The following is a 113403-nucleotide window of genomic DNA, read 5'->3' as shown; positions in this document are numbered from 1 at the left end:
GTTGCATGAAATTGAATATTACGAAAGCTATTGAACAAGAAAACTTCATTCAAACGAATTAAGTTCTTAAGAATGTATGTGGCATTTTGCCATCAATATGTACTGAAATAAGCGAGAGTTCTCATTAAATCACACGGCGTGCATGTCATGTATACCTCTTCGGAGACGAGCCCAAGAAAATTTCTGGGAAACCGAAATTGCCGAGAATTTCGAATCGCGCCCGAGGACACACTTCCGTTGAAACGGTTTTCGTCAAATCGTTGAGATGTAAAAGCTGTGGGAATGGTGACAAAGAGCTTATTGACCTGCAATTTTTAATGCCCGACACAATTGGGACAATAAGACGACTGGTAGCCGATCTCTTTCGGGATGGCTAAGTCACCTAAGAGTATTGAACTAAACGTCTGTTAACGCACAACTTATTGGACGCGCGAAATTCTTAAATGATGCACAGTTGACTTCGTGCAAACTTACACTATCCTTGACATGTCACCTATTCAGCTCTTGGGCTTACAAAAAATACGGCATTAAATTCCACCCATATTCAAGTACACATACTTCCTCCGCCCTAGTTACGCGCCCATCAGTGGATATACCCGGTTAATTATCTCATTCAAGAATTAAAAACTGTGCGAAAAAGTGAATGCTGCATCATGTAAGAAGTAGTAATTTATGATTGGGGATGTAGTGCCATTGAGAGACCTTCATCGAGCCGAAAAGAAAGGCAAGATCGCGCCCCCTCTCGCTCTCTCTTCCAACGGGGAGCTTCGGTTTTATAAAAATTTATCTATCCAATTTTTTTACAGGTCTCGCAATTAAATAAAACAAAAACTACAACTGAGTTTGCAGAGTAATGCAAGAATTTTTCCAGAGATATAAATCCGTTCATTGGCGAAATATAATGTCTTCTTTCAAAGGTTTTGCCCACTTTTTGACAGTCTTTCATTCTTGAATAATATCTGTTTATGATAATAAAATGCTTTCACATAAAGTGTCTACATCAAGAAGAGATGTCTGCGATGACGCCCAGAACGTGCACATCCACGGCGATGCGGAAATCCTCCAAAAAAAGGGATTACTCATCGACAAGGAAAAGAATTCGTATTAGATTCAGACATGCTTGCCTTTAAATGTCTATTCGACAACACTTGAGATAATTATGTCCATAGAGACGATTTCTATTTCATCAAAACCAAGGTAAAAGGGCACGCGAGGGAATAATTCATCATTCACAAAATATTCTCCCTCTTTCGGCTCCATCACTCAATATTCTCCCTCCCCACACAACGTGCCCGCATCCCAAACGTTCTCAACGCCTCCCGCACCCCTCTTCCAATGTCCAGCAATAGCCACAGGAGAGAGAGAGAGGGTGGACTGCTCTCCAAAGGCAATATTTCGGATTGGCGGAAGGGATGGGGACTTGAATAACATCTGAAAGAGGAGCAGCGATGATATTTCGAAGCGAAAGAAATGAGTAGCACATATCCCATGTGTACAACTGACGGAATACCTGCCGACTAGTCTGTGGTGTCACTTTTTCCTGGTGTCTGGTAGTCCCCGGGGAGACGACAAATGCGAAGCCTCAACCCGGAGGAGGCAACACCGGAATAATTATCCTTAGGTCTTTAAGAGGTTCCCAGCTTATGATAATTTAGCAGTATGTCCTCCAGGTTATCTTGGCAATTGCGCCCAAATCCAACTGCCGCTAACTCATCCGATCTAATTGCAAAATTATTCGTGTCTCCAGGGATCCCCATTGCAGGAAGTGAGGCCTCAAAGGGTCCGTCTGGACTCTTTGAGGAATCACTTGCGGGAGCCGGCTAAACGGCGAATGGGGGTGCGTGGCCACTAATATTTCATTAAGATATACTCATTTATACTTAATTATAAATATACATTTACACATTCATAAGCAAATGCACACCATAAATTGAATTGTCCGTCCGGAATGTGTAAAATAATAACCGGTAACGAGTGTCTGAATTGCATGTGTGCCTGTCCTCTTTTAATGCCTTTTCTCGTCCTCTATGTGTAGGCATAGGAATACTTGCTATTCATGCAATACTCGTAATATGCCTTGGCATGTAACATGGTCGGTGTTCGGTCGCCCCCTTTCCACGTGGTATTTGGTGGATCGCGGGGTGCCAGGTGCATGAGGAAGTAGAAGGAATATATGCAGAATGGCTGGTGACCTACCACCCCATGCCACACGTCCTCGCGACGGCTTGCGGGTTATTGTGTAGGTTTAGATGTAACTTGGAATGGATATGCGTGAATCATGGTACAAAATCAACAGTGGATACGAAATATATATTACAGAAACTCGCGTTGAGGACCGTAGATCAACGTGGTGTTGATTTTCGGGCACATGGCATGTTGTAAAACATATCGATTATATGGACCAAGGTCGTGTATAGTCCATAAGTACAAAAACTAAAGGAACTAGATATCTCAGTTCTTTAAATATCGCTCAATAAAAATATCGACCCATGCAGAAACATCGTCTTATCGGAAGACCCTGACGCCAAGACATAGTAAGGGACACACAGACGAGAAGGTAACGGGGTTTGGTGAGATTACTTGCAGGGGAATGCGGGTGTGGAGGAGAGTAGGCGCCAAAAGCGAGTAATTCCATCTCGGCAGAGGGCCGCGCTCGGAGGGCAACCAAGGCGCCGATGGACGACAGCCACGCACACTTGCGGCTATGCGGGAGGGAGGGAGGGAGGGGGGGGAGAGAGAGAGATTCGCTCCGGTTTCGAGCGAACAATGTCATGTGTCCAAATATGACCCTGCCACGGTCGAACAATGTTATCATGATCGCATAACAATCGTGGAAAAAATGACATCTTAAATCTATCTGCGATGCACTTGCTCTCTCTAATTTTATTGACATGATCTCTCTTTCCGTAGTACGATGGGGATCATTTTCAGCATCACTGCTAAAGAGATCTCCTTCCAATTTATGCAAGAGCTTCAATCTGTAATTCAACCTTTGCTCCTTGAGTTATTCCCAGCCTAGCTGCTCTAATATTTTGGATACGCTACTAAGTTCATCATAGCAACGTTTTATCAATCTAGCTCCTCTACGCTGCAAGCTATCCAATTGGGTAATTAATCCAACTCCTTGAGGATCCCATATACTTGCAGCATATTCTATAAATGAGGCCTAACCAGCGAAAGACGACATTTATCTTTAACATTTTCATCCGATTTACCCAGGACTCTTCCAATGGATCCGCATATTCAAACTCTCGACGATAGCAGACCACGAACGCATTCATTCTCCCAATGCAGTCCGACCGACACCAATGCAATAATATCTTGAGAGAGGCGATAACCCTAAGTGCCATGGACCAGAGGTCGGTGGGTTCACGGGTGGGACGGGCGGGGGAGGGCGACTGGGGGGTGGGTACACTCTATAAAGCGGGATGGGTGAGGCTCCCGGGGGGAGACTTGGCCGAGTCCCGCTGGAGCGAGCACGGCCTCCAGGACGACCACAATGAAAGCGACGACGCCCGCTCTCCAGGCCTCCCTCCTGCTCGCCCTCTTCCAGGCCGCGACAGGTAAGGGGGGGGGGGGTGCAAAATGTCTCACTCGGCGGAGACGCGTTCAAGGGGGGTTGGCTGGGGTGTTGGGCATAGAAATCGGAAGAAGCAAGCCAGCAAGGAAACTGGGAGGGGCAATGGGGGTGTGGCATGGGGGAGGAAAACATGAATTGGGAGTGGAAACCATTTGGCATTTCGAGTGGTGATCGTAGCCCCTCATTTGAGATATTCCGCAAATTTCAGTAAACCATCTTTGAGGTGAGTTATATCGAATGGGATGATTTGAAAAAAAACGGGATTTCAGCGCTTGGCTAGTTTTGCATTTTTCTTCCTTAATGATGGCGTTTTTAACATGAGATTTCATGGGTAACTAAAATAAAACATAAATAAAACGCAAATTCATATATGTAAAAACATAACAGATGCTTATTAAAACTAATAATTAAATAATTTTACCTTTTCGGAACACATTAATGTGATTACACACACTCACCCAAACACACATGTTATCACACAACGTCTAAAGGATAAGAACAGTGCGTTTCGTGGCACGCATAGAAGCCCATCCCTTTTTCATTAAATCAATTTCCATGTGAGTGAATATTTGTTCGCCATATGGCGGGATTTCATGTTTGAATGTGTATTTGGCCAATGCGGCTCCTCTTCTTCTCGCTATGCTTTCCTGCGGTCCTTTCCTGTTGTGTGTCGTCTATTTCTCCTTTGGTGGGTGAAACAGTTCCACAACGCCATCTCTTGACCCAAGAATTGGGGCACTTGGTTACATAAACCCACCGCTGACTTCAGAATTAATTACGTTTCCTCGATAGCTCAGGTGGTTAGAGCATCCCGGCCCGGCAAGTCGAAATATCCTTGATTCAAGTCCCGGTCAAGGAAATATTTTTACAATCATGATCTGCTCGAATCCGCCTTCCCCATCTGTCCTGTGTTCGTCCTGTATGTGTTTCTATCCCTTTTCCTTATATCTATTTCCATGGGAATGATTATATATATATATATATATATATATATATATATATATATATTTATTTATTTATATAAATAGGGTTTTATATATATAAAAAGTGCATAGGACAAATTAAGAAGGACGTAAAACAGAGGAGGTATCAAGGATTGAGGGAATTGAGAGTAAATAGAGTAGAATGGAGGGCGGCAGTAAACCAATCCTAGGATTGAAATACTGATGATGTTATATGTATACGGTTCTACACACACATATTCATAAAGACACACATATACGCATATACATATAGATATATATATATAATTCTACACACACACACATACATACAAATTCGAGCATGGAATACCGCCTAAAGTCGAAAATACGCGTACATTCATACGGGCAATAGTACAGGGAAAAGGGGTAAAAGCACATCTTAAGGGTAACAAACACAATGTCCGTGGGGACTTTTCTTACCCTTATCTTCGTATCAATACGTTTTCGCAGTTTCACGGGTTTTCGTATTTGAGCAATATGGCTAATTCTGGCCATGCGTGCGCTGAAACCAACTGTACCCACACTCTACGGCAATGTGAGACCGTTTTGACTGTGAACTGAAGGTGAACATGTTAAAACAAAGTAAAAAAATATGCATTCATTTGATACCTGATCTTTGGAAATGAAGACATAATGTCATAATTTCTTTCAAATACCCAAATTATATTTGACGTGCCTTATATCATGTACGTACGCCGTCCACCTGGAGTTTTTCTAATACGATCTTTGGGCAAATAAAACGTATTATTATTATATTCATGCCATACCGCGAGTGGAGCTAAAGTTGAGGTACTCACTTCCGTGTAACATAATACGACCATTTTAAATGATATCCCTGTATAACAATCGTATCGGTAGTTCACCCCATTTTTAGATAATGTAGAAGAATATATAACCAATGCCTTTCATATTAATAACCACACATAAAAGGAAAATAGCAGGCAAATTGACGCAGTTTGGAAGGGAAAGGAGAAGAACGGAGAGCTAAATAACGGTTATTTTCACGTTTACAACGGGGTTTACGGAAGGGATGTCTTCAGCGTAGACGTCATGCAGATCCTACCCGGCGCACATATCCATGACCGGGCAGACTACTGCAGATAATAAATGAAACCAGAGCTTTGGCCGTACCCTCCAACACGAAGCTTAAACTTTGGCATCGTGTGTTTGCGCGCTCAGTCACGGTGACGTCAGCTTCTATTGCCAGAGTCACAGTCGAGCGAAGTTACTTTAATAGTATTAACAGAGGGAACAACACAGATGTTTTCCACGCGGTTTTGAATATTTTCTTTTCATTGCATTAAAATTTTGAGATCGATTTCGAACCATTTCTAGACGATCAATCAACTTCTAACTTTATATATTTGCATTTCCAATTTTGTAAATATAAAAACAAATTTATATTTGATTCCTTCCTTCCTCTTCAATGAATGGCAATTGAAATTCGCCTTTTCCATCAAATAACGGACGAATACAAATGCAGCAGGATTGCTTAAGTTGTGGTTAAGCGTACCAAAAAGACGGAAACAATCGTCAGCAATTGTAATTCTGAACAATTTTCTTTTTTTAAATTTTACCAAGAGCTATCGGAAAGCATAAATCCTATGGAAAAGTTTTATTTTCTGGAAATATTTTAGTTCACGTCCCAAAATCAGTTCATATATTATAGTTTAATAATTGAAATTAAATTTCTTTTCCAATTACTCCAAGTTTAAAGATAACCATTAAGTCATCATCATCAGTATTTCAATCCTAGGATTGGTATTACTGCAGCCCTCCATTCTACTCTATTCAATGTCTATTCCCTCAATCCCTGACCCCTTCTCTGGCTCCTTAATTTGTCCTATGCACATGTCTCCTGGTCATCTCTCGTGGAATCGTCCCTTCTATTAAATTCCTAATGAATCCATTGTGTCTCAATGTGTGTCCGATACATCTATTTCTTCTTTACGATAGAGTTCTACATATGGTCCTATGGTGTCTCTTTTGTTCTTCTATATATTTCCTCGTTCCTTACTTTATTTGTCCATTTAATCTTCAGCATTCTCCTCTTCAGCACCATGTTTCAAAGGTTCACTAGGTGGGGGGTTTAATTATAAAAACAATTCACTTCTTTTCGCAAAAAAATATGTTGGGGGGACTAATGATCGTTATGCATTTAAATTCTATAAAATATTTAACTTTCTCATTGTTGATCAAAGGTTAAGGTGAATGAAAACCACAAACAAGGAGAGGATATATATTTAAGATATTTCAAAAATTGTCACGCAAAAATGACTAGGAAGACACAAGACCAAAAGACAAGAGCATTGCCGCTCAATATTACAGCAATAGGGGATGCTGGATGGAAGGTTCCGGCCTGCGTCCTCTCCTCTGGAAATCATCTCCTCAGGTCCTTCTTTCCCCAGAAAAAGGTGGTTTTGGCACCGAAACTTGTGGAAAAGTTAGTAATATATATATATATATATATATATATATATATATATATATATATATATATATATATATATATATGTATATATATATATATATATATATATATATATATATATATATATATATATATATATATATATATATATATATATGGAAGTGTTAGTAATATATACATATACATGTATATAAATTTATTTATATTTTTATGTATTTATGAGGAAGGAATCAGGCCGGAAGACTTTATCAGATCAGTTTTAGTTCCTATTCCGAAAAAGGTAAAGGCTACATCATGTGAGGACTACAGGACGATAAGTTTGATATCCCACGCAGCTAAAGTGGTTCTGAGGATCATAAACAAAAGGAAAGAGAGTAGGGCAAATGATTACGTAGGGGATGATCAGTTTGGGTTTAGGAAGGGGAGAGGTACGCGTGATGCCATTGCAGTAATGAGATTATTAATCGAGAGGAATATAGAACACAACCAGGAGGTATTTGCCTGTTTCGTAGATTTCGAAAAAGCGTTTGATAGAGTGAATTGGGAAAAACTAATGAGTATTCTGCAGAAAATAGGAATAGATTGGAGGAACAGGAGGCTAATCCGCAACTTGTACGAGGGTCATCCGGAAAGTAGTACCCGTTCGTGCCGCATGAAGTGCTGACGACGCGAGTAGCCACTGGACGAGGTCAGATAGCTTCAGTGGCTTGTCTGCCTTCTCTGAGCCAAGTTGCGTGACGCTAGCATTGCCTGTGTTGTTTCTGTGATTGTTTACAATGTTTAAAAAAATTGAGAACGCCGCCAGTTGTGAAGTGAGGGCAGTGATTAAATTCCTCAATGCAAGAAACGTTCGCCCATGTGATATTCATCGCCAATTAAAGGAGGTGTATGGAGACAATGTAATGGACGAGTCGTCTGTTCGGCGGTGGTGTCGCAACTTCAACATGGGGAGGGGGAACACACACGACGATGAGCGTTCGGAGAGACCGTCTGTCATTACAGACCAACTGGTGAGCTCAGTTGACGAATTCGTGAGGAACGATCGGCGCGTCACAATTGATGACATCTGTGAGCATTTTCCCAATGTTTCTCGAACAATTGTTCATGAAATTGTTAAACACCATCTGCATTATGCAAAAATTTGTGCAAGATGGGTCCCTCGCGTATCTCAATGAGCTGGCGGCGAAGGACTATGCAGCAGGAATACAGAAACTTGTCACACGTTATGACAAATGCCTTAATTTGCTTGGAGATTATGTTGAGAAGTAGTTTAAAGTATCCTCTTTCAAATAAAATTTTTTATGTTTGTTAATATTTACTTTTGTGTCTTTATTTCACGAACGGGTACTACTTCCCGGATCACCCTCGTACTTGTCTCAGACTGCTCAGGTGCGGGTGGGGAACGGGGAGTCCGTTTGGGCAGTGTTAGGAAGAGGTGTAAGGCAGGGTTGCCCATTATCACCGGTGCCGTTCAACGTATATGTGGAGGAAATGATTAAAGAGGCATGGGAAGAATTGGAGGTAGGAATGAAAGTGGGCGGGGAATTCGTAAAATCAGTTAGGTTTGCTGATGACCAAGCTTTAGTTTGTCAGTCAGCCAAGGGGTTGCAAAAATGCTGAGTGAATTGGAAATTCACTGCAACAGGTATGGGATGAAAATCAATATTAATAAAACAAAGGTTATGCGATTTTCTAGAAAGAAAAAGGCTAAGCTAAGCAATAAAATAGGAGGGCAAAAACTAGAGCAGGTAGAACAGTTTACGTATCTCGGTAGTGTTTTGGACCAACTCAGTTAAAGTAGTAGGGACATAAGGAGAAGAATTGCGCTAGGCAAAGAGGTATTCACAAGGAGGAGGGAGTTGATGAGAGGGACGTTGAGTAAGGATATAAAGAAAAGACTCTTAAAAAGTTTTACATGGATCGGAAACGTGGCCATTGAAGCAGAAGGATAGACGTAGACTGGAGGCTTTTGAAATGTGGGTGTGGAGAAGAATGGAGAAGGTGAAATGGACAGAGAAGAAAGCAAACAAGGAAGTACTTGGTATGGTGGGCGAAGAGAGGGGTTTGTTGGGAGCAATCCTGCGGAGGCAGGAAAAGTGGCTGAGGAGGGTATTGACCGGCAGTGGGATGTTGAAGACTGTGATAGAGGGGAGAATGTTGGGCAAAAGAGGAAAGGGAAGGAACAGGATAGGGATGTTGGGCGGGATGAAGGGAGGAAGAAAGTACTCAGAGATGAAGAGGGACCTGATATAGAGTAGGATCCTGGATTTTGTGTTTTGTTAGGAGTAATAAGTTTCTTTGGTAGTTGTGTCCATCCAAAAACCTACCTTAACCGGTAGATTAACTTTAAAAAATGAAAATATTACTAACACTTTCACAAGTTTCGGTGTCAAAACCACCTTATATATATATATATATATATATATATATATATATATATATATATATATATATATATATATATATACACACACACACACACACGAGGGTCATCCGGAAAGTAGTACCCGTTCGTGAAATAAAGACACAAAAGTAAATATTAACAAACATAAAAAATTTTATTTGAAAGAGGATACTTTAAACTACTTCTCAACATAATCTCCAAGCAAATTAAGGCATTTGTCATAACGTGTGACAAGTTTCTGTATTCCTGCTGCATAGTCCTTCGCCGCCAGCTCATTGAGATACGCGAGGGACCCATCTTGCACAAATTTTTGCATAATGCAGATGGTGTTTAACAATTTCATGAACAATTGTTCGAGAAACATTGGGAAAATGCTCACAGATGTCATCAATTGTGACGCGCCGATCGTTCCTCACGAATTCGTCAACTGAGCTCACCAGTTGGTCTGTAATGACAGACGGTCTCCCCGAACGCTCATCGTCGTGTGTGTTCCCCCTCCCCATGTTGAAGTTGCGACACCACCGCCGAACAGACGACTCGTCCATTACATTGTCTCCATACACCTCCTTTAATTGGCGATGAATATCACATGGGCGAACGTTTCTTGCATTGAGGAATTTAATCACTGCCCTCACTTCACAACTGGCGGCGTTCTCAATTTTTTTAAACATTGTAAACAATCACAGAAACAACACAGGCAATGCTAGCGTCACGCAACTTGGCTCAGAGAAGGCAGACAAGCCACTGAAGCTATCTGACCTCGTCCAGCGGCTACTCGCGTCGTCAGCACTTCATGCGGCACGAACGGGTACTACTTTCCGGATGACCCTCGTATGTATATATATATATATATGTATATACACATATTGTGTGTGTGTGGTTATATATATATATATACCTGTATATATATATATATATATTTTCATAATGTATACGAAGTTAGCTCTAGTGGACAATGGCAATAACACAGAAACACACATAAAAGGAAAGAAACTCACTAGTTTGTGAATTTTCGGTGGTCCAAGCCACCTTTTTCAAGGAAGAGATCAAAAGAACTCAGTCAGTTTTTTGGTCGTTTCTGTGTTTTGGTCTTTGTCCGTTAGTCCTAACTTCATTTTTATTATTATTCATATCCATGAGACTTTCACATGAGTGTTATATATATAGTATTCTATACATATAGCTAGCTGGAGACGCAGGGCGAGGATATGGAATGTTTACAGAGGAATCTTAAAATTGGTGTGTTATCCAAGAAGTAAAAACACCGTCAGTCAGAAGGGAAAAGCTGTGATACCAATCAGAGGTAATAGTCGGGAAAAATATCAGTTTCACCATAAATGATTCAAGAGCGATGTTAAGAACTCTCTTGAAGAACAGTATAATAAAGAACTTGGGACAACAAGGTCAGACATATGTAGAATATGACGAATATGAAGAGAGCTTGAGTCCAGACATACTCGATGGCGAGACGGAAATATTAAACTAGACACCTAAATTATACCTATTATTACACCTAAGATAGAGATGCATGGAATGTGCTCCCAGGATTCCACTCGAGGAAATAGGAAAACGTCTTGCGTTTGCGATCTCCCCCGAGAAATAAGCGGTCCTGAGTTTCCCAGGTCAAAAATCCTTTTCCTATGCGCCTTTCCAGGTTCGAAGTTGGTCGTGGCCACGGAGAAGGGCCTATGGCGCTGGGACGCCACCACCGGCGTCAGGTACGAAGCAAAGTTCAAGGAGGCGATGAACGTCAATGGGCGGATGACGGCGGCCATGACAGTGGACAGAGTGTCTGGGAGGATCTTCTACAGCCATCACGTGAGCACTCAAAACGTCACCATGGTACAGCAGATGTATGACAGAGGTGACCTCAAGCTGAAGCAAGGAGAGAAGAAAAAAAGTTAAGTAACGATTATTAGGCGTCAAGAAGTTGATCCCGAGTAAATGCAGCCAATACCTCCGGTGCGCCAGGACTCTATTCTATACACTTTGAATATATTTCTATTTCTTCGACTGCCTCACAAGATTAGATCGTTTTCAATTGGCAATATTTTTTCTGGATCATCTTTAAAAGCAAGCAAGTCTTTTTCAAGAGCATTGCAATGCTCACGGCAACAAAATCGAAATATAACTAAAAATTTCACCTGTCTAAATGCGCACTTCTAAAAAGGGTGGAAATGAATTTGCATCACGTTTAATGTTCAGGATGAAACATAGCAGCATCACCGTCCGTTATTTAATCATTATCTGAAGGTCCGCAACAACCATTAAGCATTACGTATTCCGCGATTTCCATGTTTGATCGGTATTATTTCCTTCTTCAGTCCTGCGTACTCCTTAGTTACTTGCCTCCAAGGTCTAAAAACCCCATCCCCTCCCTCCTTCCTCTGCTCCGCTAACCTTCCACTCGCCCCTATCAACGTCCCGTATCTCTGCAAATCACGACCATTCTACATATGCTTCTCATTTCTTTGCAGTTCACACACAACGACCTACTAATCTCTTAGTCCACCTATTCCAAATTTTATCTCACTCTCTCTCCCTCTTCAACCTATTTTCTCCATTCTTCTCCGCCACACCCACTTCTCAACATCCTCCAATATACGCTCATCCCCGCGCCTCAAAGACCAGGTTTCCGAGCCTTAGAGTGGTGCACTCCATAGTCAAGCATTCAGCGCGCCCTCCAAGTCCACGTTCACTCCATTTGATTCTAGCAGCGTTCAAATGTATTACATTCTATACAGTATTTGCATAATTAAATGTTTAGCATGCACGATTTTGAATTAATTTTACTATCATATGTGTCTCAACGTCATTACGAATTCTGTCGGTGTCATAGAGGGAGATACACTTTATGCAACGCTTGACCCTCGCATTTCCAATTGTCGATTTCTTACTTCTTATAGGCTCTTATTTATTCTCATATTTTCGCATTTTTCCACTGGCTTCCCAACTCGAGCCTTCCCTTCCGTCTCATCCCTACAAATTAAACTGAGAATCCTATCGTACCTCAACTATTTCATTCATTTTTCAATAACAGCGGTGGCATACAAAGCTCCAACGCCTACTGGAGCTGGAGTGATGAGGGGATGGATGGGGACAAGTACGCTAAGAAAAGACGCTGAGATAAGATCAGTAGATATTGACCCGGAGCCTCAAGTTATGGATCCGAAAGCTGATCTTCGGGGCAGGAGAAGTGGTATATAGTATGTGAGAGGTTTAAGAGCTCCTGGGACGTGTGTGTGTGGAGAAGAGTGGAGAGTGTAATTTAGGCACAGAGGAAGACTAGCGAAGTGTTTAACGAGGTGGGCAAAGACAGGAAGTTAGTCGGTGAAAACTGGGAATTCCCTTTGGAGGAACTGTAGACATACAAGTATTTGATGTCGATAAATCATCCATGGGTGGAAGGAAAATGCTGGGTGCGCGGGAGATAGAGGCGAGAAGACGATACGTAGGCGTTCATGAAGACATTTTGGATGTAAATGGTTAGTATAAAAAGTATCGGGAAATGTTTCGGAATATAGTAAATAGATTTATTTCAGATATGGCTCGAGCAATACATCGAAATTTTTCAAATTACTCCCCTTGAGGGCCGACGCACTTTTCCCAGCGGCTTTTCCACGACTGGAAGGCTCGACTCCAGTTGGCGGATTCCGTGAGGTCCTTAAGGGTACGCGTTTAAGATTCTTTCACTGCTTGACTTACCACAGCCTTGTTTTCCCCTCTTGGGGATCCCATGGAGGTGTCATCTGCGGGAGGATTTCACTTTTGGAAATGGGAAATAGTCTGCTGGTTGACCAGTGGGGTAATGGGGTTGGGGAATCGTCGCGATGCCGTTGCTGAAGGTATTCCCAAGCAGACACTCAACTCTGCACTCTCGGTAGTCCGTGAAGACCTTCAGGACGAGTTTAGCGCAGATATTTCGCATCGCCAAATGTTCAGTGATAATGCTGTACACTATCATCTTGTATCAATGCCAATACGATATGTCTGCGATCATGCGCGCACTTGACCGACGGTCTGAATTCAGCACCTCGCGCACTTAGCAGGAAAAAATTGTGAATGAGACTTTTTATACCAACCTTGTAAGAACTGATGAAGGAAATCACGCAGAGCAAGTCAGTGATATACGCTCGTAATGGTTGCGAAGGGCCGTTCTACCTAACCTACCCTTAAAGGTCAAATTACCGACGGTAAAGACAGCGGCCACTGACTACACTCCTTCTCTCCTTCGCAGTGGCGATCCACAGCACCGTCCGAGGTCTCGCATACGACGAAGAGACCAGTACTCTCTACTGGACGAACATGGTCGATCCTTCCATCTGGCGCTGTCAACTAAACGGCGCAGACTGTACAGAGGAGTTGTTTATAACTTTAAAAGGACAGGATCCAGCGGCCATTTCAATACACGAAGGGTAAGGGTTATATGTTATTTATTTGGAAAAGATCAAATATTAGAAACCAGTAGAAAACTTCTTGGTACCTGGAAGCAGCAGACATGAGGAAGAATATCTCGAGATGTCGTTTCTTTTAATGACTGCTATTATTTTTTTCTGGGAAGAGCAACGACCGAAATTCAAAACATTTCCCCTTTTGAGGAGCTCTTCAGGCGTGATGTGGTGGCAGTCGAACGTTATGAATAACTGATCGTTGCACTCTTCCACTTGATAAAATTGTTACTTTACGACCGGGTTTTGATGCATTACAAAGAAATGACACACTTCCGGTGTTCAGGTTCACAGATATAGGTCGCCAAGGTATCGCTTTTCAAATAAGTGCCAAAACAATTTTTAATCTAAGATCAAATCAAAACGCTTAGTGACATCTTCCACTTCAACAAAGCCCTCTTCCTCCCTTCGTGTACTTCCTTCCTCCCTTCATCCCGTCCAGCATCCCTTTATTCTATTCCCGCCCTTTCCTCGTTTGCCTAACATTCTCCCCTCTATTACGGTCTTCAACATCCCACTGCCGATCAATATGCTTTTCATCCACTTTTCCTTCCTCCTTAGGATTTCTCCCAACAAACCCCTCTCCTCGCCCACCATACCAAGTACTCCCTCATTTGTTTTCCTATCGGTCCATTTCACCCTCTCCATCCTTCTTCCACACCCACATTTCGAAACCGCCCACATTCTAGACAACATGATAAACTTGGTTTAATTTAATTTAATTGCTTGCCATTCATCCCATTACTACTCTCGTACAGACTTTCCAATGCGCTCTCTAGTGCTCGTAATCCCCGCGGCTGTCCGGCCAACAGAAGCTTGATCTTCCGTAAATATCACAGATTTTGATGTATTCCCCTCCAAATAATTCCACTCCCCCCCCCCCATCTCCAGAACGTCCCATGCCTCCTTCATCATTTCCTCCACATGCTCCATGCAAAGCACAGGTGATAACGGACGCCTGTCCCGCATACCAACACTTCCCATGCCTCTCCGTCAGTCGTACCTCAGCTGTATGAGGCATGCACAAGTCAGTGGATATTGTACGTATCCCCCTGGCGCTGTACCCTCAACATCTGTAATTCAATCATTAATTGTGCCGTTTTTACTCCGTTGAATGCACTCTTGCGTTGGTGCGGTCGGTGTTCATTTCTCATATTTGCGTCGCTGGTGTAATGGTCAGCATAGACCCTTCCAAGTAGTTGATCCGGGTTCGATTCCGGGCTGACGCAGGATATTTTTGCAGACTCCGGTGGCAGTGGGGTAACGTCCTCGTCCTCCAATCCAAGGGTAGAGGGTTCGATTCCCACCTGGGTGGGTTTTCCTCCACCTAGGGCTTGGGTTTTTGTAAAATATGACCATTGCCATTTTTTGATAATAGTCCGATGTAAAGGCCAAAATGTGCTGTTTTCGCACTTTTGCTAAATAAATAAATTATTGATATCTAATAGGCTGAAAAAAATCATGATGCTGTATCATTTATTTCTAATAGTGCTTTTACATCACCCGTATCTCTTTAGTTTCTGTGCCCAAAATGATCTTCCCCAAAATAGTTTTTTTAGATTTATTCAGTACTCTTCGAGCCACCGCTAGGGTGTGTGGCAGGGGGTTAATGAACACCAAAATACTTTCTGTATACTTGTCAGAATACTTTTGACCCCAATATGATCTCACCGCGATCGGACAATTTTATTCTGATCCCTTATCGTTCGTGAGATAAAATGAAATCTTATATCTGTTCTACACTTAATCTCTCTAATTTTGTCCTCTCTCACCGTAGCACGATGGGGATAATAATACATTTTCAACATCACTGCTAAAGAGACGCCCTTCCGATCTTTCGCTCAGTGAGTGATTCCAAGCCTAGCTCCTCCAATATTTTGGATACGCGACTATGTTTATCATGACAACGTTTTACAAATCTACGCTGCATGCGATTCAATTCGGCCATTGATTCAACTTCGTTCGGGTCCCATATATTACTAGCAGCATATTATATTAAATGAGGCCTAACTAGCGAAAGATAATATTTCTCTCTGATCTTTTCATCACGTATACATCTGTATCTAAACAATACCCCGCAAGGCGTGGCAAGGACGTGTGGCAGGGGGTGGTAGATCACCAACCATTCTACAAATATTCCCTCTACTTGCCTCATGCACCTGGCACCCCGCGATCCACAAAAAACTGCGCGGAAAGGGGGCGACCGTACACCAATCATGTAGCATGCCTACACATATTGCGAATATCAAATGATGAGCAACTGTTCCTGTACCTACACAAAGAGGACGATAAAATACGTTAAAAGAGGGCAGGCGCATATATACAATTCTCCCAGCACTCTTCTAATAAATCCTAAATTTTTATTAGCCTGTCCACATATTCCCGGTATGTGTTTTTGTTCCCCGTGTGGGTTTTCTTGCTTAAATGATTCAAAAAGACAATCCTTCTGTATTTTGGCAGCCACAGTAGGTAATAGTGCGTTTGGTATGTCCGTAAAAAGTGTGTACTCGTATTATTTTGATAATTATCACTCCGTTCCAGGCACTTGTACTGGACGGACAACAACCACACATCGCCTTCCATCAATCGAATCCATATTTGGGAGCAGAAGTCGTCCGTAATCGTCCGCGATGGCCTCTTCATGCCCAATGGAATAGCGGTCGACCCCTCCGGACGGGGGAGGATCTACTGGACGGATGACTCCGAGGGCGACGCGTACAAGATCGAGTCGGCCGACACGGACGGTGGGAACCGGAGGACGGAGCTGAGAGGCTTCTACCAGAGCCCCATGGACTTGGCCTTCTCCCCACCCACCCCCGAGGCACCCAAGGGAGCCTTGTACTGGTCCGACTGGGCGAACGATGCCGTCTGGACCTTGGACCTGGACGCCACCGACAGAACTCCGAGGCGATTGCCAACGCTCAACGGCCATCTGCCTATGGGGCTCGTGGTGCTGCAGGCCACAGATTCTGCGTAGTTCGCTGATTAGGGATGGCCCTGGACTCATCCATGATCCTGATCAAAAGTTGATGAGTTTTCAGTGTTCGCGTTCTCAAGTTGGACCAATGTGGAGACACTCATATCCCTCGACAGCTTAAATATAATTGCCATGGATGTAGTCATCGCGGCTCTGTGACATTTTGGCGGAAATGAGCAACGAGAAATCGTACAACACTCTTTGCAGCTATTCGGCGCACTAAAAAAAAGCGATTCATTTATACTATTGCGATTCTTTTGTACCAGTACCTGTGGAAAAGTAAAATAAAGACTTGATGCTGGCTTTTATTATGATTCGGTTGATTATTGCGACTCGATGATTAATTATTCGCGTCGAAAATGTGGACGTGGATATTGTTCGCGTGTTTCAACGCAGTGTTCACTTGAATAGGTCGACAATCTGACTGATTGTAAACTGTTCTCTTCCATTAGCCGGAATGGCAATCAATGGAGGTGAAATCAAAATGCCAATCACAATGTTTTCAGTAGAGGTACTTTCACGCAACAAAATCACACATGAAGCAGGGACATCTCGGTTGCAACTACATACAATGTGGAGTGGAGAAAAAACTGTCGAGCGGAATAAATATTGCTCATGATCAACGTTTTATATACATCGAGACTATAACTGAATGTGGCAGCAGGGCAAGGACTCCGGTTCCGTTTGAAATTGAGGGTTGTGAATATATGTTCGCAACTATAGACTTAAATCATTCATTTCCCTTCAACCCAGGCTGTACTTATCGTTCATGGAAATCCACGGACGGTGCAGAGAAAGGTACTGGCCTAAGGTACTATTACCTAATTAATATGAGAATTCCACATACATTTAGTTAGATAAGAGAAGAAACAACCTGTTTTGAATACTGTGGTTTGCATATTCGTCTATTAATTGATTTCTCGAATCAATAAAGCATTTAATAAGCCCACGGTGCTTTCAAATCAACAACATCACTTCATTCATCCGCAGGGATGCATTCATGTTGTTGCGGGCGAAGGATGGCCATCGCGAACCTTTCAAAAGGGCAATCGAGAGTTCCAGTAACCTGCGAGGATCACCATTCAACACGGTCATAAGCACTCAGGATCATTATCAAATTATCAACGAAGATCATCAAAATATATCCATTAAAACTAGTGATGTTCTTCCAATAGATGTGATTCATCCATTCGATGTATCTTTTACTTATGTGCAATAAAAGGCTATTTTTTTAGCGTGAAATATGTTTTTTTGTACATCTGCTCTAAATGACGCATTGCCCACTTGCGCCAAATTAGAATGGCGCACTAAGTGTGCGCCATTGTACTTAAGCTACCGATAAGGATAAGCCTCTCAGAATTAGGACTCAACCAAAACACTCCTCGTTTGTAAATGACACTAGAACCATTTGAAACCATAACTCTTATTTTAAAATCTTATATTTGTAAAAACAAAAGTATTACCATGAGAGGGTTTTGTACGCGATAAATGATGGATAAAATAATTGACTTGTTGATTGGAGAAAAAATCCTTCCGGGGTAACGTACGTACTCGGGGAATACGTGGACACGCTAGTAAAAACGTGAACCAATCCCCGTTCCAAAGTATGAGATATTAAGCGAATTCATAATTTAAAGATCGAATTCTTTCTTTCCATAATGTATTATTCAATTAACATTCAAAAATGAGAGAATTTGAGTGAGCCTTTCCACAGACGCCAACTGTGTCATGAAAACGAAATAGCCAGCGTAAATTCAATAAAAATTTTGCTGTTAGTCTTACCAAAAAATATATATATTTATTTAGGTAATCTACCAGTTAAGGTAGGTTTTTGGATGTACACAACTACCAAATAAATTTAATGCATCCTAACAAAACACAATCCAGCAACCTACTCTACATCAGGTCCCTCTTCAGCTCTGAGTACTTTCTTCATCCCGTCCAACATCCCTATCCTGTTCCTTCCCTTTCCTCGTTTGCCTAATATTCTCCCCTCAATTACAGTCTTCAACATCCCGCTGCCGGTCAATACCCCCCTTTAGCCACTTTTCCTGCCTCCATACGATTGCTCCCAACAAAAAACCTCTTCGCCCGCCATAACAACTACTTCCTCATTTGTTTTCTTCTCGGTCCATTGCACCTTCTCGATTCTTCCCCAAAACCACATTTCAATAGCCTCCAGTCTACGTCTATCCTCCTGCTTCAATGGCCACTTTTTAAGAGTCTTTTCTTTATATCCTTACTTAACGTCCCTCTCATCAACTCCATCCTCCTTGTGAATGCCTCTTTGCCTAGCGCAATTCTTCTCCTTATGTCCCTACTACTTTAACTGAGTTGGTCCAAAACACTACCGAGATACGTAAACTGTTCTACCTCTTATAGTTTTTGCCCTCCTATATTAATGTTGAGTTTAGCATTTTTCTTCCTAGAAAATCGCATAACCTTTGTTTTATTAATATTGATTTTCATCCCATACCTGTCGCACTGAATTTCCAATTCACTCAGCAATGCTTGCAACCCCTTGGCTGATTGACAAACTAAAGCTTGATCATCAACAAACCTGATTTTACGTATTCCCCTCCGAATTTCATTTTAACCTCCAGTTCCTCCCATGCCTCTTCATTCTTTTCCTCTACATACGGATTGAACAGCAACGGTGATAATGGGCAACCCTGCCTTGCACCTCTTTCTAACACTGCCCATCCGGACTCCCCGTTCCCCACTCGCACCTGAGCAGTCTGAGACATGTACAGGTTGCGGATTAGCCTCCTTTCCCTCCAATCTATTCCTAATTTCTGTAATATATTCAAGATTTTTCCCAATTTACTCCATAAAACGCCTTTTCAAGTTCTAGCAAACAGGGAAATACGTCCTAAATGTATTCTACAAATAAATAAAACAGTTTCTTGCGTCATTGGGTGGAAAACCTTAAACCACTTGAATTTTCCACATAGATTTCTTTAATTAAAAAATATCTTTTATGTGGAAAAGCCAAGTGGTTTAATTTCAATTCCCCTATTCTACAAATACCTATATATTCCTCTCGATTAGTTATCTCATTACCGCAATAGCATCCCGCGTGCCTATCTCCTTCCTAAAACCCACCCTAATCATTCCCAAAGTAATCATTTGCCCTGCTCTCTATCCTTTTGTTGATTATCCTGAGAACAACTTCAGCTGTGTGCGAAATCAAACTTATTGCTCTGTAGCCCTCACTTGATATAACCGTTAACCTTTTAGAAATAGGAACTAACACTTATCTCACTAAGTCTTCCGGCCAGATTCCTTCCTCATAGATACTACGAATCAGTCCATAGAGTCTCTTCATCCCACATTTTCCTAAAGCTTTCAGTAGTTACGCAGGAATTTGGTCTACCCCCACGGCCTCTTTTTATTTCATCCACCGCAATACACTTTCTATCTCATCGTCGAGTATATCTGGAACTAAGCTATCTACATCTACATCATATTCTCTTCTTATACGTAATCCTGCTGGTCAAGTCCCTTAACATATAGTTCTACGTATTCTTTTCATCTATATTGGATCTCTTCTGTTTTAACTAGTATCTCCTTACCCGACTTATCTTTAACTGGTAACAAAGATCTTCCCTTCTTACCTCCCGATAATCTTTTAACCTTCTCGTACAGCGCACCAATTTCACCCTCCCCTACAAACTTTCCATAACCTCGCACTGCGTCTTCCACCACGCCTATTTTTTCGGGCTTAAAAATGGATTTCCACCAAGTATTGGTCTCAAGTATCTCTTATAAGAATTCTTTTGCTTTATTTGTTACCCATCTCAATTTAATATTTAACTCTTTTTACTTCCTTCTGCCCCACTCTGTGTTTACATTCTTCCATTTCCTTCTCTCATCCATCTTTCGAATCATCTCATCCGGGAGCCATGGTTTCCTTGTCCTTATCCCATCAACGGTTCTTATAGTTTCTTTTGCGGCCCTTTTTTTGACGTATTTCCATTTTTCCTCGATAGTAATTTCGTCTCCTTCCTTTCCTCATTCATGATTTTCTCTACAGTCTGCTGATACTCCTCCCTTGTCAATCCAGTTCATGTTTCTACATTCCATTTCCTATCCAGCCTCCCAGGCCTGATCTCTCTCAATCGGACGCTATAATTGATAAGTACTATCGTCTTGAAATGCAAAATCATTGTTATAAAATGTCGGGTATAGAACATATCTTCGTACAGATACCATCACAGGCAGTGAAAGTTGGTTCTTAGAAGATAGATTTGGCAATGAAATATTTCCCAAAGTTTCCAACATCTACAGAAAAAAAATCCCAAATAAACCAGGTGGAGGATCGTTGATCGCGGTTAACTCACATCTCGGCAGTTACCTTTATGAATGCGACGGCAATGATTTTGAAAGGGTTTGGTGTTGCTCAAAGGATTGTAATCACAGAAGCTTATAAATGTGTTCATTACCACCTGACTTCAACATTTATGTTCTCTCGGAACCCAAGGACCAACTTTTCAAACTCGTTCACCAAGCATAAAAACAGTATATTTGCCGTCGTCGGTAACTTCCATCTTCCGACAATTAATTGAGACAAGTATAGCGTATGAAAAGCGGCAACAAATGGCGATTCATGCCAAAAACTTCTGAATATATTCGCCAGATGATCTCGTCAAAACAAATAGTTAGAGCGCCTAAACGAGGTAACAGCATACCCAACATAACTGCGATTAAGACAACGAAAATGACTGATGGATCACTGCGAACGTGGACATAACATTAACGAGGGTATTAACGACCACAGAGCTATGTAGAGGGTAGAAATGAAAACATTCTGCATAAAAGTGACTAATTAGAGGCGAACGTTTTTCGATTCGATTAAGGGAATGCTGATAGGCTTCGGGAGATATTATTAGAAATCAAGAGTGTGACACAGAACACACTCGGAAACTGTTTTCAAGTACTATAGGTGACGGGATAGAGAAGTTTATTCGACACAAATTAAAACACGATAACATGGAACCAAGATGGCGCATCAGAGAAATCGGACCGGCATTAAAAAGTCGCTTAAAATTAATACAATTACTGAAGAAACTAATCAAGAATTCAGAGGGTATACTCTCAAAATCTCGAGAAAAAAAGAAAGCAATGATGCGCAAACACTTACGTGATTTCAAAAGCAAATTTTAATGCGAGATTTAGAGAGTAACCAAAAATCATATTGGTCTTGTGTCGGAAATATGTAGTTAACGTCCATCGGTGAAAAATATGTGCGAAATTTATAAATATAGCGTAAACAAGGGGTACACCTCAAATAAATTCTTTCAAAATTTCTTCACCGATCAAACAAAAGGCAGTCCCACACACCTTTGAAGAGCTATACGCGACATGCGCACTATTTGTCCCAAGGAGGAGCAGAAAAACAAATACGACATAAGAAACCAAATAAAGATCCAAGTCAGGAAGGAATTCTAGCTCAAATACTGAAGGAACTTGCGAAATACTTCGCACGTTATTTTAAAAATTTTTAACAAGTCGATAGGAGGAGGTAAAAAATCCGAAAAAGAAATCAAATGTTAGAAGGTCATTTAAATAACCGAAATTCTAATTTTACCAATGCTCTCAGTATAATATCACTCTATGAATCGTGTTGCAAGGCTCCATCGATGCTTTTGGCAAATGTATTAATTTTAAACTTCATAATGCGGCAGTAAAACGAAATAGCCAAAAAAAATTTGAAACCAGATCGGTACCAGTCAATGCGTCTCACTGAATTTATTTTGCATTAATCCGAAAACAGCACTTCGACCGTTACATCGGACTTAGAATATTGATGTAACAATTTGACAATTACATACACCCAATGAGTAGCATGCCCATGTAAATAGCAGAAACTCCCCTTCTTACTTTTCAATTCTGCATGACCTTTCTTGCTATGGTAGAGGTCTGTCGTATGAATGGTTGTGGTTCATTTTTATTCCCTTTTTTCACATAGCAAATAACTATCCACAATTTAGTTGTTATGAAATGTAGCGTCCGTTTCAAAAAGATAAGGCAGGGGCGGCGAGTTAGAAAATGGAATGTAGAAGCATTAAATGGTTTGAAAAGGAAGGAATACAAACAGGCGGTAGAGGAAATCATGGAGGACGGTAAAGAGCTAAGTAATATCGAAGAAAAATGGAAAAGTTTCAAGAAAGGGTTGTCTCTAGCCGCAAAAGACACTATTGGAACCGTTAACGCTAAAAGGACTAGGAAACCATGGGTCACGGATGAGATGATTACAAAGATGGATGAGCGGAGAAAATCGAAGAATATATATACAGAGGTAGGCAAAATGAAGAGCAAAGAGTTAAACAATAAATTGAGGCGGGCAAAAAATAAAGCAAAAGAAGCATGGTGGAATACGTAGGGCGAGGATATGGAAAGTCTGCAGAGGAAGGGTAAAATCGGTGCGCTGTACAGCAAAGTTAAATCGTTATCGTGAAGTAGGAAAAGGAGATCTATGCTAACAGTTAGAGATAAGGCGGGTAAGGTAATAGTGGACGCAGGAAAGATCCAAGACAGATGGAAGGAATATATAGAAGAACTGTATAGTAAAGAGCGTAGACCAACAAAGTTAGACATTGAAAAGGAACATGACGTAGAGGAAGATAGCTTAGGGCCAGGCATACTAGGCAATGAGATAGAAAGGGCATTAAAGGAGATTTATTTTATTTTAAAACATTGCTCACATACAGCAGTGGCGCCAATTTACAGTGAAAAATATAACAAACATAAAAGAGGACAAAAGACAATAACAGCATAACAATAACAACGAGAACCAAGCATGGACCGGGGAAAATTTTAATTTACGGAAAGGTGGGATAAAGCTTGGGTGGTGAAGTTTTTGCATGATAAGTTAAAGGGGTCGACAGTGTGAGGGAGTGAATTTAGAAGGGAGGAGAGGCGAAATAACAGTGAGCGCTTGGTGAGAGATATTCTAGGAATAGGCAGATGGAGTAGGGAGTGGGTGCGGGTGGATCGGGTTGGTATTCTGAAGTTGAAGAAAGATAGCAGTTCAGGGCAATCAATAGCCGAGTTTAGGGTGTTGTAGAGGAGTTTTAAATCAGCTTTAAGTCTGCAGATTTGGGGACTAGAAATGGATAGGGAAGACAGAACAACATTTGAGGACATATTGCGGTAATGTGGGACTCGGTGTTTGACTATTTTGGCAAAGAAGTGAGAGATGCAATCAAGGCATTTAAGATTATTTGGGGATGAGGTGGACCAAATGGTGGAGCAATATGATATGATGGGAAGGACAATTATTAAGAAGTATGAGTGGAGTGCAATTGGATCTTTAATTTCTGTGAAGCGGTAAAGAAGGCCTAGTAGGGACATTGCTTTATTTTTTAAAGTCTGTATGTGGTCGGAGTAATTTAGTTTCTGGTCAATTAAGACGCCAAGGTCTTTAATGGTTGTTACTCGATTTAAGGGAGTTGAATTAATTGAGCAGTTAAACATCAAGGGGTTTTTTTTCAGAGCAAGAATCATGATGTTGCATTTTCCAGGGTTTAAGTTAAACCTCCAGGTATCACACCATAGGGAAATTTTATGTAAGGCGAGTTGAAGGTGAGTACAGTCAGAAATGTTATTAATTTGCTCGTAGATCTTGGAATCATCAGCGTAGAGAAGGGTATGGACCTGGGAAGAGAGGAGTCGGGAAGGAAGATCATTAACGAATAAATTGAAAAGATATGGCCCAAGGACACTGCCCTGGGGAACCCCAGACGTGACAGGAGACCAAGAGGAAGAAGCAACCGAGAGTATCACACGCTGGATTCTGTGGGTGAGAAATGTAGAGAGAAGGCTAAGGAACGTACCATGAATGCCGAACTGTTGGCTGAGTTTATGAAGGAGGAGTTGATGATGCAGGGCGTCGAAAGCCTTGGAGAAGTCAAGGTAGATGGCATCAAGTTGACTTGATTTGTCTATTGCCATGACGGCGTGGTGCTGAAAGACAGCGAGATTTGTCAGGCATGATCTGCCTGGGAGGAAACCATGCTGCTGAGGAGATAAAAAGGGAGAGGAGAAATAATAAATCCTGTTGAGAATAATGCGTTCACAAACGGAAGACAGGATTGGAAGCAATGAGATAGGGCGATAGTTTGAAACATCATTCTTGGGAGATGAAACTAAATAAGGCCGTGGGGGTGGATAACATTCCCGCGGAACTTTTAAAATGCTTAGGAAAATGTGGGAGGAAGAGGCTACAGACCTGTATATGGGCTGATCCGTAGTATTTATGAGGAAGGAATCTGGCCGGAAGATTTGTGAGATCAGTTTTAGTTCCTATTCCGAAAAAGGTAAAGGCCACGTCATGTGATGACTACAGGATAAGTTTGATATCCCACGCAGCTAAAGTTGTTCTCAGGATCATAAACAAAAGGATAGAGAGTAGGGCAAATGATTACTTAGGGGATGATCAGTTTGGGTTTAGGAAGGGGAGAGGTACGCGTAATACCATTGCAGTAATGAGATAATTAATCGAGAGGAATATAGAATACAACCAGGAGCAGTTTACCTGTTTCGTAGATTTCGAAAAAGCGTTTGATAGAGTGAACTGGGAAAAACTAATGAGTACTACCTTGATCAAAAAGTTCCCGGAATAACCACCGTGTGGCGCTCCCATCGTTCCGATTTGAGTTCTGTTTTTTTGTTAAATTGGTACATCTGTTGTTGATATTCCCTTTAAATCTTAGTGTCATAACTTGACATTTGCAAAAGTTACGGTCGGTTTTCGGTATGTCCATCAGTGCTTCCTGCGATTTTTCCATTACTTCCTCTCGGCTGCTAAAACGCGTTCCCCGTAATGGTTTTTTAACTCGATTGAACAGAAAGAAGTCACAGGGAGCCAAATCAGGTGAATTCGGTGGCTGTTGGATGGTATTTGTTGCATTTTTCGTCAAAAAATTACGAATAATGATAGCACTGTGCGACGGTGCGTTATCATTGGTGCAAAATCCACGAGTTTTCTGCCCACATTTCTGGTCTCTTTCGGCGAATTGCTTCACGCAAACGTCTCATAACGCCCAAATAATACTCTTTGTTTACTGTCTGGCCTTCTGGCAAAAATTCATGATGCACTACACCGTTGTAATCCATGAAAACCGTCAGCATTGCCTTCTTTTTTGACTGAAAACGACGTGGTTTTTTTGGTCTCGGCTCATTTGGTGAACGCCATTCACTTGCCTGATGTCTGGCGTCTTGCGTGTCGTACTCATAAACCCACGTCTCGTCTCCAGTAATGATCCTTTTGATGAATGTGGGATCGGATTCAGCCTCGCAAATCATGTCTTTTGCGACGTCAACACGGTCTCTTTTTTGCATGAAATTGAGGTCTTTTGGCACCAACTTTGCTGCTACACGACGGAAACCCAAATCATTAACCACAATGTCTTGGGCGGATCCATAGGCAATGTTCAAGTCCTCCGCTATTTCTCTGATGGTTAATTTGCGGTTATTGACCAACATTTCTTTTACTTTATCAATTTTTTCACCGACTTTCGATGTCGATGGTCTGCCACTGCGTTCATCATCTTCGATTGACTCACGACCACTTCTGAACCGCTCGTGCCACTGGTAAACGACCGTTTTTTTTAGAGAATCGTTGCCGAAACACTTTTCCAACATTTCCAACGTCCGTGCGCCTCTAAATCCGTTTTTTACGCAAAATTTAATACAAGTTCGTTGTTGCAAATTTAAATCAATTTCTGAAATTGTAAAAAATCGCCAACACACACAGAGATAGATGTACTCTTGGCTACGTAACTTTTGCAAATGTCAAGTTATGACACTAAGATTTAAAGGGAATATCAACAACAGATGTACCAATTTAAAAAAAAAAACAGAACTCAAATAGGAACGATGGGAGCGCCACACGGTGGTTATTCCGGGAACTTTTTGATCAAGGTAGTATATTGCAGAAAATAGGAATAGATTGGAGGGAAAGGAGGCTAATCCGCAACCTGTACATGTCTCAGACTGCTCAGGTACGAGTGGGGATCGGGAAATCCGGTTGGGCAGTGTTAGGAAGAGGTGTAAGGTAGGGTTGCCCATTATCACCGTTGCTGTTCAACCTGTATGTAGAGGAAAAGAATGAAGAGGCATGGGAGGAACTGGAGATAGGAATGAAAGTGGGCGGGGAATTCGTAAAATCAGTTAGGTTTGCCGATGACCAAGCTTTAGTTTGTCAGTCAGCCAAGGGGCTGCAATCATTGCTTAGTGAATTGGAAATACAGTGCGACAAACGCGGTAAAAGTAGTAGGGGCGTAAGGAGAAGAATTGCGCTAGGCAAAGAAGCTTTCACAAGGAGGAGGGAGTTGATGACGGGGACGTTGAGTAAGGATGTTAAGAAAAGACCGGTAAAAACTTTGATATGGAGCGTAGCTATGTACGGCGCGGAAACGTGGTCATTGAAGCAGGAGGATAGACGTAGTCTGGAGGCTATTGTAGATATGTGGGTTTGGAGAAGAATGGAGAAGGTGAAATGGACAGATTAGAAAACAAATGAGGAAGTAATTGGTATGGTGGGCGAAGAGAGGGGTTTGTTGGGAGCAATCCTATGGAGGCAGGAAAAGTGGATGGAGGGGGTATTGACCGGCAGCGGGATGTTGAAGACTGTGATAGAGGGTAGAATGTTTGGCAAACGAGGAAAGGGAAGGAACAGGATAGGGATGTTGGACGGGATGAAGGGAGGAAGAAAGTACTCAGAGATGAAGAGGGACCTGATGTAAAGTAGGATGTTGTGTTCTCCTAGGGGTCACAAATTATTTAATTAGTAATTATGTCCATCCAAAAACCTACCTTAACCGGTAGATTACCTAATAATAATAATAAATAACTATTTTTAGGCGAATTAACCTGTTTTAAATTGAGTCTTCCTCCACCATGCAAAAAATTTGCGCGTTATTTGATAGAATACCACTGAATATTTTCCCTTCCTCTTCCATATCCTCCCTAATCACTCGCCCTTCCCATCTGGGTGCTTGCACCACTGACCTTTTTGGTGGATCGCGGGGTAATTATGTCAACGTCTAAATCCACATGAATGTAGCAGAGGAGCCAACCAAACTAAGACTTCAAATTAGCCACCACCTAAGAAATCAGTTTGGTTTCATTGTTATTAATTTTTTATTTAAACGACTAATTTCAAATGGTCAACATGTTGAACACAGTAATTGATTCCATTCTTCCTTAGGCAAATAGGAATATTTTATTGGAAAATTTTTCATTCATAAATCTGATATTTTATGTTCGTAAAAATCAAATTTAAAGGCCTAATATGGTTATTTTCGGATCAAATGATAGGTACATATAATAAAGATCACAACTTGATGAAATCGCCGGAGGAATTTCTAAATATTTTAATCAAAATTCTTACTCCAGCTTCTCAGGATATAGAAAATAAATTCGGTTTCAAATGGTGGGCAACAAATCGCAGACTCGATTCCGTACGCACAGCAGCAAAAATTCCAACCCAAGGTAGGGAAAAGAATCACATCTATGTGTCATATTTGCGATATCTAAGCAAGTCGGAGAGGAAATTTACATTTCCACAAGGGAATTAATTCACCGTAAGCACACGAATCATGAAGATAAGGGTGTTCACGATCGCAAAGATATGTCGCGGTCGCCAGAGGTCCCCATGGACATCCATCGATAGTAGTAGTAGTATTATTTAGGGGAAGGAGGCGACCGACTGCTGAGGTCATTTGCGCCATTAGGGATGGACAGGAAGGATGAAGGGTAGAGAGAAACCCGGTGTCGACATTAGCCTACTCTTAACGAAAGGCTCCAAGGGGTCCTTGGAGCTTAACGTCCCATCCGACGGACGTCGTAATCACTCTAGTAAGTGCTCTCCACAAAGCACCTCAAGTAGGGATAGGGATACCACTGAAATATATATGCCACTTCCAGGATTCGAACCCGGGAACTCTGCTAGGGAAGCCTCTACGTTAACCACCGCGTCACCCCGATCCCCAACATCCATCGGCCCTGATCGTGAGAACAGGGCGTCCCCGGCTATTCATATTAATCCAATTTTCCTTTCTCTCATCCTTTCTGGGAATCCATAGATTGAAATGAAAAATCTATATCTTCGATTTTTAAACTCACAGTAACCAAAACAAAAGCATATCGACAACATTAATTTCTCTGATCAAGGTTTTGTACGGCGCGGAAACATTTGACGCTGAATCAAGAGGATGGGCATGGGTTGAAGGCTTCATGATGTGGGCGTGAAGAAGAGAGGGCAGTAAAAATGGACGCACGGGAAAACGTACGAACGTGTAACAGGCGTGACGCGGGAGGGGAGAGGCTTGTTGGAAGAGGGCACATGGAACGGTAACGGAGTGTCGATGAGTGTAAGAAGGGGGAGATGGCCTGTCGGACTGTATGGAAGACTTCGGACTTAAGGAAGAGTTTATCGCAGGGCAGGGCGTCACGTTCGGTGAGGCGACCAATGTTGCCTTACGAATAATTTAGTTTATTTTTTTATACCCTGCAAGCCACCACTAAGGTGTGTGGCAGGGGTTGAATACACACCAGAATAATTTTATCCGAACATGACCCTACCGCGGTCGAACAATGTTATTGTGATCCCCAATCGCTCGTGGAAAAAAATGACATCTTAAATCAATCAGTTCAACACAATCAATTTTATTGACATGATCTCATCTACCGTAATACGATGGGGTAATAATGCGTTTTCAACATCATTGCTAAAGAGACCTCCCTCCAATTTATAATTGATATTTAATCTGTAATTTGACATTCGCTCCGTGAGTGATTCCCTAGCCTATTTCCTCTAATATTTTGGATACGCTATTAAGTTTATCGTAACATTTGATCAATCTATCTCCTCTACACTGCTTGCGATCCAATTCGCCAATTAATCCAGCTTCGTGAGGATCCCATATACTTTCAGCACATTCTAAATGAGGCCTAACCAACGACAGATAACATTTCTCTTTGACCTTTTCATTTAATTTACCTAGTACTCTTCTAATAAATCCCAATTTTTTGTTAGCTTGTTCACATATTCCCCGTTTGTGTTTCACCCAGGAGAGATCGTGAGTGAGGCTAACGCCTAGGAATTTAATCGAGTCTACACATTCCATTTTGGTGTTCCCAATTCAGAAGGCGTTCGGGAGTGAATTGCTATTAAATGTATGACTACGCCCTATATAAATTTTAATTCTTATTGCCAAGTGTCGCACCAGCGTTGTTTGGCATTTATTAAGTTTATGTGCTGTTGTAGGTTGAGTTTCCTATGAAGAAATCACACCGAAATGGCAGCGGGCGGAGCGGGAAGGGTTGCGTGAAGGGGTGTCCGAAGGCGTAAAGGGTTTGTGTTTCAATGAAAAGGGATCATTACGGTTGATGTTGAAGGGTTGGTTGCCATTTAAGACACCTTGCATTAGCGGAAGTGAGGGCGATATTATCTAGAAGGTGGAATATAAGAAGCGCAAGAATTGGGCGCCAAAGGAATCGGGGCGAATGGCGAAGAGGTTAATATGCTCACCATGCAGTCGTATCAATAAGGAGAACAGTAAAACCCTCATGATTGGAAGAGAGAGGCTGACAGAGGCCAGATGTCACAATTAGAGGAACGACACTTGAACAATGAATGTTGAATGAATCCTTAACCAACTTTGGGAGTAAAATAAAATAATTTGGGATGCAAAAAGTTCGTGAAGAAAAGGCGCTCAACTTACAATACAAGGTTTGTAAAAAAAAGGATCTGTAGCAATATTTTCCTGGCATGCATTAGGTGAAGTGCTTAATTCAGACCGTCGGTTAAATGTACACAAGGTTATAGATCGTATTGTCACTGATAAGTTGCCAGCGTACACCATTATCACTGAAAATTTGGCGATGCGAAAGATCTGCGCTGAACTCGGCCTCCCGAAGGTGTTTGGACGGACGACCAAAAGAGCGGAGTCGATACTGTCTGCTTGCGAAGACTTTCCGTAAAGGCATCGCGACGATTCCCCAACCCCCTTTCAGTCCCGACCCGGCACAAGCAGACTTTTATTCCTATTCCCTATAAAAGTGAAATCCCTCCTCAAAGGACACCACCATGGGACCTTAAAACATCAAAGAAGCTTGAACGCTGATTCCGGAATTAGCCTACAAGGAAGATTAAGGCATAATAGGAAGAATAGAAGCAGACTTTGAAACATGGCGCCTAAGAGACTTCTGCAGAATAAACGGACACAGAAGAGGGACATGGAGAGAACTCTACGCAAAAGACAAGAACTGGATGGATTGGACACATCTACAGGCACAATGGATGGTCAGATACTTAATACGGGGTGCGTCAGAATTATTTTCTGCTTTTAACCACCCTTCGAATCAACAAAGTACGTATGCCGCCGTGCCCTGTAGATGGAGAAGATCCCGCAAGGGGGACCAGCGAACAGGAAGTAAAATTTGAGGAAGTAGGTAAAACAGAGAAGCTATCAGAGTGGGGGTAGGGAATGGACCGAAACTTCACAATAACATGAGGTCCGCAGTAAACAAACAGTAAAGTGGAAATACTGATGATGATGCATGGAATACGAGTCAATTTACAGTCATATGGGACTTTAAAGTAGTTAATGCCCAGCTGAGCAAGTCTTCAATGCGAGCATCAAAGATGTAATATTACCAGTGAAATAGTCTTAAAATATGATTAACTTGAATGGAGAAATTGGAGACAAACATTTCAATTAGGTAACCTCATTCCATTCCATAGCCTGGTAACTTACAATATTGAAAGGATAGGGATGTTTTAACGCCGGTCATAACCTTGTTCGGTGAACCTGAAGAACACATTTATTTTTGTTGGTTCGATTCTTTGGAATTTTATAAATATTATTGCTGACAAAAATTCTACATTCGCAGAGAAGATGACTAATATAAAGCTAGCGTATTATTATGCATAAGAGAATATTCCCTGCATCCATTTTCTAATTGAAAATGTAGTATTAACACGCGATTACTCCATTAAAATACAATATGCATGTATTTCAGATGCTCCGTATGTAGAGATGAGGATCGTTCAATCATATCCTTCAAAGTCCCAAAGCCTCGCTCGTTTAAAGGTATAGGGGCAATCATTTAATCACACTCTCATTTATTTATTCATTTCTCGATGGGATGCAGCAAGCGTCAGGCTGCCCTGTTTTTCGGGAAATTGATCAATTTCCCGAACGCAAGCAACTACACCACTGCCCGGCTTGTTGGTTCACCCACTCACCGACACGCGCCAGGTGCCGGTCCCCACTCAACGTCTGCCATCTTTCGGCTTTTCTAAGAAACACCACCGCCGTCCCGCCAATACCAACACAGCTGTCAAATACAATTCAGAGTAAAACCTTAAATTAAAGAACAAGTTGGCAAACATGGATAGTTAAAAAAATTTAAAATAAACCCAACCTGATGTTGCTATTAGTTCCTTGTACATATACAACATAAACAACCTATGGGCTCAACGGCGTTGTTTCATTTCCTTATATTTTCCTTCTACCATAAAATTATTTCAAATAATAAACAATATGGCAATGACGTGGTTCTTCATTTCGGTTGCATTTCATTTTAATACAAACTTAAGTAGGAGGGAGGTTTTAAAACTATTATTCAATCTTAAATCGGTCCTTATCTGTGAAAGAATAAAGAAAATAATCGTGTTTACGCCCGAACAAAGGGCTGTTATAATAATTTAACAGCTATGCCCGAGTGTATTTACTGTGAAAATAAAGGTTGTTCAACAACAGTATGCCAAGAGATGAAAACAGTAAATTCTTTTAATTACTATACCCCAAAAAGAAGAATCCAATAACAGTATACACCAATGGATGTTAATTTACAAACAAACATTAAAAGAATCCATGAAGTTATGAAAGATTAAAATGATTAATCCACCAATGTGTGCGTAGTCGGCATTTCATTTCTTAGTTAAAGTAATGTGTATTTCTTCAAGAATATTATCCTTTCACTAACTTCATTGTTCTGGTAATATGGAAACAAAATAACTATCATCCAAATTGTGTTCTCAGAGTTAGCCATCAGTAGAGGTATTTGTTGTGGACCATGGCATCTCCAGAAACATACAACCAAGGCAGAGGGATTAAATGCCAGTCTACGTGTAAACAGTACGTTAAGGAACCACTATTCATTTTAAAGCCAAGAGTTCAAATTGTCAAGACAAAATCAGGTTACTTATACCTAGACCATTAATTTAACATATGGCTAGCAATATTTGAATGGTTGTGTGTCAAAACTTAGCTACTGTGCAGACTTGAATCATATTATTTCATTTCATCATTAACATTTTTATTCATTCAATTACCTATGTATTTTTACTCCATGATTAGCATGCGTTGTTAAATTTTCGATTCCATAGATTGCATGATTTTGCGACAGGGTTGTAGGGAAGGATGTAAAATATAAAATGAAGGGAGAGGAATACGAAGGGAGGAGAAGTCCTCGGCATGAGAGGAGCGGGAGGATGGTGGTTTGGAAAAAATCCAAAGAAAAATATGATTGACCACAATAGATTGGCTCATTATCTTACCTATGTCCTTACGCTACGGTTTTGGAGTCAATATGTTTGGCTACAAAGTATGCTCACATTTGCACAACATAGCACATATATCACAAGAGAAACTGAAGATGCAGTCCTTATGCCAAAATATTCATCTATTTAACCAGTTCAAATCCTTTTCATCAACTACATTAATGCCTCTGGGAATCAAACTGAAGAAGGTGTAAATCAAATCATGCAATGCTCAAAAACTCTTCTGTGGCCAGACATAAGGAAGAAAGGGAAAGGAAAGAAATTCCGAGAGATAGAATACTACAGATTAGTCCAATTCAGAATTAATGGAAGTATTTATGAACTCATTGCCAACTACATTGGAGCCTCGAGTCATGAGCACAATTCGTACCAGAGTATTACTCATGATGTGAAACACTCTTTAAGGAAAACAATTTTTATTGTGTAAATTAATGTAAAATATGATGATGTGTTCCATGCCAAAATATAAATTAATTATGCACAAGGTTTATACCAAGAAAATTATACACACTGTTCTTGATCATGAATCATTCTCATCTCACCTTTCATCGTTCGATGAAGTGGCCTGGAATGAAAACTCGATTTGCAGAAAACAAATCACATTTAGCCTGCTCTTCTTGACTTTACACACCATTGAAAATTTGTGAAGTTTCTGCACGGTAGACAAGCAGCGGTTACGTTTTCATATTGCTTCTTGCAGTGGCACAAAATGGCAGAGTGAGAATGTCTCTCATCTGCTTACAGCCGGGCAATGCAGCCTCCTTCGGTCGTACATGGGTTGGCTTTGGTATCTTTTTCCAGAAGAGACCATCACGATTAAAAATTTTGAGCTTCTGAAGTTGCTGATTAAGTCCTCTGCTGCCTTTGTGCCGGAGCTAACTGCTTCCCCATGCCTCACAGTGCCGGGGTTCTTCTCTTATATTTCACCTATTACCCACCAAATCCCGAGGGAAACTTCTTAAGACTACTGATGATCTTGGCAGCTTCTTAATAAGGTCAGCAAATATCATTCTTGCCTTCTAACAGATCATATTCTTGCTAATAGTGTCGCATTGTACTTGCTTCTTGTTCATCCATATTGGAGGCCACCAACCAACATCGCTGAGGATACATAATCGTTGCATAGATATTCTTGTCACTCCCTTTGAAGCCCTTCGAGACATTTTTGCAAGGTTTATTAAATTTACACAAAAGATCACAAGCAATACTGAGATGGTTGCGGAACAAGTGCAACACATAGAAAATAGCAGCTGGTGCGCAATCAATCTGAGAAATTCCCCTCTCCTCAACATGCAAAACTTCATTTTTTAAGTGAGTTAGTTTTTTACAATATTTTTTGCTCATGCAAATTACCCATTATGTCAGGTTCTCTTTAAGCAAAGCTCAACTGTGCATAAATACAAATGGAAAGAGGATTGATTGGTATTTTATCGACATCCCCATGACATGATCGACATGATCACAAGCAATACTGAGATGGTTGCGGAACAAGTGCAACACACAGAAAATAGCAGCTGGTGCGCAATTAATCTGAGAAATTCCCCTCTCCTCAACATGCAAAACTTCATTTTTTAAGTGAGTTAGTTTTTTACAATATTTTTTGCTCATGCAAATTACCCATTATGTCAGGTTCTCTTTAAGCAAAGCTCAACTGTGCATAAATACAAATGGAAAGAGGATTGATTGGTATTTTATCGACATCCCCATGACACAAAAAATGCTCTTCAGTTATTCAAAGCGCTGTGAGAGCCAAAAATTTTTAAATCAAACTACAATGTGATGCATAAAAAGTACTCTTAAGTAATTGGACAGACATAAATTGAAAATTAATTCATCGTTTGGCAAACATTGATTACAAGTGTGATTCAGTAATACGTAAGAACATTAGAAGTAAGAACATTAAACTTAATGAAGATGTTCCACACTGAAATGAACTGAAAATAACATTTTGCAGACCATGTTTCATCAAGGACCAACCATAGAGTCAATCATTAAAACAGACAAACTTGATAATTGCGTTCATCACTCAAAACTATGACCTGTCTTAAATAAACCGTGGTGTGCCAATTTATAATTACTCAGCTCAATGTAATAATATAATTGAATTGCGATCTCCTCCATTATCACTCCAGTTAATCAACAGAAGGATCAGTGCTTAACAGATGTGAAACTAACTGCAGGGGACTAGGTGAGTCGAGATGAATCACATTTGCACTTCTTTTGAGGGCCCAGCGACAGTTTGCCTGCTCTTGACGTGATCTCTGAAGGGAATTCGAACAATGCTTCAAAAAAGGGCATTCAGTCGAATAGGGAGCCACGCCTAGACTGTGGCCGCTCACCCCTGACTGAAACCGCTCGTTGGGGTCACAAACAACACTGGATGCCCTGGGCCCTCATCAATGGATACGCTTTCCCGTATTTAATATTGCCAACAAAGGGAACTTGGAGCAATGAGATCTGCACAATTTACTATTTGAATTGGACTTCAAATATCATATTCATATCTTTATCATCTGTCACACAAGCATAATATCCTTGATTGTGTTGCAAGTATGATTGAATTGATTCCACAGATATTGACTAAAAATTAATGCATGCAAATAATGGACCAATCCAAAAATTCCACACCGTTATTCAGCAGACTTGGCTCAATTGGTTTGTCATCATTTGGGGAAGGGGATGACAAAAATTCCTCCAACCATGGGAAGACTAGAAATCATTCCCCAAGTGGAGAGAGCATTCCTGATGCCAAACCATGACCAAAGCGAAACACAAAACAGTTTAGACACCTTACAGTTATTTAGATTAAAATTTTCAAGATAAGATATTGCATTCTCAAGTGAGGTGAAGATAAATATGAATACTTTTAAGTGTGAATGCTCCCAAGGATAAAGAACATTCTTAAAGGAACAAATCATGGCTTGAAGCTCAAATACTTACGACTTACCCAATGACAACTAGATTGGATAACTAATTTTTCAGATGCAATGACAACTTTGTGAGAATAAAACAGAGAGAAGATTTGAATCATGAGAGATAATTGAATGAAACTGAAAATTACATCACATGTTAAAGAAAGATATGTGGCTAAAACTTTTTCCCAATGTTCTCCCCATCAAAAATACAAAAAACATCTGTTTTAGAAGGACACAAAAAAAGGAGATGACTGGTAGCAGGAATTGGGGAAGTGTGAAGCTCACAGAACTGCGAGCAATATTCACAGAGTAAACAAATTACTAATGACATGAGGTAAAACTCAAATCATAGGATACTAACAAGCATAATGTGTACACATTAGCAAGTGCGAGATTGCCCAAGTGAATTTATTGGAAATTCACATAATTATAGTCTTTAATATGGAACCATTCGTAAAAACAAGAGGATAATTAATTAACTTAATGGAGGGTAATTATATAGCACTGATATACATCCGCCCTGTAATAATTCCACAATGCAAACAAAAAATTGCACAAAACATTGGACTATAAAATGAAGAATACAAGCGAATTGAATCATTACTCGCCTGAAATCATATTATTCAATTTCAATGCAAAATATTTCCCAAAATACCGACCTAGTGATTAAAACAAGTGAGCCCTATTAACAACAGAATAAATCACTAAACGTGTTCCAAAACCGAAGGCTAATTGCGGGAAGTACCGCAGATAAATAAATTTGCAATGCTTAACTGATACACTCGGCGAGCAGAAATTCATTACTATTCTATTTAAAATGGATAACTCACCATTTACTTTTCCCAAATCCATCTCCAGCTTCGGAATTCTTTTTCGAACGGAAATGTACATTAGTAAGTACGAGTACTCCCCACAAACGTGCCTTTTTAACTGCATTCATTGCATATAAAGCTTGAATTGCAACCTGTGGTGGCAGCCCTCGAGGAATCCGGGATCAAGTTGCGATACCTATCACTCAATGGAAAAAATAACTGACGTACACATATAAACAAATGGCAGTAGTAATAGTGAAGTAAGTAGTAACTTGACAAGATATAGCAATTTCGGATGGCAGGTCGGTAATAACCGCTAACCTGCTCGAGGCCAACTCCTATTCCACGTCTTGTCATTGACTTTCCATTACGGCAATGCGATATTGCCAACGAAATGCCAAAAACTTGTCTCGCTGAATTACTGCGGTAATAGTCAGCCTTTATGGACGGGACGGTCCTTCAACGATGTTGAGGTTACGATAAATTCTCGTTCGGCGACCTTTTTCAAATTAGGTCAACTTTTACTTTCACTCGCAAAACCTTCTCAAATATCCGGTATAGGAGGGAAAAGTATTTACCCGCTTACTTTAATTCTCTTCGATCCTTCATCGCTTTCCAATGCGCGCAAAATGGAGGGAAGGAATATCGATATGTAATTTATGTAAATTACGCGGAGGAAGCACAGAATATTTTGAAGAAGCTCAAGGAAAATGATGATAAATTATGCATATGTCTCTGAAAATATTTATTTCTAATTAGTAGACCATTATAAAACCATAGAATGAACTGATTATTATTATAAGAAACGATTTGCGAACTACATGGCGGTCAAGTCGATACGGAATGAGTATGAAAAATATCGTTAGAACTATAAGTCAAGCGAAATGGTGTTTCAAAATATTTTTGCAGTATTTCCGTGCGCAGAGATGAAAATTTTTAGATAATACTCCAAGAATAATATTTATTTCAACCCAATAAGAAAATAATAATAAGCAAACTTGTGAAGCGATTGCTAAACTAAATTACATTAAAAAGAGTGGTACTGTAAATTGGCTAATAAGATCTTTCAAAATAAAATCTAAATTACAGAAAATTAAGAAATCGATACAGTTTCTCCTAGAAAATAAGAGACCCATCAATAAGAATTGTTTAAGGCCTATGGGTCTCGCGAAGGGAAGTTCTTCACGAAGTCAATTCGACGAATCTCACTCATTTTTCCCTGGAGAAGCGTGAAAGAGACTGATTTACAGACAAAGGAAATAATATTGAGGGAAATTCTGTTCCTAAATATTTTAACAAATCAAAAGTTAGGGTTTAACATTACATACTTTTCGTGAGGAGTAACTTAATGCAATCATTTATAAATTTTATCAACATTGTTAAGTGGCACGTGGATCATCAGTATAATATTTTGGCATGGAATTAAAGAAAGAAACATTTTACCGTAGTTCTGTATTTCACCATAAAGAGTAAGCAAATATTTAGCAGCTATTAGCTATTATGACGGAAACATGACTGAACGTTACCTTACCTTAAACTGGAGACAAATAAAATAAGGTTAGCATTCCTTGACATGAAACAAGACACACAATCACACCTTTAACAGCATCTTTTTTCTCGCACTGGGATACTCGATTAAATATCAAAAAGTTTAAACACAATTTTTGTCGTCAACGCACCATTTCATACTCGTACAAACGAAAACACATTGTTCAACTGTTCCTCACCTTAGTTCATCAAATATCCGTGCAGCATCGTATGATCTCTCTGTGTACAAATTAAATATTCACGTGTTTTTATACATTTATTCCTATATCTAGTGAAAGACTTTTTAATCATTTATTGCTTAATAGATTTGCAAAATACACGCAATACTTACATTATAACAGCTAGCATTCTGCTTGGGGCGAGGACCAACGGAGGTGACGTCACAATAAATATATAAATTACTCGCTAGAGTCCGCTAGTAGAGCGAGAAGCAGCGCGAGCTCCCCACTCGGTCCGCCGTCTCTGGGCTGTGAGTTTCGGAACGCTAGCAGAAGAATTTTTGAACTAGTGATACTATTTAGTGATACGTTTATAGGTCTAGGAAAAGTTACCAGAGTTCTTTCGAGATGAAGCTTTTATATCTTCTTGTGCTGTGTCTTCTACCAGTATTAACCAACGGATTGGGTAAGTGAAATTTCAGTATACTTGATTTTAGGGCACCGTAAATGCCTGCCATGGGATACCGGGCATGAGTCACGTAGGCTGTTTTAGCATCAATATAGTATATTTTATTGAATTCTGAATTAACTGGGTGTGATTCCATACATATTTACGGAGAGAAATGTTCAATCGGCGAGGATTAACGTGCTCAGTTGTGCCTCTCCGGCTAAATCTTACGTTAAGAACGTTGTTACTTCCTTAACCTTGGACTTCGCTCGCGTGGATGGATATTCCCTTTACTAATTATGCCGCTTAGCGCAGAATTTTTTTATTCTTCCCATTGTATGTAATTTTTAATATCGCCGAATTCTTTTCAGTACTCATTACGAATTTGTTGATTGTGCAAACGATTAGTTAATATTTAGTTTATATGTAGTGCAACAGTTATATGGTCATTTTTGCCACAACTTTCTCCACATTCCCCATCTTCGTTTGAACGTATAGCATTGCAATAATGTATTGGTATAATCCTAAATGTTTATTATGTGTATGTTGAAATGTTTTGTCATATGTACGCCTACCCCACAATATGTCCGTGTGCTCTAGATTTGTCTTACCACGTTTTTTATTTAATCTCTACCTTTCAATAATCTCATGAAAACGCGTTTTTGGTAGCTTTTTTGCATTTGTGCTTTAATAATTTCACACGCTTTCTATCAACTTCCTATTTTTTTCGATATCCCTTCCCAAATATTCATTTTCTTAATGTGAAGTTTTTAAACCATCGGAAGAAGCCATTTGCGATGCTTTTAATGTCCTGGTGTTGATTGAAATAAAAAAATGTAGCAAGTATTATCGGTAAATATTTACTTCAATTTGCTCCAGGCATTGGAATTTGCCGTGATCTTGCAAACATCTCTTGTCTGGCGAATGAACTATGGGTTTATCTCTTGATCGAGGGCAATTAGGGTTAGCTAGTCTTAATATTATCGGACTTATTTCCGTCTTCTGCCTTTGTAATAGGCAGAGATTTGTCCAAATTAACCCCAATTCAGGAATTTAAAAGGTTAACGATATTGCCAGCCGATTATTTTTTCCAGAATTGAACGACCGGCAACCGCATACTTTTATCAATGCATCTGTGTGTGTCAATATGGTGTGGCATAGCCACTTCAAAGCTCGTCTAAATTTCACATGTCATCTCATCACAATCCTAAGTTTATTAGTATACAATGGGAGACTGTGATGGTCACATACTTCGCAAATCTCTTATCTGTAGTAGCGATGCAATGTGTTTGCGGAAATGTTGGTATGCTAGAGCTGATTTTAGAGGCTAATTGGGCGAATTTTACGTGGGTTGGGTATGATTTGAAACGCCACTGAAAATCATTATTGGCGTGTCGAAATTCCATCCAGAATTACATTGTTAATTGTATTGTTTCACTGCGTTTTAAAAGTTTTCACACTTCCATTGCCTGAACGCAACTTCTTCGTTAGCCGGCTGTCGTGAGACTTCCGCGGGTCCGAGGATTGATCCGAGTCGGGGGCGGGGTACATAGCTGCGTTGCATTTGAATTCCCGCTGCAAGTCACATGGTGCTCACCGTCGTCTTAGGTCTCGTGCGGAACTGCACTCACGAACGATGTTCATTTGGCATTGAATAAGTGCGGTACTTGGTATGATTACGGCTTTTTACCTACGAATATTTTTTCGGCAGTAATATTGCTGGTCCGCCGGTACCTACGAAAAGAAACCAGTGTTCTTTGGAGTATATATATATATATATATATATATATATATATATATATATATATATATATATATATATATATGTATATATATATATATATGGTGTTTCCGTAATCTGGGATTGTATACTGTCAACATCAAACACACTTGTGCAGATTTTATAATATTCAATTTGCGTCGAAAAATATTGGGGATAAAAATATGCATTTTTTCTGATTTACGATATCACTTCGCCTATCGTTTTGATTCGTTGATGTTCTGTACCAGTCCAGGAAGCGCATTCTTCTATTTTGTTTTCACCTCACGAGTGATATTTAGTCGTATATATCTGAATTTTAAGTTCGTGATAATGCGTGGCTCATTCACAATACAGGCGTAGATTCACCGTTCGAAATCCGCCATTAATGAGTGGATTTCCACAATGAATTAAAGCCACTCTCGCTTTTTCGTGCGCGAGGAATCGTAGTAGCGAGGTTTAATCGCTTCTTTCTCTTTCTAAATGCATACCGGAAAAGCGCAAAGCGGGGCATGGTACGGATTTTGATGGAGCATTAGGGCGTCTCTTTTGGTCCAGCGTTTTCAACCAATGCAGTCATGTACTTCCCTCGTTGGGATAGGGTGCTTGCGTCTGCTTAATTTGGGTTATGATGCGTGGTGTGGAACGGCTCCGAGATGGATGAGGTTGTTTGCAGGGCCGATAATAATCCAGAACACGACTTCACCCGTGGCGGCGTGTGTGACCCAGTCACCTTTTTGGCCGTGACGTGTGACAATGGCACCGGTAGGATGTGTGTGTGTGTGTGTCATCAAATGGAGAAGCCATCGAGACAGCACCCTAACGAAATATACAAACGTATAGCGTATACGCCGCCTAATTCCGGACTTTAATTTTGAACCATTCGAATCCCTGGCCTCTAGCATGCAAGACGGTTCCATTCCTTTACGGAACACTACAAGAGTGTGGGGACCTCCGAAGGAACGGACGCGCCCTTCTCTTATTTTCACGCGGTTAGAAATATTACAATTCTCATGAGCGTTGAATGAATATGTCTTCCAAATTTTTCCAATTTTTTTCCTGCAATCGAAAACGACGGACACCGATCAGTGATCAAATTCGCGGTTTGCCGACCTCCGGAACGGGTTATATCCCAGGCGCACACTGAAATTCCGCCGTTATTGGAGAAGAATTCTCCGTGAAATTTATAAATGCCCTACTAATCAGTTAGTGTGTCCATTTTTCGTATTTATTCATGTAGGAAAAGGATGGAATTTCACCTGGGCAACTAAATAACTGTGGCAACCGGTCCGGTGGCCGGTTGGTTGCCGACGCCGGGGACTATCGGGTCAAAACAACGAATGGATGACGCGAATTTTGCGGGTCGTTAATTCATCGCGAGTCAGTAAGTAGCGTGATTCGCTCTCAATTATATTTTGTTTGAATTCATCGATATCGTAGAATGCACTGAAGAAACTTCAGTAGGCAACTTGGAAGGTTGGTGTGATAGGAAGAGCTCTGGTCCGAGGACTTAAAGCCCACATGTGACCCGTGAAATTCACTCATGTTCGAGCAGGGTGCACATCATATAAAGAGGGCTTGCAGTTCCTTGTTCAATGTGCCGACAAATCGGCTCCTGGAAAACTGTCCGGCTGGAATCAGTTACCTGAGGGATCAACCAGGGTCGTGCCGTGCCCGGTAGCCCACCGATCTACCCACCCGGCTGCAACACCGCGATGCATGGAATACAATAGCACACTGTTTCTTTGGCGTAGCTGTCGCTTCCTTCCCATTTCTTGGTGCTGTCCAACAACCCTTGGAAGCCTTCAAATGGCATTTGCCGTGTCGTTTCGAGGGAAGAGAATGCCTGCCTGAAGTAGGCACTGCCTCCGCCCGCGCGACATGCGATTCTGGTAGATCTGATCGCCCTCGCGGCAGTGCTAAATCGTCACACCCCCGAAAGTCAGAAAATGGGCGTAGTTTATCTCAATGCGGTCCAGCCGGAGCCGTGCAGACCCTGGCCCTTTTCGTGGAATAGGGTTTTCGGCGAATTGCGAGACGTTTAGAAGAGTTCAGTGTGTGGTCTGGAGCATATTTCCCGCGGGGCTAGCCTGAGTTCTTTGGAATCCTTGGAAGTGTTTCCTGAGTCTTTAAGCGATTAACTTTACGTTCCGACATTCTTTTCTATTGTGAAATTCTTATGAGGTGTCATTTCAGTGTTATCGAATTTTTGGAAAGGAAAAGCAATTGGTATTCAGCAAATTACCATGGGGTGCTTGCGTTATTTTTTTTATTTTTCAACTTCGTGCAACTAAAATTTTTCATGTAGTTCTGCAATAGATAAAATGTTACAGATTAGTACTCTGTCATTGTCTGAACATAACCAGGTTCTTTGAAGGAAATGCGGGAATTATTACTTACATGGGAGGAGTTACAAATGCATCGCGTTAATATCTTTTATTATTACAAATACTATGTACTCAGATGAGATGCTGTGGGCCTCGCCCCGAGGCGGATTGAACAACGTATCTAACCTAAGTGAAAACTTAGGAATTATTAGAAGAGTATTGGGGAAATGTGAAGGCAAGGTAAATGAATGTGATATTTAATGTATGCGATATTTCGCTAGCTAGATCTCATTTAGAAAATGCTGCAAGTAAAATAGGATTCTCATGAAGTTAGATTGATTGCCGAATTACATCGATTTTATGATTAACTCAGTAGCGTAACCAAAAGATTAGAGGAGCTGGGCTGAGAATCACTCAATGGAGCGAAGGTGAAATCACAGATTTTGAAGCTCTTGCATGAATTGGAAGGAGGTCTCTTTAGCGGTGATGTTGAAAATGTATTATTAACCCCATTGCACTACGGTAGGAGAGATCATGTCAGTAAAATTCGATAGATTAAGTGTAGAACAGATAGATTTAAGATGTCATTTTTTACCACGAATGATAAGGCATCAGAAGGACGTTTCCCGACTGCGGTATGGGGAAAATATTGTTTTTTCATCCTTAGTAACCTATTACGTTGTGAAAAAGAAATACTTAGTTTTTCCACACAAACTTTATTTTTACGACCGGGTTTCGACGAGGATCGTCATCATCAGGTGATCACCTGATGATGACGTTCCTCGTCGAAACCCGGTCGTAAAAATAAAAGATTCTGTGGAAAAACTAAGTAATTCTTATTCATTATGAATCGTTTCCACAAAGTGACGGCGGATACTATACAGACTATTACGTTGTCTTTTTGCCATCTGGCTGTATTCAGTCTCCTTCCTCCTCTCGCATGGATGGTGAAGTGTATCTTACTTACATAATGTTGTGTATGTACCTATTGTAAACATGATTTACATTATTTGCATTAGTATGTAACCAACTGCAGATGGCAGCATTTCCTTCAGCCGGCGATAGAAAATAAATCGTTGAATTTGACGTCAAAGGCCTTCGACGTGAGAGACAAGAGAAGCGAACGTTACGTTAGCCAGGAATGACTTTTCAAGAGGTCGACACAAGTTTTTTGACTGGCCAGTTAACGAGTCTGTCGCTTTGAATGTCGTCAACTTAGCGACGAAATTATTCGCTCTCCTATGATCCTGGTTTGCTAATTTACCCCGCAAATTTATTTTTTCGCGCGTTGTACAACCAATGTTGTCCATAAATTAACCGCAATTGATTGCGGATCGCCGTTGTATCGTGTGCGATCCCACCTCGAAAACCAAAAGTCACCCCACTACGTTTCTGACAGCGAAGTGGTTTTTTATCTTCTTCCGAATTTCTATGTTTGTTTGTTTTTCCGAGAGTGGAATATACTTGACAGTGGTAACGTCCAGGTGCATCACGAGGAAATGGCCGCATTTGCGTTCCAATCGGATTTCGGTGTGGTTAAAGTTGCGTAATCGCAAATTAACGTCCAAGTTATCTTACATGAATGTAGTCGTTTTATGCGATTAATAAGTCACGTTGTAAACTAGTGTAACTTAAGTGAAACTTACTGTAGGTAGCGGTGAATGCGTTTCAACCTGATGTACAAGTCCAATGAAATTAGTGTTCATATTTACGTACTCAGAGAGTCACAATTGAATTATCCATGAATTTCGCAATTGTCCTTAATTTCGGTCAAAAATGGACGCCTTGTATACGAGTTGACAAACACAGGAATCGAGAGGGCGGACCGACATCCTCTTCCGCCACTCGGGTGGAAGCACCTCGATGAAAGGCGATGCTATTCTGGACCATGGAAGAAAGTTCCCAGCCGTCACCCGGCGAGGTGCTTCGAAGGAAGTCGCCTCATCAGTGGGGGGGGGAGTATCCCTTATCTGTCGAAGGACCTTGGAGTGAGGGTTGACTTGCATCTCTTGCTGACACGCGTTTCAGCCAATGCAATCATCCCGGCGCAACCGCGGGGGTTGCCATTTTGGCATTTTTTCATTTGTTCGCAGTAGTTGCATCTGCGTCAAACCCCGCGAGCCGTCTCGATGGTCTAAGGCGGGGGGTGCTAGATCAGTAGTCGCACATGCTTGAGATTTATCTATGTATAAATCTGAATATATATATATATATATTTTTTTTTTTTTTTTTTTTTTTAAGGTAATCTACCGGTTAAGGTAGGTTTTTCGATGGACACAACTACCAAACAAATATTTTGTGGCTACTAACAAAACACAACCCTAAATTCTACTCTACACCAGGTCCCTCTTCATCTCTGAGTACTTTCTTCCGCCCTTCATCCCGTCCAACATCCCTATCCTGTTCCTTCCCTTTCCTCTTTTGCCCAACATTCTACCCTCTATCACAGTCTTCAACATCCCACTGCCGGTCAACACCCCCTTCATCCACTTTTCCTGCCTCCATAGGATTGCTCCCAACAAACCCCTCTCTTCGCCCACCATACCAAGTACTTCCTCATTTGTTTTCTTCTCTGTCCATTTCACCTTCTCCATTCTTCTCCACACCCACATTTCAAAAGCCTCCAGTCTACGTCTATCCTCCTGCTTCAATGACCACGTTTCCGCGCCGTACATAGCTACGCTCCATATCAAAGTTTTTACGAGTCTTTTCTTAACATCCTTACTCAAAGTCCCCGTCATCAACTCCCTCCTCCTCGTGAAAGCCTCTTTGCCTAGCGCAATTCTTCTCCTTACGTCCCTACTACTTTGACCGTGTTGGTCCAAAACACTACCGAGATACGTAAACTGTTCTACCTGCTCTAGTTTTTGCCCTCCTATTTTAATGTTAAGCTTGCCCTTTTTCTTTCTAGAAAATCGCATAACCTTTGTTTTATTAATGTTGATTCTCATCCCATACCTGTCGCACTGAATTTCCAATTCACTCAGCAATGCTTGCAGCCCCTTGGCTGACTGACAAACTAAAGCTTGGTCATCAGCAAACCTAACTGATTTTACGAATTCCCCGCCCACTTTCATTCCTACCTCTAGTTCTTCCCATGCCTCTTTGATCATTTCCTCTGCATACAGGTTGAACAGCAACGGTGATAATGGGCAACCCTGCCTTACACCCCTTCCTAACACTGCCCATCCTGTCTCCCCGTTTCCCACCCGCACCTGAGCAGTCTGAGACATGTACAGGTTGCGGATTAGCCTCCTTTCCCTCCAATCTATTCCTATTTTCTGCAGAATACTCATTAGTTTTTCCCAATTCACTCTATCAAACGCTTTTTCGAAATCTACGAAACAGGCAAATACCTCCTGGTTGTGTTCTATATTCCTCTCGATTAATAATCTCATTACTGCAATGGCATCACGCGTACCTCTCCCCTTCCTAAACCCAAACTGATCATCCCCTAAGTAATCATTTGCCCTACTCTCTATCCTTTTGTTTATGATCCTGAGAACAACTTTAGCTGCGTGGGATATCAAACTAATTGTCCTATAGTCCTCACATGACGTGGCCTTTACCTTTTTCGGAATCGGAACTAAAACTGCTCTCACAAAGTCTTCCGGCCAGATTCCCTCCTCATAAATGCTACGGATCAGCCCATATAGCCTCTTCCTCCCACATTTCCCTAAGCATTTTAACAGTTCCACGGGAATGTTATCTACCCCCACGGCCTTTTTTAGTTTCATCTCCCTTAATGCCCTTTCTATCTCATTGTCTAGTATGCCTGGACCTAAGCTGTCTTCCTCTACGTCATTTTCTTTTTCAATGTCTAACTTTGTAGGTCTGAGTTCTTTACTATACAGTTCTTCTATATACTCCTTCCATCTCTCTTGGATCTTTCCTGCGTCAACTATTACCTTACCCGCCTTATCGCTAACTGTTAGCATAGCTCTTCCTTTCTTACTTCCCGATAACGATTTAACTTTGCTGTACAGCGCACCGATTTCACCCTTCCTCTGGAGACTTTCCATATCCTCGCACTGCGTCTTCCACCATGCGTCTTTTGCCTTATTTGTTGCCCGCCTCAATTTATTGTTCAATTCTTTGTACTTCATTTTGCCTAATTCTGTATTTATATTCTTCCATTTTCGCCGCTCATCCATCTTTGTAATCATCTCATCCGTGATCCATGGTTTCCTAGTCCTTTTAGCGTAAACGGTTCCAATAGTGTCTTTTGCGGCTTTAGACAACCCTTTTTTGATCATTTCCCATTTTTCTTCGATAGTAATAAGCCCTTTACCATCCTCCATGATTTTCTCTACCGCCTGTTTGTATTCCTTCCTTTTCAACCCATTTAATGCTTCTACATTCCATTTTCTAACTCGCCGCCCCTGCCTTATCTTTTTGAAACGTACGCTACATTTCATAACAACTAAATTGTGGTCTGAGTCCGCATCCGCTCCCGGAAAGCTGTGGGAATTTATCACACTATTCCTAAACCTGTGTCTAACCAGGATATAATCTAGCTGATATCTTCCTGAGTCACCTGGCATTTTCCATGTATACCTGCGTCTTTTGTGGTGTCTAAACCAAGTGTTGGTGATGACTAACCCCTGTCTCCTGCAGAACTCAACTGCTCTCTCCCCGCGGTCATTCCTCGTGCCCAAACCGTAGTCGCCCACCTCATCACCATCTCTTCCTTCGCCTACCGTCGCATTCCAATCCCCCATCACTATCAAATGTTTCCCTGCAGGAACACACGCGATCATGTCCTCTAACTGATCGTATATCTTATCGACCTCTTCTTCCTTATGGTTGCTCGGTGGCATGTATACCTGAATAATAACTAAGTTCGTCGGTTCTGCTTTTATCTCCACTAGTAGTATTCTATCCGTTACCTGCTCTATGTTGACTACGCTTCTTCCTACCTCTTCATTTAATACTATGGCAACCCCTCGTTGGCTCTCGTCCCCACCGCTGTATATTATTCTATACTTATCACTCCAGTAATCCCCGCTATCTTTCCATCTCACCTCGCATAGACCTAAAATATCTATATTTCCCCTTTCCATCTCTCGCTTAACATTCTCCAATTTCCCTGTCCTCATCATTGTCCTAACATTCCACGTTCCTATTCTAACTAATTTTGTCTTCTCCTGCGTCTTCTGTCCTGCTGCTGCTGGTTTTCCCTTGCAAGGGTTTCGTGGGATGACGACCGCGGAAGCCTTGCCTCCCCCGCTGCCGGGCACGACACACGGCCGATTGGGCCGAGCCCCGTGGTTGCCAGGACTCAAAATATCTCTATTGTCCATCATATTTTTCTAGGGAATGATAATTGAGGTGGTTTCCCGTTGCCTTCCTCAATAGTGTTTTTAACGTGACACCATCACTTACTGGCCGCCCCACTGGGGTCAGACGCCATTGCAGCCGCCTCACTGAGGAACAGACGCTGCGTGGACTACCTTTCGTCTGGCTCCTAACCTTCGACCTATCTGGCATGGGTGACCCTACCAGGAGCAATAATTATTACTCCCGCCAGCACAGCTCTAGGGGTCATCGGAACGCACAAGCCCTTCCACCACGTCAAGGTTGTAGTCCGGGGAGGGATATATATATATATATATATATATATATATATATATATATATATATATATATATATATATTCAGAGCATCCGCCCGGCAAGTGGAAAGATCCGGTGTTCGAGTCCCGGTTGAGGAAATATTTTTACTCTAGTGATCCGTTCGATTCCGCCTTCCCCACCTCTATTGTGTTCGTCCTTTATATGTGTTCCTATCCCTTTTCCTTATATCTGTTTCTGTATATATGAGTATTTATTCGCCGTTTGGCGGGATTTCGTGTTTGAATGTGTATTTGGCCAATGTGGCTCATCTCTTTCTTCTGGCTATGCGTGCCACGAAACGCACTGTTCCTTTCCTGTATGATGCTGTATGAATTCTAACCCACTGTCCTTTCCTTTCCTTGTGTATTGTCTATTTCTCCTTTGGTGGGTGAAACAGCCCCCTGACGCCATCTCTTGGCTGAAAGAATCGGGGCGCTTGGCGACATATTAGACCCACGGATCTCAGGGTAAATTGACTATCCTCGATAGCTCAAGTGGTTAAGAGCATCCGCCCGGCAAGTGGAAAGATCCGGTGTTCGAGTCCCGGTTGAGGAAATATTTTTACTCTAGTGATCCGTTCGATTCCGCCTTCCCCACCTCTATTGTGTTCGTCCTTTATATGTGTTCCTATCCCTTTTCCTTATATCTGTTTCTGTATATATGAGTATTTATTCGCCGTTTGGCGGGATTTCGTGTTTGAATGTGTATATATATATATATATATATATATATATATATATATATATATATATATATATATATATATATATATAGTTGCATTTATACCTGAACATATGTGCAATTCCTCACCTAAATGAATATCTTACTATGCAATAATGAATTTGTTTATGTAAAGCTTATAATTTTGCGTTTTTGTTGCGATTCGTGCGACGGAAGGGCGACTCTGCTTCTAAATCTTGTTAGTGGACGGTATCTGCCCCTCATTAATTTATCTCGGCCCACCAATCCGCCAAGAGACTGCTGGACCATGATTTTCAAGCCCTAACCCCTGAATGGCGGCACAGTGCTCCCTCTGTATTTGCACGAGATTCCTCTGCCCTCAAGGTGCACAGGTCATGCTGGGAGCTTAGATTCAGGTTCCCATGTCCCCACCCTCCATGCTAATAATTCGTTGGAACCACTTTCTTCGATATATATTTAGCAGTGATGTTGAAAATGTATTATTATTCCCATCGTACTACGGTAGGAGAGGTCATATCAATGAAATTTGGGAGATTAAGTGTAGAACTGATAGATTTTAGATGTCATTTTTTACACGAACGATATGGGATCAGAATAAAATTTCCCGATCGCGTTAGGGTCTGGCGTGTATTCACCCCCTGCCACACACTCTAGCGGTTGATTTTGAGGTTAATGAAATGTATAAAATAAATACTTAACCGCCAGCTTTTCACCATGTAAATATGTTTCCAAAATTCTCCCGTGGCGGGGTCAATGACCCTTGCTTGTTGTAGGGCATTAATCGAAAGAAGGTGGTTGGTCAGTGGTGGTCAGGGGGGAGCCATTCCAACGAAGTGTCTTTGCTGCGTGCCGCCGTGAGCAAGTGTTTGTCGCGCTCTGGATCCTCACCTCCCTCCCACATCCGCCGGAAACCACGCCCCCTTCGTCTGTCACACCGCAACGGGGGGAGGGAGGGGTCCTTCATGTTATCTCTTCCTTCATGTACCCGAACTATTTATGCACGACTCTCTATAGGCATCTGAAATGTAAACAAAGTTATTGAATTCGATTCGTGGCCGAATTCGCTAATTTTGATGCCGTCGGGAGTCCGTTAAAAATTCAAATGGCTTGAGGAAAAACTCTTTGTGTCCAGGGTCCGTGGCAAAGAAGGCGCCTCTCCTCCCCCCAGGTCAGGCAGGCGCCACCGGGGCTCCTGTCACGCCAATTCACGGCGAAACTCGGATCATGAGGCCCGACGCCGTTGTCAAATCTCTTCCGATTGTCCTCAGATTTAGATGAGGAAAACGGTGCTCACGGGGCGATGCGAGAGCATTGCGGATGTTTACAATCTATACTTATCGAAATAATCTCGCTCCTTATGGGCAGAAATACTATGCGCGCCCAAACACTTGACGTGAAAAAAGTCAGCTCCAAAATGTTCGTTGTTCGATATCTGTCGTATAGTGTGGGCTAAAACGGATGTAGAATGTGGCGGGAGGGAATGTTTGCTACCGGAAGTACGACATGCCCTTAAACGTTACCAAGCACGGTCTTTCTCATTTCCAATGGTTCCGAAGGAATTACGACATGGAAAAAACAAAATTTGCACTTTTACACAGATTTATTTGTAACTTACAACGCGTGTGAGTTCATCGAACCATCTTCAGGTACAAGACAAGATTTAAATTGTGATAAATAATCTTGTCTTGTACCTGAAGAAGGTTCGATGAACTGAAACGCGTTGTACGTTACCAATGAATCTGTGTAGAAGTGCAATTTTTGTTTTTCCCATAATGACGAACTTCCAGTACATCTCGCCTGAATCTGTTGGATGGATTCGGAATTATGATAACTGTTATACTTATTGACTGTAGCTATTTCAGGCAGCTGCTTCTAAAAATGTCTTGTTAAATTTCCGTGACTTTCGGGTCTATTCCCGACTGAAATCCTTCGCTATTCCCCGCCCGCATGTGTACTCGGAATAATTTCCAATTCTCATTTCCCCTCCGTCGCCCCTCCTTCCCCCACCGCCGAAAACTTGCCAGCTGGAAATCGTCTCTCGTAAAACATTCCACGGACCGGTTTCATTGCTCGAATAGCCAGTTGCTATCCTTGAGATCTACTTAATGCCATATCGTGAAATTAATCATGTTTTCGAAGTTTGTGAATGAAAAGTAAATTCATAGTAGTAGTTTTAGGGGTTTGTAGGGTGCGTCGACAGCTATGGTCATTTTGCACCCTCAAAATGACCATAGCTGTCGACGCACCCTACAAACCCCTAAAACTACTACTATGAATTTACTTTTCATTCACAAACTTCGAAAACATGATTAATTTCACGATATGGCATTAATGCATAGCGATTTGGACCCACGTGTAAATTTATATTTTAAATGGTTCGTTAGAAGTTATATCGAGAGCATCGTGGTGGGGGCGAACAGGAGACCCCTTGCGCGACCCCGCGAGGGTTCTTTGTTTTCTTCACCCGTGGATTAGCATGCGTTGTGTGTGTGTGTGTGTGTTCTGCTGTTCAATTGTCCACCCTCAAAGGAGAAAACGAACGACGAACTTCGTTTGCCGAATATTTCCATAGACTGCATGAAGCAATTTCCTCTCGCCAAATCGTGTCAGCGGCCATGCCTTCCCACCCCCGGCTACAAAGAGCGCGTCGGGGCGAACAATGGACACATGACCACTATCTAAAATATATCTGGACGAGTTATTCGCCGGCGAGAATTTATGGATTACAAATTTCGGTGAAGTTGATTCTGTTTTATGGGGATATTACTAGATGAAATATTTGTGAATATGTCGGCAGTGTCAGTACATGGCGTCATCGTGGCTCGAAATGATTTGTGCCATTTTTCAAGCGCACGATTGCCGAATTAGATCGCGTGAAGCTTATAGGAGCGAGATTTGTAGAACGTCGTCGTGATGACCTGAGTATCGTATCAAAATTATCGGAGGAGTTATGTTGGGAATCCCTCACGGAGTGAAGGCTAAATTACAGATTTAATCTCTTCTGTAAGTTGGAAGGACGTCTCTTAAGCGATAATCTTTAAAATTTATAATTAGCCCCATCGTACTACGGAAGTAGACATCATGTCGATTAAATTATAGAGATTAAGTGTAGGACAGATAGGTTTAAGATGCTATATTTTACCCGCGAGCGATAACTGATCAGATTAATGTCGTCCAACGGCTCTTGTGGGGAGGGGAAGTGTTTCGGATCAAGGATAGTCGGGCGTTAAATCACCCCCTGCCACACACCCTGGCGGTGGCTAGCAGGATACTATGTAATAATAAGTTCCAACTGTGAGACAATGCAGAAAATTAATACGATGAAATGCCTTACGTCAGTTTATTTAGCACATTTTTTAATTAGCATTTTAAATCTTGATGGCTGAATTTCATTCTTTCGACTTGCGTGTTTGAATTCGTCAGATAAATTGTTATCGCACACACTACTCGCTCGTATTGGATAAGCTCTTATCTATGTCTCCCATCGTTACGTTGCGTACGGACTGGGCTATCGAGACTTTAGGTATCGATATCATCTTTGGGCGCTCCGCACGTGACCCGAGTTCTGCGAGATATTTGGCGGAATTAGAGGATGAACCAAAAATCGCTGATTCAGATGGGGAGGGATGCAAGAGAATTCATGTAATATTAGTTATCTGTCGCGTTAATTCGGCGATTCCCGTCTAAAGCCCGATAAGCTGCCTTGGTATGATGATGTGCTGATAAAATTGCGACATTTTTCACGATTCTCATTGACCATGGGGACCGGGATGGTGCGGTGGCTTAAGTACTGGCTTCCCACGGAGAGAGGACCGGGGTTCGAATCCTGGAGACGGCAGATCTCTTTCAGTGTTATCCCGATCCCTACTTGAAGTGCGGAGAGCACTTTGAGTGAGTGCGCCGTCAGTCGGATGGGACGCTAAACCGCTGACCCCTTTGTGCCTTTCTTCATTAAGAGTAGGCTAAGGCCGACGCCGGGTTTTTCTCCACCTTTCATTCTCTCCCATCCATTCCTAATGACGCAAATGACCTCAGCTGTAGGTCGCCTCCCCTAAAACTAGTACCACCACTACTATCTATGATGATGCATGTAGACATGTGTACTCGGAAACCTTTTTTGTCGTTTAAAACATTTCTATGGATGCCATGCAGTCTCAAAGCGTGAGTTCGTATTAATACAAATAATGCTTGGACTCGCACGATTGCTACCGCCAACCAAGTGGCCGACTCAGACCCCGGCACGCTCGGCATTCCTCTTTTGTTTTCAGCATCCAATGCACCAATTATTTGCCAATGTACCCTCACGCATAGCGTTCGCGAGTGATTGAGGGGTAAACGATATTAATGGTATCGTGGTGACGTTCGTTGTGGCGGTGGGATGTCCTTGGCAGAGCGACTCGAGCCCGTGGTAGAGGCTGGACGTATGTCCGTCCCTTCGGACTATTTTGGCGTTGTCCTCCAGCGATGCGATTTTATTTGCGTCGGGACGGAATGGATTGAGATTGACGGGGGGGGGGGGGTGAGGCTTTAGCGCCCCACCGCCGCCGCCTCGTGCCTCCTTCCCACGAGTCACGCTTCTCCCGCGGGCATTGATAGGCTGGCCTTCGGGGATTATTCCGTCCAGGGATGGGGTGTGACGCTCTCGGCGCCTTTTTACTGGTTCACCGGGGGAATAGAGTCAGGGAGCCGCCTTCGATTGCCCATCCTGTAATTACTCCCTAAATGTACCCCCCCCCACGGTCTTACATAATTCTCTGCGCTGTCAATAGTACTATGCCACCCTGGTGATGTATTCTAAAACAATAACTTCAGGTTACACCGTTCCTTTTTCCACTAAGGTTACTCATATGCATTTCTGTTGGAAACCTTCGTCCTTCGAGGGAGGATTTCACTTGTAGGAATGGGAAATAGTCTATTGGGGCAAGTCGGGACAGTGCAGAAGGTCTTCGCAAGCAGACATACTCGACTCTCTGCTCGTTTGGTCGTCCGTCCAAAGACCTTCGGGAGGACATGTTGAACTCGGGACCTTTCTCATCGCCAAATCAGTGGCAATGGTGGCCACTGTCATCTTATCAGTGTCAGTACGATCTGCTATCATGCGCATACACAACCGACGGCCTGAATTCAGCACTTCACGCACGCCTCAGGAAAATATTGCTGCCTATACGATGGTATAAACTGAAGAAACAACGGCGATCTAGCAGCGCGGATGACCGGCTTTTCTCCCCCCCCCCCGTGCCGCGTCGCCCCCGAGGGGGCGGCGGTGTTTCCCTTGATCTGTGGCGAATCTTCCTTCCGCTCGGACCCTTTAGGGGCAGGGGAGAGGTCGCCGCGCATAATGCTTCCACGTTAGTGAGGGAAACATAAGCGAGTCGCGCCATCTCCTCCATTGCTCCGGTCACGTAGCAGCCCCCCACCCCACCCCCGCGACCCCCTTCCATTCGCGGATATTCGTGCGATCCGCATTCTCCATTAGCGGCCCACTATTTCGATAAGATTAAATGGTGGCGGTGAATGTCGGGCGATATAATTCATAACATATCGGGCATCTCTCCGAGGGCGCATGGCAGGGAGTGTTTGGTCACCAGATATCACTCGTACTACCGGGACTCGTGGGATTCCCAGAAGTTGAATCTGCTATCTAAAGTAATGTTCACTGCAGTTGTGCAGTCTAGAATGGTGCAAAAATGAATCGATTCCTAATTTGGATCAGTTCGGAAGTGTTTCCTTTAGAACCTGTCACTCTGGCTTAGCCTATCCGTATAACGCGGTGCTGGGATGAATTCTCTTCCTTTTTTCGCCGTCAATATCGCGTTATTTGTGATTTTCCAATGGATAATTCGCGAATGTGATATTCGAGCTGCGAGTGTTCAACGTTACGAGGTGTATTCAGCTGGCGAGGACCAACCAACGCCAAATGACATCGCCTCCCCTTAATTTTTTCTCGATCGCCCCGCCAATATTTCTCTAATGAATCCGTTATGTTATTGGAGCTGAATATCGATCGAGTAAATGGAATAACATTGGGCGAATCGTTTAAATTGAATAATATGGTCGACATCCGTATCGACAAGGCTATTTAATTCGTCATGCGGTTATTACGTTCCTTTGGTACGTATGTCGTCAATGCCATCAATATATTAAGGAACGCCTATAACACTGTCCTGCTGCTATTCCATGTTCGACTCGGCATCCATTCACGATGAAAATGAGTGGCTTTTACGAAATCGCTTAATGAGGCCGCTTTGTGGGCTGAGTTCTGTTAGAATATCATTATTTAATGCAAGTACATATCGTATGTAAGTGCAGTAAAACACTTAAAAAAAGAGTCTCATTGCGATTGGCGGGTGATCCCACAGAGGCGAGAAGGGAACGGATTACCGCCGATTGGACCAATGTCACCCACCATCGCTATTTCCTCCAATCAGAGACGAGGTATGAAACGTTTCCGACGACTTTAATCTTCTTCCTGATGCTGTTTCCCCGACATTATCGCCTGCATCGTATCTACCATCGGATCCCCTTCCTTCACCTGCCCCGACCCCCGACTCTACGTTAGCTCACGCGTTCGCGTGCATCCCTGGATATTCCCGCCAACCTTTCGTCCGTCTTTTCCGACTTCCCCTGAGAAATTAGTGCCCGCCCCCGACTGTTTTCGCCTCCGTCGTCCAGGCCAATCTCCAAAAGATCCTTCCCTCCTTTTAGCGGACATCGCGGATGCGGAAACACGCATCAGCTCTCGCACTGCACTTCCAACTGACCGAAAACAAAATAATGCCATCAACTCATCAGGCGGCGATGCCTGGCGATCTGAGTTCACCCCCTGCCACACACCCCTAGAGCGTGAGGTGGACTGCAATCTGTGAAATCAAATCAGTGTACAGTGCGTTTCTACTCATTCTTTCGGATAATTCAGTCTGATGTGAAACATAGTGCGTATCGAGTTGTGCTTAACGCTCATCTCTTCTTTCGCTGTATTTTTGAGATTCCTACGAAATGATCGCTAAAATTGCAATCGAGGGTTATTCGCCTCGAGGATTCGTGTCATCAGATCGGTCGTCTCGGCAACGAATATCTTGATGAGTCTCTCGTAAGTGGGAAGGGAAATACTTGTTTTTACTATCGCGTCCTTTGGTTCATATTTCTGCCATCCCTTTTCTTCGCGAGTGCACCCACGCATTTGCGTCGTGATGAGGCTGCGCCCCCCCCTCCCCCTCCCCCCAGCGTGCGGGCGTGGATACGGACACCCTCGCCTTGTAAGGTGAGCTCTCAAGCGATATGCCTCGGCCGAAAAAATACACTTCCCCGTCGACGAGGTTTCCGTGCCCTAGGCTCCACTCCGATCGAGGCCTTCCTTCGCTCATGCGATCTCCTCCTTTCGTAATTGATAGATATAGTATTCGCCCCTCGGACGCTACCGCTCTCCGGGAATGCAACGTTTCTACGATGCCGACGCAGTCTCTCCGCCACTCACGCGCCTCTTGTCTTCGATGCCTTCCTTATTTCTCGAGGGAATGTTTTCACCCCGACGTTAAGCAGCATGTTAATGGTAGCGGCAAGTTGGCAGACGTGAACGGTAAGGCACGGCCAGACACCGATACGTCAAGTTATAGAATTAATATCGAAGCCCAAGTCACAACAATTCATAATTATGCGTAGTGTTTAACTTTGTAAGAAGTTTTAAAATTTTAAAGAACCTTAAGGTAACGTTTGGGCACGGAGAGTGAAATGTTGTTGACGGAATGGGGACCCTCGTTAGAAAAAGTTTAGTTTGGCGACAAGTCTGGAGACAAAAGGAGATAGCATTAGAAGACTCAACGCAACCATAAAATGACGTCGTGTCTTCCACAATAATTCATTTTATTCTTGTAGACGCGAACGAGTTATGTCACGTCTTCTCGCGGGAGAAAACATAAAGAATTAAGTTTAGGCTAAAAGTAAAAAAAACAGTGATTTTTAACACGCGTGCATTTCGATTTAAGTGCCTTAGTGAATTAACTTGTCGCGGAAATGGTGGTCTATCTGCCTAAATGCCATCCGCAGTTATCAATTACTGGCACGTGCAATGAATATCCCATGTGATATAATTATAGCAAATTCCAAAGAAACTGCGGGAGATGCCGCAACAGTAACTTTTTTAACGGAGTCGTCCGCTAATGTGCATTTCAATGCAACAATTTCAGAGTGTAAAAATCATTCGCCTTGACTGGGATTCGAACCCAGATCCCTCAATATCCGGTCGAGTGCTTTAGCCACTTAAGCTACCGAGGCGTCCTCTTAAACTCTGAAACTTTGGGGCTTTTAAAGGAACAAGATTTCAGAGTTTAAGAGGACGCCTCGGTAGCTTAAGTGGCTAAAGCACTCGACCGGATATTGAGGGATCTGGGTTCGAATCCCAGTCAAGGCGAATGATTTTTACACTCTGAAATTGTTGCATAATTGTAGAAATTGCATTGAAGATGTTTTAAAGAATTCAATGCCAATGGTATCATTGCGTATGCGAAGGCATCCCGCGAATTCTTTTCCGTCCCGATGTCAGCCCTTATTTTGGAAGAATTCCAGTCGGGCGATATCACAGGGCATTCTCACGAGATGAGTGTCACGGGAATGCAATGCACGCACTGCTCACATGACCCCGTGACTTCGCCGCCTCGACTCTCGGGTGTAGGTATTTGCACACGCACGGCATTCCGTCCGGGCCTTCGTTCGATCTCGGGCGTTCCTTATATGGTCGGAGAGGAGTCGGGAGGGTCGGAGATAAGGGACCGCCGAGGGAGCACTTTTCTCTCTTGCGGGAAGGCGGGCCGTCGCGGGTCCCCCTCGGGGCGGGCGTTGGTCCCTGCGTCGAAGGGGAAGGGGCGTGGGAGAGACCCGATTTCGTCAATCTGGATTGGATAATATGAATTGCATGGCAACGCGAGTCGTTGTTTATTCGAACCTGCCATACACCCTAGAGGTGGATTTGTCGACATTCTTGGGAAGATAGGGGAGAGAAATAAATGGAAGAGTGTTGACACAGCATTCGGTAGAAGGGAGTAAGTACGAAGAGATGAATAATAAACTGAGTTGGGAAACTATCAGGACGAAAGAAGCGAGGTGGAGAACGTGAGACGGGCCCCCGTTATCGCGAGTGCTTCTCAAAGTATATGCGAAGGAAATGGCGAAAGCAATACCGGTGAAAACTGGAGATAGGAATGAAAGTCGGTGGACAATTATGAAATCAGATTTACATGTGATCAAAATTCAGTAAGCCAGTCAGCCAAAGGGTTGCAAGCATTGCTGTTCGCATTGGAAATACACTTGGGATGAAAATGAACGTAAAAGTAAAACAAAGGCTATGCAATTTTCGAGAAATGGAAGAACTAAGTCAGATATTATTGCACGAGTTTTTAAACTAGAGCTAGTGGAACAGTTTACATATCTCGGAAATGTGATGGACCAACGTAGAAAAAGTTATAGGGACGTATGGGGAAGAATTGCGTTTTACAAAGAAGCTTTCTCAAGGAGGAGGCAATTGATGACCTGAAGAGGGACCTGGTGTAGAGTAGTATAGTTTCAGTAGTATGCTGGGTTGTGTTTTTTGTTAGGAGAGGCAAATATATGCATCGCTGTTCAATCTGTGTTCATCCAAAAACTACCTTATACGGTAGAATACCAATCACAATATTAGTTTTGTCCTATTTATCATTAGTAATACGAACTCTATTCGAATTCCCACGCGTCAATTCTGTCGGGATGGTACTACCACGGCTCCATCCGTGGGGGGGCAAAGGTCAGTGCCGCGCTCATTGTCACAGCGGGTCTCTCCCTGTTACCACACCCACGGGTGGGCGAGAGGGAGCATTTTGCGTCGTCTCGCCTAGCAGTCTGGCAACCCACCTACTTTCTTCATCATCTGCAACTTTCGCGGACGCTACAGCGTAAATATTATGATCTTACCTTGGAAATCGCTGCAAATGTAGTGACTTTCATGTTAGGATATTAGGGAGCTATTGGGCGTAGGTTGGGAAATATCGCACGAATACTGCTTTACAAGTTGTGCTCAGGAAATGGTATTATTTACCAAGGTAGTTGTGGGTATGGAAACCGGGTCGTGAACAATTAAGGGGGGGGGGCTTGCAATGGACGTCTTGCATGAAAGCAATGGCGATGGCGCAATGCGAGGAACGGCGAATGATTGACGCGATGTGGTTTTGAGAGCTGCTGCCAACTCGTGGTCGGAGTGATTACGCATTGCCATGCCTCCCGGCCGTACCGCAATATCGAGGTTTTAATTTTCGTCTTGTACATCGAATACTTATTTCTACGTGGATATGCCATTTTGGTATCGTAATTTAACATTAATTTGTCGTCATGTCGAAATTCCTGTCCTTGTTTAGAAAACGAGATGTCGGTCCACCAATTCAAATGGCTTGCGATTAAATATTAACGCCAGCATGCGATTAGTGTTTTCGTTGCAATTCAGAGTCCCCCACTCACCCTAATCTAAGGGTGTCCCAGCCACTCTCGCTTCACTCCCCCCCCCACCCCACCCCCCTGTTGCCTTTCAGCGTAAATGTAAGGTGGAGATGTTTTCGATTCTCACTTTATTTCCAGAATTCTCTCGCCAATTGGACCACGTCGTTTGATCTCCTTCCCTTACGCGATCGTTTTAATGGCCCTCGGCGCTGACGTTGAAAGGTGTTCGTTTTTTGCAATGGGTCGTTTTGGTCGTATGAGATTTCAGCCGGAGTGTGTTCGCAATGACCTTTGAGTGGGTCGCGAGTGGTTTATGGCGTCAAGTGCGTCGGACGTCCGGTGACCTCGATCTCGCCAAATCCCCCAGCAGTGCTCCCACGTTGAGTGTAGATCGAGCCAGAGTAATCTCACCAATCGACGCCGTAAAAATTAGCATTGGTTGAAAACCGCAGTTTCCACAGTTTAGCCCCCGATAAGTATTGGTAATTATTCGTTCCATTTAGATAGATAGACAGAGATATTTCTTTGGGCGAAATTGAGACCTTGAGTCCCTTCTTTCAATTAACCCATCGTCGTATACATCATTTATGAGACATAAAGTTTATAATTACATGCATACGCACACATAAATACATATAGACGGACAGACATACATTAAGCACAGAATTGCACATTGAATATATATATATATATATATATATATATATATATATATATATACAATGTGCAAAAGTTTATATATATATATATATACAATGTGCAAAAGTTTATATATATATACATATATATATATATATATATATATATATATATATATATATATATATATATATATATATATATATATATATAGTACAATACACAGTAACACACAATATAGAAACACAAAAAAAGAAGAACACTCACACGTTATTTCTTGATATTTCGACGGAAACAATCCGTCTTCCTCTGAAGATATAGAAGTAATGACTGCTGGAGTTGTTGAGGTGAGGGGTGCGAGAGAAAGGGAAGGGGGCCAGGAGAAGGGGAGAACGGGAGGCGAAGGAGGGGTGAGGGTGGGCTTCCACAAAGTAACAATTTTAGGCCACTCCCATCAGTGAACGACATTGAGGCCCGGATGCTGATAGGCCATACAGATGTAAATGAATGCCATTTCAAGTGTTTTTAATTGTATAGGGTTATCGGATGTGGGAAGGGAGGCCAGGACGGAAACATTGTAGCACAGGTTGAAAGGGGTATTATGATGGGAAGCATGTTTAGGGATGGGGAGACCCGCGGACGGGGAGGAGGGATTGCACGAGGCGCGGTGGTTATTAATCCTAATGTTAAGTGGTGTGGAACATTGGCCTATGTAAAATGACGGGCAGAGTTTACAGGTAAGAAGATAAACTACATTCTTGGAAGTGCAAGAGGAATAGGGGAAGGGCGGGAGAGAGTTAAATGGTGGGATGGAGTGGGGTGGAGTGGTGAAAATAGGGCAGGTTTTGCATCTTGCTCGATGACATGGAGTGGGTATGGCTCTGGGGGTGTGAGGGGATTTTGAGAGCGGCCTGGTGGATTTGAGGATATTTGCTAGGTTGGCGGGACGTTTGAAAGTGACAGAGGGGCATTTGGGAAGAAGGTTGGAGGAAGTGTTGTGATTTTTGAGGATGGGGAATAGGTCTTTGAGGATGAATTTGAGAGACTGAATGCCTGGGAAGTAGGTAGTACAGATTGAGAGAGGTTGGGAGTCTGTGGTTGAGGCAGGCTTGGGGGTGTAGGAATGTTTAAGTATTTTTTTATGGAGGAGGGAATCAGGGTATCCTCGTTGGAGGAGGGAGTGGTGAAGGTTGTTGAGGTATTTCTTAAGGGATTCGGGATGGTTGCAAATGCGGTGACCGCGGATAGAGAGGGAGTAAGGGAGGGAGCGCTTGGTATGGGAGGGGTGACAACTGCTGTAATGAAGGTATTGCTGCTTATTAGTGGGTTTGGTGTGAACAGAGGTAAGGAATTTGTTATTGCTGAGGGTAATATTAACATCGAGGAAGGTAATCTGAGAGGATGAAATGGTCGAGGTGAAAGACAGGGATGAGGAATCGTTGAGTTGGGAGATGAAGGAATTGAGGGAATCTATGCTGTGTGGCCATAGTAGAAAGATGTCGTCAATGTATCGGAGCCACAGGAGGGGTTGCAGAGGATAGTTTGAAAGGAAATTCTCTTCTAGGACACCAAGGTGGAGGTTTGCATATGAAGGGCTGAATCTGCTACCCATGGCACAGCCCTTTATCTGGAGGTAATGGTTATTGTTAAAAGAAAAGGAGTTGCGGGTGAGAATGAAATCGGAAAGGGCAATGAGAAAATCGGTACTGGGGATTTGAGGGGTAGGGCGTTTGGAGAGGAAGTAACGTAGGGAAGAAAGGCCTTCTTGGTGAGGAATGGAAGTGTATAGGGAGGTGACATCGATAGTAGCCATAGTAATATGGGTATCAGGAGGGAGGGAAGTTGAGTGAAGCAATCTGAGGAAGTGGTAGGTGTCTTTTATAAACGAGGGTAGGGAGTGAACTAAAGGTTGGAGATAGTAGTCCACGAAGGCGGAAATTCTTTCGGTAGGAGAGCTACGAGAGGAGACTATAGGGCGGCCTGGGTTGTTGGGTTTGTGGATCTTAGGAAGGATGTAGAAGTGAGGGGTGTGAGGTTGGGAAGGGGAAAGGAGGGAGATGTCACTGGGGGAAAGATTCTCCTTAGGGCCGTTGTCTCGGAGGAAAGCGATAATTTCTTTTTGGAATGCGGGGTTAGGGTCAGCGGGAATATTTTGATAGGATGAAGTGTCGGAGAGTAGTCTGTTACATTCTTGAAGGTAGTCTGCCGTGTTTAGGATTACAACTGTCGAACCCTTATCGGCAGAAGTGATGACTAGGTTGGGGTTGTGTGTGAGTTTTTTTAACTCAGTTAATTCGGCCGGGGAGAGATTAGTGTTGGGGTTTAGAGATTTAAGGAAAGAAGGACTAGATATTTTGGACAGGAGAAGATTGATGAAGATTTCGACCGGGTGATTGGGAGGGAGCGGTGGAGGTTCAAGGTGGGAAGGCGGCCGCAGCGGCAGCGAAGAAAGTTCTATTCTGGAGAAGGTCTATAGTATTTCATATCGAATGACATGTAGTCCAAGTTTCCACATTTCTTCATGAGCACCAATTGCTCCGCGAGGTCCGAAAGTTGACCGCATAGTGCTCTCTTTCATTGCATAGTATATCGATTGGAGACTAGGCAGAAGAGAACGCCGTGGTATTTGTTGGCAACAATTCCATGACGTAAAACACCCCCCGTCCGATCGCACCCGACTCCCCCTTACGTCTTAATCCTGCGTTTGAATGGGGTGGAGTGCGGATATTGTAAGGCAATTGCGGTCCTTGGTGCGTGAATTAAAGAGGACCGACCACGGGAGGAAAGAATAATGAAGATGCCGAATGTGGGCGAGTGTTAAGTAACGCAATTTTAAATGTGGAGAGATTAATATGAATCCGATCCGATTTGTACGTCCGACCTTTGTACGAGGACCCGCGTCAACGCTTCAAATTGCGTTTCATTTGTATGGTTTCAACGCCATCAAATTTTCTAATCGCTTGAGATGACCGGTCTCACATATTTTATTCCTCTTCTTATGCCATGACTCCGACCTCTGGCTGCTCGAGGGCGATCGGGGTTGAAGGGACTCTTGCCTTTTCGATTGTCGTCGCGTGCTGCTCCACGGAGATTAGTCGCGATGGCAACCCGTTTCTTACTTTACGTCTCGTTTCCTTGTTTACGTATTTAGTTCCCCCTTTTTACGCGAATCTCCAAATTTTTTATCAAAAATGGCAGAAATGCGTTTCGTTCAATTCTCGAATCTTATCTCTCTGTGTTTCCATAAGGGTCTATTTACGAGAAACATCTTGTTTAAGCTCCGCCTCTCCGTGGCTGCACTCTTCGTTTCGAAGATCCGCTGCCTTCTATCAGGGCACGTGCTAAGCGTGCGCTTTTCCCGCTATGTGAGATTCGATCCATAATGGTGGCAGCCACGTGGTTTTTTACGCTATCCGTGGCCGCGCCCATGTGGGTGGACATGGTCGCCACCTGCCGGTGTGTCGATGAACGAGGTCCTGGTCATCATCATTCCGAGGGGCACCTCGCCACACAACGTGAATGCCATTCAGTCAAACTCGCTCGTGGAGTTACACTTCCAGACGGCTTTCACCCTGGACGACAAACCGATATCTTCGGGTTGTGAACCTGTGGCAATGATACGAACCTTATGATTCTGTCTATAGAGCGGACGAATATTCACGGAAGTTAAACACGATTTACCTGCCGTGATTATTGCCGATATTTTTTATGGAAATTGCAGCCGTAAGTCACGGCTAATTACGGAATATGAATGACCTTTTGAATTACATCTCGGTGATTATCTCTCTTTATATCTATCTATCTCTCAAGCCTTTTGTTACCCTCGCACGGTTTTTCGCAGTTGGTTCATAATCAGCCCAAATCGCATTGGGAGGAGACACGATCACAGGCGTTATCTCGCTCAAGTGCTTGTCAAATCGACCAGTCGAAGGATGTTTTGATCGCGGGAAATTTCTCGTCGTGTTTTGCATGTCACTGTCGATAAAGCGCCGTGTAGGCGCGCGTAGCAGCATTCGTTTGCGAGAGAGGGAGTGGCGCGAGGCATTGGTGGAGTGATGATAATTCATGTCCCGAAGACTGTGTGTGTTTTGTGTGTTCGTATGCTGTGAGTTAGAAGTCAAGTATACTCGGGGCGTACTTTTTGGGCACGCCCCCAGGGGTACGCCCTTTAGGGGGTGTATGTTGGGTGGACAATTTAGGGGAGGGAACGGGTATATTGGAACTGCGAGTAAATCGGATTATCGGGAAGGGTGCGGAATTGATGAGGAGGCCATTGTAGTGAGGAGGGTTGTGTTGGTATTTGCGACCTGACTTTCCTCTAGGTAATCGAGAACTGCGCCGTAACGAGGGAATGCATTAAAATGGCAGCCTCGTTTGCCCTTCGATTTTGGAAGGCTCCCGCCATCCAGATTTTCCATCAATCAATCGTCGCGGTTCGAAGGCATTATTAACATTGCTTATGTGCTCGAATATTCTTATAAATCGCGTTCCTGGGGTTATTTTGAGTGTTTAATCTTCTCCATAAACTAATGCAAGATAAAATCAATCTTTCCCCGATGAATTTGTTGCTTAAGTTGTAAATTAGTTTCAAGGAAATTGATTTGAAATTGAACGCATAGGGCATCATTTTTTCGGGATTCCATCGTATCTGCCATTGCTATTTAAATAGAAATTAGGAGCTCAATTTCCGAATGAATGACTGGTCAACGGAAGTCTGAGTATTTTATTTTCCTGAACTTTCTAATGCGATTTTCATTTATCCTAAGTATTTTTCAACTATATATATATATATATATATATATAATATATGATACTTATATTATTATAGTATATATATAATTATAATATTATATATATACTATATATTATACAACTATACATATATATATATATATATATATATATATATATATATATATATATATATATATATATATACACACATTCAAACACGAAATCCCGCCAAACGGCGAATAAATACTCATACATATAGAAACAGATATAAGGAAAAGGGATAGGAACACATATAAAGGACGAACACAAGAAAGGTGGGGAAGGCGGAATCGAACGGATCACAAGAGTAAAAATATTTCCTTGACCGGGATCCCGGTATATATATATGTATATATATATATGTATATATATATATGTATATATATATATATGTATATATATGTATATGTATATATATATGTATATATATATATATATGTATATATATATATATATAGTAACATGTAATGTATATTATTCGAGGAAGTGATAGATTATATGCAAGCTATTTCTCATTTATTTATTTATTTTGCATCTGTCCGAAAACAGCACTTCGACCTTGACATTGGAATTTGAACACTGACATAACAATTTCACAATTGCATACACCCAAGCCCTAGGTGGAGCAAAAACTAACTAGGCGGGAATCGAGCCCACGGCCACTGGGTTGGCAGACACTCGATGCTAACTGCCATAATGGGTCCTTGTGAAACCTTTGCTCAAAATAGTTGATATTTATGCCTTGGATATTTCGTATGACTTCTCGCCCGTCTTAAACACGGCGCGCTCCGCCGAATCGTTCCCGCGGCCGCAGTAAGTTGTGCGCACTTTTTACGCGTCTCTCGATCGTCTCGAGATAAACCGGGGAATCATTTCATTACCTACGTCCGAGTTATGCAACCGCCTCCGTTGCGACGTGACGCGCCTCCTTGATAATTTATTGACGCTCGGATGCGCGCTCCTCTCTGCGTGGCGAATGAATCCAGACTCGGGAGGTCCATGACGTGCCATGGCCTGGAAGGAAGGAAGGGAGGAGGAACGAAGAGAGAGAGGCCAGTGCAATCTTCCAAACGTCCATGTCTCTTCATAGAATCTCCACGGCACACAGCACGATTTTCTCGTAACTTTGGGTTTGCCAGAAAAAGATGAATTCGAGGTTTTCATTATACAAGGGTAGTCTGAAACGTAAAGCACACATGCTTGTAGAGTGCGAACAAAAACAAATAGCAAAATCGGGTGAAAAGTACATTAAATTGGAATTCTTAAGTGTCAATATCATGTATTTATTTTATTTCAACATAGTCGCTGTTGTTAAGGCTAACAACACATTTCTCCCAACGTGTAACAAGTTTTTTTTCATTCCGCCACTGAAAAACTCTTCCGACCTTTCTCGAATCTGGCACTTGGCAGCTGCTTTTACCTCATCGTCCGAGGTGTAATAATTACCCTTGAGGTGTCTCTTGAGTTGAGGAAAACAATAAAAATCGCGAGGCGCAAGATCGGGGGAATAAGAAGGCTGTGGCATCGGTTCCAATTTCAGGTTTCGCAGAGCCTCTCCAGTTGCGCGGACGTGGTGTGCGGACGAGCGTTGTCGTGTTGCAAGATTATTGGCGCCAGGCTGCCTTGAACACGACAAAATTCGACCAATATGGCTTGTGATACGCTTTTGAGTGATTCGCCGCTCATTTTGATCCAAATATTATACGAGTTTGCGATGTTGATCGCCTGTGGCAGTGATCGGATATCCCCTGCGTGTTTCATCAACAATTACGGCTGTTCCAGGCTCGCAACCACGAAATGTTACTACCCATCGATTTAAATTAAGTCTAACAACAGCATCGTCACCATAAACGGCCTTCAAACGACGATGAATCTCAGTAGGAGTCACTTTTTAAGTCACGCTAAATAACTCGCGTTGACATAGCACTAGAACACGTCTCCATACTTCCGCTTCTCACAATACACTGGATTAATCTAACGACCGCAAACCTGAGTATGCGTGTGGAGTGAGAATGTTACTTCCACATGCCACCAGGAGTATTCTGAAGTTCATTTTGGTCGTGGTCTACAAGCATGTGTGCATTAGTTTTTAGCCTCCCCTCGTACAATTGGCAGGTAATGTGCGTGTGTGTCATCCGGGATATTGATTTAGAAATGTGCTCCGAAAGCAGATGGCTCACTTTGCTCGATAACTGCGGCACCAAGTTAAGACGCCTCAGCACTTTCAATCGGATATCTCCATCGTAATCGCGAATTCATTTCTTGGGCGTTTTTCCGGAAATTGCGAACTTAGAGCGAGGTTCCATGACCCACGGCCTGTCCACTCGAAGCTAGGCCGTGGGTGTGGAAAATTCGAAGTCTTGGGTCGCTTTCATTTGCAAATTTCGACCGTTAATATCAATAGAGCCATCGATGCATATTCGTAGGTTTATTTTACTGTCATTTGCCTTGAGTTTGGGACCATTCGCATGCTAGTTCTGTTCTCCGTCGGACGGTAAGTGCCGCGGGTCGAAATACGTATCTAATAGGTATTTGAACCGAAGTTTGATTTCTCGGACGAATTCACCTCTTATTAATATTTTCGGCAGGTAAAATTCGCGTATTCGGGTTTCCATGGTAACCTGGGAGTCCCCCCCCCCTCGACCAAGTGCGCCTATACCACCTGAGAATGCTCTGGCCAACCCGGTACTTCGAGTGTCATCGGGGGAGTCGAACCCTGGACCTCAGCGTTAATAGCCGGTGACTGTGCCACCGCGCCCTCGATACCTCTTTATCGTTTTAACATCATCGCACCTAATGAATAACTGATTGAAGCACTTGATATCAAATGGAAAAGTGCTTCACATTATGTTCGACATCCACCACATCACGCCTGAAGCTACTCAATTTGATCATCGCACCTGACTGACACGCTCGCGGAGGTGACCACTCTATCGTGAATATCTGGGAAAAGTTTGGAATTATCCTCTGCAAAATTGAGGAAATTAACCTGATTTTTTTGAATAAAAGTCGGGAATTTTATATTGATATCGAGAATATGGTGTAGAAATCAAGAATTATTGGCTAGGGCGACGTTTTTTCAGTACCGAGGTGAGTTTGTTTTGCTTGCTTGGGATGCCGCGAAATAACTGAGCTTGCAAAGGGCCGACGGGCCGACTTCGGTAATACCCGATACGATGTGGCAACGATCGACGTGAAAAAAACACCTAATCAGTTGCCCAACACCCGATAGAGTAATCAGTAAAAATACGGTAAAATCGGGAAAAAGTCAGGGAAAATGGAAATGTTGAAAATGAGCGGATTCGACCGTATTTCACGTATTCGGTCTCGTAGAATGAACTGCAATGTTCCTCGACTCGTTCCCGCGGGGAAGAGGAGGGGGGGAGAGCGACGACCTGGCGTTTCCAACCCGCCACGCCGCTGTTTTTACTATCGCCCTTTGCTTTTTCCCCCTTTCGGACGTTTGGAGGACGAAAACCTCTCCGCTTTCTTCCTATCTTACTTTCTTTGTTTCCTTCATTCGTTCTTGCATCGAGAGGATTTTCAGGGCGGGGGAGGCATGAATTTATCGCGGTGACGGTTTGCCGGCCAGAGTTCCCTTTCCTCTCTTTTGAAACATCGAGCGACTCGGCGTGGGGCGATAGCGGTGCTTCTTCCTCCGACGACGTGGCCTCCCACCCCCGCCCCTGACCACCCTTGCACCTCTAAAGCTCTGGGTTATATGTAGTGTGTGGTAAACATAGCGTACTGCACCCAAAGCGGCCAGTGTGTACATTGTTTTTGTTGGAGGATTACTTACTTCCTAGTTCTATTCTCTAATCATTACTCTGCCACGTTCATAGAATGATTGCGGTCACTTTATTACTTGGCTCGTTTCAGTATTTTATGATTATTTCACAAATGTAATAATTTATTGCTCGCATGGGCCAATATTGCGTTGTGCTCAAGGATAAGAACTGCAGAGAAAATGCGAGAAGAAGGTCGGAAGATCGGAAATGACTGAAATCGGTCTTTTTTGCCGATAATAAGAAAGAGACGCAGAGACGATTTGGCGCAGGCAGGACTTTCACATGACCAGAGGAAGATTGGAGTGAAAGTTGGCGTTACTGTTACGTTATGTATGGTCTTACATGGGTTGCTAGGTTCCACTTTTTCCGCGGGAGGGTAAAAATAAATCATTGCGAGATGGCATTGCTTTTTTTAAGGATCTCGCTTAAAGTGCGATTCTTGCTATTGGAACAAATGTGCAGTGGGGTCATGTAAAATATGAAAAATTACACTTTTCTGAGGGGTTTCATTCCATGAAGGACGTTGAGATGTGGAGACATTGTGAAATGAAAAGTTGAAAGGGAAAAATTGTTCATTTAGTGCTCGACTTTGAGAGGAGATTAGAGAATGGATTGAGGGAGACGGGGGGAAGTTTTTCGAGGGCGAATGCACAAGGTCTGTCCCAATGGTGGTAGGAATTCTTTTTTCCCAGATGAACGGGCGGGCGGCGGTTTCTCTGGCTGGGGTCGAGGGTGGGTAGTCTCAGGAAAGGCTGTAGGCCGCTGGCAGTTGGCTCCCAGCCTTAGCGGAGTGCGAAGCGTTCGTTTGCGAAACCTCTTTAACGTGACCTTGTTATGCTCCGTCATGGACCGGTTAATAGAACAGCGCTACGCCATTAAATTTTGCGTGAAACTGACCAAAACGGGGAAAGAGAAATATTACATATTAATGGTGATAACGCCACGGGTAGATCGGTTGGGTGTTTTTGAGTGGCACAAGTTGTTTCGGGAGGGGGGTTGAGAAGATGTTGAAGACGTCTAGGACGCCCTTCGACCTCAAAAAAAGGCTAAAATCTTGCAAGATTGAAGACTTTGTTGGACAGGGATCGCAGAATACGTGTTCGCATGGTGACATGCATTGGCTTGTGGTCGAAAGCATGGGCTTGAGAAATGTGTGTGCGAAGATGGTGCCGCGAGTGCTCTCGGACGAACAAAAAGAAACTCGCACGCGGATCTCTGCCAAAAGCATCTCGGCTATGTGATTGAGGATCCAAATTTTGTGGACAATACCCCGCCGGACGTTTTCCTCTTCCCCCGCCTCAAATCCGCGCTGAGAGGACGTCGCCACGGCTCGGTGGAATCGTTACCATCGGGCCGTGACGAGGGCGCTTAGCAGAATTCCGGGCGCCGCCTTCCATAAGGCGTACGAGGCGTGGAAAACCCATATGGCAAGGGCGCACAAGGGTGCAGCTTCGAAGAATTTTGAGTGAATGTATCAATTCTGGATGCACAATTTATTTTAATCGACTCAGTCTTGCAACTTTAAAAACAGACCTTGTGTGTATTCGAAGAGGCTCTCCAAAGACACGAGCAATGCTTATTGGGGTCTCGGGGACAGAAGCTCAAAGCGTGGAGCTTGGGCGAATCATCGGGGAGGGGGAAGTGCAGGGGCGGGGCAGTTTGGGGAGGGAATGAGAGAGACAGGGAGTGAATTTCGGGAGAGACAACTGTGATGAACGAGGCTTAATCTGACCGCGCCAACCGGCGGGGGGAGGGGCGTGACCGAAGGCTTTGCCCGCCAGTCGCTTCACTGCTACCGCATCGGCGCGCGTGTGCTCTTGGCCAAGTTTGCGAGTGATTCGCCGCGCCTTTCACGGGGAACAGCAGTTTCGCCTCAATCGATTGAAATCGTAGTTGAGCCCAAGGCTGGCTCTCCCGACATCGCCCGGAAGCGTTCTCTTGAAGAATGTTATCCCCACGGTGTTTCCGCGAAGGTTAACCGGCGACTGTGGCATTCGCATTGCTCTCGAACTGCGATTAACCTCCGGAAGGAAATGCTTTCGGCGCGGGTCGTCCCATCGTCGGCCGGCGAAAACTTGAGTTTCATGCGCAGGATCCAAGCGGCATCGGTGATATCGAGCCAAGTATTTTCTAACGCATTAATGTGACAAAAATCTATGTAGTACCTTCCTAACAGAAGATGCCGCTAAGCATAGAATAGAGGAGTGCCTACAATAGGAAAAACCCAGACATAAAGTCTAGCACAGCGTGAATTATAAGAAAACCGAGATGCGTGAGATTGTGCTCTTTTGCCTCTAGCATAACTGCAATCAATCATTTAAAATGGTACAGTAAAATTCAATTATTGTAGTAAACATTTGATAATGGTATAATAAAGTTTGATAAAATTAGTAATTGTATTGCGCGTTTATTGTGTAAATAAAATTGTATGCAATTGCCATTTTAAGTTAACTAGTATTATTTTGCCGAGGGTACGATCGAAAAATCTTGTATGACTCTGTAAACTGAAGTGTTATCATAAACTAATATATTTATTTCTTATAATAATTATTATCTCTAATTGTACTAAATTTGGGTTGTACATTACTTCTGTAATTTAATGCTACTGGGTCATCTTGTTTGATATTTATTTTCCTCATGTTGTGTAATTGATGTTAATTATAACAGAACACTAAAGGGGGATTAAGCGAGAGCAGGAACCCCCTCGACATATCATGCTATTTTTTGAATTTGCTTCCGCAATAAAAAAAGGAAAAGTGTGATTAGGGAAACTCCATCACCGCCTTTCCTTATTATTATTAAATAAAGAGCGGGATGTGGTGAAGCGTGTGTCGTTGTCACGGAGAGACCTCATCGCCGTTGGATATTAATCCGCTCTCCCTGCCAATCTCTCCATTCATTCGTTCGCGGTCATCTGCTCCGGCGCCTTGCGTCACCCACCTCTCGTCAGTTGCCCTTGGCCTTCCTCTGCAATGGGGGGCCCTTTTATGGCTCCGTGAGTGAATTACTGGACCAGTCAGCGCGACACCAAAATCTATTTCATCGAATCAAGATTCGTTCGAAAGATAGAGATAAATAAAGATCGTTCTCTTTCCCAGCCAACCAATGATTATTTAAATATTAATGTCGACTGGGATTTGCCGATTCTTACAGAAGACGTAATTGCATGTATATCCGACGATTGCCATTAGTTTCGAGTGTCCGCCATAGAGGGCTTTTCCCACCACGCGTCTTCCTGTTCACTTCTGCACGCATCATTGGAGCAGCAAGCTGAGATTGACGACAGTTAGCGCAGTGAAAATACCGATTACCGATGTTTAAAAATAGCTGCGAAATTCAATCAAGCAATCCTCTCCCTCCCCTTCTCTCCGAGAGGGTGTCGCATTTCATAACTCGGGTGATTATAAAACTCTACAATCTTCCGCGTGCTCACCAGAAGTGTTCGCGAACTGCGCGACTCCGAACGTTTCGACGGCCCCTGTAAACGTCTTCTCCCCAACAGAAATACCAAACGCGAGAGGGTACTGATTGGGAGGTGTGGAGGAGTCACCGCGGCGAATCTCCGCTCGCGTCACGCCTCCCCCACTCGCCGCGAAAGGAATGCTGGGATTGATCGACTCTCTTCTCATTTGCCGGCCTTGTGTGGGGAGCACCCCATGCCACTCATCATAGCGCCTTCTTGCATGACACCGTGTAGATTCAGATGAGCTAAAAAACGTGGGCTGAACGAAAGAAATAAACCCGCAATCATTCCCACCCATTATCATCGCGGTGTGGTGATTACAAAATGTCGGACCAAGCGCCAAACGTGTCTCGCGCTATCAGCGAATAATTCGCAACCGTGCCGCATGTGTGACCTCCGTCCACCTGTTGCGCCGGACCCATTGAGGAGCGGTCGTCGGGGAGTGAGTGCGGCAGGAGAAAAACGCTCCGCTCTCGAGATCGTGGGTGCGGGGCTTTTTTTTTGTACTCGCAAATTGTCGCGTTGGTGCGTCCGTCTGGAATGAGCAGGTTTATTACGGCACTCGCCTTGCGCGCGTCAGCTGTTCGCCTCTCCTCTCTCCCCCCCCTCTCTCTCTCGGTTGGGGGGGTGGGGAGGCGGTGAGAAAGTGAGGCGCGGTCTTCTTTGCGAATGTGTGTCAAGAGGCGAGAGAGACTTGGTCCGCGCGCCGCGGCGTTGCGTCGCTCCCTTCCCCCATTTACCATTGCAACCTCCGGCTCCCCTTCGCTCGATTTCGCGAGGATCCAGCGACTGCGTCGTGTGCACTGCACTCTGTCGACTCCTGTTGCATTGAATCTTGTTAAAATCTATAAGCCTTCGTTTTCGCCAAATATCGGTTGTAACAAGTCCCGAGCCGAACGCGCGATGAGGCTTGCTTTGACTTAAAAGATGGGATGACTACGGCGGGCGTATTCGCGTACAGCGGCGAGGGAGCGTGGATTGATTATGACTTAAGAGGCTCTCGGTTACCTCCTCCCCATCGAGTCTCTCCATCCACTTGAGTAACTCGAGTGGTTGGATATGACGAGACATAATTTAGCCGAAATTAATACGGGGACGGGGGGGTATTAATGGGCTGCGGGATACTCATGTTTCAGTATCGACTTTCGATATCGCGGAAATATCAAGGGGGCGAGGAGATACATGGTATATGTTTTCTGAGCAATATCGACAAAATCGTATGCATCAGTCATATCGTTGTCGAATCGCCCACATCCCATATCGATGTCATGATCTGTTGCATCGTCCATTGGCACATCGTCGTTGGTATCTACGGCACCTTCTTTATCATCATATCGAAAAAAATACCGGGGGAGGATATTGGTTCCTTAAGCATATCAAACTATTATGTGTAAAAAAACATGGACAAGGGTTCGGTATATCACACGGCGCTATTCAGGGCATAAACGAAAGAAGAAGGGCAGTGTATTCTTGCGATTCAATTCTTTTCACTCATTGCATCTGTTAAAGTTACGTTTCGGACGGTATCTATTGGCGATTATATTCTACGTATTTGTAAGAACCCCTGTTCTGTCCTCATTAGTTATATTCTCTACTAGCTCCTATCACTCCATCCATCTTCCTTCTTCACCCAAACATCCCCGCACTCTGCGCGCCCAGACTACGTAACATCCCCCCTTCTGGCGCCCCCCCCCCAACAATCCTCCGTCTTTCGACGTTTCCTCCGCTCACTCTGCCTTCTTCGGATGCTTGATCGCCAGCTGCTTCATCCCCTCTCCCTCTTTTCCTCTTAATTTCTCCATTCTCCTCCATACACTCGGCACAAAAGGACGCTTGGCATATCTTCTGGTCATCGCAAACATTTCAGGATATTCCCCGCGTTAAACTTTTCCTATTTATTAAATAATTTACCAGGGCAAGAATTGAAACAAATTCGATTAATTTTTACCCACAGAATAGTTTAATAAAACTAAAACACTAAGGAAAGTTTCTTCTATCCCAAACAAAAACACTCGCGTATGTTCGCTATCAATGCTGGAAATGTAAAAAAAAGAAGTTCGTTGTATTGTTGAAGGCGACTGTTCCACAGAGTGAAATACAGACCTAGAGCAGTGACCTTTGCGTCTTGAAGTACCTCTTCCAAGGATCTAATAGCTCTCAGTACCCATGATACATCCACCGTCTGTTATTGATTCTATCTGTATATATTCACTGAAAATACTGTCTGGTAGAAAAGAGTACTGAATATTTGGCGATTAATAATTCAATCATCCTCACTTTCGATGCCATAACATATGGCTGTAGGGCCGACATTCGACCGCGTCTCCGCTTGGCCCCTCTGCTTGCCGCCTCAGGGTGAAGAAATACTGCACTCCAGGGTCTTATCCGTGCCTGTCCTCTTCCTTCGCCTCTAAACTGTACTTTTTCAACTCTGCTTTCCCTTTCCTCGTCCTGGGAGGTTATAGAAACATTTAAATCGCCGAGTACATAATATGTCCTCCGTTTTAACTACTATTAAGATGCACGAAAACTAGTGGACCCGTAGGAACAATCGGACAACCCTCTTGGTTCATATAAATGGTTGTGGTTCATCTCTATTCTCTCGTTTTTTGTTGATCAAAGAATTAATTTATTGGTTGAAATTCACCCCCTTTTCTAAACTAAGTTTTCCGCCATTGTGTAAATCTATAAATCTGCACTTTTTTGAAAAGGTTTTTTACTGAATATTTTCCCTTCTCTTATCCTCCCTCATCTCTTACTCATCACACCTGGGGTGCTTGCACCCCCTGCCACACACCTTTTAGAGTGGATCGTGAGGTATTTATGCAGATGTAGAATCGCATTAGCAATTATTTATTGAAGTTTTCTGAGAAGTCGGGGAATTATTTTGGGTAAACCTGGCCAATTCAGGGAATTTGGTGGTTGGATTTCCCTGGCCGCCCTCTCACTCGCTTCCCCCCGCCCCCCCGATTAAACCCCTTCCGACCAATAACCCACTCCCCCCCTTGCCACGACCAAAGTGCCCAATCCTTCCCGGCCGCAGAAGTGGATTGATCCTCGGCACGCCAGCCTTATCGACCACCGCGGGGGAAGGGGGAGTGTGTGTGCCTTAGTCCCTCTCCCTGTGTCCTATGCACGAAACCCTAGGGGCGACCTTCTGCACTCCCTCTTCCAAGAAGACAAGGGGGGAATTGATTTGCGACACACGTGACGCCATGGCAGTAATGGGAACAATAAAAAAGAAACGGCTATCGAATATACAGGAAGGACATAAGCGTCCCGATGGCTCCTCTCTCTTTCTCTCTCCCATCCCCTCTTCCCGTCCTGCACTCGTTTCGCCCACAAGTTTTGGGTTCCTATTACAACGTGTACTCTTTTGGGCGCTTTTTTTCAATGGAAGAATTCGCGAGTCATGGGCTAAGGATAAGGATGAGACGAATACGAAACTCTGTAGTAAAGTTGTTTGGTTAGTTTGTGAGGGGATGGCTGTGAGTGGGGTCATCGTGAGGAAACAGGCTGTGTGCCCGGGAGAGGGAAGGAGGAGGCAGTCGTGGCTGGACGTGCGTGGTCGGGGTGAAGTGAAGGAGGGGTAGGAGCGACAGTGGCCGCGGCCGAGGGCGACGCCTGAATTTGCGGAGGCGAAAGGTTTCTGCTGGGAAGAAGGCTGTTTGAAGGGAATCGGTGAATGAGGGGGAGTTTCCCTTCGTCGGCAACGACACTGTATCTTGGCTTTACGTGTCGCGAAAGGGAACGGGCATGTATGTTCTTTAAGAAAGGGCTCGGAAAAGTCGAAGGGAATAACTTATTGAATGTACGAGGGCTGCCCGGGAAGTAACTTACGTTTTGAATTAAAATATCAACATAATGACTAGACAAAGTTTTGTTATAAGCATTTAAAAGACAGTCTGAAACTATTTTTCTACATAGTTGCTATTCAAATTGAGGAATTCGTGATAACGATACACTAGCTTTTCAATTCCGTCTCTGAAGAACTCTGCCTCTTTACATTTTTAGCACTTGCTTTAACTCGGGCTTGCAATTCTGCATGCATGCCAAAGCGCTGTGTTGTAAGCCACGTCTAGCGAGATATCCACAATATTAAATCGGCGATTTTCACCGTCAGTTCTTCTGTCACCACAAGGCCATGCCGACTACTGTGGTGTCCTCGTCGTGAACGTTGGTGCTGTGGCCATTTTTAAACTGAGAATGCACCACTCCCTCACTCCGCCGCCTTCACTTATTACTGTTCCATCTCCATGCACACACCTCACACAAAGTCGCCATTGAATTTCAATTGGCTTGCGTTTGTTTTCTGCCAGTGAAAACCTAGTCACAAATCGCAATTCACAACTCGCGGGATTTTCTATTGCAGTGCACATTTTGACAGTTCGCAATGTGAGCAAAGTAGAAGAACCATAGTCAGCCCACACACTATACCAGAGCAGTATGCGTAGGCTGAGGAGTGGAGGGACGTTTAGAAACCAATATGGTGGCTCTAAGACATATCCACCGTCACGCTAGGCCGAAACGTAAGTTAATTTCTTGATAGCCCTCTCGTACATATTTCAGTCTCCCTAGTTGAGGGGGCGGGAGTTGCGACCTGAAGGAGATGAAACAAGGTGCGAATGGTGTATAGGTCGGGGGGGGGTCAGGCAGGGTTAAACCGGGGAGGTGGGGAAGGGGTGTTTCCCGCCTAACAGTCAATCGAGGCGCACGTGCTCGCCATTCATTGTTGCAGCGCCCCGGGGGGCGGTTGGTCGCCCACTTAAAAAGCGATGCCCCTCGTCGAAGTGTGGTCGGAGGTCGGAGCAAGAGGTCAGCGACGAGCAGCAGTTATTTCAGTTGTCTTCTGTGGCACAGTTGATAGATATTCTTTACCGCTCTCGAATGTGGAATGAGAAAGAATATTTTCCGTGGTTGCAGAACCAAAAACAAAGACTTTATTGAATTTGGATCTGATTCATTGAATTCAAAGTGTGTTGTAACATTACATTTCATACGCAATGACCTAACATTGCACCTTTAGTCCCACGCCAAATAGTAAGTACAGTAAAGAAGAAAACGAGGCCTAATTCTTGTGAATGTATGAGGAATTAAAAGCTTACCTTCCCACGAAAAAAAATTATGCAAAAATGTTTTTCTACCCATGCTTGTATGCATTTTTGCTGTGGATTTTTTCAGGGGAAATTGGATGTAACTGTGGCCTTTTTGGGCATAGAGGAATGGTCGTTGTGCCACTCAAGGGTGTTGGCGTTTTGTTTCTGGGTCGTATTCATAAACCCAGGTTTCATCACCAGTAATGATTTTGTCCAAATAATCAGGTTCATTTCCAATGCGTTGCAAAAGTTCACTTGAAATTTCCGCTCGGTTGGTCTTTCCTGACACGGTCGGCGCGCAGAGGTTCGCAATAACTGACATCCTGCCGCTTCCACAGCTTGGAGAGCACTGAGACCGGTTGCCGGCAAAGCTTAGCGTCCCTCCCCCACCCACTCCAAGTGGTTCGATCCCAATCCGACCAATAGGAGCGGCGCGGGAAATTCAATTGCATTACTTTTGGAACGAACCCTGTGTTTGATTTTTATTTTTCAGGGGTTTTGTGCGTTTATCCACCTCACCGCGGGGTGGCAATACTGGTGGCGAGCGTCCAGCGGCACCCTTTCCCCGCACCCACTCCCAAATCTCAAATAGGACGACTCTCGTGGCCCACGGTCTTGGCCCCCCACCCCACTACCCTCTCCTCTCCGCCTTCCCCTCCCCCCCCACTCCCCTGTCCCCGCCGCGCGCGCTGCCCGTAGTATTTTCGAAAGGGCGCGTCGGGCCCTCTCCCTCCGACCGAAGGCAACCCTGCCAACAATCTAGTCCTCCCCCCCTGCAGACTCATCCACTCGTCTCCTGTTACGATCGGCCATTCAAAGCGAAGGCGACGGACTGCGCGCGCGCGTTCGCTCGCTCTGGCGGCGCGGCGTCTTTGATCCAATTCACGTCGAAGCTCTTTTCGGCACCCGGCTGGACGTTCATTCCTTCCCCACCGTCCAAGTCTCCCAGTGGCCGTAATGAGAGGTAGAGCTTGAAATACGGTCTCACGCGGTGGGAGATGCGCTTTGGAAGGTCGCCACCATCATTGCTTGTCAATCCGAGGATTGGACGTGGACGGCAGCTCTCCGAACTACATGTATCCCGTTCCGATCTGCCATTCTCTTCATATCATATCACGTCATCATTTATTCACCAGCAGACCATGTGCTATGGGTTTCGTCGGAGCAGAATATACTTTTGCGGATGTAAAACAATATAAACATGAGGATACAATTCAAGCTGAATAAACATTAATTGATTATAAGACGGGTATTCATCCACACTCTAAAACATTCTTTGGAATAAAAAATATCTTAATTTACTCTGAAAGGTCACCAAAAATGTATTATTTTGCAGAAAAGAAGGAAGTTTAATGTACAAAATAAGTCCCATGTTCCCTTTGGGCCCTCGGTAGGTGCATCTTGTGTGCTCCAAATTGACGAGTGCGTAGATTGTTTCTATTTGGTGGGCACCGTGATGCTGTGAACGTGAGCACTCGTTGGGAAAGTCTTTAGGCTCATTCTTGTGTATTCTATAGTAGTAAAAATATAAATACACGGAAGAGGTAAAAGGTTAAACTGCCTTAACAATTGAAGATTAGGGACATCACATCTAACATTAGCCATCGATCGTTCAGCTTTTTTTTGTGATTTAAAAATGGACATGGGCTGTGGGGATGAACCCCAGAAAATAACATTTGAAACAATATGAGAATAATGCAGACCATAGTAGATAGATAGTGGTCTTTATTTGGGCGAAATTGAGACCAAATGGTCCCTTCTTCCAGTTAACCTCATAGTAGAGGGATGGAAGAACATATTAGAAACTGAAAGGCGGATTGTACGGATTAGGAAACGAAGTGGATTAAGTTTCTCTAATGGCTTATCAATTCTGAGAATCCCAATAAAGATGACAATTAAAAAGTGCACCAAGAAATTTCACTGACTCAATCTGAGGCAAATATTTACCTTCCGATGATATTTTCAACACTTGAGATGGAGTGTTCTTATGAGCGAATTGTATTACTTGTGATTCATCAGTATTAATTTCGAGGGAATTGCTTAGAGATCACGAATGCATTTTCTGGGTTACAAGAATGCTACTTCATTCCCTCTCTCCAACTCCTCATTCTTCCTTCAATTATGGTCCTCGGTGCAAACTATCGCGTCCCAAGGTAAGTCCAATCAGTTTCCCCTCTTCTTCACATGGCCCACGCTCCCCCTCGCCCCCCTCTGTCTCTCCACTTCTTCATTCCTTACTCTCTCTGTCCGTTTCATTTTCGGTATCACTCTGTGGAGCCACATTTCCATCGAATCTTCTTTTCTCTGCGCCTCCGATCGTCCACGTCTCACATCCGTAGAAATATATGTTCCGTCGCTGTCTAAACGAATCGCTTCCTACAAATAATAAAACTTTTGTCTTACTCGATGATTATATTTCGTTCTTCGACTGCTGACCATTTCCTTTGTTTACCTTGAGGACGCTCTCTTTCATTTCCTTCCTCATAGCGACTAGGGCAGTTGGCAGATCTTCTTTTTACTCTGCAAGTTGCAAAGGCTCGTCGTTGGGAAAGAGTAACGTTGGCATTCACACTCGACAACGAGTACGCATGTGTTTTCCAAGCCATGTTTATCTCTTTTTTCGAATTTTCGGACTCATCTGAACGGTTGCTAAGGTGCGCGGCCTACTTTTGCGCATAATTAAACGGTCACAGCCCTTCGAGTCCTTCACACTGAATTACTACTCTCTCACAATCCCTCTTTAAAAGGTCTTAAAGTCAGTCCCACTGGTAAAATGTTCCCCAAAAAGAATGATATAATTTATGGGTACAATAAAATGGTCTGTTATCCCTTCCGCGCGTCGCAAAGACGTGTTGGAGTGGCATTGGAAGTGTGAAACAGGGTGTGGAATACTTTTAAGTTTTTGTTCATTCAATTATGGACGTATTCCCATGATTGGGCCGGCAAGAGTTCAAGTAATACTGCGACAGAAATTCAATTCATAGCTAATGTATCGAAGAAAGACTGGTGCTGAACTGGGTGTTTAAATAATATTACATATCGCGTCAGTAAGATTGTTAATTTGTATCGGGTTTTTGGTTATCTCACTACGGAAGTTATCATTTAGTTTAGTTGAGTGCCGATGCTGAATGTTCATCGTTTTATACCAATAAAATTCAAATATTTGGCTTTCAAAACACCTCGGGTGATATATATTTCAAAGCACCATAGCTGCGTAACATACATGTATATACATAATTGGTCCGTTGATTGGCGTGGGTGAGTTGTGGAGCCGAAGTTGCGTTCTATGCGATGCCAGGGCGACGCTACACCCCGTAGACCTTCGCGACCGGACCAGTCAGCGGAAGTTAAGGACTTCCCTGCTCCGCAGTTACGATCGGTTTTGAAGCCTCTCAGGCAGATCGACCTCATCTACCTGTACGTACAATGCGGCTCGCGCTTTTGGCAACTGGCGCTGACTGATTTAATATCTCAATTGATCAGGATGCTAGGTAGAGCTGTCCATTCCGTCGCGGGGAAATTGCGGTGAGCGATCAGCGTCACGCGACTCGTGGTGGAGGAGTCGCGTGATGCTCGGAGACGCCGGTGTTGTCTCGAAGGGTGCGCTCTCGGTCCCCGCGGCTGCTCAGGAGGGGAAGAGAGGGGGTAGGGGGGGTTGATACCCGTGCGAATGTTCAGCACGAGGGTGCAATTCTTAATCGGAAAATAGGCGGGCCCACACTTCAACAGCAATTGACGGAATGGTATCGCTGTGATGACTTAAGGGGCAACTTTTCCATCGCACGAATTAAGGCATTTTATGAGAGAAAAGATAGGGGAAAACGCGACGAAAAACTCCCAAAATTGCATTAAAAATCGTTTGGGAAAGTTTGCTATATGCCGTGATGCCTGGTGATCTAAATAAACCTTGTCCGTGTACGCCGCTGGAAGGGAATCCAGGTCATTGTGAGATATAGATGGCGCCTCTGATCGCTCAACGGCCGACGGAAACTGTCTACGGCCCCACGTGGATAGCGCCTCTATACTACAGTATACTATACCTCTATACTATAGTATTCTGCGACTTACGGTTTTGCGGCAAGGCTCGAGACAACATTTTTGAACGGTTGTCCACCGGTCAAGGTGGATTTTTAATGGACTCAAAGGTGTAAACCGAAAAACAAATAAGGGACATAGTTTGATATGGCCATCACACTTCCACGCCCCGTCTAACAAGACACCAAATGCCGGAGCACCATAATTTGCGCAACATTTTATAGCTTCACACTCCCAGAGTCACCATATTCCGTCCTAAACGCCCAATATTTCCCTTTCTCTGCTTCGTTCATCCAACATTCTCTCCTCTCATCGATTCCAAACCTCCTTTCTTCCTCTGCTATCGCTAGTAAGTTCGCTTTTGTTTTCCTGGAAGTCCGTTCTCCTCGATTCCGAAATCATTAAGGCCTTCGTTTATGCTTATCCTCTTGTCTAAACGACCAAATTTACTAGCCGTACAAAAGTTCACTATATCACTAACCTTTCCTTAACATCCTTATTCTACATCTATATAATACCCCGATAGCCGCCGGAAGGGCGTGTGGCGGGGGGTGTGTTAGTTCATCACCCGTAAAACAGAATGAAACCGCATGCGATACCAACGTATTTATGCAAACCCACGCCCCCAAAAGCGTATATGTTCATGCAAAAACCTCTTTAACTTACATGCATACTCCTAGGATTCTATGTCCATGTCATCAACTCCGTCGTTTTTGTGAATTCACCTTTGACTAACACAATTCTATTGTGGTTTTCCTTGCCCGTCTACATGTAAAATAATTCCCACGTAAGCGAAGTGTTTTGCCTCTTTTGATATATGACACCCAACTTTGAATTTAACGTAGGATTCGTAAGTATCCTCTTGAGAGCCTCACTACCATCGTTCCCTGTCAATTGCATTTCACCCCATACACGTACATATTACAATGGTTTTATTATGCGCTCAGCGATGATTCTAATTGGTAAATATTCTCGGTGCGCAGTGGAAAACTCGAAGACAATATGAAAGCAACTTGCGTACTTCGTAGCGAAAACACTAATCGGTGCGAAAACTTGCAATGGACGAATGAGGATTGTGACCTTTTTGCTGACTGGGTTACTCTTTCAGGAAGCACCCGTCGATGACCCCATCGTCTCTTAAGATTGTAAGATAGCATCAATCAGTTCGCCTCGTCGCCATTTGAATTCAGAAGCGATCGCAGTGGTCCACGGAGAAAAAAAGAGTGCTGTCTGGTCGCCAAGATGAGAAGGGGTCCACGACGGAGAGCACGGTCTAAAAATACTTGAGCATCGCCCGTTGTTGAGCAACCTCAAAGGAGCACGTGGTTGTTTTGACACTCGCGTATTCGTCTCGGGGACATCCGAGGCATTCCATTTCCTTTCCTTTATCGATCCTCGGGAGTCGTCGATTATCGATCTTCGAAGCCGGAATTAATTGTATATCGGATCATTTGTGACGGATATTTTCAAAACTGCGTATTTCAGCTGCCTTCGATATCACATTTTGCGCCAACTTGTGGTTGAGGATCACGGGTTAGTGTTTGCGAAAGAAATGTGTCAGCAATACGCTCGATTCCTGTCGAAGGTGGGATTTGGTAGATTGCAAATGAGGACTTTTCCGAGGGCACGATGGACAGGACGATATTCTGAGAAACCGCGGGAGGTGCCGCCACAGTAACGGAGTCGACCGCTAAATTCGCATTACAATGCAACAATTACTAAGTGTAAAAAAAATCATTCGTCTTGATCGGGATTCGAACCTGGTTCCTTCGATGTCCGGCCAAGTGCTTTAGCCAATTAAGCCTACCTCTAACACTCCGAAATGTTACGGTTTTGTGAAGTACTGTAATTGTTTTTAGTAATCTAGTGTGTTGTCTTTATCTCGTATAGCTTCAGTTATTTTCCTTGTTGTTACCTTCAGATCCTCTCGTATATGTGGAGAGGTGTGTCTCTGTCATCATCTGTGTGACTTAGATACCGTTGTGTATGTACTCGTAATTATCATGATCTTTTTCGATGCCGCATGCCTGGTGTTTATCAACTCCCTGCCACACGCCCTATCGGTGGCTTGCAGGGTATCATCTGGGATATAATTGAAGGCGAAGCTTCAAGTCAGTGGAAAGTCGGAGAGAGGGGTCAAAAGATTTTCTGATACTGGGTTTGAAAAATAGAACTTGATAGAATCCAATGTGGACGGTGCTCAAAGGGGAAAAGTGTCCCCGGCTGTCAACAAATGGCGATTATCTGCCGGATGGTGAAGTATGGCAGTCGGTCGATTTGAATTGCAATTCATCTTCTGCCGCCATCGTACTAACCAGTGCAATTCCGTGTCGAGACTGTCAACTGTTGTCGGACAGTGGGGTCTCCCGATCTTCGTATGAATTCCTCGGGTGTTATGGAATTTGTGAGCAATCCACCACCTGTAGGATCCAAGCGTGTGAGCCTAACGGAGACGTCGTCGAAACTGTAATTGGAATATTTAGTGAGAGTTAATGGAGTCGTCCAATCTTTAAAACCTGTTCCCCGAGTGTTTTTTTACGGTGGGATAAACAATCTTTTCACAGCTGGAGGCGTATAATGGGGGCATTTGAGGGGCGAACCTGTCCCTCGGGCCGTCGCTTCCCCTCCAACAGCCCCCGTCGCGCTGCACGCTCGATGTAAACAAGGGCGCAGAGACACGTGGAGAGAGCCTGGAGCGCTAGGGCTTCACTTACACCGCTCCTTCATCCGCACGGCCTATCACCCCCGCCCGGGTGACGATGACATGAAAAATGTTGATCAAGTTACTCTTCTCTAATAACTGTAAAAAATCCGGAAAATATATATATTATATATGCCGGATTATTAAACCTAAACACCTACTAAACCGACCTTCGGGTTGAATACTGTGTTTATGGTTATATATATATATATATATATATATATATATATATATATATATATATATATATATATATATACACATGTGTATAAAAAATATACATAGAAATATTTCTACATATATTAATGTGTGTATATATATATATATATATATATATATATATATATATATATATAATATATATATATATATAATATATATATATATATATATTATATATGCAAATATATGTACACACACACACACACATATATATATATATATAATATGTAATATAAAACCATAAACACAGTAATCAACCCGAAGGTCGGTTTGGTAGGTGGTGGTAGAGTTTACCCAGAACTAAGCCCGACGGCGTGTGATTCACACATCAGGGTAGGGGGGCCAGTTCCTTTCCCTGTGCCGGTTATGGTTTCCCAGGATGATCTGGTACCCGAAAAATCACTTTCGCTTGGGTGTAGCTGTAAGTTCCCACAGTGCCTTGCCCGGGAATCGAACCCGGGACCGTTTGGTCAGTAGTCCAACGCTCTACCCCCCGGACTACCGTGACCAATATATATATATATATATATATATATATATATATATATATATATATATATATATATTGAGATCCGTGGGTCTAATATGTCGCCAAGCGCCCCGATTCTTTAGCCAAGGGATCTCAGGGTAAATTACGTTTCCTCGATAGCTCAAGTGGTTAAGAGCATCCGCCCGGCAAGTGGAAAGATCCGAGGTTCGAGTCCCGGTCAAGGAAATGTTTTTACTCTTGTGATCCGTTCGATTCCGCCTTCCCCACCTATATTGTGTTCGTCCTTTATGTGTGTTCCTATCCATTTTCCTTATATCTGTTTCTGTATGTATGAGTATATATATATATATATATATATATATATATATATATATATATATATATATATATATATATATATATACACACACACACACACACACACACACACACACATTCAAACACGAAATTCCACCAAACAGCGAACAAATACTCATTTATAATAGCAAAGTAACTCAAACGTTTTCGAATTTTCGATGGTCAAGCCACCTTTCTCAAGGAAGAGAAAGACTTCTTTTCCTTGACCACCGAAAATTCGAAAACTTGAGTTTCTTTTCGATGGAATACTAATAATAATAATAACAAAGTTTTGTGTGTGAAAAATACTAAGTTTATTATGACATTTTTCTCGCAATGAGAAAGGGCCGACGGGGCATAACTCTGTGATGCTATAGTATGCTCAGTACCATTCAAGATTTCATCCTCTTAGATCATCTAATAAATAACATTAAAAGTTTAAGCATATTTAAAAGTGAAAAAATACGCTCTGCTGTTTGCAAGTGCTCAGATAAGCTCCCGAAAACAATGAAAGAGGAATAATTATATGGATGATCCCAAAAAAACGTGAAAGGCCGAAACAAATTGCCCAGAAACGCAAATAACGTTATTCTTTTAAAATGTTGACATTTGGCGTACTATTCGCATGATGTCATTTTTCAAATCCATCGTCTCCCTTCGTAGTCGATGAAAATTCCGGGGTGATGTTTTTTTGGTCGAGATGTGGATGAATTGACACGAACGCTGCAATTAAACGGAGGAACATTGGCATTACCGTGTACCTGTATTGATAGATTTGCAGGCTCTCTTTGGGTAACATCGGTAAAAATAATCAGTGAATTACCCGATAGCGTAGCATCTGTTCTCGTAATGACTTGCTTTCAAGTATACTTGGAAAATATGTTTTATGATAAACTTAGTAGTGTATCCAAATAATAGAGGAGCCAGGCTGGGAATTAGTCACGGAGCGAAGGCTAAATTACAGATTAAATCTCTCGCATAAATTGGAGGGAGGTCTCTATAGCAGTGATGTTGAAAATTTATTAGTACATATTAGCCCCATCGTACTACGTTAGGAGAGATCATGTCAGTAAAATTGAATATATTAAGTGTAGAACTGATAGATTTAAGATGCCATTTATTCCACGAACGAGAAGGGATCAGAATAACATTGTCCGATCGCGATAGGGTCATATTTGGGTCAAAACTAGTCTGGTGTGTGTTCACCCCCTGCCACACACCCTAGAGGTGGCTTGCAGGGTACTAAAAATGCTCAAAAAATGTATGTTTCGCAAATGCATTCTTTTTTTTGATTTTTTGTTTATTATAATGAAATATATATGTACAAGTATGTGTCAAATTATTCATTTATTCAGCTGCTGTAATGATCGAGCTGGCATGAAACGTCAATATGTTTTAATTTTTTCTTTTCGCTGTTACCTGCAATGTTGTCACTGTCACGCTGTCAATCTTCCTACGAGTTAGATTATTATCACAACCTTTTCAGTTAGATGAAGCTCACTGGTGGCGCTCCCAGTTTAAAAACCGAGGAAGTAGCTTTTTGCGCCCGATAGCAGCTACTATCGACGATGGCGCAGGAGCCGGCGAAACTGGGTTGTTAAGGTAATTAGCCGGCCGTCGCTAGCTCCCCTCCTCCCCCCTCCCTTCCTCTTGCGCCTTGTCCTTCCATCCAGAATGCCTCCTCAATCCTTTCCCACGGGCGATGCTTTCTAATGAAAACATCTAGAATGATAGCCTACTACTTATCTACGAACACAAGTAGGATTAATAGACATTCAAGCCTTTCGCCATGATGCTGAAGGACGCAAGGAAGAGTTTTTGCCACTAAAAAACGTTTTTTATTCGATATTCACTCCGTAACATATTGCGTAGAATGGAAAAGTGCTTAAAATTGAATGCGTTCCCTTCATCAAAGTATTTACTAAAACCCAATCAAATACCGGCTCGTATATCAATAAACTAGCGTCGTAAACAGCTCCGTACCTAGAACTTACATCGTAAATGACATTGAAGAAATCGCTAGTATATCATCAGGTTCCCAGTTATTGGAAAATGGCTAACGTAACACTAATATTTAAAACCTGAGGCAAGGAGGAACCGAGTAATTACAGACCTATTTCCATCACATCCATTTCGTGCAAGGTTATGGAGCATATAGTTGCTAGGTCGATCGTGACATACCTCGATAATCAGAAATTATTAATGAACAATCAGCTCGGTTTCCGAAAAGGTAGATCCCTGCGAGGCAACTATTTGCGCTTTGTGTTCGTGACATTCTTACTTCTGGAGAGAGCAATGTTCCAGTGGACGCGATTTTTCTAAATTTTTAAAAAAGCTTTCGACAAAGTGCCTCATAGTAAACTACTTGTAAAACTATGAGCCTATGGCATAGACAACAATATTCTGGGCTGGATTAAAGACTTTTTGAATGGTCGGACAGAGAGAGTAGTGTAAGTCACTTATGGTAGAATAGGGAAGGGAAGTTTTGTCGGACCTTTTTCATTTTTACTTTACGTAAACGACATTGACTCCTTGGTCACTAATAGGATACGTTTATTTTCCGACGATTCAGTGTTTTACAGAGATATCCGTAATCCTGAGGATAAGGCAGCTTTTATCAAAATGCTGTGCCATGCTGGCGCAACACATATAATTAGAATTAAACTTAAAAAAGTGCGTTGTAATGAATTTTCGAAATAAGGGCAATTCCCTCCAGAACGCCCTATGCATCGGGAACACCGAAATAGAATGTATAGACTCAATTAAATGTTTAGGTGTTACCCTCACTCACGAAATCTCCTGGGTTCAACTCACACGGGGAATATGTGGACAAGAGCTAACAAATAATTAGGAGTTATCAGAAGAGTACTAGGTAAATGTGATGAAAAGGTCAAAGAGAAATGTTATCTGCCACCGGTTAGGCCTCCTTTAGAATATGCTGCAATTATATGGGATCCTCACGAAGTTGGATTAATTGCAGGATGGAATCGCCTGCAGCGTAGAGGAGCTAGATTTGTGAAGCGTTGCTATGATAAATATAGTAGCGTATCCATAATATTAGAGCAGCTAGGCTGGGAATCACTCAAGGAGCGAAGGTTAAATTACAGATTAAATCTCTTGCATAAATTGGAAGGACGTCTCTTTAGCAGTGATGTTGGAAATGTATTATTTCCCCCATCGTACTACGGTAGGAGAGACCATACGAATAAAATTAGAGAGACTTAGTATAGAACAGATAGATTTAAGATGTCATTTTTACCACGAACCATGACTACGATCAGAATAACATTGTCCGACCTCGGTAGGGTCATATTCGGGTCGAAAGGATTCTGGTGTGCGTTCACCCCTTGCCACACACCCTGGCGGTGGCTTACCGGGAACTAATTAAAAAATATATATATATAAAAGGAAGTCAGTCCGTGAAGTGATCCGGTGCGAGATTTCTCGCTGCAAATTTCCGGGGATAGAGCGCTCCTGTTGGTTTGTGAGTTCGCTGTTCGGTTCTCGGAGCGCTGCTCGTGGTTATAGGGCACCACTGGCGCGTGGCGGCCTCAGCTGGGGGTGCCGAAGGACCTCGGGGCTCACGAGAAAGTGTCGACCGCGTCCTCGCCGAAGGAGATGACGTCCTCCTCCAGGGCCCCGAATACTCCCCTCCTCCACATCCGGGTCGCACGACTTTGGAGGTCCGATCGCCCCCCGGGGACTCCGGAAGCGGGAAGGGCGGGCTGGAAGGGCGTCAATTAGCGAGGGCCGCCGACTTGCAATGTGCCCCCCCCCTCATCCCCCCTCCCCTTTCGAAACCACTCGGAGCGGCCCGAGTCTCAAATGGAAGGTGGGCGCCTACGCGGTTGGTTATTTATGTGCAGACATCCAAGTCCACATCGATAATTTTGATATGCGCGCACGTATCGATTATTCTAAACGGAACGAGGACAGTGCTGCTTGGGAAAAAAATCCACCTCTAACCGGACGATATTCCGTCATTTGAAGCGTATCGTGTATCGCCGATATTTATCGGTCGTCGATATTCAGGTTCCGGCAACAACAAGGTCGACATTCGGAAATCGGGGGAAGGAGTTGGCGATCGGCTGTCCTCCGCAGAAGTTCCAGGGACGCGCGAGACTCTCCGTGCCCCTCGTGTAATTGTTTTTTGTCGAGCATTCATTGAGGTCATTCGCCACAATTACCGCACGATTGGCTCCTAAGCGTCTCGCCGTTTGATGCCGGTCACATTTTTCTCCAGCGTGCGCGCCACGACCTCCGGAATCGCTGGAGTCTTTCTCGTTTCTCTACTTCACCTCGGGTCGATACATTCCTTTTACAAACATCGGATCTCGACCGGAAGTTTAATTGAATTAAGTGGGTTTCTTTGGATGAGTCGTAAAAATATATCCTTTGCTCTGAGCGTACATGTATTTCAACATGCCAGAGGCAATAATTGCACGCATAACAAAAATTAGTATGGGTAATATACGTTCTATGTATATTGCTATATTAATTTTTGATTTTTTATAATTTTAATACAAAATCGAGACATATTGACTCTGCCTTGTATAATATTAATTTTTCCTTTCAAAATGGGTTCGTGACCATTTCATGAGCGATCATATGGCAATTTTAACGTTGAATAAACATCGTTCAACAAGTCATCAGTAAAATTTGGAAGCACTCATTATTTCGTCTTTTTTTATTTTTCATTATAATCTCCTTATAGATCGCTACACTTTTCCCCGCAGTACTCCAACTTTTTTAAGCCTTTTAAAAAGTAGGATTTCGGATGGTCCTCACGAAATACTTGTACAGAAAAATATGATATATTATTCACCTGAAATATTAGTTTTTGAACAGTTCTGTTTCACGTTTTAAATCTTCCATGGTAGCCTATCTGAAAGAGTACTTTTTTCAGGGGAAGTCTGGAGGCCGACCATCAGTCGAACCTCGAGGTATTTCACGGCTCGTCGTCGAGATCTCGCCGTCGCTCAACCTCTCGCCAGCAGAAAGGGTTGGTTCGCTTGCCTCCGGGCGCTGGATAGACTCCATTTAGACGCTCCATCCCTTACTCCCCCCTCCTCCGAAACCCCATCCGAGTACACCATACGGGAGACCACTCGCCAATGATCAGTTTTTATCGAATTAGTTGCCAAATCGGCTCGACTTGATGGCGAATCGTGTCCGGGAGTTTATTTATTTATTTATATATAGCCTGCAAGCAACCGCCAGGGTGTGTGGCAGGGGGTGGATGCACACCAGAATAATTTTACCCGAACATGACCCCAACCGCGGTCGAATAATGTTATTATGATCCTCAATCGTTCGTGGAAAAATTGAAATCTTAAATCCATCTATTCTACACTGAATCTAATTGTATTAGCATGATCTCTCCTACCGTAGTACGATGGGGGTAATAATACATTTTTAACATCACTACTGAAGAGACGCCCTTTCAATTTATGCAAGAGCTTCAATCTGTAATTTGACCTTCTCTCCGTTAAATGATTCCCGCCTTAGCTGCTCTGATATGTTGGATACGCTACTAAGTTTATCATAACAACGTTTCACAAATTTCTCCTAGCTCCTCTACGTTGCACGCCATGCAATTCGGAAATTAATCCAACTTCGTGAGGATCCCATATACTTGCAGCATATTCGAAATGAGGCCTAACCAACGACAGATAATATTTCTCTTTGACCTTTTCATCGCATTAACCCAGTACTCTTCTAATTAATCCTAATTTCGTGTTAGCACCTTCACATATTCCCCGAATGTGTTTCACCCAGGAGAGATAGGGAGTTGAAGGAGTATTGTCAGCGTTGTTGCCGCGAATGCAAAGGCAGTTTCAATTGAAACCACCGGTGATCAGCAAATTTATTTTCAAGTATCCAATCAAGTTGAACAATATTTAAAGTGATGAATGATGTATTTGGTACTCATGAGGGAAAGGTAGCGAAAAGAGGTGCCTGGGCGTGCTTGGAGGAGGAGGAGGCACGTGGAGATGTTTACGGGCGACCGAGGAGAGCGGGAAGGCAGCAGAGTTGAGTGACAGTGGAATGTGGAAGACCGTGTGGTATCGGATGTCTCCGAAGAATGAGAAAACAATCCTCACTCACCGTCCCTTATTGGTAGTCTACTGGTCAGGGTAGCCTTTCGATGGACACGGGCCACCCAACGATTCAGAAATAATTGATTTGCCTCTCTCAAAAAGTAGGATATATGAAGGTCCTCATAATACTTGTAAAGAAAAAAACATTCGGACCTCCGACACTACTACAAGTCCCTCTTCATCTCCGTGTACCTCCTTCCTCCCTTCTTTCCGCCCAATGTACAGGTACATCCCTATTCTATTCCTGTCCCTTCCTCGTTTTCCAAACATTACTCTCTCTATTACAGTCTTCAACATCCCACTGCCGGTCAATACCCCCTTCATCAACTTTTCCTGCCTCTTATTATCTCACCCATCGACCCTCTCCTCCCCTTTCACCATAACAAGTACTTCCTCATTTGTTTTCTTCTCTGTCCATTTCACCTTCTCCATTCTTCTCCACATTTCAAAAGCCTCCAATCTACGTCTATCCTCCTGCTTCAATGACCACGTTTCCGCGCCGTACATAGCTACGCTCCATGTCAAAGTTTTCACGAGTCTTTTCTTAATATCCTTACTCAACGTCCCTGTCATCAACTCCCTCCTCCTCCTTGTGAAAGCCTCTTTGCCCAGCGCAATTCTTCGCCTTACGTCCCTACCACTATGGCCATTTGGATTCAAGAGTATCTGTAAGAAAAATATAAATACATACACACACACACGGGAGGGGGGGTCCGCGCTGTGATTTTTCCTTCCACGGGGTGCGGGATCAAGAAAGTCGACGGAATGGATTGAGGTAGGAAGTGTGTCGATATGCAGGAGATCGTTTGTTGCAATGTGGGGTGGCTCAGGATGGGTTTGTGCCGTGCTTCTTAAACATGAAGGAAAATCCATCTTCAGCAAGAGACTGCTTCCAGCTTACGGCTTGAAGGCGATGGCCACACGAAACGTGTGTGTTGATTGGTATAGTCCCTCCCCGAACAATTTAGTCGAAATAAACGGGTGCACGCGTGTGTGACCCGTCGGTCGTCAAGTAAGCGTGCGCATGATGGCAGATGTCGCGTATTGGCATCAGTGATAAGACAGTGACAGTGGACACACACCGTTATCACTTTAAAATTTGGCGATGCGAAAGATCTTAAGGGCTAAACTCGTCCTTCCGAAGGTCTTTCGACGGACGACCAAAAGAGAAGAGTCGAGTGTGTGCTGGCGAAGACCTCCTGCTACGACATCGCGACGATTCCCCAACCCCATTACAGTCCCGACTTGGCACCAACAGACCATTCCCTATTCCTCCTAAAGTGAAATCCTTCCTCATAGGACACCACCACCATGGGACCCTTAAGTGCCTTCAGAGAAGCTTTCACGCTTGTACCCTTCAATGTCCTTCCGCCTACCAGGGAGCCTTCGAGTCGTGGAAAAGCCGCAAGGGCAAAAGTGAGTGTCGACGCTCTTGAAGGGAAGAAGTACTTTGAAGTATTTTGAGAGACATTGAAGCAATATCTGAAATAAATCCATTTTTCTGTTAATTTTTGTACAAATCACGTATGTGGGCGAATATATCACTTCCTATTCGTTCCATGATTTATTTTCACCCGCGTAGTCGTTGAAGCCCTCTTCCCCTACAACTTTGTGTGTGCCCTTTTTATCATTTGTGTGTGTTCCCCGTCCCTTTTCATGTATTTCTATTTCGATTGAGAGAATATAGTATGTCCTTGGGTTGAGTTTCATGTATCACTGATGGTAATGGAAGCTTTCATTAATGATCTAATATGATGTCGTGCGTCGAAATGATATTATAAAAACTATTTAATACTTAAGACGGAACCAAAGGAACATCTCTTAGTTGGGTGAGGTTTTCGTTGGTGAGGGGAAGAATTCTTTTAGTCCATCGTTCGTCCATCTCACTTCGAGGGCTTTCTTCCGTGCTCGGAGGCGCGAATTCGGGACGTTCTTACATGCAAGCAACCTCCGTCTCCCAGGTCAACAGCGAGTCTTAGAAAGCAAGTAGTATGAAGCTTGTTTGTCTTGGGGATTATTTTTATGAGTTGTGTTTATGTACACAGTTTAATTTCAAACTGTTAGCTTGTGATTAATACCCTAGTTTTCGAAGTGGAATTGATAGATTAAATTGGCTTATGCATTGAATTTGGAAAACGTGGAAGGCTCAGACATTTTTAGTTTGGAAATCTAGCAAGAAAGTGTAACGGGATTTGCATAATTCTGCCGAGAGGGACTCGCTGTGCGACGTTCCAGGTTAGTAATCCATGACCGTGAAAACGGTAGAATGGAGCACGACAGCGCCGCGGTGATCCTTGCGGCGTTTGGGCGAATTACGAGGGCCGAGATGTAATAGCCCAGGGGGTGGAGCGTTGCACTACTGACCGTAGGGCTCGGGTTCGATTCCAGGTCTCGTCTATCTAGGCACCCCCGTTCAACTCATCGAGCTGTGTGATTCTTTGGTTCAGGGATAGGATATGGCCCCCTACCATGATGTGTGAACTTCGCACAGTAGGGCTTAAAATTGGGTGTACCTACTCTACTGACATGTGCCAAACAGATCTTTGGATTGATTACTGTGTTTATGTTTTCTAAATGCATTAATAATTGTTTTCGTGACTTGTGGCTCATTCAGGAAGGGGTCGAAGGTGTCATGTCCTGGCAATATCGAGTTTGTACGGCTTCGTCAGACCTGTCATTGAATGCAAGCAATAATTGCCCGAGCCGCGACATGATGAATAAAGAGATATAGACGTTTAGTATATAGGATAGTTTATATAGACGATATTGGGCGACATGATGACTTTGACAGGGCTTGGAATATATCGCATCCAACCCTTGCACTTGTGATGGCAGGGGAGTGATGAACGGACCAATACGCAGACAACACTGAAGAAAGAAACCTTCACAATAATGTGATTTACGGAGTGTCTCTATACTTCTGTCCTTTTCAGAGATGATCGTGGGAACGGCAAAGGGACTGATGGCCCTCCAGAACAATGGCAAGAATTACACGGGTCACAAAATGGGCGGCTACACTATGTACGATGTCTCAATACCCACACTGGCTGTCGACGTAGCCCACAACCGCATATTCTTTGCCAGATCCCTGCCGTTGGAAGGTGTGCTTGTCCAGGTCATGCCTTTACACTCGGATGAAGAGTCCCCCACCATTGAGACAGTCATTCAAAAAGGTGTGTGCTGTTAACAACAAGAATTGGTTCTTTCAAAGTTTTGTACAAAATGAATTTATCATACCCAAGTATATCCATAGAAATCCTTATATTTTTACGAAAACTGCAGTATTTTCCTATGATATCCGCATTCTCAAGTAGATTTACATTAGTTCTTAGGTCCTTCCATAGGTTCTTTGAGCCATTATTGGTGGTGCTAAAAATTGATAGTCCCTACATTTTTGTGCTCAAATGGATTGCTTAGTTTCTGATTTCTAGGCAGTGATTAATCACAGTGCTCAAACTCTTTCACCAAAAATCCCAGACCATTGTGTATCATGCCATCAGATCATGTGTTGGCCCGTTCGTGTTGAGCATTGCCCAACAAATGAGGCTTTTAATTCTCCCTATCCTACTCCCTGTCATGCAAACTGTAAAGTAATGTTTCCCAAGAATGGAATATCAAACTAAAAGACAGTTTATTCTTGAAAGAAATCAGATTATGAAACTTTTGAGGATTGCTGATGATCTATGCATTGTAGTTCAGGAAATGCTTCTCTGACTATCATCCACAATACCCACAGGATAGATAAATCCAAACTCTTGGAACTAACAATATTTATAAGGAGAAAGTATGAGAAAGTGGGCATTTTTTGCCATTTATTGCTGTGGAAATGCAAAGTATTTTGATTATTCCCTGTTCAATTATGATATTCCTCCCAAGCATGAGCTTACTCTGCATGTTTATGGAGCTCTGGTTTTATCTATAATTATTCATAATGAATTATCCCCTTCGGTTCATTACACTGAGGGTAAAATGAAGCCGCAGATTGATTTTGTGAAGGACATTCTAGTGCTCCCTAAGTTCTGCCACTAATTCTCTGTTCGTACTCTTTAGCTCAAGGTCCAGAAAGCGTCAGAACCTTGGTTTACGACGAAATAAGAGAAACCCTATACTGGACGGACCCAAAGAAAGGTGAAATTTCAATGATCAGTGTTAAGGGAGCCCTCGATGGCCAAAATGCGACTCTGATCCACAGTTCGAAAGCACATCCAACAGGAATAGCCATTGATGTCTGCCGTGGGTAAGTTCTTACAATTCTCATCTTCTTTTTGAACACATATTATACATATGTTTATGTTGTTTTCAAAATTTGGCTGCCTGAAATCGGGATGGGTAAAGATATGTAAAGAGCTGTAACGTTTCACAAAGAACCCTTTTACAGTAAATGCTGTCTGCTCTGGAACAATGAATGTTTTTCAGGTTAGATATCGCAGTCTTTTGAATGGACAATATACACAATGATAAACCTCCTCCATAAAAGTGACAATACCCTTAAAACGTTTTTACTAATACTTTTGGTCTGAACCATAGTTTCACCTAATTTGCAAAAATATTCCTTTGAATGGACAATTACCATTTATCGGTAGTTATGGTATCTTCTGCAATGCTTGTCATGATGTAGTTATTGCTGTTTATTTGCTCAAAACTTCACTGCAATTTAAAACTTCATGTATGATAAAGTTTTCACCATTTTTAATCCCTACTCGCATCCCAAAACCTTCGTGTGATGCAATCCATCTTTTGGGTCTCCCTCTATAAAAGCAATCATTCTACATCATTTTCAGGTTGTTATTCTGGACCAATGGATATCACCTCAATCCATCCGTGCAACGCTCAAATGCTGATGGCTCAGATGTGGCCGTAATAGCTTCAACCCAGCTGTTCATGCCAGTGGCCGTGACGGTCGACCCAGCAGGAGAAGGTCACTTATTCTGGGCCGACGAGATGGAGGGCAGCGAACACAAGATTGAGATGAGCAAACTGGACGGCAGCCAAAGGGTAACGCTGGTTAAGGAGACCTACCAGACGCCCTTCAGTGTATCCTATGTGCCTTTTGACGGCCGATCAGGCTTGCTCCTGTGGACGGATGTCGATAACGATATCATCTGGGAGATGGAGATCATCAACGGAAGGAAGGCCAGCGGAAAGGGACCCAAAGAGATCTACAATTTCCAGGGCACCACAACAATGGGATTGATAGCCAGTGCCTCTTTCAATGCGACCCATCATCGTACAACTTGCAGGGGGATGGAAACCGTTGCGGTGGTGGCGGAGGAAGCCAACAAGACTGCCATCGAGGAGCAGAATGTCCCGACGTTAGCATCAGAAGAACGGACTTGGCCACCACTGGAGGAGCCTGTGACCCAGATGGAAACCCAGTCGGTGACGTCTGAGGTGGTCAGAGGGACAGAACCCACGAGTACCAACCCACAGAATCAGGTTGCCATGCCTGCATCTCAGAGGAATGACTCTCGCGAGGCAAGTGACTCTCCACTGCCGCTGCCATGCAACAATTACTGCATCAATGGAGAACCAGTGGAGGACAATATCGGGAAAGGGGGGAGTGTTGCCGTGAGGTGCAGGTGCTCCCCAGGGTACTCGGGGTCCCGCTGCGAGAAGTCAATGTGTGACAACTACTGTGTCCACGGGTCGTGCAGGATGGAGATGGGATCGGAAGGGCTGTGGGAGGCCAAGTGCGATTGCCGCATGGGCTTCGTGGGCAAGAGGTGCGAGAGAGACCTGTGCTGGAGGTACTGCCTCAACGGCGGGCGATGCCGGGTGGAGTCGGGCCAGCAGCCCAAGTGCAGCTGCCTGGGCAACGGGAAGCTGGCAAAGGGGGAACGGTGTGAGAGGTTCCCCAACCCCCTGGAGAAGGTCTGCTCTCTCCTGTGCGCTCAGGATAGCTCCAAGGCTTCGATCAGCTTCGTGCCGCTCGAGGCCAAGGAGGCAGAGGTGGTGGATGGCGGGGGACCCCACTGTGTGTGAGTTGAGCCCTCTCTTGCTGGTGTCTCGCCCTGCGGCAGTGTCTCGTGGAAGATGACAGAGATTAGTCTGTTCATCCGTAGAATAAGGTCTCAATATGCCATGGGCTGACATTGATACTGACGTAACCTACTTCCTAGATGATAATAAAACCATAGCAATCTATTCTTTTATATTTTTCACAGAAAAAGTCATCTCCATTTATTCAACTTGTCTAACACATTTGGGTACGTTCATGACAAGTCCTGGAACTGCAAATTGTCAAACTTACGTGCCTTGTCTAGTAATAATATCCTAATAAACAACCTGACGCCAGCACTGCAACCTGTACTGCAATAAACTATTCTTCGACTTCGAATAGTTCCCACCTCCTTTCATGCCATCTTAATTTCCTAATCTTTTTCTTCCCCTGCCTTTGTTGCTCAATATTCTCCCCCCCCATGAAATGGAAGAAGGGACCATTTGGTCTCAATTTCACCCGAATAAAGACCTCTGTCCATCTATCTCATTTAGTCTACTCAACATTCCACTGCTTTTGGTTTGAATGATTTTGGAGAAGTTCCTCTGGCACCAAATGAATGGCACAAAGTTATCTCTGCTTGTGGTTACAAATGTCCACAATGTTACTGTTCAGACATTCATTTAGTCATTATTCCATTTTTTATATAAGTATCATGCATGTGGCATTAAAAAAGTACATAGCAATGAGGTGCTTTAGAGTAACTTTGAGTAGCTTTAGAGTAGCTTTGCTACTCATGCATCATCCTGTCGTCCCCTTTTTAAAAAATTGAAAATTTTACCCATTCCCTGCGTGTATATGTATTGCGCATCTTTGTATGTCAAAAGCAACTTCTCTAGTTATCTTTCCAATGCCAACGTTCACAATTATAACACAAGGCATTCTGCTGACCTCCACCAAAACTTTGTCAAAACCTGTACCACCGCCCATGGACCTAAACATATGGGCCTCATGATTTTTAATAAACTTCCTAAAGAACTGAAAGCACAACATATGCTGCCTATATTTAAGCTCAACCTTCAGAAATATTTACTCTGTAAAATGTTTTATTCTATTAATGAACTTCTTGTCCCATGAGTTTCTTTGTATTTAAACATGTACTTAGTATTTATCATTTCTTTATATAACATTGATGTGTCCTATATCTGTCCTTGTTTTTTACAATTGTACAAATCTGCTGGGCAAATAAAATTACTTACTTACTTAACTGGCATCATGTTAGGCATTGCATATGATTGTGGCTGTCCTTGGGTCCTTCAAAAACCTACCTTGACTGGTGGACACCCGACTTATTGAATACCCTCTGTGTTTTCACTCGGTCAACGATAATGCATGTGACAAACTATCTGAATAATAACACAGTGCATAGGTGACTCATTTGGAAGGTATTTCATGGCTCTCGGATCCTTCCCTTCGCCCATCTCTCTCTCTCGGTTGCAGTGGTGCTCATGCCACCCTTTGTCTTCTTTCCCCCTCCAGGTGTCCATCAGGAAGCACCAAGTACATGTACCCACTGTCGAAGGGAGGCCTGAATTCGACGGACGAGTGGGGGGGAGCCCCCCCGGGGGCGGGGTCGGATGCGGCGGCCATCGCCTCGCCCCTCGTCCTGGCCCTCTCGGGGCTGTGCCTGGTGCTGCTTGTCATCGCCCTCTACCTGACCTTCAAGGTTATGAAACTGCGGCGCCTGCCACGGATCAAGAAGCGCATCATCGTGTCCAAGGGGTCGGTGCCGCTGGCGGCAGGGGCCGGAGGCGGTGGTGGTGCCTGTGGAGGTGGAAGGGGAAGGTCGGGGGGTGCCGGGAGCCCCGTGGTCGAGGAGCAGCAGCAGTGCGAGATCACCATTGAGAACTGCTGCAACATGAACGTCTGCGAGACGGTGAGGGGAAGCTCGTAAAAACAAAGTGGGCCCCATGTGATTGAGGCAACTCTCTTTCATCGAAAGGTTTGTTGAAGGAAATTGGTTGCTTCTCTCAAATGGGTTCATGTTTCTCTCTCACTGGTGCCAGTTCCTTGACTCAAACTAACCCAATTGTAAACCTATTCAGCATCAAAGGTGCTCCCTCGATTCTCTTAAGATAATAGACATACTAAATGCTACAAATTGCTGTTTTCCAATCGTGCATATTTTGTGATGGCCTAATTTATAATCTCATAAAACTGTGCACACATGACCGATATCATAGTGTGTTTTCCTTTTTCTACATAGTGAAGAATCTATTTGAGCCATGGCGTTTTCCTTTAAAATTACAAAGCAGTGCAAACGGTGATGCATTGGAAAAATACTATCCGAAGGAAAATGTCAAAGACCACTCAGTGGCTGTTCATTGTACTCCGTTAGCTTATTCCATAGTTTTTCATTGCCATTTTGTTGAAATTACATTTTTGTATATATTTATTTAGCATTAGTGCGAAAACAGCACATTTTGGCCTTTACATTGGACTATTATCAAAAAATGGCAATGGTCGTATTTTACAAAAACCCAAGCCCTAGGTGGAGGAAAACCCACCCAGGTGGGAATCGAACCCGCGACCCTTGGAATGGCAGATGTGGACATTACCCCGCTGCCCTCTGGGTCGGCAAAATGTCCAATGTATAGATATTCCAATGATATACAATGGTATTGTCTCTCTTTTCTAATCGTTGGAAAGATTTTGATGTATTTGCATTTGATTGGTGGCTGGCCTGTTTTCCCCCCCGTCCCATGTACCGGGTAGATCGTGGAAAGTGGCGAGAATGGGAGGCAATTTTTTAGAACTGAAAATCGTGCTATCGACATTCCTCTGGAGGGCATTTTTTGACACATGGAAAAGAGAGTTTCCAATTCAAAATGCCAGAATAAGAGAGATTCACCAAAACGATGAATACTGGCGGATTTTAATCTGGGCACAGTGGAAAACATTCTCATATTGCCTAGCGTCGACTCAAATGGGGAGGTGGATGTACCCAAATGGAACCTCGCTTTATGAGCATAATTCAGTACAGAACCCTGCTCGTAACACTCCTTGAGCATTAAATTTTTTCCCATGTTTATTAATATAAAATAATATAATTCATTCCATGCCAAAAAAAATAAATTAGGTGCTAGTTTTATTGAAAGAATAGTATGTTCAAATTCTTTAGGATCGTGAATCATCACCCTCTTTTCTCCTGTCTTGTAATAAACTAGCCAAGAATGCAAAATCAATTTAGAGAAAACAAGTCACATTTAGTGTACTCTTCTGGACATAGGGCACTACGTTGAAACCTTGTGGAGTTTCTGAATGGTAAACGAGCAGAGGTTTGATTTTCATATGGCTCCCTTGCATTGGCACAAAATAGCAGTGTGAGATTGACTGTGTCTTTCATTGAATTTTGGTCTTGCAATGCATTTTCCTCCGCAGTTATTTAGGTTCACTTCATCTTTTTTCATAAGAAACCATTTTTGTCACAACTACAAATTTGTTGCAGCAGGTAAAGCTTGGAATTTACTGGCTCCTTGTGGCTGTTGACGAAGTTCTTTGCTACCTTTGAGTCGAAGCTTGCTGATTCACCATGCCTCGCAATGCCCAAGACTTCTCTAAAACTTCTCCACACTTTTCCTTAAAAACTTCTTCAACCATTAATGATCCTAGCATCCTCTCGATGAGTTCGGCAAAAATCACTTTCCCTTTCTTGTTAATAGTATCATATGGTGATTTGTTTTTGTGTGTACATGTGAGAAGCAACCTTTACACACATCTTTGATAATATGCAGCCATTGCGTAGGTATTCTTGACCCTCCCTTTGAAGCATTTATCTCTTTAAACTTGTCCTTGAGGATGGTGCAAATCTTTGATGTAGACCAATTGTATGTGCCTCAGCCATGCGCAGTCCTTGTTCTCGCTTTTTAATGGTGAATAATTTACTTTTCACTTCAATGGTTGTTCTTATTCCCTCATGACTGTCTTCTTGCAGCTTTTGCTTTGGTGACATTTTTTCTAAGGATATTAACTATCTGTGAACAAAAAATTCACAACACATATCCTTGTGCGTCCAAACATAAGTTTGGAAACATGCGTGATCACTAAGCAACCAGCGCAACGAGTGCTCACGGAAGCAGCAGGCGTGCAATCATTCTCGGAATTTCCCTCTCCTTGTCGCTTGCGTTATGCAAAATTTCATTTGATAACCAAATCATTTTTTTACAATATTTTTTGCTCATTATGCAAATTACTCATGTGAGGTTCTCAGTAAGGAAGGCTCCGCTATGTACATATAAAAAGAAAATTTCTTCTTTGGTAGCCGGAGATTAATTAATCGGTTTAATGGCAATGATTCCTCGTGGAGGTTTTGGCAGTAGGCTACAACTTTGAAATTATACTTTTTTGAAAAGAAATGATTTCATCACAAAATTGTGCTCAAAGAAATAAGGAACTAGTTTACAAAATGTCGTAATCCATTTCCAGGTATCCAAGTAGGTGTAGAAGAAAGACATGAAAAATGGCATGAGTTTGCTATGAAGTAAATGAAAACTTAGCGTAAAAAAAATTGAAAACAGTTTCTTTCAGCTGGCATGGTTTTCTTTGAGTTTACTCTAGGTTCTCAATACCCTTAAGGATCAAGGGATTTGTTTCATTTTGGTAAAATCTGAGGCAATTGTTGACTAGTCTAAAAAATACGTGGGATGTTGGTTTGGATTCCTGGTGCCTAATGAACTGATGAGTATTCTTCTTCCCCTCACGCATGTATTTCCACAGCCCTGCTTTGAGCCCCAACTCCGGTCCCCGGGCAAGTCTAGCAACTCGAGACGAAAGATGTCTACAAAAGAGGAGAAGAAGGAGCTGTTGGTGAACATGGAGAGCGGCACCAAGGCCAGCTGTGGCCCTTGCCCAGGGGTGGAGGAGCTGTACTGATCCGGAGTGATCGGCAGTGATTTGCACCGTGACCCAAGTGATCCATCCTCATGGGGGGATTGACTGATAGCAGTGACTGGAAGAGCTCTAGCGAGTTGCTACCTCGGGTGTGCCGTGGGCCCAAGAGGAGAAGGCACAGAATCATTGGGAGAGGCACTTAACGTTCCTCCTTTTCACCATATTTTTTTAATGTGGTTTCAAGCACCATGGTATGTTCATGTCAATGATGGTGCCTCCACTGATAAAAGGGCACCAGGCATTGCACAACATCGACTGGCGGCCAAGGTTCATCAAGATGCGAGGCAGAAGGGAGTCCCTCGATGTCGGGTAGCCTCCACTCCAAGTCTAGTTCCTGATACGATGGCAATCTTTGGTATAAGCTTGCCCTCGAGGAGAACAGTTTATATTTCCCACGCTCAATATCAATTTCTGTTCCACACTTGGTGGCTTGATCACGCCAGCAGTGTGGGAAAAGATGTCTGATCTGAAGGACCAAAGCCTTTTTATTTCCTCTTCATTTGGTTGGCTGCTGCATGAGTCAATACTTTTTACGAGTATCCCGCTGGCGGCACCACCAGAAATGACTAATGTAGGTATTAATTTTTTTATGCCATTTAAAACTTCTTGACTCCATTGGTGCTATTGTGTTACTGCAGCTTCAGCTGACCATCATTTTAAGCCAAATGTGAGTGAGTGTTTGTGCAGCAGATAGCCTGACTGGTTTGACTGCCGTAACTGGTGCCAGTCAGCCATAATATGGTGGTCAGCCTTTTCAACTGTGATCTGCACCCATCATTGCAGTTGTTGTTATGGTGAAAGACATTTTTATGGATCAAATTTTTGAATGGTATTTATACCTTGCAAGGAGGCTTGTAAATTTATGCTTAAGGAATGCAGTGATGAGCATACACAAGTAATTTCACTGAATTGAGCAGTATTAGAATCCTTTCATTAAAATGTTATGTAATTTTATTGTTTCTGTATTCGTTAGACCTTGCAGCTTGTTTTTTTTTATATTGATTGGGTGCTGATTAAAAATAATACCCAGCTCGGAGAGCATTTTCATGTGATAGATCTCATTGTTCAACAATATTTTTTAGAGAGAGAATTGTTTTCATAATTCACTAAGAATGTTTGTTGTATGAAGGATGCTGCTTCAAAACTGGTCAAGTGTTCATCAGTTTTCTCCCATCAATTTCAATTCATACTTTGAATGTTTCAATCCATTGTCACTGCCTATTTATTTTTCTTGATTCATTCCATCAAAAAAACTAATATGAGCCAGCTTCCATGCATATTAAATGTAGAAATGGCAATGTTAATCATGAAAATGCCTAGCACAATTGCCTCGTAGTTTGATTTGCCTTTCCATTGAGAATTATTGTCATTGCAACAAAAGCATAAAGCATGCCCCCAAAGAGATGAACGTGAGAAGGCCCATGCATCGCCGCAGTGCAGGTACTCGAAGAGAGAGTTAAATTATTTGGTAATGCATGGAAAATATTTTTTTCAACTGGAAGGGAATCTCTTCCTACTACTGGATATATTGTAGATGACAGTCGGTGGTGCAGAAGGTGAAGCTGCATCAAAGTGCATCTGAGGACCTGGGGAATTAGTTTATTGACTCAAGTGGGATCTAGGCTGCTTCTCCCAAAATTTCAGTGTTCAATTTTATTTTAACAAGATTTATGACTTTTAGTGGTCACGCAAGGTAATTTTTCATTCAAGTTGGAACATGATGTTTGAAGCTCTACGTGTCACTGACCAACTGCAATTCATCCTACATATTCCCATACATTTCTGTGTGCTTGATGTATATATATATATATATATATATATATATATATATATATATATATATATATATATATATATTTATTTATTTATATATATAAACATATACATATATATATATATATAGAAGTAAGATCTGGTGCTATAAATATAAATTATATATATATATATATATTTATATATATAAACATATACATATATATATACATATATATATATATAAACATATATATATATATACATATATATATATATTTATCTCACACCAAATTAAAGCCCATGGTTCATTTCCTTTCCAATTCCACTGTGTTCCCTCTTCAAGTAATCTGAATCCACTCATTCAAAGACCTTCCATATCTGATAGAATTCAGAGATTATTATGCCTCTTTAAAATATTCTCAATACTGTTAGTTGCTGCACCAATTGGTAACTATGGCTGTACGCTCCTCATCAGAGCACCACATACTCTTCAGACTACTGCCGGGGAAACTAGTAGGCAATGGATTAAAATTGCCGTGGGCTGAATTTCATTATGTCAGAACATCAATGTTAGAAGGGTGCCCGTGACTTGCTTGCTTTCAAAGATCTAGTATTTAACAAAATTAATTGGTTGGGTAGATTACTAGACCTTATGTACTTTCCAGTTTAAAAATAAATTTTTAATTCCATCTAAGAAAATGTTCATAATGCATTGGCAATTAATACCACTCGGAATTAGGAGGAATTGCTGCTACGTAATATTAGTAATGCCTGCAGCTCTCTTAATGTTAAGCATTTTGTTTCCACATAGCACTGGGTTATAGCAATGATGAAACGATGTGTCAGCTTTTGACTGCGAGTGAGGATCACACCCTAGCTTAACTGTTTACTTCAGCCGCATTTTAGTTTTTTCAGAGGTGGAATGGAGTGTAGTTTGTGACCACACATGATGAAGTGATTTAATTGTCATAACTGGGAAAATAATGGGACACAATAGCAGTCGGTCATAGGGAACACGAGTAGTCAAACGGCATGTTTCCATGTTTTAGTATTTTTATTTCTATTTGAACCAGTCTACGAATTCATTTGGAGAAAAATGTTATTTAAGGAAATCTGTGGATCCCCAAGGGACTGTAACTGTGAGGCTGATTGAATAAATGTGTTATTTTTGTATGTTGGTGATAAAATGAAAAGACAGGAGAGAGAGGATAAGATGTAAAAAGAGAAAAAAAGCAGCTGTCTCCCACACACTCATCCTGAGGAGGGATAGTGGATTTATGGAGAGAGAGCTGTTTTTGCATAATTATAGTTATATTGAAAAACCCACCCTAGCATAGTTACCCCCCCCCCCCCTAGAAGTGGCAGCGGCTCAGATGCCAATACCTGTCCAAGAGGAAGCCGTGCTAAGTTTGATGTCAAAAGAAAGAGAAGTGGACTCGGTGCATCAATTGACGCACGCTTGGCCCTCGAGCTCAGAAATAATCTGAGATGACCTACGACAATTTCTTTCAGATTTTTGTCTTCCAATAAACTTGTTTTCCATCAGGTGCATTGAACTACGCAGCTTCAAATGCTGTACAAGAGATAGCAAAGCAAATACCAGAGGAGGGATTTATTACATATACATTTTGCCTTCCTTTTACGATCTTGCTGATAAGCTCGGCATGTTTTTCGCCATGATGCTTAGCTCATGACAAATATGTCCGATGTCAATTTTTCACCTGATTCATGGTTTACAATTGTGATTATTTTCCCAAAATTTTCCATCTCAGACTATCTGATGCCATGAAGTGAAGCATTTCCTACGGGAAAATACCTGCCGTAGCGAGCACTTTCTTGGACCACGAATTGAAGCCGTTTGAGTTGTTCTCTCAGCTCTCGAGGACTTTTGACATGAAATGTTTGCCTTTGTTTGGACAGATGTGGTATGCCCTATACCAATGCATTCTCAGTCTGCCTTTGCTCCCATTTCTTGCTGGCCTTAAACAAGGACTTCACAGATCCGTAGTAATGCCATAGGCATACAGTTTTTACACTAGGGATCAATCATTGCAATGGTTTGGAAGCTTTGGTTGACTACTAAAATGATTCAGAGTGACTTGTTTTATAAATTGTATTTATTAGTGGTGATATTGTTTTCTTCATTCAATGTTATCTGTTGAAAGTACTTATAGGGCATAGAGACGGTATATTGCCATTTTGACTGTATAAACAATTTGCTGCAGTAAAGAATACAGAAAAATTGCTATTACTACACTTGAAGTCCTTGGTTGTTATGTACCTCGTTGAAGTGTGGTTATATCTCCGCTAACTTAGCTGATTACTGTGGTAGTATTTACCATACTGCAGCAGGTGAAATAGCCCTGAATATTTTGTCTTATATGTATGTTATGAGTTGTCTATAGTTGAAAAAGGTGTTTCATTTGATGAAAAAATTCCAATAAAATGATTGAAAAAGAGTAGCAATGTCGTCATTCAGCAACCTGTACATTTCAATGTCTCCTGTCTCCCAATATTAATTTATTTATATGATTAATTTGACAAATTACACCAATCCTCCCTTATTCCCCAATTGTTTATAAGCAATCATCACTTATCGTTGATTGACTTGTCATAAATTATTAGCTATTACAGTAAAAAGCATGGATTACCTCGGCTTTTCAAAGTATTCACTGACTATCAACTTTATGTTTTGGTGATGGATCTCTCTTACTTTTTGTTCGTATGCCATGAGCTATGACCAAACATTAATTCCTGTCGGCAAAACCCAGCCTTAACCAGGAACCCAGGAATTTCAAATTTTCGTGGACCAGATCAACGTGGTGCGATGATGCTGATGAGGCAGCCCAGGTTACCACTTGCATTCAGTTGAAGCCCGCAGGAACTTCGGGGCAACCTACTGCTATGCACACAGATACAGCTGACCTTCGCCTAATGAGCACCTAAGCACAAGTCCTGAATTGTGTGGCTGCTGCATCAGCCCTCCTCGTATAGCACCAGCTCCACTCGCTTTTTTGCGCCACTTTTGATCACACATTTTTCCAAACACATGCTCGAATGTTTGTGATTTTTGTGCAGGGAGCAATTAGCACCCTTGCAAAAAAAACTCAACGAAGAGAGAGCCATAAGGAGACAAGCACAAGAGGATAAAAATAACAGTAGAAATGAAAAACGAAATCATTGAGAAAAAGATGTTTTTGTGGTTGATCGATCTACATTAAATATTTGCACTATCCTCAGGAACAAGGACAGGATCTACGAGAAAAATTCATCAAAGGAAGGGACAAGAATATCTATGCCGTGCGCGAGTCTATCTCCATGTCTCGCTGAGTATTACTGTGACTATTGGCTTAAAAGTGGTCACACTATAAGTCTGAGTCAATATCTGTGTCTGTTGTTACAATCACTCCGGCAATCCTATGATCTGAACGTGAATTGAGCCCTATCTTAGACCCTGAGTGCTCCACAATATTAGATTCCTGGATGCTAGAGTTAATGGTGAATGTAATAACATGGAGCATTCTCACCCTATATTCTTGTATGCAATTGATAAATGATGACTTCTACTGACGCCACATGACGCTTTAGAGCCCTGAAGTCTGAGCATACCATTTGAATTTGAAATAAACTTATTAAAATAAAATATGCGTAATTTTCTCCAAAAATCAAGCATAGAATTTGATTTAGTTTAACCAAGAAATTTCCACTGCATTAACTAAATATAACTAATTACACAAAAAAAGACTTAATCAAAATATAGGACAATTTTCAACCATTTGTCTTTTCCAATTGCAACGTTCATCTTAGTTGCAAACAAGCAATTCTGTTACTCAAGAATTTATGATTCAAATTATTTGCCTTATTAAGCAACGCCCTCCCTAAGGACTATAACCTTGACATGGTGGAAGGACTTATTGCATTCAGCCCATTTCGTCTAAAGCAAATTTGTCTCTAAATCTTTTTAACTATTACCATGTGTTTAAAAAAAAAAGAGGCTTGGAAAATTGGTGTAATTGCAATTATTTCGGAAAAATATTTTTCTTTCAATCATTCAATGTATTGTGCCAAGGTAGATTTTGGATGGTCCCTAAAGACTTCTTCCGATCCCATGCCATAAGAAAATTGGTATGTGTGCCCCATATTATTATTTACTTCTTCATTTCTGCATAACTTATGACTGTCTTTATGCTATATTAAAAGCCTAAATGGTGTGACTTTGGCCATCTCAAGTGTTTGAACTACACTGAGTAAATTGGTTCTGGGAAAAATGAAATTAAATGGAAGTAAACTTTGATTATTCGAATAACATCCAAAAGTTTTTCTTAAAGCAAATTAACATTTCTTGAAACAATAAAGAACAGTAGCTGATTTCATCCTACACTACAGGGTGACCCCTGCTGCAATATTATTTGTTATTCAAGTTATGCTTAAATTCAATATTGAGTACTTGACTATTTGTTTGGCGCGCACATGTTTACAAGATAGACACAGTGCAATGTTTTTGCCACTTTTTACCAAACTTTAAAAAGTAACATTATTTCACTCAGTAAACTTTGGCTGCACATAAGAGAAAACAAGTCCTTTGAATATCCCTTGGTCGTTTTAGTTTATCGGCCACTAGTTAAAACATCAGTGTCTTTGATTTCCAAGCAAGCCAAAATAAGTAATCCGAATATTTGCACATTCTCTTAAAAAAGAAACCTCAATGGAAATACTTTCTGGCATGGGTATTACTTCGCCAAAAACATTGTCCCTTCTTCTGGTTGCAAACCATGCTGAAGCAAAATTATCAGCACCCAGAACTCCATCATCTTTCCTGTTCTAGATGTTGAAGGAAACTTAAAAGTTACACCTACCACAGCATCCACTGCATTTGATCCACCAATGCCCACCATCTTAATCACAGCTTGCTCTAATGTCCGGATGCGCAATGACAATTTCTCTCGCTACTACTATAGGTGCTCTTCTTCCACGGTTCCTTCTTTCAGGAAGAATTGTTAGCCTATCAGATTTGATCAAATGCATTCATCCAAAATTGATCAGATCCTTTGTCCTCCGTAGATCCACCAAAATTTGAAATTTTGTCGAGTATTTCTCTCAGATTGGCAGGCACCATCCCTGTAGTGCTAAATCTGGGGCAAACGTTATCCTTAAGGGGAGGTCCAATGTCCTAACCGCCGCCAACTCTCTTAGTAATTCATATTTCCATAAACATTGCAACACTGCATTTTTCCAGCTATCAAAGCTTTTTTCCAAGAGGCCTTCAGGGTTTTTTCAAAACATCCACGGACGAATGGCCTGACCAATACTTTCTGAGCAACACTTTTGAGCTGGGAGGGTGTTTCATTAGAGGCAAAAATGTACTGAGAACCCAATCCTCAAATATTGCTATGTCGAACCATTCAGATGTATATCTGAACAACAGAAATATTATTCTTTCAATTGAAGAAGGGTAGATAGGGTATGCTGTCTTAAACAGTAAATGGAGGAAAGTGTAATCCTCTAGCAGAAGCGGCCATCAGGACTGACATGCTCACTTAAAAAGTTCAATTAATGCTTATGCTTATCCCACCCACATCAATGTACAATAACTTAGCCCAGCTAAACCTTGGCTAAGGAATGAAGGACTCATGTTAACACTTCTGATGATGATAATATCTGTCTCCACAAGATTAGCTGTCGAGGCAAGGACATCCGAGTGCCTCAATGGAAGAATATCCCTTGACCGAGAGTCCACATGCACAAAATAAACAATATGTAGGAGAAACTAATTTATTTTTTTTTTAAATTCCCAGATATAGTTTTTAATGTGCAGGGTGCTTGCGAAAGTCACCAGAGAGTGATAGACTTACTTTGACTGAATCCAAGGTTGTGAGTTCTTAAGAATGAAATTATGAAAGACGTACCTCGAGTAGACCCTCATGTAAATAAAGCTCAATTGCCCCTTTTTTAATTCTCATCCAGCAGCAATTGCACTGCTTGCTTGCCCTACGTACGTTTGACCTCCATCCTTCTGCAATTTCCCCAACCACACCCTTCCATCCAGCCCTGAGACTCTTGTAAAACTAACAAAATGGCATGGCATGAACATGCCATAAAATATGGTTCTTTATAGTTGAAAAGGAACCTAAATAGAAAATTAAGAATATTCAATGACATTTTTTTAATAATATTAAAAACTAGTCCATTGGACCATTTTGAGAGTTCCCCTGGTAAGATATTGTATTGCCATCTCCACATTACCCCGTTTCAAAATATTTTCTCGATGGACACATTTGTACTAATCAATAAAAATGAAGTACTTCAGTACCGTAAAAACCATCAACTTAGCTAACAAACTAAAGGTCAGTTTGGTAGGTGGTTATAGAGTTCCACCAGTAATAAGCACAATGGCATGTGAAATTCACATGTCATGGTAGGGGGGCCAGAGCCCTTCACCGTGCCTATGGTTTCTATGGTTTATGGTTTCCCAGGTAGTTCTGGTACCCAAGAAATCACACAGTTAGGGTGGAGCTCAGAGAGGGGGCAGACAGGAGGCAAAATATAAAATCTTGAATGAAGACCAGGGAATAAGGGGAGTAGAGGAAATATGTGGATTTTTAACAAAGGGGTGACAAAAACAGCTCACAAAACAAAGACTCTGGACTGGAAATTTGGACAAGGATTAGGGTGCCATGGATCAGAAAATATATGGTTCAGAAGAGAGACGAGGGAGGGAAATGGAAGAATGTCGAATCAGAGCCAGGGAGAATGAAGCAAAAAGAGCTAAATAATAGAATAAGGTAAAAGAACAATATGGCAAAATGAGAGTTGTGGACAAAAGCATATAAAGGATGTGGAGATTTTACAGTATGTGTGGAATGAGTGAATTATAAAGGATGACAAAAGAACTGTTTGGGAAAGAAAATACATTTTCCTATAATCCAAAATATCATATGAAAGTTTAAAGGAACAAGGACAGATTCAGGCAAAATGGGAAGAGTACTACGGTTTGGTCTTTTCTTAAATGCAAAAGATGCTTCTTGCCTCCTTAACTGGCCCATGGAATTGATACGATTTCTGCCTTCCAAATATCATTGACGTAAAATGAATTCAATTTTCATGGAAAAAGTATTCATTTATAATTCAAGGGTCGCGGCAGTCCAGGGCTGTGACTAACCAGGGGGCCCGGGTTTGATTCCTGGGCACTCCCAGCTTCTGAGAAACCTAAAGAGTCCTGAGAAACCATAACCGGACCTACCATCCCTACCTAATGGACCTTTGAGTTGATTACTGTATGTCTGTTATAATTCAAGGCATAATCAATTTCAGAATGAATTTGGTAGATTTTTCCCGAAAAGTTTTCAGAGAGGATTAATCTTTTCATCAAAAAGCCTCAATTTTTTTTTAAACAGCTAATTTTGTCCAATTAAATGGAAAGCAATTTAAGAGTTACTACAAGTAAATGGTAAACTAACAGAGGATGTAATATCATCAATGAAAATGGGACTTAATAGGAATGGAGAGCTCTCACGTGATGTGGAGGCACAGAATAATCAAAGGCAAACCTTACATTTCCACTCTTTTAATAGTGACAACAAATGAAATGACTTGATGGCTACATGAATCACATTCTGGAATGAACAAGCTTTAAACAATGCTTCAGTTCATACAACATTAAAAATGGCATTGCATGACAATCACATTTGCCACAGATATACAAAATATTTCTATCAAAACTAAATTACTCATGATGATCACAACAATAATAAAAAAAATACAACTGAGGTACACAATATCTCATTACTTGTATTTGAAAATGAACAATTTTTTCAACTTAATCTAAACATCTACACACAAACACCTCCCCCTAAGACCTGGAAAAAAAAAGAAATTGAGGTTAGTGGAAAGCAGATATAAAAATGATTTAATCAATCACAGGTTGATAATATTATAAATTACTCACCAGATGATGATATTCTGGACTGGAAATATGCTGAACGACTGCAAACATTGCTTTTTCGAATGACTATGACAATATTTTACCTTATATGAATTAATAATCTAATTATAGCTAGTCACCAATTACAAAATTATACCATAAAATAACAACATAAGTCATCTCAGGCCGCGAGCACCAATGACAATAATGCATTACAAGAAAGCATTAATGGCCACCACTTAAGTTAGCCAAATAAAATTCATTGACTCGTAGTTCAAACCTGAATGATTGTGGAGAATGTCATTTCCATCATTGATACCATGAACTTATAGGAAGTGAAGAATATTCATGTCGAGTGAAAAAGCCTTGAACTTGTTGAAGATACACAGAGGATTGAGCACACAGCATCATTCACAGTTCATTTGCAACTGCCTGCTAAATAATTATATCGTTATACACGGTCGTCCATCCCATTTGAGAGCACCCAATGAAAAGACTAAAACACCATAAAACAATGAATTGAGCAATTCCTTTTAAAAGCAACTGGAAGAGCCAATTAAATCCACTAAGGTCATAAATGTAAGAATTAGAGCCTTAGCAATCAAACTGTCATAAGGTTTGCTTATTTCAGGGGAAGACAAGAGAACAATATGTTTTATGAAGAATGATCTGGTACTTTCCCGGCGAATAATGTTTTCCAAGATTATTCGGGTCTCCCACCGGGTCCACGTTCGTAGGGTTGCCGACGTTTCGATGGCCGAGTCGTCAAGACGATGGACGACTCGGCCATCGAAACGTCGGCAACCCTACGAACGTGGACCCGGTGGGAGACCCGAATAATCTTGGAAAATATGTTTTATTCACAAAGGGTTAGTATGATTGGCCGCTAATGTACATGTATAATGATAGACCGTCATCGATGGTGTGCGGCTGATAGCTTTGACTAGAGATGGTAATGAACACAATCTTCAGATGACATTATTCAAGTGTGTGGACGTATAGCATTGCTCTAAAATTCAACACACTCAGAGTAAGCAAGAAGTTAACCTCT

The 113403-nt window shown here is 42.6% G+C and overlaps 2 protein-coding genes across 2 annotated transcripts; both read left to right on the top strand.

The window, feature by feature from the left end:
- The first annotated feature begins 3470 nt into the window (after nt 1-3470).
- Nucleotides 3471-17135, top strand: LOC139696811 (protein cueball-like). Its single transcript, XM_071595676.1, has 4 exons — nt 3471-3563; nt 11053-11298; nt 13636-13813; nt 16388-17135. The coding sequence occupies exons 1-4, from the start codon at nt 3500-3502 to the stop codon at nt 16821-16823; spliced, it is 924 nt and encodes a 307-aa protein (XP_071451777.1). The 5' UTR covers nt 3471-3499; the 3' UTR covers nt 16824-17135.
- Nucleotides 17136-39138: 22003 nt separating this feature from the next.
- On the top strand, nt 39139-103630 carry LOC139696809 (protein cueball-like). Its single transcript, XM_071595673.1, has 6 exons — nt 39139-39301; nt 94722-94961; nt 95839-96025; nt 96570-97766; nt 99266-99662; nt 102503-103630. Exons 1-6 carry the CDS (start codon nt 39244-39246, stop codon nt 102656-102658), a joined length of 2235 nt encoding a protein of 744 aa, XP_071451774.1. The 5' UTR covers nt 39139-39243; the 3' UTR covers nt 102659-103630.
- Nucleotides 103631-113403: the final 9773 nt, after the last annotated feature.

Source organism: Hetaerina americana, unplaced genomic scaffold (assembly GCF_022747635.1).
Source record: "Hetaerina americana unplaced genomic scaffold, ioHetAmer1.1.p SCAF_7, whole genome shotgun sequence".
In the NCBI taxonomy this organism is placed as follows: Eukaryota; Metazoa; Arthropoda; class Insecta; order Odonata; family Calopterygidae; genus Hetaerina; species Hetaerina americana.
Note: the sequence above shows the minus strand (reverse complement) of the source record. Positions and strands in the feature narration are given on the sequence as shown.

Excerpts from the sequence above, each read along its gene's own strand:
- LOC139696811 (XM_071595676.1), top strand. The coding sequence starts at position 3,500 with ATGAAAGCGACGACGCCCGCTCTCCAGGCCTCCCTCCTGCTCGCCCTC. Across the intron at positions 11,299-13,635 it reads GCAAGGAGAGAAGAAAAAAA|TGGCGATCCACAGCACCGTC; the intron begins GTTAAGTAACGA and ends TCTCCTTCGCAG. Across the intron at positions 13,814-16,387 it reads GCCATTTCAATACACGAAGG|GCACTTGTACTGGACGGACA; the intron begins GTAAGGGTTATA and ends ACTCCGTTCCAG.
- LOC139696809 (XM_071595673.1), top strand. The coding sequence starts at position 39,244 with ATGAAGCTTTTATATCTTCTTGTGCTGTGTCTTCTACCAGTATTAACC. Across the intron at positions 39,302-94,721 it reads AGTATTAACCAACGGATTGG|AGATGATCGTGGGAACGGCA; the intron begins GTAAGTGAAATT and ends TGTCCTTTTCAG. Across the intron at positions 96,026-96,569 it reads GCCATTGATGTCTGCCGTGG|GTTGTTATTCTGGACCAATG; the intron begins GTAAGTTCTTAC and ends CATCATTTTCAG.